This window comes from Acipenser ruthenus, chromosome 60, assembly GCF_902713425.1.
Source record: "Acipenser ruthenus chromosome 60, fAciRut3.2 maternal haplotype, whole genome shotgun sequence".
Lineage (NCBI taxonomy): Eukaryota > Metazoa > Chordata > Actinopteri > Acipenseriformes > Acipenseridae > Acipenser > Acipenser ruthenus.
The window spans coordinates 3,226,745-3,370,923 of NC_081248.1; the positions used below are offsets into that span (position 1 = coordinate 3,226,745).

The 144,179-nt window shown below is 40.3% G+C and overlaps 2 protein-coding genes and 2 long non-coding RNA genes across 10 annotated transcripts; 1 reads left to right on the top strand and 3 right to left on the bottom strand.

The window, feature by feature from the left end:
• Nucleotides 1-411: 411 nt before the first annotated feature.
• On the top strand, nt 412-20,757 carry LOC131725067 (uncharacterized). Its single transcript, XR_009320418.1, has 3 exons — nt 412-679; nt 7,720-7,783; nt 20,662-20,757. It is a non-coding gene; the product is annotated as an uncharacterized LOC131725067 (long non-coding RNA).
• Nucleotides 7,834-39,320, bottom strand: LOC131725065 (uncharacterized). The gene is made up of 4 exons (XR_009320416.1): nt 38,799-39,320; nt 35,067-35,589; nt 27,694-31,544; nt 7,834-8,446 (listed from the first exon to the last, which is right to left on the bottom strand). It is a non-coding gene; the product is annotated as an uncharacterized LOC131725065 (long non-coding RNA).
• A 3,405-nt stretch (nt 39,321-42,725) lies between these two features.
• LOC117971118 (zinc finger protein 664-like) lies at nt 42,726-63,810 on the bottom strand. The gene is made up of 2 exons (XM_059018541.1): nt 63,727-63,810; nt 42,726-44,268 (listed from the first exon to the last, which is right to left on the bottom strand). Exon 2 carries the CDS (start codon nt 44,251-44,253, stop codon nt 43,006-43,008), a length of 1,248 nt encoding a protein of 415 aa, XP_058874524.1. The 5' UTR covers nt 44,254-44,268; nt 63,727-63,810; the 3' UTR covers nt 42,726-43,005.
• A 20,056-nt stretch (nt 63,811-83,866) lies between these two features.
• Nucleotides 83,867-121,006, bottom strand: LOC117971119 (splicing factor U2AF 65 kDa subunit). Of its 7 annotated transcripts, none has more exons than XM_059018600.1 (12): nt 120,678-121,006; nt 118,749-118,902; nt 113,254-113,301; nt 112,920-113,023; nt 112,549-112,700; nt 112,034-112,150; nt 111,617-111,755; nt 111,182-111,261; nt 107,424-107,546; nt 105,077-105,184; nt 86,205-86,456; nt 83,867-85,128 (listed from the first exon to the last, which is right to left on the bottom strand). In XM_059018600.1, exons 1-12 carry the CDS (start codon nt 120,724-120,726, stop codon nt 84,994-84,996), a joined length of 1,461 nt encoding a protein of 486 aa, XP_058874583.1. In that variant the 5' UTR covers nt 120,727-121,006; the 3' UTR covers nt 83,867-84,993. The 7 variants fall into 7 exon arrangements, with proteins under 7 accessions (XP_058874583.1, XP_058874582.1, XP_058874584.1 ...); XM_059018599.1 differs by having other exon boundaries at nt 112,920-113,026; XM_059018601.1 differs by having other exon boundaries at nt 105,077-105,163; nt 112,920-113,026; nt 120,678-121,005.
• Between the last annotated feature and the right edge of the window lie 23,173 nt (nt 121,007-144,179).

Sequence of the window (144,179 nt, forward strand, 5' to 3'; positions counted from 1 at the left end):
TGCTTCTTTACTGTTTGAAATTCAGCTCGAGAGAGACTCCAGACAAGCTTCCCGCTTCACTCTGTGCGCGTGCGGCTGCTTCAGACAAAAGTTGTATTTCATCACCCTAAGAAGTTACATTTGTAATGTCTGGCACCTGTTTTTAATAAATAATCAATCTGTTATTGCAACCAATAAGGTAACTGATAAGCTTGTAAAGAAAATAAAAGGGCGGGACTAGCGCAGTGTGTGTGAGCCCGAGTGCACAGTTTAAAACAACCCGAATAAAAACATATGTATTCGTGTAAATGCTCCTGTCACGGACTAATTAAAAAAGTACAACATTTACTGTTAAATCGTTTCCAACAAGTTGTAAATAATAAATTGTGTGGCAATTTTGAAAAGTTCATTTAACGGTTAGCCTACTATCACGATAATTTGTTGTAATAAATCATTTTAAAAAATAAACTTACCTCGCTTCCAGTTTCTAGAATAATAATATAATAAATAACCAACAACTGAGGTAAATTCAGTGTAGTTAAAGAGAACAAAAAGCCAAATGAAATAAAAGCCGTTGCTTCTTTACTGTTTGAAATTCAGCTCGAGAGAGACTCCAGACAAGCTTCCCGCTTCACTCTGTGCGCGTGCGGCTGCTTCATTTGAAAAAAAAAAAAAATTTGTTTCATCAGACTGAAGAGGGGTAAGTTACTTTATTGTTTATTTAAATATCGTGATTTTAGTGTACGGCGTGACAGTGGGCGTGTAAGTGAGCTCTGCTACACGAGCGCGCTGAGCGACTTTTAAAATGGCGACTAATACTTATTTGATTTTTGGTATTTGTGATGTTATGGTTGATGAAATTACCCAAATGATGGTTTCATTGGTATTGAATTCCTAAATTATTGTTTTAGATTAATTTATTTAACATATAAAATCGGTTCTGTGAAGAGCGGTAAGTTACTTTATTGTTTATATAATAGTTTTAGTGAATTATGTGACAGTAGCTTCAATATTGTTTAGGGGGGGCGGGGGCCACTTTCGGACAATATTTAAATATATACAAAATCGTCATTTTGTGTGCATTTCACCATCAAAATATGCACACACCAAGTGAGTTTCATAAGGAATAAGGCACAGCGGCACACAGTCTAAAAATATTTATGCAAGATTCAAAGCAACAAGACTACGTATTACTTGCTGACACCCTGGGATCCTTCAAGAAGCTGCTTGATGAGATTCTGGGATCAATAAGCTACTAACAACCAAACGAGCAAGATGGGCTGAATGGCCTCCTCTCGTTTGTAAACTTTCTTATGTGCTTAACTACGTTGCAAATCTGATGTACTGTCTTTTTAAAATAAATACAAATAAAATACATTAATCTTTGGCACTAAAATGCTTTCATTCTATTCGACACGTTTAATAGGTCTGTTCACACATTATAAATTGTGCTGGTCTCTAACCTAACACAGATCAGACTTGAAAACATGTTACACACACCCCTGCTAATCGGGAATGTTCCGCTTTCGTACATTCGATGTGTAGACGCATTGGGAAACAAAGTTACAATTTTAAAGGCAGTGCACTACTGCTTGACATTTTGTAGCAACTGTTGCTTATTAATATAGTGTTGGTAGATTTTTACATTGATTTATGTTCTCTCTACTTGTCTTTGAAGCTGTGATTAGCATCGTTTAACCAGGGGCTGGATTAAATCGAGCTCAAATATTTTGTAGCTCTACATTTCTTAATGAAAACTGGTGTCTTTTCTCTCACTATGAGGAGGATGTTGTCACTGCACTACACACCGCTGATTTCGTAACATACAGACGTCCTGTCTGGCTACACACGGCTTGTTAAACTTAATAAATAGAAAAATATAGAGTTACAAAGAAACGACTTGAAGTATTAATTATCTTACGTGTTTGCATTAAAAGGGGCGCTATTTGAATTGCAATCGGGGGATACAGAGCAATACACCCTGGGATCCTTCAAGAAGCTGCTTGATGAGATTCTGGGATCAATAAGCTACTAACAACCAAACGAGCAAGATGGGCTGAATGGCCTCCTCTCGTTTGTGAACTTTCTTATGTTCTTACGTGGCTGTTTTTAAAAAAAAGTAGTACTAGAGGCAGTGGCGACGCATACGGGGGGCACGCCTGGTCACGTGCCCCCCCAGATTTCTGCCAGGAAGTGGCTTAACCACTGTGTTAGGATCGTTCACACTGAAACATGTGTAAGAAATTGCAATATTGTTATATTTTTCGCTTCCCATTATAGCGGGGCGGACGTGGCATGGGCGGCGCTGATTTTTCTTTTCGCTCACGGAAAGAAATTTTTATTTACCGCGTTGCTATCAACCAATGAGAATACATAAGCAAGCTGTACTTGCTCAACCCCAAACACAGATGCATGAAACATATAGGCTATGATTACTGTATATGCTATGTAGCCTAGCTACTACACACATAGATGTGGTAGAGGACATCTACTATGTAATGAGTAGCCTATGTATTTACATAGAATGCACTCGCCTCATGACATATCTTATTGCCAGCTGACCTCTCCAGCAGCCAGCCTACTAATAAGATTATCATTTTTCACGGATTGTGCAGCCAGCTTCATCAAGGGACGGTAACCAAGTCCATCCAGGTCTTGGAGATGGAGTGGTGGTAAATGTACAACCTGTTATTAATTGAATAACTAAAGAAATAAATCAGAATGAAAACAGTTCTGGACGCTGCTGAGAGAAAACCGGCAAAACTGTTTCAATTCCCGAGTTCGGTTACCTACTTGTTTTCATTCTGATTGTTTGTTTAGGCTACAGCGTGTCCGTCAGCTCAACTAGCGAATGTCAGTGCAGTGTGATACCAAAAAAAATGAGTGGTTGGATTTGCTGTCAATCAACCCAAGTTTTTTGTTGGATCAGCTGTTTGTACATTTTTTTTGTTTTTAAAGGCGCTGTAGTTATACAATGTAGTTAATGCAACTGTGTGCACAAGTCCCTCCTCCCCTGAACCTCCAGAAGATTAGGTACCATCGGCAGTCCTGCGTCAGTCAAAGAGTAATTACATTAGTCAGGATTTGTGAAATTAAATAAAATGGTTTGCTTTGCTTTGAACACCAAATGTGAAATGAACAACCATAAGTACGAATGAAATTATATATAGTTATTTATTATCATAATGTGAAATTGAAATCTGATGCGCATGTTAAAAGTTCAAGTCCTTTGCTTCGTATTTCCTTTTTTGTTTTTAAACGGAAGTGTTCTGAACTGAATCTCTCTTTTTAACTATTTTGCACAACAGTGTATTTTGTTATTGGATCTTCTGTTAAAAAAAAAAAAAAAGTTATTTATTTTTCGAAAATAAAACGTCAATGCCCTAATAAGAAATCAGGTTGCCAATTTCACCACTGTGACTATTCACCTTAAAAAAGTTACCATTGCCACCATCTCCCGAAAAAAAATCCTGGCTACGCCACTGTTGCCAGGGTTTATTATTTAAAAATGCGCAGTTTATTTCAAACTTTCAAAACATAATAACATAACAAAGAGTGTCTAAGACCCTTCACCGATATATTTGTTCTCGTGTGAGACTTTCACTTTTTCAGTCAGCGAAAATATGTGCTAAAACGGAGTGAATTTGAGCCCTGTTAAAATGGCAAAAAGACAGCTACGTTTGGAGTTTTTCTACAACAAAAAAGCTAAACCTCCAACGCCAGAGACATCAACAGAAACCGAACCTGACTCTTCTGTAGTTCAGAATGTTACGAACAGCACAAGAGTGTGACGATACTTCCATTTCAAACGCTCAGGTTAGTGCAGGTGTAGCTGTCTGTCGATAAGAGACTCTTGCCTGTAAAGTGTTGTTTGCAGCTCTCTTGATTGTGACAATCTGGCGTAGAACTGTTTGTGATGAAATATCTGGTAATGTTATAAAGCTAGCTTAATGTTTACATAAAAATGGTTAAAATCGGGCATCGGGTTTGAGCACGTTTTTTTTGGGGGGGGCTGTGCCCCACCAGTTTTTCTAGCCATGAGTCGCCAATGACTAGAGGCACAAAACAATTACATCCCAAAAGTAGACAAATCTAAATCTAAAACAAAATGGCCAAAATGGTTTAATAGATCAATTAAAAAAAATATTCAGCGAAAAAAGGCACTTTACAGAGCGTTTAAAAGGGACCAAAAACAAAGCACACAGAAAGAGTACTTGGAACTGCAAACACAAGTCAAAAAGGAAGTTAGAAAGGCCAAGAGAGAGATAGAAATCAATATTGCTAAGGGGGCTAAAACCAATTCCAAAATGTTTTTCCAATATTATAACAGCAAGAGAACATTCAAAGAGGAGGTTAAATGTCTAAGAGACACAAATGGCAAAATCATAGATCAAGAAAAAAAAATAGCAAATATATTAAATGATTACTTTTCACAGGTTTTTACAAAGGAGGACACGGACAACATGCCCCACATGTCGACCTGTTCCTATCCAGTTTTAAATAACTTTAGCATAACAGAGGCAGAAGTGTTAAAGGGACTAGGAGCTCTTAAAATAAACAAATCCCCTGGGCCGGGTGAGATCCTCCCAATAGTACTCAAAGAAATGAAAGAAGTTATTTACAAACCGCTAACCAAGATCATGCAACAGTCTCTTGACACAGGGGTTGTACCGACAGACTGGAAAATTGCAAACGTAATACCGATCCACAAAAAGGGAGACAAAACCGAACCAGGTAACTACAGACCAATAAGCCTGACTTCTATTACATGTAAACTTATGGAAACTATAATAAGATCCAAAATGGAAAATTACCTATATGGTAACAATATCCTGGGAGACAGCCAGCATGGTTTTAGGAAACGGAGATCGTGTCTAACTAACCTGCTTGATTTTTTGAGGATGCAACATTGAAAATGGATAACTGCAAAGCATACGACATGGTTTATTTAGATTTCCAGAAAGCTTTTGACAAAGTCCCGCATAAAAGATTAATTCTCAAACTGAACGCAGTAGGGATTCAAGGAAATGCATGCACATGGATTAGGGAGTGGTTAACAGGTAGAAAACAGAAAGTACTGATTAGAGGAGAAACCTCGAAATGGAGTGAGGTAACCAGTGGTGTACCACAAGGATCAGTATTAGGTCCTCTGCTATTCCTAATCTACATTAATGATTTAGATTCTGGTATAGTAAGCAAACTCGTTAAATTTGCAGACGACACAAAAATAGGAGGAGTGGCAAACACTGTTGAAGCAGCAAAGGTCATTCAAAATGATCTAGACCGCATTCAAAATTGGGCAGACACATGGCAAATGAAATTTAATAGAGAAAAGTGTAAAGTATTGCATGAGGGCAATAAAAACGTTCATTATAAATATCATATGGGAGATAGTGAAATTGAAGAAGGGAACTATGAAAAAGACCTAGGAGTTTATGTTGACTCAGAAATGTCTTCATCTAGACAATGTGGGGAAGCTATAAAAAAGGCTAACAAGATGCTTGGATATATTGTGAGAAGTGTTGAATTTAAATCAAGGGAAGTAATGTTAAAACTCTACAATGCATTAGTAAGACCTCACCTAGAATATTGTGTTCAGTTCTGGTCACCTCGTTACAAAAAGGATATTGCTGCTCTAGAAAGAGTGCAAAGAAGAGCAACCAGAATTATCCCGGGTTTAAAAGGCATGTCGTATGCAGACAGGCTAAAATAATTGAATCTATTCAGTCTTGAACAAAGAAGACTACGCGGCGATCTGATTCAAACATTCAAAATCCTAAAAGGTATAGACAATGTCAACCCGGGGGACTTCTTTGACTTGAAAAAAGAAAAAAGGACCAGGGGTCATAAATGGAGATTAGATAAAGGGGCATTCAGAACAGAAAATAGGAGGCACTTTTTTACACAGAGACTTGTGAGGGGGTGGAACCAACTCCCCAGTAATGTTGTTGAAGCTGACACCCTGGGATCCTTCAAGAAGCTGCTTGATGAGATTCTGGGATCAATAAGCTACTAACAACCAAACGAGCAAGATGGGCTGAATGGCCTCCTCTCGTTTGTAAACTTTCTTATGTTCTTATGTTCTTAACAGTCAAGTTAGTCGCGTTGCTTTCATCTGTGAGTAATTTATAGTGAAAGAAAGACTGAAGTCAGTATCGTTGTAAATTGATTTGTTTAGATTGTGTCTTTGAATTGTTTTATCTCTTGGTAGTTTCACCCACTCCCTCCTTTATAAACGTCTTGAACCCCCCCTGCCTTCCTTTTATATACAGTACGTCTTACATTTCTTTTTTACATTTTGGAACTTCCTCATTACATTGCGGCCAGTTTTACAAAATATTCAACTCAAAATGTAACAATCAACAATGATCACTGGAAAAACTATTTTCTACTGGAAGCTAAAAATGAAAATGGCAGTTTGTCATGCCGTAGCAAGAAACACAGTTATACACCCGTTAAACCCGACGTAAACCTACCTTGTTGATCTACTTTCCTTAGCGATTGAACGTCTCTTCTGAGTTCTTAGCGAAAACATAAAATGTCACTTTCTACTTGAATCCATACTGAAAAAAATCTCAAATTCCAAATCCAGTAATAGTATGAGCCTACTAATGGAAATGATCGTGCCTCACTGGCCTGGGCTGTTGCAGTACACTTATGAAAGGGCAGTGAATAATAAAAAAAGAACAGGACAGAGAAACAAACAATACAGCTTAGAGTACGATTTCTTTGGTTTAATTAAATGAAAATAAGTGGCATACAGAACGTGGACTGGTTCTTACTACTAGTAAAAAAAAACGCAGGAAGGTTGTGATTTGTTTATTGAGAAATATATTGACACGTTTAAATATTCTTTATTCTCGACTGTTGAAATGTAGTTCTGGAATTTACAGAGATTCATTTTAATGTTTTGCCATCCCACATTGTTAAACACACAGTTATCATAGCGAAACCAGCTGCTAGGTCAGGACACATTTGGAAGTAAACGCTGTCTCTCACATGACAGTGCTTGGTGGTGATACTATCAGTGATAGCTTGGAACCATGAACAGCCCCTTGCATAGCTATGATATAGTGCTAATTGGTTGAAACCCTAAATGACACATGTCGATACTAATTGTTTCATGACTTTCTTGCAGGCAGTGCAAATGCTCATTCATAAACTAAAGTTAACGAGAAAAGTTGCAGGTGCGGCCGCACCGCCACCGCACCCCTCCCCCGGCACCCCCACTTCCCGCGTCCCTGGGTATAGCTGCAGAACGAAGGCTCCCACAGCGTAGCTCTCGCAGGGTAGCTCACACAGGGTAGTGCTGAGTGCACAACTCGTAATAGATGTCATCATTATATGGTACAGTCCGATTACATGATAAGGGTGATAATTTAGGTACTAAAACAAAGTTTATTTCATAACACTAACCCAACCCTAAACCTAAGGTTCTTGGGGTATTGGCCGTGGATCAACAATGAATTCTCACACGGTAATCACTATGTTCAGGGTTCTCCACCTCCCATACCCTGTTTATAGTCACGTGGTAGCGGTGTTGAGTGAATATAGCACGACGTAAATTACAAGTTGCGCACACAGCACTATCCTGTGTGAGCTATGCTGTGAGAGCTATGCTGTGGGAGCCTTCGTTCTGCAACTATATACTCTTGCACTAAACTGGTCAAGAGACAACAAAGAAAATCCAAACAGCTTGACTTAATTTCAGTGTGTATCTCTCTCTCTCTCTCTGTGCAGGTACTTTTATATTCCATGCTGCTCACCCCGACCCCCAGAGGATAACCTAAGGACCACAAACCAGGTAAGAAACTCAGATTTCTTTATTACTTATTACTTTATTATTTACACACATATATCTTACAATTGGATAAATAGCTAAGGAGAAAATGACACACAGAAATCTTTAATGGTTAAATACTTATGAGGATAGTATACTATGTTAGCACAATTAATTCTTTCTATGAATCACATGTATCACATAATTCAAGCCATCAGTTAAAGGCAAGTATAGTGCTTGTAAACACATGACTAGTTAGTAGCACATTAATCTGTCATATAATACACCTAATATAGGCAAACAAATGGCTAGTTAGCAGCACAGTAATCAATCATATAGTATACTTAATATATGTAACCAGAACGACTATTTAGCAACACAATAAGCAATCATATAATATACTCAATAAATGTAAATAGAATGACGAGTTTGCAGCACAATAATCATTTGGGCTCCCACGGCCAAGACCGTGACAAATGTTCACTCACGCTCCTCCATGAACCCAGAGACAGTCTCTCAGATTATCCAGGGTCGAAATGGACCCCCTTTCCATCAGCCGCTGGTCCCCCAAAACTCACAGGCACCCGTTAGAACCGAGGGGCTGGTGTACCGCATATTAAAGTTGTCTCCTTGTACAATCGTCTCAAAGTCCTTTCGGATACCCCACAAAACCCTCGACCCGGGTACCTGCAGAAACAATCGCCCAAAAGGACAGAGAATCTGATTAATACTGTATGCAGCCCAGAACATGCAGTCCCAACACAAACACCATTCAAAGGTCCCCGAACAATAAAACTATTCTCTCGTTCCCAAAAGACTTTTTTCAAGTCAAAAATGTCCCCTGGGTCGACATTGTCTATACCTTTTAGGATTTTGAATGTTTGAATCAGATCACCGTGTAATCTTCTTTGTTCAAGACTGAATAATTCAATTCTTTTAGCATACGACATGCCTTTTAAACCCGGGATAATTCTGGTTGCTCTTCTTTGCACTCTTTCTGGAGCAGCAATATCCTTTTTGCAACGAGGTGACCAGAACTGAACACAATATTCTAGGTGAGGTCTTACTAATGCATTGTAGAGTTTTTACATTACTTCCCTTGATTTAAATTCAAATATAGTAGTTCAAGAATCAAGAAGCTGCAACCAAATGAGCAAGATGGGCTGAATGGCCTCCTCTCGTTTGTAAATGTTCTTATGTTCTTATTTATAATTAAAAAATCCAATGCTTCTATAAAAACAGATTGAGTACGTTAATATCTGATTGTTGTTGTTTTAACTTCTGAAAAGTTTATAATAAATGTTACCAGTCACGGTTGTGTGTATTTTCTGACGGATACACCCACAATGCTGTATTCTTACAGCGGCCACCAAACACACAAACAGCTAGCTGCAGCATTGGATCAGGGCATATTATCAACACATTTTGAGCATTTTTAATCAAGGGCTGATGATACTAGCTGACAGGGGCACAGGGGGAGATCAAGGCTGTCAGAGAAGGTAAGCTCATTAAGAAAAAAAGGGAATTGACCAAAACATAAAAAAACCCAATTATTTAATTTTAATCAATAAAATGATAACAGCAGTATCATTTTGTCAACACACAAAACGTGTGTAATATAATAATATTTAGTTATGAGGCTTTGTTACTCAGTCAGGTCTACTGTTAGGCCAGGGTATATTATAGACCTGACTGAGTGTTTTCTATAAAACTATATTTTCTTAATATAGTATTTATGGCTGCTTTTAAATGCACCGTTAATATAACATTAATGTTTTCTAAAACGTTAAAGTATCTCCGTTTTCATATAATAATCTGAGGGAAATATTTTTGTGAAATCCTGCAAATATATGAAGTTTATTAAGTTACCGTTATGTCGATCAATTATCTAAATACAGTGTGCTTATTTAAAGATTACTTTAGTAATTGTAAAAAGCGTTTCCTTTAGGTATTATGATGGTGTATGTCAAACTTCTCTGTTGTTTAATACATATTACAGTTTCATTCGTTTAATTTGCAACCATCAACAGTAAAGCAGGATTTGATTGGGATCAGAGCTGAGTTTTAAATGGAGAAATTACATGATTTTGTTTATTCCTTTGTTCAAAACTAAAAACATGTAATTTCTCCATTTATAAAACATTCAATGAAGCTCTGATCCCACTCTGATCTTGGTCTGATGCAAGATCGAAATAGGATCAGATTTTGAGCCAAACTGAGATCAAGATCAGCTCTGATCCTTTTAGTCCAACCCAGTACGTCATAGGACCAAGATTGGAGCCTGGATCCAGGATTGGATCCATTTAGTACAACCGGCCCCAGGTGTATCAAAGTAGCAGTTTATACAGATGTGCTCAAATTTGTTGGTACCCTTACAGCTCATTGAAATAATGCTTCATTCCTCCTGAAAAGTGATGAAATTAAAAGCTATTTTATCATGTATACTTGCATGCCTTTGGTATGTCATAGAATAAAGCAAAGAAGCTGTGAAAAGAGATGAATTATTGCTTATTCTACAAAGATATTCTAAAATGGCCTGGACACATTTGTTGGTACCCCTTATAAAAGATAATAAATAATTGGATTATAGTGATATTTCAAACTAATTAGTTTCTCTAATTAGTATCACACATGTCTCCAATCTTGTAATCAGTCATTCAGCCTATTTAAATGGAGAAAAGTAGTCACTGTGCTGTTTGGTATCATTGTGTGCACCATACTGAACATGGACCACAGAAAGCAAAGGAGAGAGTTGTCTGAGGAGATCAGAAAGAAAATAATAGACAAGCATGGTAAAGGTAAAGGCTACAAGACCATCTCCAAGCAGCTTGATGTTCCTGTGACAACAGTTGCAAATATTATTAAGAAGTTTAAGGTCCATGGAACTGTAGCCAACCTCCCTGGGCGCGGCCGCAAGAGGAAAATCGACCCCAGATTGAACAGAAGGATAGTGCGAATGGTAGAAAAAGAACCAAGGATAACTGCCAAAGAGATACAAGCTGAACTCCAAGGTGAAGGTACGTCAGTTTCTGATCGCACCATCCGTCGCTTTTTGAGCGAAAGTGGGCTCCATGGAAGAAGACCCAGGAGGACTCCACTTTTGAAAGAAAAACATAAAAAAGCCAGACTGGAATTTGCTAAAATGCATATTGACAAGCCACAATCCTTCTGGGAGAATGTCCTTTGGACAGATGAGTCAAAACTGGAGCTTTTTGGCAAGTCACATCAGCTCTATGTTCACAGACGAAAAAATGAAGCTTTCAAAGAAAAGAACACCATACCTACAGTGAAACATGGTTATGTTTTGGGGCTGCTTTGCTGCGCCTTGAATCTGTGCAGGGCACAATGAAATCTCAAGACTATCAAGGCATTCTGGAGCAAAACGTACTGCCCAGTGTCAGAAAGCTCTGTCTCAGTCGCAGGTCATGGGTCCTCCAACAGGATAATGACCCAAAACACAAAGCTAAAAGCACCCAAGAATGGATAGGAACAAAACATTGGACTATTCTGAAGTGGCCGCCTATGAGTCCTGATCTGAATCTTATCGAACATCTATGGAAAGAGCTGAAACTTGCAGTCTGGAGAAGGCACCCATCAAACCTGAGACAGCTGGAGCAGTTTGTTCAGGGAGAGTGGGCCAAACTACCTGTTAACAGGTGCAGAAGTCTCATTGAGAGCTACAGAAAACGTTTGATTGCAGTGATTGCCTCTAAAGGTTGTGCAACAAAATATTAGGTTAGCGGTCCCATAATTTTTGTCCATGCCATTTTCATTTGATTTATTATTTACAATATTATGTTGAATAAAAAATCAAAAGCAAAGTCTGATTTCTATTAAATATGGAATAAACAATGGTGGATGCCAATTACTTTTGTCAGTTTCAAGTTATTTCAGAGAAAATTGTGCATTCTTCGTTTTTTGTGGAGGGGTACCAACAAATTTGAGCACGTCTGTATAGGGTAGGTAAGGCCATTAATGGCTTGATGAATTTCAGCTCTGGATGGTCTGTCAGTTTGCGGCCAATTTATCTATTAATGCCTGCGCTACAATATAAACAAAACAAAACAACAAAACCGCCACTCCAAACAGTGGGCTGCTTCTCCCTCATAAATCAAAGGGCTAAAAATAATCACCACCACAAAATCAATCAAAACTTAAACAGTGAAACAGATAATAAGTGAAATCAGCCATTACTGACAATAATAATAATAAAAAAAGAAGTGTTTCCCTCATAAACCAAATTTGGCCACTTGTGACATTTATTTTTTTGTATCATTTTTAAAGAAAAGCTGGAAGTATGCTAAAAGAAATTTCAGGGAATCAAATAGGATAGTTCATTACAATAGACTTTATTCACGGCAGACTTAAAACGAGGCTGGGTGTACAGCTGCAGAGTCAAACTGCAGTGGAGTTGTACTCTGATAGAAATGTAAACATACTGTTTGTGGTATTGGTGGTTATATAAGGTAACTTTATACATAATAGTCAAATATTACATTCAACACACCATAAACCACTGATTAACATTCAGTAGTTATGAAAAATAACATTTAAAACTTTTTAAAAAGTTATTTGAAAAATAAAGGTGCTCAACATTCGTGGGACACACTGTATATGGTGCGTCTACTGGTGTAACAATAAAGGGCTTATCAACGAAAAATACTTGAACTTTATTTAACATCTGTCATATTACATATGCAGTACACCACATATTTTTACATTTAAGAAATTATTAAACACGTTACACAGCAAAGTGGTAATACTGCTGGGCTTGAACTTCTGTCACTGAGTTATAAAAGTTAAAATAATACAGAATGCGTTTGAATAAGTAAAGACAGTTTGTCACAAAATGCATGACAGAAACGGCATCCTTACATTTGCCTGCCTCTTAACTGTATTGTAATGACCTGTGCTCTTGATAATAAAGCAGAAGACAGAGAGCGTTGCCAGGCGCAATTGATAATCAATTTATTAATCTAAATAACTCAGTCCCTGTTCGGGCCAAAACAACGCCACAAAAACAATAAAACAAGACCCTAACTCCTTCCTTCACCCACCGACCCCCACTTTCACTTTCTTGCTCTCACTCAGACTCTCGCTCTACGTAACTACCAGGCTTCAGTCTCTCACTGGCTATCTCTCACTAGAATTATATTTGCTTGGTTCCTCCAGACGTTCAGCACTCAAACCTTTCACCTCCTCCCCCCCCCCCCCCCCCGCGCAGGTGGTTCTTATACCCCCCTGGCTGCTCCCACCCACTCCACCCAGACCGACCAACCGGATCCATCCCTCGCTCCTCTCCCATTCTAAGTGGTATGGTGGCGCCCTTACAATACATGCAACACATACACAGGACAAGGCGGACAAGGCAAACAATGGGACAACATACAAATCCAGCAGACACAGAATGGTGCCCTGGTCACTACAGTATTTGGAATTTATAAACAATGTACAAACACATGATTAATACCAATACACGTAGAAACAATACACAAACAGGTACTTCATATCAACACTGGACATATTTGTTAAATGTTCTCGAACTAAAACTGACAGAAACACTTTTTTAAAGAATATAAGTTAGCACAGTACAGTATTCACTTTCCGATCACCAGATGAGACGCTTGCTAATTCACCTTTAATTTCGTGAATGTAACCCTTGATCCATTTGCTGTGCTAACTTGGCTATGCCTCATACCTAACAACGCACCAAGCAGTGACAATATCCATGGTAACCCACGCCCCCTCGTACCTTAATGCTTTAATATACATATGCGTGAATAAACGTGCCTGGGGTGTGAAAAAATCTGCAAAATCTACGTCTGGAGAAAAAGGAGGAGGAGGAGAGGGACATTTTTACCTTCCTTTGGTGACTTATTTCTCTTACTGTATGACAGATATTTACTTTTTTTTTCTAAATTTCACGTAAGTGTTGGGAACTACAAATTAAATGTGGAATGGTGTTTTGGCTGATTTACTTTTGCTGCGACAATACCCTGAAAACACGTAAACCCTCCGTGCTGTATAGAGAATCACTGGCAGTTCTCGTGCTTTGCTTTAACTTGGCGCGAGGAACTACTGGTCCTCTCGAGTTTGTGTGTGTATTAAATATAAATATACTGTGTTTATTGTTTCAGGACTGAACCCCTGGGTTAAACTGTGTAGTACACAGCCTTGTGTACTACCATTCATTATTATTTACAGTTGTCAAGTGACTTTTGGATTATAAATAAAACACCATTGCACCTGGATTATCATTCATGGGGTTTCCATGCGGGTCAATTTACACGTGAAATGGCAATGTGTGTGCACATGTGGCACATGTAAATCAGGTTTGTGGCCGAAAAAAGCGGCCAAAGAGAGGGATTGGGTAAATCTCATTTACTCAGGTAAATGACGAGACACAGGAAATCCACGCCCAGTTTCACATGGAAACCTGCATTTCACGTGTAAATGTTAATGAGTGTGTTTATCCTTAACTATAAATATTGCAAGGGAGCGGGTCAGTTGTTACTGTGGATTCCAAGACAGCAGAAAGTAGTGGCTGATGGGTGATTTTACGGTTAGCAGTGATGTAGTCGACCTGAATGATAATGCAGGTGGCTTTTTTTTATTAATGTTTTTTGCTGTGTCTGGACTGCCATGTTGTATATCTCTTGTGGGATTAGGGTTCTGTATAAAACCACTTACCATGAACTGCGTTATGCCGTTGTTTTAGTATTAAAGCAGCTGTTTGAGAATACCCTTGCTGCAAAAACTACGCTAAAGTTAAACATGAAGAGCAAGCGAGCTGCTTAAATGTAACTGAATTAATTCCCATTTTTTGCCCTCCACGTTAATAAATATAGTTGGTGAACTGGATGTCAGGAGCCAGCTCCATCGCCCAAAACAGCGCAACAAACATGTGTCTGCCCAGTTCTGAATGCTGTCTAGATCATTTTGAATGACCTTTGCTGCTGCAACAGTGTTTGCCACTCCTCCTATTTTTGTGTCGTCTGCAAAATTAACAAGTTTGCTTACTATACCAAAATCTAAATCATTAATGTAGATTAGGAATAGCAGAGGACCTAATACTGATCCTTGTGGTACACCACTGGTTACCTCGCTCCATTTTGAGGTTTCTCCTCTAATCAGTACTTTCTGTTTTCTACATGTTAACCACTCCCTAATCCATGTGCATGTACTTCCTTGAATCCCTACTGCGTTCAGTTTGAGAATTAATCTTTTATGCAGGACTTTGTCAAAAGCTTTCTGGAAATCTAAATAAACCATGTTGTATGCTTTGCAATTATCCTTTGTCAATGTTGCATCCTCAAAAATGTCAAGCAGGTTAATTAGACACGATCTCCCTTTCCTAAAACCATGCTGACTGTCTCCCAGGATATTGTTACCATATCGGTAATTTTCCATTTTAGATCTTATTATAGTTTCCATAAGTTTACATATGATAGAAGTCAGGCTTATTGGTCTGTAGTTACCTGGTTCAGTTTTGTCTCCCTTTTTGTGGATCGGTATTACGTTTGCAATTTTCCAGTCTGTCGGTACAACCCCTGTGTCAAGAGATCTTGGTTAGCGGTTTGTAAATAACTTCTTTCATTTCTTTGAGTACTATTGGGAGGATCTCATCCGGCCCAGGGGATTTGTTTATTTTAAGAGCTCCTAGTCCCTTTAACACTCTGTTATGCTAAAGTTATTTAAAACTGGATAGGAACAGGTCGACATGTGGGGCATGTTGTCCGTGTCCTCCTTTGTAAAAACCTGTGAAAAGTAATCATTTAATATATTTGCTATTTTTTTCTTTGTCTATGATTTTGCCATTTGTGTCTCTTAGACATTTAACCTCCTCCTTTGAATGTTCTCTTGCTGTTATAATATTGGAAAAACATTTTGGAATTGGTTTTAGCCCCCTTAGCAATATTGATTTCTATCTCTCTTGGCCTTTCTAATTTCCTTTTTGACTTGTGTTTGCAGTTCCAAGTACTCTTTCTGTGTACTTTGTTTTTGGTCCCTTTTAAACGCTCTGTAAAGTGCCTTTTTTTGTTGAATATTTTTTTTAATTGATCTATTAAACCACATTGGCCATTTTGTTTTAGATTTAGATTTGTCTACCTTTGGGATGCAATTGTTTTGCGCCTCTAGTACTACATTTTTAAAAAACAGCCATCCTTTTCCTGTGGATGTTTTCTCTATTTTACTCCAATCTACTTCTGTTAGTCTCTGTTTCATACCTTTATAATTTGCTTTTCTAAAATTGTAAATCTTAGCTTTAGTCATTACTTTTTGGGGTTTAAAAATCACTTGAAATGAGACCATGTTGTGGTCTGAGTTTGCCAATGTCTCTCTGACCTCTGTTTTAGTTATTCTGTCTTCGTTATTTGAAAAGACTAAAAAGATTTAACACCTGGGCTTCAAGACTATTTCTTATGTATAGCGCTACCCCTCCACCTCTTCTGTCTTGCCCGTCTTTCCTATATAGTGTGTACCCACTAATATTATATTCGTCTCCATCACTCTCAGACAACCAAGTTTCTGTAACACCTATCACGTCGTAGTTACTTGTTAGTGCAGTAGCTTCAAGTTCTAACATTTTGTTTCTGAGACTTCTAGCATTAAGATAAATACATTAAATAGTTGTCTTACCTGAGTTGTTGCCCTTGTTTTGATGTGGTCTCCCTTCTGTTTTTTTGTTTTCTCACCCCTTCCTTTCTAGTTTAAATGCTTCTGGACCTCCTCAAAGATCTTTGTCCGAGTAGATTGGTTCCCTTTCTGTTTAAGTGCAGTCCATCCCGCCTATATAGATAGTTCTTGTTGTAGAATGTGCTCCAATGTTCAAGAAAGATAAAGCCTTCCTGTGTGCACCATGATTTCAGTCATGCATTTTGATTTTGTATTTCCAGCTGTCCATATGGTCCTTTGCAAGGTGCCGGCAGTATCCCAGAAAATACCACAGTTTTGGTCTTGTCTTTTAATTTCGTTCCTAGATCTCTGAATTTGTTTTGCAGGGATCTTGGCCTGTCTCTTCCAATGTCGTTTGTACCGATGTGGACAACTACTACCGGGTCATCTCCTGTTCGTTCTAAGATCCTGTCCACATTCTCAGTGATGTGCTTGACAGAGGCTCCTGGAAGGCAGCACAATGTTGTAGTAAGAGGGTCCAAACTGCAAACTGAACTTGCTGTGTTTCTCAATATGGAGTCCCCAACAATGTGGGTGTGCCAGCTCCTCAAGCTCCTGTTGCTGTCTCATTTCCTGCAGCTCCATTTCTAACACATTTACTCGTTTAAGCAAGTCCTGGATCGTGCGGCACTTTACAATCACTTGGTTGAGCTCTGGTGGGTTTTCTCGGATTTCCCACATCATGCAGTTGTCACAGATTACTGGCTTGAGGACCATGTTAATATTTTTTTTTTTGTGAGTTTAGTTTAGCTCCTGCAGCTGTCAACCTGCTTTGAAACTGCTTCTAACTGCTCTGTATTTTTCCACGACTGTACTTCTCCCACACGTCGCATCCACACGCTGTCACTGTGAACACTGGCTGGCTTTTGTTTGTTTTCTGTTTCCTGCTGGCTCCGACCCTCCCCCGTGTCTCAGAACGGCGGCGAATTTCAGTTCAGCGTGTTATCAGAAAAAGACACGCAGCTGTTAGACTTTTAAGCTGCAGTGTTTTCTGATTTAAAGCAATTAAAGATGTAATTTTAGAGATGTAATTTCTCCTTACTGCTTCTAACTGCTCTGTACTTTTCCACGACTGTACTTCTCCCACGCTGTCGCCGTGAACACTGGCTGGCATCATATTTAAATTGTCCCCATATTGTTTTTTATACAACAAATAAAGGTTGTGAGCATTCAGAGTAACATGTAAATGTTAAAACAAGACATACTAGTAACAGTAGAGTAAGACCTAACTAGGCACAGTCAATCAGTATGTTTATATGACAAAGCGTTTTCGGAAAACTGAATCAGAAAACTGATTTTCTTAAAACGTCACTTTTCTGTGTTTACATGAATTCAACTGTATACTTGGATTGAAGTTTTCAGAAAACACAGGATATTTTCGCTTGCAAAGTACCGTAATAGCCTAAGTACGATTTGAAGACCGGACATTTCTGCAGTAGAACGGCGGCCAATCCAGTATAGTGCTTTATCAAAGTGTCAGGTCTTAAATTCAAAGATTACTATCCTATACCTCTATTCATATTCCCCACAATGTGCAATCAGCCTTTCTAACAGCTCATCCTGTTCTATATTACCAGTTTCTTTTGCAGACATTATTTTAAACTATCACATCATTTTAAAGCTGGGAAACATTTGCTGCCTCAGTAGGGCTATTAACAAATACATACATACTTTAACAAATGTATTACTTTATCCCTAACTAAACAAATGGATGCATGCAGACTGACTACAGATTATTATTACTTCTCTGTTTTCTAAAACCACATGCAGGAATGAAGGTCAACGTTCGCACATGTGCAGTACGCTATCGGAATCTGAATAGAGGTATAGGATAGTAATCGTTGAATTTAAGACCTGACACTTCGAGAAAGCACTATATTGGATTGGTCTCTGTTCTGTCGCAGAAATGTCCGGTCTAAATCGTATTTAGGCTACTACAGTACTTTGCATGCATAAATATACCTGTGTGAAGCTAGCAACAGTTGCTGGCAACATTATTCAATTTCCGGTGTCAGTCAGAGAGGGTCGAAAGCGTATTTCAAAATAAGTCTCAAATAATCTGCTAAAAAAAATGCCTTATTGTATTTATCTTTATTTTTGTTTATATTGCGTATTCTATTTCTATTTGTTTATGTTGCTTATTTTATTTATATTTGTTTATATTTCTATTCTATTATATATTTTGTATGTAAAAATCTGTCGTGTATATTTCATACATTCCTGAAAAAAATTAAGGATTGTAACTCAGTAAAAGGGGGGTGAAATGTAATGAACAGATTCACAGTGAATAGAAAATGGGGTTGGTTGAGCCAGATTTACGTCACTGCTATTGTTGCTGGGGTTTCAGTAGTGCCCGGGCGCTGAAAACATGACATTTTGGCTGGTAGGTTGTGTATTTCAGCCATTCCTGTAACTCAGTAAAAGGGGGTTAAATGTAATTATTTCACTCAAAAAAAAAAAATTAACGATTGTAACTGAAAACAATAGGGATTTTTTATTCCTTTTATGTTATTGTAATCCTGTTTAAGCTCCTTGTTGGTAGGTGGTAGTATTAGATTTTCCGACCCGGCTTACCGTTGACCTTGGCCTTCAAGATCTGTTGCGTCAGGAATACCATCGCTGTGCAGCCCAAATGAAGGTCTGATACCTCTCAATATCCGATCACTTCCCCATCACATGCTCAGATCTGTGGTGTACTGATGGTGTACATCTTAGTGGCATGCCTCTCCTTGCACAGCTCATGTGGTGTGCAGCTTACCAGCAACTGTTTGCTGCACAAGAAGTTATTTACAAACCGCTAACCAAGATCATGCAACAGTCTCTTGACACAGGGGTTGTACCGACAGACTGGAAAATTGCAAACGTAATACCGATCCACAAAAAGGGAGACAAAACCGAACCAGGTAACTACAGACCAATAAGCCTGACTTCTATTACATGTAAACTTATGGAAACTATAATAAGATCCAAAATGGAAAATTACCTATATGGTAACAATATCCTGGGAGACAGTCAGCATGGTTTTAGGAAAGGGAGATTGTGTCTAACTAACCTACTTGACTTTTTTGAGGATGCAACATTGAAAATGGATAACTGCAAAGCATACAACATGGTTTATTTAGATTTCCAGAAAGCTTTTGACAAAGTCCCGCATAAAAGATTAATTCTCAAACTGAACGCAGTAGGGATTCAAGGAAATGCATGCACATGGATTACGGAGTGGTTAACATGTAGAAAACAGAAAGTACTGATTAGAAGAGAAACCTCGAAATGGAGTGAGGTAACCAGTGGTGTACCACAGGGATCAGTATTAGGTCCACTGCTATTCCTAATCTACATTAATAGTTAGCAAACTTGTTAAATTTGCAGACGACACAAAAATAGGAGGAGTGGCAAACACTGTTGCAGCAGCAAAGGTCATTCAAAGTGATCTAGACAGCATTCAGAACTGGGCAGACACATGGCAAATGACATTTAATAGAGAAAAGTGTAAAGTATTGCATGCAGGCAATAAAAATGTGCATTATAAATATCATATGGGAGATACTGAAATTGAAGAAGGGAACTATGAAAAAGACCTAGGAGTTTATGTTGACGCAGAAATGTCTTCAATGTGGGGAAGCTAAAAAAAAGGCCATCAAGACGCTCTGAAATATTGTGAGAAGTGTTGAATTTAAATCAAGGGAAGTAATGTTAAAACTTTACAATGCATTAGTAAGACCTCACCTAGAATATTGTGTTCAGTTCTGGTCACCTCGTTACAAAAAGGATATTGCTGATCTAGAAAGAGTGCAGAGAAGAGCAACCAGAATTATCCCGGGCTTAAAAGGCATGTCGTATGCAGACAGGCTAAAATAATTGAATCTATTCAGTCTTGAACAAAGAAGACTACGTGGCGATCTGATTCAATCATTCAAAATCCTAAAAGGTATAGACAATGTCGACCCAGGGGACTTCTTTGACCTGAAAAAAGAAACAAGGACCAGGGGTCACAAATGGAGATTTGATAAAGGGGCATTCAGAACAGAAAATAGGAGGCACTTTTTACACAGAGAATTGTGCGGGTCTGGAACCAACTCCCCAGTAATGTTGTTGAAGCTGACACCCTGGGATCCTTCAAGAAGCTGCTTGATGAGATTCTGGGATCAATAAGCTACTAACAACCAAACAAGCAAGATGGGCTGAATGGCCTCCTCTCGTTTGTAAACTTTCTTATGTTCTTACAGGTTTGCAGAGCAGTAAACCTGGCCTCAGTCCACGTGTGGTTGTGAGAGGGTCAGCAGCAGTAATCGGCAGTGCTGATCCTTACAGTGGGCAGAGGTGAAGCACGGTACCACCAAGAAGGAAGCTGAGGAGCTATGCTTGGAGATGACTCTGTAAGTATTAAAATTTAATTTGTGTTGTTTTATGATGTTCTTTGGCATTAGACAATAAAAATGCAAAACAATCTAAGTGATCATCAATTTGGTGCTATTATCTGAATTACATTTCCTCAGTGTGTAGCTGCATTATGGGCAGCAGTGTGGAGTAGTGGTTAGGGTTGTGGGTTCAATCCCAGGTGGGGGACACTGTTGCTGTACCCTTGAGCAAGGTACTTTACCTAGATTGCTCCAGTAAAAACCCAACTGTATAAATGGGTAATTTTATGTAAAAATAATGTGTAAAGAATAATGTAATTGTAAGTAAAAAATAATGTGATATCTTGTAACAATTGTAAGTCGCCATGGATAACGGCATCTGCTAAGAAATAAATAATAATAATTACATTAATGTGGATTGTATTATATTAAAAAAAAACAAAAAAAAAAAAAAACCTGTCATTTAATTTTAGGGCTTGAGTGGTGGTGGTGTGTACCACGTCCATGAGTCTTCGGTGCTGTGCTACCCAAAGGCGTATGTCCCGTATCCAGCACAAAAAATATAGTTTATATACACATAGAAAGTGGGGTGAAATGTAACGTAGACACAATAGAGAAGATAAAGTTAGTTACTTAAGATTTACGTCACTGTAATAGCAACACTACTTTTTATGTCAGGTGTCTAGTTAAACAGCCATTTTCCTGTCATGTTCGGGTACTGGGCACACTCAAGACCCACTCCTGACAAAACTAAAGATTGTGCATCTATGAAAGTGGGGTGAAATGTATTGTAGACACACTGGGGGTACAGAAAATAAAGATGACGCCACACTTTGACATTGAATTACCTGTGCTTTAATTTGTAAAGTGAATTTCAAGCGAACTAGACTACTGTTAACAGCACTGGGGGGAGAAAAAACCTCATTTCTAATTTGAGGAAATCTCCGGAAGTCCTCGGCTCTCAACAGCACCCTTCAGGGCATTCTAGAAATATATATAAAAAAATATTTGCACAGGATCAAGCATAACACTGAAGAAGATCAGATCCACGATGTCCTAAAAAACAAAACACTATGAGAACTAGAAAAAACTAAGCACTTGAAATATTAATTTTGAGATATGGAACACAACTTTTGATTAATTTTAAATGTATTTATACAGGAATAATTCCTTAGAGGGCTAACTCATATACTGAAAGTTCCCTCATTCTATTGCAACACAGTGCAGTGTGATTACCACCAAATAGCAATGTTTTTGCAAACAAACATACATAAACTCCACAACTACTACTGTCAGACTGCTTTTGAAAACAGAAACACCTATGACAAAATTCTAAAGAAAATGTTATGTTAGGAACAACACCATATAGTGCCAAGTATTGCATGGTGACGTATCTTTGTAATGAGGGAAGTATATTTTGAATTTCCCTTTCATACGTCTTTAATGAGTCCATTATATATATTTTTAATGCCGTACATTTCGCCTTGTTTGCATCATGCTTCATATCGATTGCAATAAGTATCCAGCGGGATGACTTTATATTAACAGGAACAAGAACAGTTTTGAAGCACCACCAATTCCTATCTTTTTTTTGGGGGGGGGGGGGGGAGGGGTTGGCAGTACTTCAATGTCATCACAATAGAGACTATTCAAATTTTGACTAACAAATGTGAAAGGAATAGTTAACACACTTTTGTCTGTGAAATTACTACTTAAAAGGCACAGGTATGCATCTATAATGTTGTCGTTTAACCAATTTCCATTACATATTATTTCTATATCCTCATTTGTCAAATTAAATGGGAAGTTTTTAATTTCAAGAGGAATAGGTTGGTTTGATTCAAATCATACCATTTTCTTGCATTGAATAGAACAAGAATGCATAACTTGTGTTGTGCAATTAGATGACATGAAATCATATGCAACTATTAAAAATGTGGATTTTGAAATCATTTTTTTTTCACTATTTTAAAAAAATAGTCAACATTATCAGTATTATTACACTACCATCCCATTGCAGTTCATGCATGTTTGTGGTGCATCCTCGTTCTCCATTTCCTGTTGGAATAATCTATATAGAGAAGTAGGTACGTCACCTAATGTGACCCTTACTAGGGAATTAAAAAAACGCTTTCCGTGCATAGTTTTGAATAACTACATGTTACACATTTATCAATGTATTTTACAGTAACATTGGTTTTTATTTGCAGTGTGTTTAACTATTACATTAATGGAAAAACTAAATCCAAGGGATCGTTTTTCTTTTTTAAATGCTAAAGATGAAATAGACGCGCTTACTCCTGTTAACACATTGTGTAGCACGCTGCTGGAGAAGGTACACCCTGGATCTAATGTTGCAAATTGTAATAAATATGCTAGATTACTTGTTAACTGTGTGGTACCAGTGACGTACGACTCAGCATATTTTTCCAGTTTTTTTGTGTATTTTCTCAATGTCTAAAACATTGTATAGCTAAATTAAACCAACAATTAAGAAATTGATTTTGAAATTTATAAACATCAGGTATGCGCTGGGAGTTTCATACGTTAATTGACCCCCATTCTGTTAATTTTGTTTCCTCTTTAGAGCAGGTTGTTTGCTTATGAAATGTATTAGAAAATTGCCGAACTCTTTTAATTTGCGTTGGTCCTCCTCGTGAGGACGCGTCCCGCTTACATTGCGCATCTAACGCATTGTTACTGTTTTGTGTAGCCCTTTCATTAAGGTTAAATATGTTCGGATTCTGAGAAGGTGGATTTTGAAAGGAGCGTTTAAGTTTTTTTTGGAATAGGTTTCTTTTTATTCCACTCCTCTCTGCTTCTTTTGATACACGTTTTCTTTTACCTAATTTTAATCGCACTTTATCACAAAAGTCCCTTTCTCTAGCCTTATATAGAACTGAAAGTTTATCAACACATTCGTCAATTCTCAACTTTTCGTTATTTAAATACAATACTTTTGTGTTTTTGAAAGTTACCTCAGAAATGGCCGTTGTTTTATTTTGATAAACTTGTGTTTTGTAACAAGAAAGCTTGTGGAAGCGACATCGTGGGAGAAGTACAGTCGTGGACAAGTACAACCCAGTTAGAAGCAGTTTGAAAGCAGGTTGACAGCTGCAGAAGCTACACTAAACTAAAAGGTCTTCAAGCCAGTAATCTGTGACAACTGCATGATGTGGGAAATCCGAGAAAACACAACAGAGCTCAACCAAGTTTGTGTAAAGTGCCGCACCATCCAGGACTTGCTTCAGCGATTAAGCCTGCTAGAAAAGGAGCTGGAGGAAATGAGACAGCAACAGGAGCTTGAGGAGCTGACACACCCACAATTCATGTAAGTCTGCACCCCTAGCAGACTGAAAGCAACCAGGGAGATGGAAGAGTCTCGAAACAGCTGAGTTCAGATAGGCAGAAGCAGGGAAAAAAAGAAACTTCGTCAAACACAACCACCAGAAATCCAGACATCTAACGCATTTGAGCCACTTCAACATTTAGATGACCAAAACCAACATCAAGAGAATGAAAGAAACACCACCCAGGACCCTATAAACAGTGCTGACCAGGCAGCAAACAGAAGGGAGGTCGTGATTGTTGGGGATTCCATACTGAGCAAGTTCAGGTCGCAGTTTGGACCCCCTTACTACAACAGTGTGCTGCCTTCCAGGAACCTCAGTCAAGCACATCACTGAGAATGTGGACAGGCTCCTAGAACGAACTGGATGACCCGGTAGTAGTCGTCCACATTGGTACAAACAACATTGGTAGAGACAGGCCAAGATCCCTGCAAAACAAATTCAGAGAGCTAGGAAGGAAATTAAAAGACAAGACCAAAACTGTGGTATTTTCTGGGATACTGCCGGCGCCATGCAAAGGACCATATGGACAGCTGGAAATACAAAATCAAAATGCATGGCTGAAATCGTGGTGCACACAGGAACGCTTCACCTTTCTTGAACATTGGAGCACTTTCTACAACAAGGACTATCTATACAGGTGGGACGGACTGCACTTAAACAGAAAGGGAACCAATCTACTTGGAGAAAGGATCCTTGAGGAGGTCCAGAAGCATTTAAACTAGAAAGGAAGGGGGGAGAAAACAAAAAAACAGAAGGGAGACCACATCAAAACAAGGGCAACAACTCAGGTAAGACAACTATTAAATGTATTTATCTTAATGCTAGAAGTCTCAGAAACAAAATGTTAGAACTTGAAGCTACTGCACTAACAAGTAACTACGATGTGATAGGTGTTACAGAAACTTGGTTGTCTGAGAGTGATGGAGACGAATATAATATTAGTGGGTACACACTGTATAGGAAAGACAGGCAGGACAGAAGAGGCGGAGGGGTAGCGCTATACATAAGAAATAGCCTTGAAGCCCAGGTGTTAAATCTGGACAAAGAAAACAATGCAGAATCAATTTGGGTCAGAATAATGGACACAAATTCAAAGGGCATAATAATAAGAGCATGCTGTAGACCGCCAAATTCAGACGCTGAGCAAAATAAATCTGTTGTACAATGACATTCGAAATGCGTGTAGAAAAGGAGAAGCCATACTAATGGGGGATTTCAACTTCCCCCGTATAAAATGGGAAAACCCAAAGGGGGGCATGACGGACGAAATTGAAATGGTGGAAATGACAAATGACTGCTTCCTAACGCAATTTGTCAAGGCACCGACTAGAGGGGAGGCATGCCTTGATTTAGTCTTTTCAAATAATGAAGACAGAATAACTAAAACAGAGGTCAGAGAGCCATTGGCAAACTCAGACCACAACATGGTCTCATTTGAAGTATTTTTTAAAACCCCAAAAGTAATGACTAAAGCTAAGGTTTACAATTTTAGAAAAGCAAACTACGAAGGTATGAAACAGAGACTAACAGAAGTAGATTGGAGTAAAATAGAGAAAACATCCACAGAAAAAGGGTGGCTGTTTTTTAAAAATGTAGTACTAGAGGTGCAAAACAATTACATCCCAAAAGTAGACAAATCTAAATCTAAAACAAAATGGCCGAAATGGTTTAATAGATCAATTAAAAAAAAATATTCAGCGAAAAAAGGCACTTTTACAGAGCGTTTAAAAGGGACCAAAAACAAAGTACACAGAAAGAGTACTTGGAACTGCAAACACAAGTCAAAAAGGAAGTTAGAAAGGCCAAGAGAGAGATAAAAATCAATATTGCTAAGGGGGCTAAAACCAATTCCAAAATGTTTTTCCAATATTATAACAGCAAGAGAACATTCAAAGAGGAGGTTAAATGTCTAAGAGACACAAATGGCAAAATCATAGACGAAGAAAAAAAAATAGCAAATATATTAAAAGATTACTTTTCACAGGTTTTTACAAAGGAGGACACGGACAACATGCCCGACATGTCGACCTGTTCCTATCCAATTTTAAATAACTTTAGCATAACAGAGGCAGAAGTGTTAAAGGGACTAGGAGCTCTTAAAATAAACAAATCCCCTGGGCCAGATGAGATCCTCCCAATAGTACTCAAAGAAATGAAATAAGTTATTTACAAACCGCTAACCAAGATCATGCAACAGTCTCTTGACACAGGGGTTGTACCGACAGACTGGAAAATAGCAAACGTAATACCGATCCACAAAAAGGGAGACAAAACCAAACCAGGTAACTACAGACCAATAAGCCTGACTTCTATTACATTTAAACTTATGGAAACTATAATAAGATCCAAAATGGAAAATTACCTATATGGTAACAATATCCTGGGAGACAGTCAGCATGGTTTTAGGAAAGGGAGATCATGTCTAACTAACCTACTTGACTTTTTTGAGGATGCAACATTGAAAATGGATAACTGCAAAGCATACGACATGGTCTATTTAGATTTCCAGAAAGCTTTTGACAAAGTCCTGCATAAAAGATTAATTCTCAAACTGAACGCAGTAGGGATTCAAGGAAATGCATGCACATGGATTAGGGAGTAGTTAACAGGTAGAAAACAGAAAGTACTGATTAGAGGAGAAACCTCGAAATGGAGTGAGGTAACCAGTGGTGTACCACAGGGATCAGTATTAGGTCCTCTGCTATTCCTAATCTACATTAATGATTTAGACTCTGGTATAGTAAGCAAACTCGTTAAATTTGCAGACGACACAAAAAATAGGAGGAGTGGCAGACACTGTTGAAGCAGCAAAGGTCATTGAAAATGATCTAGACAGCATTCAGAATTGGGCAGACACATGGCAAATGAAATTTAATAGAGAAAAGTGTAAAGTATTGCATGCGGGCAATAAAAATGTGCATTATAAATATCATATGGGAGATAGTGAAATTGAAGAAGGGAACTATGAAAAAGACCTAGGAGTTTATGTTGACTCTGAAATGTCTTCATCTAGACAATGTGGGGAAGCTATAAAAAAGGCTAACAAGATGCTTGGATATATTGTGAGAAGTGTTGAATTTAAATCAAGGGAAGTAATGTTAAAACTCTACAATGCATTAGTAAGACCTCACCTAGAATATTGTGTTCAGTTCTGGTCACCTCGTTACAAAAAGGATATTGCTGCTCTAGAAAGAGTGCAAAGAAGAGCAACCAGAATTATCCCGGGTTTAAAAGGCATGTCGTATGCAGACAGGCTAAAAGAATTGAATCTATTCAGTCTTGAACAAAGAAGACTACGCGCCGATCTGATTCAAACATTCAAAATCCTAAAAGGTATAGACAAAGGCAATAAGTCAGCAAAAGCCAAGATAGGTGCTGGGTCAGCACCCATTTTAGTCTTCAAAAGGCTGTTCCACAATCTATTGTCCATTCTCTCAATTTGTGGACTCATTCTCTGGGTTTCTTTCTTGGGGCAGCCCACTAATAAACCATGAAGTGGTGCGGCCACCTTTGAGAAGTCTTTAAGGAAGCGTCGATAATAGCCTACCAGCCAGAAAGGATCGCAGCTCCCTCACTGTCTTTGGAATTGGCCAGTCGACTACAGCTCAGTCAAGCCAGTCATTGGCCAGTCAAGCACGGGGGTAACTCCCTCTGCAGAAACCACATGTACTGTACAGTTTTCTGAAAGAGATGACATTTGTTAGGCTTGAGCTTAAGGCCATTTTGTGCTTGTCTATGAAAAACAAATTCAAGATGTTTAAGGTGAGTGGCAAAATCAGGGGCCGGTTGTCCTAGTTGTGTTGTACTAAATGGATCAGTGCTCAATCTGAGCTCAGATCTGAGCGCAAACCTGATCTTGCTTTTGAGCAGGATCAGAACCTGATCCCACTTTTGAAAAATTGAGTTACTAAACGTAATTCATTTTTTATTCGAAACTGTCAGACACGTATAAGTCGGGTTTTTAAAGATAGGCAAAACCCTCTTGAGGTTTTCGGCGAGGAAGAAGTAAGAATACGACCCAACTATCGGATCAAGCGTGTTTGTTAATTTAGACCAAGATCAGAATCTGATCAGAGCTTGATCGAACGTTTTTGAAATGGACCATGCATCATCAAAATACATAACTGAAACCTTTTTTAAAATTGCTAAAATAATATTTAAATAAGCACGATACCGAATTTGAATAATTGTAACGATAACTTAATAAACCTGTAAAATATCTGTGTGTCCGTCAGAAAATACACACGACCGTGATTACGGTAACATTTACTGAAACATTTTTAGAAGTTAAAAAAACAAAACAAAACCATATACTCGATCTGTTTTTATAGAATCGATGGAGTTTTAAATTATACATGTACAGTAGTTGCTTCTGATTTATGTTGTTTAAATTAAATACACTTGATTTTGTGACATTCATTATTTCTTATTTCTTAGCAAGAAATAAGAAATAATGAATGTCACAAAATCAAGTGTATTTAATTTAAACAACATAAATTCAGAATCTTCAGTCTCTGCGCCACGCATATTCGCTTCTCATTGGTCAGTTTCCCTAGTTACGGCTGCGCAGCTCCAGGATCGGATCAAGATTTCGGATCAGTGGAGCTTGATCCTGATCCGCTTATTACAACGCCTTTTCATGATCCGGCTGGTTTTTGATCTAGTTAGTACAACCAGCCCCTGGAGAAAACACACAATTACATCTTCCAGATATTAATAGAGACTCAAAATTCTGATCTCCCAAACAGGATTCTGCCTCCTGAGACCCAGCAAAAAAAAAAAAAAAGTTTCTCAATTTGAAAAATGCGACTAGCTTAACAACTGAATCCTTGCGACAAAATACCGTAAAACTCAAGTTTTATAAAGAAATGTATTTATGGATATATTCTGATGGCCAGGGAGTCTCTTTACCCATATATGCCATATTGTGGTTTTCTGACGCTATTGCAGGTTCCTACATAGCAACAAAATACATGTGTACTGGAATAACCGTATGTATATGTGCAAGAATGAAGATGGCGGATGGACACGTTAATTTTACTAATTGTTAATTGTCGCTGATGAAAAGAGAGTCAATATTGGTAAAAAAAAAAAAAAAAAACGAATTATGAATCAGTGGAAAGACAAACAACGAAAACATCTCAGGGATGCAGGGAAGTCATATGTTACAGAAAGGGAGAAAAGAAAACAGGCAAAAAATTTCCAAAACGTATGTGTTTTGTTTTATGGAAAAACCGTATATGTGTATGTCCTTATTTGCTGAAAAACCTGTGTTTGTTTTCTTAGAAAATACTTTCATTGAACATTGTAAAAAATATATTATTTGGTAGATTTCATGAGGCAAGGACGGATTATAGGCAGGTTTTTTTTTTGTCTTGTTATAATATAACGGACACAAGCATGAGGCGTGTTTATTTCAAGGACGGATTATAGACAGGTTTCTTTTTTTTTGCCTTGTTATAATGTAACTATTATACTCTGCACAGGCTTATTTTATTTTTTGACATTCATATTTTATTACGTGTATATATAAATTAATTGATGATGACATTGATTACGGTTGCCAATATTTTTATTTTTAAGGGAAAGTTATTCCATGATACCTGCAATAGCGATCGCGAAAAAATTACAGAAGCAATACAAGCTAATTACTAACACTGTTCATGGTGACCCATCTTACATTTGACAGTGGATTTGTTTTATTTTATTGTAAATTATTTTGCAAAACTATACGTAATGTTGTCCTAGTGAATTTAATTCAAATTGTATTTTGGAAAAATATTAAACGTTTTAATTAAATATTCCTTGTCATGTAATATATACTGTTCTTCCACAAAATCTCAAATAGCTGGAGATATACTGTTCTTCTGCACTACATGTTTTAAAAAGTCTGTAAAACCTAAATAAATCCCACTGAAAAAATAATTAGGAAAAATGAAGGCCTACAGAAGGATAAGGTTCATGATTCATGTAATGCATCTCAGGACATTGTCTTTAGCATTTTACATAAAAAAAAAAAGATTGAATAGCTCAAAACTACTTGGAGTGCACGTATATGGTTCTTCATCTGAACGATTAAATTAGTCACAATGAGAAATAACATCATATTTTGACTATTCTAATGTAAACTAGTATGTGTTTATCTTTATATTTATCTTTATATTTATTTTAACTTCTGGTTTGTTTTGGATGTGGTATTCCTTGAAACAATTCCCCTTTTTGGCAACACAGAGGAACATTTTGCATTTAGTGCACATCACGTAGGTTTTCCTGTCACTTTTCTTCGGCATCTTGATGCATGTTTGTCGGGCATCATCTCTGGCAAATGCAGAGCTCCGTATGGGTATTGAATGGGTCTGGTTGCAGCACCCATTTTTTGCACTGTAGCTCATAATCATCATCACTGGAATCTGTGATTACAACATCACCCTGAGGATGACTGTGCCTGTGCAATCAGCTCTTGAGCTAGCAGCAGCTTGAATTCCAAGTATTGTTTGGTGTTTTTGGCAGGATGATCCAATGCAATGCTGTCTGACTTGTACTGAATCCAGGAGTTGGTTATTGCCAAGTCGAAGAAGTTGAAGATGATAACCTGCACAGTCCATGTCCTGCTCCTACTTGCCACCCTGTAGCATGCGGTCGCACATATCCACTCCACCCATGCTGCTGTTGTATTCATTGATGACAGCGGGTCGTGCTACCTGGATGTGCCTCTTCTCTTCACTGGACCATCTTGTACAGTAATCCTGGGGCTCTATCCCGTATGCTGTGGAGGCCATGAGCACAGGCTTGTTGTCATACCACTTTGTGACAGCAATTCCAGGGGTTCTAATGGTCATCTCTGTTGCTCCTCTTCCGCGTTGGTTCAGAATTTTGTTGTCAATCATCCGACATTCTTTTGGGATTCTGGACCTCATTACTGTCCCACTTGCTGCTATGCCCTTCTCAGCAATGCATCCAAAAGGTTGACAGATGTAAAGTACCTGTCAAAAAAGAGCTGAGCACGTCTGGGAACATGTTCAGCCACACGCAGGACTGTTGATGCTCTAATTCCTAATCCTGTATCAGTGAAAGTATTCTTGATACACCTTAAAATCTAATACAAGACCAACTGGTGAGGAAAGGACAAATATTTCCAATCCTGTTTGGTTTGGCTTGTTTGGCACAACAGCTTGAAGGTACAGCAGCCTAACTGAACCATTTGTTCATCAATGGAGAGCTTTGCATCTGCTTGTTGGCGGAGGCAGCCTTGCCACACACTGTCTAGAAGTGGCCTGACTTTCCCAAACACTTTACTGTCAATATACTGTCCGAAATATTAAATTGGACTTCAGTCTGCTCTTGATAGGAGGTGTCATGGAAATCAAGTGGCAGTGGAAGGACAGGTTTGAATCTATTCTGACAGGGAAAATAATAAAAAAAATCAATTAGAAAATCTAATTATGTTTAAATATAGTAATTAAAACAAATATTAAGATGAAAATGAATGTGTCTTGCTTCAGATATTTCAGACTTACTTTAATATATTATGGGATGATTATTAATTCAATTTTAAACAACATAATTTCACATTTTTTAGTTTAAAATAATTATTACATTAAAAACATGAGAACAAATGACAAATAAAACACACAATAAATCAAAACTAAAACATGTGTGTCACTTTTGGCCCACAGTGGACGACGCTCTTCTCATTATCCGTGTCTGCCGTCTCATCCCCTGACCCTCCTGCTGCTTCAGCCTCAATTACTACCTCAGCATCATCCTCATCAGACAGATGTACATCTGAATTGCCATCTATTATTCTGTTTAAAATCTCTGCTGTGTCAGTGCCCTGCCTCCTACAAAACATTTTGATTCACTTCAACTTTGTCTAATGTCCCTACAGGAGGACATTTTTAAAATGACTTGTATTTTATGTGAAATATATGTAATAATAATAATAATAATAATAGTAATAATAATAATAAGCTTTATTTGTTGAGCGCCTTTCATACCAAGAGGTTCAAGGCGCTTCACACAGACTTACAAAACGCAGTAATTACAAAAAAATATTGTAAAAAGAATAAGAAAATAGACAATGTAATATAAAAAGATTAATCCTCCCTGCGTGAAAAACATGTGCGAATGCACATTTGTTTTAATTTATTTGTTTTGCTTTATTAATTTAATTTGTTAATTGTTTTATTGTTTAATTATGCCCTGCACCTGGGTGGTAATTGCAAATTAGGGCCAGGTGCAGGGTATAAGAGAAGCAGTCAGTCTGCTCAGGGCTGCTGAGGAGAAGGAGGCAGAAGGGGTGCTTTGCTTCCAAACAATCATGGAAAAAACGAAAATTAAGTTTACAGAAGAGAGTGTGTTTTTGTGTTTAGCAGGTAAACAGCTTAGCCGTCCTGCCATATAGTGAGGTTCCTGTGTGGTTAGTTAGTGCTAAGTAGAGCTAGGTGTTTATTTTGTGTTTTGTTTTGTTTTTGTGTTTATTAAAAATAGCGCGTCAGCGTGTTTAAAACTCCATTCCTGTGTTTGGGTGTGCTTTTAAAAGGGGGAAAGAACCATGAGTGGTGCGAGTTCTTTTACATTATATATATATATATATATATATATATATATATATATATATAGCTGGCTCTTTGAGCTAAAATTTTTTATATTATATATATATATATATATATATATATATATATATATATACAGTGCCTTGCGAAAGTATTCGGCCCCCTTGAACTTTGCGACCTTTTGCCACATTTCAGGCTTCAAACATAAAGATATGAAACTGTAATTTTTTGTGAAGAATCAACAACAAGTGGGACACAATCATTAAGTGGAACGAAATTTATTGGATATTTCAAACTTTTTTAACAAATAAAAAACTGAGAAATTGGGCGTGCAAAATTATTCAGCCCCCTTAAGTTAATACTTTGTAGCGCCACCTTTTGCTGCGATTACAGCTGTAAGTCGCTTGGGGTATGTCTCTATCAGTTTTGCACATCGAGAGACTGAAATTTTTGCCCATTCCTCCTTGCAAAACAGCTCGAGCTCAGTGAGGTTGGATGGAGAGCATTTGTGAACAGCAGTTTTCAGTTCTTTCCACAGATTCTCGATTGGATTCAGGTCTGGACTTTGACTTGGCCATTCTAACACCTGGATATGTTTATTTGTGAACCATTCCATTGTAGATTTTGCTTTATGTTTTGGATCATTGTCTTGTTGGAAGACAAATCTCCGTCCCAGTCTCAGGTCTTTTGCAGACTCCATCAGGTTTTCTTCCAGAATGGTCCTGTATTTGGCTCCATCCATCTTCCCATCAATTTTAACCATCTTCCCTGTCCCTGCTGAAGAAAAGCAGGCCCAAACCATGATGCTGCCACCACCATGTTTGACAGTGGGGATGGTGTGTTCAGGGTGATGAGCTGTGTTGCTTTTACGCCAAACATAACGTTTTGCATTGTTGCCAAAAAGTTCGATTTTGGTTTCATCTGACCAGAGCACCTTCTTCCACATGTTTGGTGTGTCTCCCAGGTGGCTTGTGGCAAACTGTAAACGACACTTTTTATGGATATCTTTAAGAAATGGCTTTCTTCTTGCCACTCTTCCATAAAGGCCAGATTTGTGCAGTATACGACTGATTGTTGTCCTATGGACAGAGTCTCCCACCTCAGCTGTAGATCTCTGCAGTTCATCCAGAGTGATCATAGGCCTCTTGGCTGCATCTCTGATCAGTCTTCTCCTTGTATGAGCTGAAAGTTTAGAGGGACGGCCAGGTCTTGGGAGATTTGCAGTGGTCTGATACTCCTTCCATTTCAATATTATCGCTTGCACAGTGCTCCTTGGGATGTTTAAAGCTTGGGAAATCTTTTTGTATCCAAATCCGGCTTTAAACTTCTCCACAACAGTATCTCGGACCTGCCTGGTGTGTTCCTTGTTCTTCATGATGCTCTCTGCGCTTTAAACGGACCTCTGAGACTATCACAGTGCAGGTGCATTTATACGGAGACTTGATTACACACAGGTGGATTCTATTTATCATCATTAGTCATTTAGGTCAACATTGGATCATTCAGAGATCCTCACTGAACTTCTGGAGAGAGTTTGCTGCACTGAAAGTAAAGGGGCTGAATAATTTTGCACGCCCAATTTTTCAGTTTTTTATTTGTTAAAAAAGTTTGAAATATCCAATAAATTTCGTTCCACTTCATGATTGTGTCCCACTTGTTGATTCTTCACAAAAAATTACAGTTTCATATCTTTATGTTTGAAGCCTGAAATGTGGCAAAAGGTCGCAAAGTTCAAGGGGGCCGAATACTTTCGCAAGGCACTGTATATATATATATATATATATATATATATAAATTACACAAGCCAAAGGAGGCTGTGTGGTCCAGTGGTTAAAGCAAAGGGCTTGTAACCAGGAGGTCCCCGGTTCAAATCCCACCTCAGCCACTGACTCATTGTGTGACCCTGAGCAAATCACTTAATCTCCTTGTGCTCCGTCTTTCGGGTGAGACGTAATTGTAAGTGACTCTGCAGCTGATGCATAGTTCACACACCCTAGTCTCTGTAAGTCGCCTTGGATAAAGGCGTCTGCTAAATAAAGAAATAATAATAATAACTTCCAACAGCTAGGGTGATATTCATGCTGAGCAGACCAGGTACATGGGACAAACATCTGTCTTTAACGATGATAATTCCACATGTTAAAAGTTCGATTTCTCCACTTTGGACGTCTATTTCCACACAGGCAACATAGGGGGTGGTCTGTCCGTTAGCGGCCATAAGAGTAAACCATGTTGAGAGATCCCTAATCAAAACACCACCAGAAGCTCTCCCGAACCCAAGATGGGCCGAATGGCCTCCTCTCATTTGTAAACGTTCTTATGGTCACTTGGGAACCCGTATCCAGAAGACATGGGACTAACTCACCTCCCATCTTCACAGAAACAACTGGGCTTTCTCCAATCAGGGCTTCATTAGACATGCCGTCATCTTGGGTTGCATCAACTGCTGGGTGACATCATTTTGTATTCCCCTCTGTCGGCAATGGCGTTGAATATGACCTGGTTGTTGACAATGTCTGCAGAAAGGCCTCCTTTGTGCATCATATTGATTAAAATGTCCCTCTAAAACCAGTCTGAGAGTCTTGTCTCTGTGAAGGGTGTGGCATTACTGGCCATTGTGCAGTAGCGTCATCATGCCAGGGAGGTGGACATGGCTGGATGTTCCATCCTGATTCTCCCTGGCTCCACTCTGCTTTCAGACCACTTACCACTTCGTTGGACAGGGTGGTCATTTGGCTCCTGATCTCCACCACCATCTCCCCCCTCAGATCTTTCTTTTGCTGCTGAATGTCAAGTTCAGCAGGGATGGACAGGTCTGGTTCTTTCACAAAGGACTGCTGGGTTTTCTTCTTCAGCCTCCACACGGAGCCTCGCCTCCTGCTTCACATCTGCAAAAGAAAGCTCAGGCTTTATGGATAATTGCAAAGCAATGACATGGTTTATTTAGATTTCCAGAAACGTTTTGACATAGTCCCACATCAAAGATGAATTCTCAAACTGAACGCAGTAGGGACTCAAAGAAATGCATGCACATGGATTAGGGAATGGTTAACATGTAGTAAACAGAAAGTACTGATTAGAGGTGAAACCTCAGAATGGAGCGAGGTAACCAATGGTGTACCACAGGGATAAGTATTAGGTCCTCTGCTATTCCTAATCTACATTAATGATTTAAATTTTGGTATAGTAAGCAAACTTGTTAAATTTGCAGACGACACAAAAATAGGAGGCGTGGCAAACACTGTTGCAGCAGCAAAGGTCATTCAAAATGATCTAGACAGCATTCAGAACTGGGCAGACACATGGCAAATGACATTTAATAAAGAAAAATGTAAGGTACTGCATGCAGGCAACAAAAATGTGCATTATAAATATCATATGGGAGATACTGAAATTGAAGAAGGAATCTCTGAAAAAGACCTAGGAGTTTTTGTTGACTCAGAAATGTCTTCATCTAGACAAATAAAAAAGGCCAACAAGATGCTTGGATATTGCTGCTCTAGAAAGAATGCAAAGAAGAGCAACCAGAATTATCCTGGGTTTAAAAGGCATGTTGTATGCAGACAGGCTAAAAGAATTGAATCTATTCAGTCTTGAACAAAGAAGACTACGTGGTGATCTGATTCAAACATTCAAAATCCTAAAAGGTATAGACAATGTCGACCCAGGGGACTTTTTCGACCTGAAAAAAGAAACAAAGACCAGGGGTCACAAATGAAGATTAGATAAAGGGGTAGAAAATAGGAGGCAGTTTTTTACACAGAGAATTGTGAGGGTCTGGAACAAACTCCCCAGTAATGTTGTTGAAGCTGACACCCTGGGATAGTTCAAGAAGCTGCTTGATGAGATTCTGGGATCAATAAGCTACTGACAACCAAAGAAGCAAGATGGGCCAAATGGCTTCCTCTCGTTTGTAAACTTTCTTATGTTCTTATGTTCTAATAAAACTTGTGTCCTCATCTCCCGCCGTAATATCAAGTCCCGAAGGCAGTCTACAAACAAGGAGGTCCACATCCCCCATCCCTTGTGGATCTTTCTTCTGCAGCTTCTTACAGTTCTTGAAGTCTCAGCACAAACTCAGAGACGGTTTCTTGGGGTTACTGTTTGAAACTAAAACGAGAGCAAAAAACTGAGGCAAGTGAGAACATAAGGTAATAAGAAAGTTTACAAACGAGAGGAGGCCATTCAGCCCATCTTGCTCGTTTGGTTGTTAGTAGCTTATTGATCCCAGAATCTCATCAAGCAAAGTCGTCCCCGGGGGTCGACATTGTCTATACCTTTTAGGCGTAGTCTTCTTTGTTCAAGACTGAATAGATTCAATTATTTTAGCTTGTCTGCATACGACATGCCTTTTAAACCTCTCCCATATGATATTTATAATGCACATTTTTATTGCCTGCATGCAATACTTTACACTTTTCTCTATTCAATTTCATTTGCCATGTGTCTGCCCAGTTTTGAATGCTGTCTAGATCATTTTGAATGACGTTTGCTGCTGCAACAGTGTTTGCCACTCCTCCTATTTTTGTGTCGTATGCAAATTTAACATGTTTGCTTACTATACCGGAATCTAAATCATTAATGTAGATTAGGAATAGCAGAGGACCTAATACCACTGGTTACCTCGTTCCATTTTGAGGTTTCACCTCTATTCAGTACTTTCTGTTTACTACATGTTAACCACTCCCTAATCCATATGCATGCATTTCCTTGAATCCCTACTGCGCTCAGTTTGAGCATTAATCTTTTATCCGGGACTTTGTCAAAAGCTTTCTGGAAATCTAAATAAACCATGACGTTTGCTTTGCAAATACCCATTTTCAATGTTGCATCCTCAAAGTCAAGCAGGTTAGTTAGACACGATCTCCCTTTCCTAAAACCATGCTGGCTGTCTCCCAGGATATTGTTACCATATAGGTAATTTTCCATTTTGGATCTTATTATAATTTCCATAAGTTTACATATAATGGAAGTCAGGCTTATTGGTCTGTAGTTACCTGGTTCAGTTTTGTCTCCCTTTTTGTGGATCGGTATTACGTTTGCTATTTTCCAGTCTGTCAGTACAACCCCTGTGTCAAGAGACTGTTGCATGATCTTGGTTAGCGGTTTGTAAATAACTTCTTTCATTTCTTTGAGTATTATTGGGAGGATCTCATCTGGCCCAGGGGATTTGTTTATTTTAAGAGCTCCTAGTCCCTTTAACACTTCTGCCTCTGTTATGCTAAAGTTATTTAAAATTGGATAGGAACAGGTCGACATGTGGGTCACGTTGTCCGTGTCGTCCTTTGTAAAAACCTGTGAAAAGTATTAATTTATTTGCTATTTTTTTTTCTTCATCTATGATTTTTGAATGTGTCTCTTAGACATTTAACCTCCTCTTTGAATGTTCTGTTGCTGTTACAATATTGGAAAAACATTTTGGAATTGGTTTTAGCCCCCTTAGCAATGTTGATTTCTATCTCTCTCTTGGCCTTTCTGTCTTCCTTTTTGACTTGTGTTTGCAGTTCCAAGTACTCTTTCTGTGTACTTTGTTTTTGGTCTCTTTTAAACGCTCTGTAAAGTGCCTTTTTTCGCTAAATATTTTTTTTAATTGATCTGTTAAACCATTTTGGCCATTTTGTTTCAGATTTAGATTTGTCTACTTTTGGGATGTAATTGTTTTGCGCTATGTGGTACAGTGGTTAAAGAAAAGGGCTTGTAACCAGGAACCCGGTTCAAATCCCACCTCAGCCACTGACTCATTGTGTGACCCTGAGCAAGTCACTTAACCTCCTTGTGCTCCGTCTTTCAGGTGAGACGTAATTGTAAGTGACTCTGCAGCTGATGCATAGTTCACACACCCTAGTCTCTCTAAGTCGCCTTGGATAAAGGCATCTGCTAAATAAACAAATAATAATAATATTTAAAAAAAAGCAGCCATCCTTTTTCTGTGGATGTTTTCTCTATTCTACTCCAATCTACTTCTGTTAGTCTCTGTTTCATACCTTCATATTTTATTTTTCTAAAATTGTGATTGAGCAAAGTGTTTTCTGTTTGAATATTTTATTTATTTTTGGTTCTCTTTAAATAAAACGGCGCCCGCGCCACTGCACCGTACCTTTTGTTTTTGTTGTCCCTTCTTCTGCCGTGACGTCACCACTCGTCCATTCCTGTCACACGTGGTGTCCTGCGTGGGATCGCAACGCCTCCTAGACGCAGGCAGAAGAGGGTACTGCAGCTTTTTCATTTTTTTTTTTCTAATTGTGTGGAGGGAGAAAAGGAGTGTGAAGAGGAGGATGGGAGGAAGAAAGATGAGAGAAGAGAGGAGGAAGAGCGGCAGAAGGCAGCAAAAGCAGCTGCAACAGCAGCCACCAGGGGTTGTTGTGGTGGAGGAGTGGTGCCCTGGTTGTGGGGAGTTTGGGCACACCGTGGCCATCTGCCCCACCCAATACCAGGGAGAGGAGTGGGCTGCCCAAGCGAGCCAGGACCAGATACCCCGGGGGAGACCCCAGAAGCGGGAGCTACCAGCCGCGGCCACCAAGCGGGAGAGCAGCTGGGATGCCATCCTCCGGGCGGTCATGCATGACTGCTGGTGCCCTATCTGCGGTGAGCGGGGGCATTCTCCACTCAACTGCCCTCTCCTGACAGAGGGGTGCCTGCTATGCCCATTCCCACCAGCAGAGGGAGAGTGCCTGCTGGTCCCATCACCACCTGAGAGGGGAGACCTGGAGGAGGAGACTGAGCGTCCACAGCCCAAGTGGGAGGACACTGAGCGTCCACAGCCCAAGAGGGAGGACACTGAGCGTCCACAGCCCAAGAGGGAGGAGCAGGTGCGTCCACAGCCCAAGAGGGGGGAGCCAGTGTGTCCACAGCCCAAGAGGGAGGAGTCAGTGTGTCCACAGCCCAAGAGGGAGGAGCCAGTGTGTCCACAGCCCAAAAGGGGGAAGGCCAAACATCCACAGCCCAGGTACCTGCCAGCAGAGGGAGAGTTCCTGCTGGTTACACCTCCACCTCCGTGGGAGGACTGTGAGTCACTCCCACCTCCGCCAGCAGAGGGAGAGTTCCTGCTGGTTACACCTCCACCGCCCTGGGAGGACTGTGAGTCGCTCCCGCCTCCGCCAGCAGAGGGAGAATACCTGCTGGTTCCGCTTCCACCACCGCCAGCAGAGGGAACATGCCTGCTGGTTTCCCTGTTGCAGCCAGAAGGGGAGGCGCCCCTGCCGCCTTCGCAGCCAGAAGGGGAGGAGCCGCCGTCGCTGCCAGAAGGGGAGGCGCCCCTGCCGCCTTCGCAGCCAGAAGGGGAGGCGCCCCTGCCACCTTCGCAGCCAGAAGGGGAGGCGCCCCTGCCGCCTTCGCAGCCAGAAGGGGAGGAGCCGCCGTCGCTGCCAGAAGGGGAGGCGCCCCTGCCGCCTTCGCAGCCAGAAGGGGAGGCGCCCCTGCCGCCGTCGCTGCCAGAAGGGGAGGCGCCCCTGCCGCCTTCGCAACCAGAAGGGGAGGCGCCCCTGCCGCCTTCGCAGCCAGAAGGGGAGGCTCCCCTGCCGCCTTCGCAGCCTGAAGGGGAGGAGTCGCCTTCGCCTTCGCAGCCTGAAGGGGAGGAGTCGCCTTCGCCTTCGCAGCCTGAAGGGAAGGAGCCGCCTTCGCTGCCAGAAGGGGAGGAGCCGCCTTCGCTGCCAGAAGGGGAGGAGCCGCCTTCGCAGCCTGAAGGGGAGGAGCCCCTGCCACCTTCGCAGCCTGAAGGGGAGGAGCCCCTGCCGCCTTGGCCGCTAGAAGAGGAGGAGCCCCTGCCGCCTTTACCGTCAAGAGGAGAGGAGCAGGAGCTACCTCTACCTCCACCACCACCATTGGGAGAAGTGGAGCTCCTGCTGCCGCCTTCATGGCCAGGGGCTCCCCTCCCGCCGTCGGCATCGCCTGGGGTCGCCTGTGTCTCCCTTGCGTCTCCTAGGGTTGCTGCCGGTCCTGCGTCGCCTCCCGAGCGTCCGCTGCCGCTGCCGCTGCCGTCGCCTGGGATCGCCAGGGATCCTGCTTCGCCTGGGGTCGCCAGAGATCCTGCTTCGCCTGGGGTCATCGAGGGTCCTGCTTCGCCTGGGGTCGCCAGGGATCCTGCTTCGCCTGGGGTCACTACACTATGGCCAGAGCCCCACGGAGGGGAACAGACGGCCATGAAGAAAGGGGGAGAGGTCCGGAGACCAGCTCCCCCAGCCGCACTTTCGCGGCAGGAGATCGTGTGGTCGGAGCCCCACGGAGGGGAACTGCTGGCCATGAAGAGGAGGGGGAAGGTCAGGAGACCAGCTCCCCCAGCCGCAATTTCGCAGCAGGATAGTGTGGCGGGAGCCCCGGAAGAGGGAGCTGCCGGCCATGAAGAAGTGGGGGGTGCCAGAGATTCCACCATGGCCACCCCCCAGAAGCAACTTGTTTCCCCCTCTTCCAGGACATTGAGACTGAGGGGGGAGGTGGCCGTTGGGGCCATGTGTGCGTTGCACAAGGGGGGGGATATGTAACAGGGCGAGCAGCCCTGTACATTGTTTTGTTTATTTTAGTTTTAGAACGGAGTCCCCTCCGCCCCTGTGCAGATTATTGTTTTTTGTGTATTATGAATATTGTATTTGTCGGCGAGCGCCGTATGTTTTATTGTTTGTCTTTTGACGGCGTAGCCGATTTGTTTTGTTTAGCGTGGATGGGTAGCCCCATCCACAACATAATTAAAACTCGTGCAGAAGGTGGCCATCTCCCGAATTAATTCGGTGATTTAATTTGTTGCTAATCGGGAGATGGTCACCTGTTATAAAAAGCCTGCAGCTCTCTAGCTCAGGGTGGGGTGTTGGAAGGAGAGAGCGAGAACGAGAGGAGAGAAACAAAATGAAACAAAACAAAAAGATTCCAGGAACAGTGACAGCAACTGCCCAGCCTGACCTGGGATCGTATTATTTATTGTTTATTTTGTGTTCGTGATTTGTTTTTGTTTAATCTTTTATTTTCGCTCTTTGAGCAAAGTGTTTTCTGTTCGAATATTTTATTTATTTTTGGTTCTCTTTAAATAAAACAGCGCCCGCGCCACTGCACCGTACCTTTTGTTTTTGTTGTCCCTTCTTCTGCCGTGACGTCACCACTCGTCCATTCCTGTCACAGGGTTTTAAAAAAATACCTCAAATGAGACCATGTTGTGTTCTAGAGTTTGCCAATGGCTCTCTGACCTCTGTTTTAGTTATTCTGTCTTCGTTATTTGAAAAGACTAAATCAAGGCATGCCTCCCCTCTAGTCAGTGCCTTGACAAATTGCGTTAGGAAGCAGTCATTTGTCATTTCCACCATTTCAGTTTTGTCTGTCATGCTCCCCACCGGGTTCTCCCATTTTATAAGGGGGAAGTTGAAATCCCCCATTAGTATGGCTTCTCCTTTTCTACACGCATTTCGAATGTCATTGTATAACAGATTATTTTGCTCAGAATCTGAATTTGGCTGTCTATAGCATGCTCCTATTATTAGCCCTTTGATTTTTTGTCCATTATTCTGACCCATATTGATTCGGAGTTGTTTTCTTCGTCCAGATTGAACACCTGGACTTCAAGACTATTTCTTATGTATAGCGCTACCCCTCTGCCTCTTCTGCCCTGTCTGTCTTTCCTATACCCACTAATATTATATTCATCTCCATCACTCTCAGACAACCAAGTTTCTGTAACACCTATCACATCGTAGTTACTTGTTAGTGCAGTAGCTTCAAGTTCTAACATTTTGTTTCTGAGACTTTGTTATTGCTGTGTTACCTGTTTGACTATGTGGGCAATAAACCTTACTATCAGTGCACTAGAGCGGAGATTTTGAAAAGAGCTTTGAAACAGACTTTAAAAAGTGTAAAAAGTTGTCATGATGTTAACAAAGAAAAGAAAAATTACAGGTACGTTATTTAAACAGTTGGAGCAACATGTAGGAACACTGCTATTTACTCTAAGGTACTATTAAAACAAAATACAAATATGTATGTGTTAACAGAACAAGTTAGATGTATTTTGTTTTATTAAAAATGGCTATTAAAAACACATTTTACATAGTTTACCATTTTTCACATTTTGTTTGGCATTTAAATGAACACAGTTTTATAAAATACATTTTAGGATTATAACATAAGCACACATTTTACAGGTGCTTTGGCACACACTCTTTCTCACATTTAACCTAACGCATGATTACATCCCCTAAGGATGACACATAAACAGGGACCATTGTAATACTGCCTGGAATACTGATTTCTATCAGTTTCATCTGCCCTTTCAAAATTGGCATTTATGCTTTTTCACTTGACTGGAGAAAGCAAATGTCTTGCCACATTCAGTGGCATGGCTTTTCTCCTGTGTGAGTTCTCTGGTGCACGTTAAGATTTTGTAACTGAATAAAACTCTTTCCACAGTCAACACAGTGATACGGCTTCTCTCCAGTGTGAATTCGCTGGTGTATTGTTAGGTTTGCTAACCGACTGAATCTCTTATTACATTGAGTACAGTGATGTGGTTTCTCTCCAGTGTGAATTCGCTGGTGTATTTTTAGGTTTCCTAACCGACTGAATCTCTTATTACATTGAGTACAGTGATGTGGTTTATCTCCAGTGTGAATTCGCTGGTGTGTTTTTAGGCTTCCTGACACACTGAAGCTCTCCCCACATTCAGTACAATGATACGGCTTCTCTCCAGTGTGAATTCGCTGGTGTGTTTTTAGATCACCTAACCCCCTGAAACTCTTTCCACATTCAGTACACTGATGTGGTTTCTCTCCAGTGTGAATTCGCTGGTGAATTTTTAATGTTCCTGACTCAATGAAACTCTTTCCACATTCAGAGCAGTGATACGGCTTCTCTCCAGTGTGAATTCGCTGATGTTTTTTTAAATCTCCTAACCATCTGAAACTCTTCCCACATTCAGTACAGCGATGTGGTTTTGCTCCAGTGTGAATTCGCTGGTGTCTTTTTAAGTTTTCTAACCGACTGAAGCTCTTTGCACATTCAGGACACTGATATGGTTTCTCTCCAGTATGAATTCGCTGGTGTTTTTTTAGATCTCCTAAACCTCTGAAGCGTATCCCACAGTCAGTACAGTGATGTGGTTTCTCTCCTTTGTGGATTCGCTGGTCTGTTTTTAGGTTACCTAACTGACTGACGCTCTTCCCACATGATATGTTTTCTGAATCCTTAAACAAGTCAATAGACTCCTCTTTAATGTGGACAGGCTCCAGTTCAGTCTTATCTTCTTTAATGTGGACAAGCTGCAGTTCAGTCTCCTCTTGAACATAGACAGGCTCCAGTTCAGTCTCTTCTTTAATGTGGACAGACGCCAGTTCAGTCTCTTCTTTAATGTGGACAGACGCCAGTTCAGTCTCTTCTTTAATGTGGTCAGGCTCCAGTTCAGTCTCTTCCTCTTTAATGTGGACAGACGCCAGTTCAGTCTCTTCTTTAATGTGGACAGGCTCCAGTTCAGTCTCTTCTTTAATGTGGACAGGCTCCAGTTCAGTCTCTTCTTCTTTAATGTGGACAGGCTCCAGTTCAGTCTCCTCTTTAATAATATGGAAAGGATCCAGTTCAGGCATCTCCTTGCTTTTATACTATAAACCAAATAACAAAGATCAATGATGAGGATAAATACTTTATAATTCACCTAACTAAAATCGGTAGAATTATTCTGTTAAAACACTACAACCAACATCTGGAGGTGCATCAGGAATGCCACGGATCTTATGTGCTTCTGTTACATATGGTGTCAATAATTACATTACAAAAAATCGTAATTTATTTGCTAGATGTAAATATCTGTACATTCAAAATGCAGTAGTTTAAATTAATTTTATAAAATGTGTCTATCCAAGAACATTTTAATTACCTACACGTCGGAGTCAATACCAGGCTCTGTAACGTCCATACAGCTGTTTGTGTTGAAAATGTCCATACTTTTCATAATTACCGTAATCCAGCGTTTTACGACAGTCACAAGTTTTGTTTTTTTTTTTCTTAATTTCATCGTCATTCTTTGCTTAAAGAGGGAATCTGTTTTATCTCTTTCTAATGTAGTTACGCTGGAAGAATTGAAGCACTGGGTTCACAAAAATAAAGATGGGGGAGAAAAAGAGAACAGGTATGTTTGAAATTTAATAACCAGTATTTTAGAAATGTATTGTCTTCGTTAAAAATTACATTAAACAAAAATTAGTGTTACAAATATTGTTTTTGATTTACCAATATGAAAGAAAAAAGATACCTTTGACCCAAGCCAGTACTGGGGCTTTTGGAGTCTTTTTTATAACGTCATTACAATCAGGGTTCTCGATTTATCAAATGTGGTTTTTCTTTGACTCTTATTTTATTGCTGTTAACACTACAATTTACATGTATTGTATTACTGTTAACACTAAAATATAGATTTATTTTGTTCAGAAGCAGTTTTAGCTACTTCCTTTAAAATAAATAGGCGTAGCACATAAGGGAAGAGTAATAGTAATAAAAACAGTTTACTTTTCACATTGCTTCTTGCTGTTCATCTTCAACTAATAAACCTTAATTCACTGTGTGTTGTATGTAGTCTATTTATTATCTTAGGGCACTTTTACACCTAGTTCACTTGCAAGTGATTCAAATCGTGGTTCACTTGCAAACAAACTAATTTTTTTCAAGTTTGCTTTGGTTCATTTGAGTTTCTTTTAAAGTGCATTCAAATGTGTTTGTCTGGTTCACTTGCAGCTTCATCCGATTCCACACTACTCTATTGGTTTCATATTTACTTTTCCAAATGCACTTCGCTCCGTTGCTGATTGTAGAAGTTCTCTGGTAAAATATTTTCCATCACGCCCAACAGAGAATAATTAACCCTTTGAGGTCCTACAATCACAATTACAATTTTCCCTTACCCTGTCCGACATCATCAAAAAGATGCCAAGCACAGGTATTGTCGTTTTTTGTCCGGAAAAAGTTGAGAAAACCTTTCAATGGCAGAGTGAGACCGATAGGAGCCGAAAAAAAGGGGGGCGGATCTGAGCAATACACATAGCCCCTGCACCACAGACCTAACACGAACATAAACAAACAAGATAGCTGCTTCCGCATCCAGCGATCAAAGAATAGTCAGACATTTGCAGAGCTTTTTGAGATGTCATACTAGCAAAATAATGACTTGGACCGCATTATTGAGGAGTTTGGTGATAAAACGAGTGATCAGGAGATGATTTATCAGTATGCACTACTATGAAGAGGTATGTGATAAATACAGAGAACAAGGGGTGGGGCGGGGCTGTAGATGCAGTACTGAGTGTCCTGTTGATATGCAGGGCCTTTTAAAACTGTTTTACTTTGAATAAAATTACTTTTAAAAAGCAAGTGTAAAATAAACAACGCGTGTGAAAATAAATTGGACCCGATGCACCTAACAAGTGCTGAATAAATGGACCGCAAAGGGGTTAATGTGCTGTTGTCTGGGTTATTTTGGTTTATGTGGTGCTTACAATGTCAAATCATTGCCAAAGAAACGTAACATCCCAAAAGTAATTGTCGGAAAACACTGTTCTTTATGATGATTATGAAAAAGATGTACATTCAACCAACTGCAATTTAGCTGTTTTGATAATAATAACAATAATAATAATAACTAGAATGGAAGTTTCTGGAGAAACTTTGTCTGCGTTGTAAAACACGACAGGTCATGGTCATTTGTGGATATGGCATACTTGGTTTTCTATACAGGTTCTATAGTAAACATGACTATCTGCAGTGTTTAAGGAGCACTATACTGTCAAATCTGCAGTTACAAGATTTGGCCACCAGAGGGCAGAGAAAGTTGGAATATGGCATTTTTCTGGGCGCTGCGCCTACATTTCAAATCCGATCACTACAAAATTTAATACCAACCAAATTCAAACATATTGGAAGAGCTGAGCGAAATAATCGAGTTGATTGGTTGAAAACTGTAGGAGTAGGAGCTGTCCAGTTTTTAGCTGTCCATATCTGGCTCTGGGAAGGTCGTAGGTCAATGAACCTCGCGTAGAGTGATAGAGAACCAATGGATTTCTATACATGTTCAATTGTAACTATGACCCTATCTTGCTCCCTAAAAGGAGTTATAAGCTGTGTAATTTTTTGGGGTCATGACCTGTTACCCCCAAATCCACCAGTCCGATCGCCACCAAAAGTAATAGCAACTCAAGTGAGATAGAGTGTAGTATTTGTGCAAAGTTTTGAATTGATCAGTTCAAAGCTCTAGAAGGAGATGCGTGCAGAATTTTGTTGGAAACTGGAATAATAATAATAAAGAAACCAAGAGAAAACAAGGTCTGCGTTTTACAACGCAGACAATAATAATAATAATAATTGGGACTAACATCTGTACAGACAGTACCGCTTTGTTTTCCCTGCGAGTGTCTATGGCACAATTATAATAAAGCCAGATGTAATACATGTGCTAAATCATTATTCAACTGTCATTTCATACTTTTATTTGTTTGTGACCCCTAGCAGACTGAAAGCCACCAGGGAGATGTCAAACACAACCACCAGAAATCCAGACATCCAACAAATTTGAGCCACTTCAACATTTAGATGACCAAAGCCAACATCAAGAGAATGAAAGGAACAACATCCAGGACCCTATAAACAGTGCTGGCCAGGTAGCAAAAAGAAGGGAGGTCATGATTGTTGGGGACTCCATATTGAGAAACACAGCAAGTTCAGTTCGCAGTTTGGACCCTCTTACTACAACAGTGTGCTGCCTTCCAGGAGCCTCTGTCAAGCACATCACTGAGAACGTGGACAGGCTCCTAGAACGAACAGGAGACGACCCGGTAGTAGTCGAACACATCGGTACAAACAACATTGGAAGAGACGGACCAAGATCCCTGCAAAAAAAGAGAGAGCTAGGAAGGAAACTAAAAGACAAGACCAAAACTGTGGTGTTTTCTGGGATACTGGCAGCACCTTGCAAAGAACCATATGGACCTTTGCAAGAAAATACAAAATCAAAATGCATGGCTGAAATCGTGGTGCACACAGGAAGGCTTCATCTTTCTTGAACATTGGAGCACATTCTACAACAAGGACTATCTATACAGGTGGGACGGACTGCACTTAAACAGAAAGGGAACCAAATCTACTCGGAGAAAAGATCCTTGAGGAGGTCCAGAAGCATTTAAACTAGAAAGGAAGGGGGGAGAAATCAAAAACACAGAAGGGCGACCACATCAAAACAAGGGCAACAACTCAGGTAAGACAACTATTAAATGTATTTATCTAAATGCTAGAAGTCTCAGAAACAAAATGTTAGAACTTGAAGCTACTGCACTAACAAGTAACTACGATGTGATAGGTGTTACAGAAACTTGGTTGTCTGAGAGTGATGGAGACGAATATAATATTAGTGGGTACACACTGTATAGGAAAGACAGGCAGGACAGAAGAGGCGGAGGGGTAGCGCTATACATAAGAAATAGCCTTGAAGCCCAGGTGTTAAATCAGGACAAAGAAAACAACGCCAAATCAATATGGGTCAAAATAATGGACAAAAATTCAAAGGGCATAATAATAGGAGCATGCTATAGACGCCTAATTCAGACGCAGAGCAAAATAATCTGTTGTACAATGACATTCGAAATGCGTGTAGAAAAAGAGAAGCTATACTAATGGGGGATTTCAACTTCCCCCATATAAAATGGGAAATCCCGGTTGGGAGCACAAGAGACGAAATTGAAATGGTGGAAATGACAAATGACTGCTTCCTAACGCAATTTGTCAAGGCACCGACTAGAGGGGAGGCATGCCTTGATTTAGTCTTTTCAAATAATGAAGACAGAATAACTAAAACAGAGGTCAGAGAGCCATTGGCAAACTCAGACCACAACATGGTCTCATTTGAAGTATTTTTTTAAACCCCAAAAGTAATGACTAAAGCTAAGGTTTACAATTTTAGAAAAGCAAACTATGAAGGTATGAAACAGAGACTAACAAAGGTAGATTGGAGTAAAATAGAGAAAACATCCACAGAAAAAGGATGGCTGTTTTTAAAAAATGTAGTACTAGAGGCGCAAAACAATTACATCCCAAAAGCAGACAAATCTAAATCTAAAACAAAATGGCCAAAATGGTTTAATAAATCAATTAAAAAAAATACAGCGAAAAAAGGCACTTTACAGAGCGTTTAAAAGAGACCAAAAACAAAGTACACAGAAAGAGTACTTGGAACTGCAAACACAAGTCAAAAAGGAAGTTAGAAAGGCCAAGAGAGAGATAGAAATGAACATTGCTAAGGGGGCTAAAACCAATTCCAAAATGTTTTTCCAATATTATAACAGCAAGAGAACATTCAAAGAGGAGGTTAAATGTCTAAGAGACACAAATGGCAAAATCATAGATGAAGAAAAAAAATAGCAAATATATTAAATGATTACTTTTCACAGGTTTTTACAAAGGAGGACATGGAGAACATGCCTCACATGTCGACCTGTTCCTATCCAATTTAAAATAACTTTAGCATAACAGAGGTAGAAGTGTTAAAGGGACTAGGAGCTCTTAAAATAAACAAATCCCCTGGGCCAGATGAGATCCTCCCAATATTACTCAAAAAAATGAAAGAAGTTATTTACAAACCGCTAACCAAGATTATGCAACAGTCTCTTGACACAGGGGTTGTACCGAGAGACCTGAAAATTGCAAACCGATCCACAAAAAGGGAGAAAAACCGAACCAGGTAACTACAGACCAATAAGCTTGACTTCTGTTATATGTAAACTAATGGAAACTAATATAAGATCTAAAATGGAAAATTACCTACATGGTAACAATAGCCTTGGAGACAGTCAGCGTGGTTTTAGGAAAGGGAGATCGTGTCTAACTAACCTGCTTGACTTTTTTGAGGATGCAACATTGACAACGGATAATTGCAAAGCATACAACATGGTTTATTTAGATTTCCAGAAAGCTTTTGACAAAGTCCCACATAAAACTTTATGTTGACTCAGAAATGTCTTCATCTAGACAATGTGGGGAAGCTATAAAAAGGCCAACAAGATGCTCGGATATATTGTGAAAAGTGTTGAATTTAAATCAAGGGAAGTAATGTTAAAACTTTACAATGCATTAGTAAGACCTCACCTAGAATATTGTGTTCAGTTCTGGTCACCTCGTTACAAAAAGGATATTGCTGCTCTAGAAAGAGTGCAAAGAAGAGTAACCAAAGTTTACGTGATGATTTCTGTTATTTCTTTCCTCTTAAATTATTTTAAGGCCGGCTGTTTCCCTCAGCCAGGTTTGCTTCGTTTTATTTTTGTCAGTGTCACTGTGTGTTCCCAAACACGGCCACCCGAGTGCTCAACCAAGCCAGTTCTTATGGGCCGAGCAGTCTCCCAAGGCCCGCCCCTCAGCCACTCAGAGAGAGGGAAAGCACACACACACTTCCCCACCTCTCCGTGTCATCGCCATGACCGACAGGCGGATCCCACGAGACTGCTGCCCTCTACCTGCAGTAATACGGATGTGCCAGACAGTCAGTCCAGATCTCCCGTTACAGCGGGACTTTGCAAAGGCTTTCTAGAAATCTAAATAAACCATGTCGTATGATTTGCAATTATCCATTGTCGATGTTGCATCCTCAAAGAAATCAAGCAGGTTAGTTAAACACGTGGGAGATACTGAAACTGAAGAAGGAATCCATTTAAAACACCTAGGAGTTTATGTTGACTCAGAAATGTCTTCATCTAGACAATGTGGGGAAGCTATAAAAAAGGCCAACAAGATGCTCAGATATATTGTGAGAAGTGTTGAATTTAAATCAAGGGAAGTAATGTTAAAACTTTGGTTGCTCTTCTTTGTACTCTTTCTAGAGCAGCAATATCCTTTTTGTAACGAGGTGACCAGAACTGAACACAATATTGCTTGGATATATTGTGGAAAGTGTTGAATTTAAATCAAGGGAAGTAGGCTAATGTTAAAACTTTACAATGCATTAGTAAGACCTTGTGTTCAGTTCTGGTCACCTCGTTACAAAAAGGATATTGCTGCTCTAGAAAGAGTGCAAAGAAGAGCGACCAAAATTATCCCGGGTTTAAAAGGCATGGTGTATGCAGACAGGCTAAAAGAATTGAATCTATTCAGTCTTGAACAAAGAAGACTACGTGGCGATCCGATTCAAACATTCAAAATCCTAAAAGGTAAAGACAATGTCGACCCAGGGGACTTTTTCAACCTGAAAAAAGAAACAAGCACCAGGGGTCACAAATGGAGATTAGAAAAGGGGCATTCAGAACAGAAAATAGGAGGCACTTTTTCACACAGAGAATTGTGAGGGTCTGGAACCAACTCCCCAGTAATGCTGTTGAAGCTGACACCCTGGGATCCTTCAAGAAGCTGCTTGATGAGATTCTGGGATCAATAATTTACTAACAACCAAACGAACAAGATGGGCCGAATGGCCTCCTCTCGTTTGTAAACGTTCTTATGTTCTAAATATTTATGTATCGATACTTTAACTTTGTATGTTGTGCAATAGTTTAAAATAAACATTTAGTTTTCTACTCTTTTTCAAAAAAAGGTTTTGTGCTGTACAGCATGAGTTGAAATGAATGCACCCTACATCATTAATGCAGTCAGTATGACACATGGGCAGTACAGCAGTACAGTGGGGCTGGAGGGGGGGGGGGGGGGGCTTGTGAAAAACGACCATCACATCTCCTCGTTTTTTTTTTGTTTTTTTTTACAAAATGATACCGATATAAAAAAAACGCTGTGAATTCACGTCATGCTCTGAAGTCTGAAAGATGCTCCCGGTTGCTTTTGCACACAAAAGGTTAAGCGCAAAACAATGTTAAATGTATTCTGTAGCTGATTTATCTGTGCTACTGAGTTAGTGTATGCTTTTTATACATTAGTTAGCATGGTATTTAAGTTATACGTGTTTTTATTTATTAAAAAAACAAGGTTAACTGTTTATAATGTTACTACCATTATTGATTTTAGGACACCTCTGTGTATATAACAGTAATTTGCATATTATTGCTAATTTAAGAAATAAAATGCAAATGTGTCTTGGCAACGAGATCTACTAAAAAAAGTACTTCATGCAAGTGAACAATCCTTTCAATCTGTGAAAACAACAAAGATTAATTGTATTGTAACGTGCATTCTTATACTAAACTCTTAGCCTTACGTTTCTTTCTGTAATATTAAGCAGAAATCAAGAGGAGTTTGTCACGCGTGACCCTAAAAATCCTTTTTTGAGTGAAAGGTGTATGTGGCAGAGATGCATGGCTCTTTGATAGAACCAGCTTAATTTCTTTGAAGTTTTCCCACTGCTGATGGGAATGAGAATGCAAAGATGGGAGCCCGGCTAACAAGTTTTTTACAGCTATCAAGCTTTTAAGACTGTCACCCACACCTGTGGTGCGCAGAAACTGATAAATTATTCTATGGTGGCCTTCACAGACTCACTGAGAGCAGAAGCTGACACCCGAGACTGTCACTCCTGCTGGAAGTGGGACGATCTTTGGGATACAAATTGCACGATTATTTTATAATCAAATAAATGTTTGTATAAAAACCCATAAGAGTGGAGGATTTTTGCATCGATTTCTTTCTTTTATTATTCTTGTGTGTCAGGGGTGAGTGCAGTTTTGACAATGTCTATTCTGAGCTTACTGTCAGTGACATGAGATAAGCAGAGACAGAATTCCACAGAATCTCACAAACCCAGAACACCGGTGAAAACTCATCGTGCAAGGACAAAAACAACTGGAGTCATGCCGCCTTGTCTTCCATTCTCACTGTATATTATCTGCTTCTTATCTGCATATTACCTGCTTAATAGTAACATTATTTCTGAGAGCTACACGTGTAGAAATTAATTAAAATACTTATTATCAACCATATATAGACATTGTTTGTACTTCAAATGCTGCGCATGTCTTGTGCTTGAGGGATGAAACGCTCTTATGTATAAAGGATGACGCAGCCCAGCGTCCGGAGCTCAGGTGTATTGTAATAACTGTACAGTGTTTTAAAAGGATACACAGTCAGCAGAAAAACTATTGCAGTAAAGGTAAAGCAAGCAATTATTTAATGTTAAAAAAAGCTTGCCTGTGTTAATCTTGGAAACTACTATATAATCTGTGTAAGTCTGTGTAAAGAGAGTGCACTGAGCTGAGGTCACGCTGACTCGGTAACACCTGTGAAATGTGCTAGCTTCCCTTATCTATAAAATTAATGAGTGCTTTCGGTCCAAAGAAATGTAACCTTGGGAGAAGCGAGCTGCCAAAATAGACCAAATGTTTAGATTTAATGAAGTCTTCTGACTCACAAAGCGGAGAAAAAGTTATATAAAAGTCGAGGCAGAACTCCAGTCAAGTATCATTCAGCTTGGTAACACAAGCTGTTTGGTCCATTCTCGAAAATCTCTGAAAAAGTTGGTTGCTTTTTGGTCGTATTCAGAAGCTGCTGCCTTCAGACAGCTCTTGTCTATACTTACATTCTACACAAAACTTCCTTATATTGGGAGGTAAGCATAATCTTGAATTTATATTTCACTTATATTGAAGCATGACTGTATGGATAGGAATTATATTTTAGCTTTAGAGAGTGATATATTGGATGCTTTAGGATTTAGTGGTGGGCGCTTTAGCGTTTTCCATGTCTGGCCTAAAGGCGAAACATGTGATAACCATAATTGTATTGAAGTGTTAACGCTGTTGAATCTTTGAAGGCATTGGAACACCCAGACTGCTGATTAGCTGGGATCCGATGTGGTCTGTAATCACTTCATCCATTTTTAAGCATTTAAGAAACAGAAGGAGCACTAATACTGCCCTGATTTGTTAAAACTTAAAAATTGAACGGGTCGGTGTGATTTTTCTTGATTACTCAACAGTCGTCTGGATATATTGCGAGTCAGTGCACAAACAATCCACTTATAGGAGTCCAAAACACCTCTGTGTCCTCCTTAAACGTGTCCCCTGATTTTAAGAGTGTGCTCAGAGCATAAAAGAGGTACGTGGAACCTGACAAGTTCCTTTATGTATTTTGAACTGCAGCAGATAGATGTGGGTTTAAAAAGAGGAAGAGAAAACAATGAGTGCTGAAGTGTCACTCCACGAGAGGTGCTGCACAAGGCTGTCGGTGCCTCTCAATGTAGCTTCACACTGCCTTCACGGACCATTCCTGCTATCTCCACACAGCACTCACTCTACATTAACACATGAATCCAGTTACCTTCAGGCTGCATGTGCTGTACAAGCTAAGTTCTTACAACAAGAGTGTCATACAGTGCCTTGCGAAAGTATTCGGCCCCCTTGAACTTTGCGACCTTTTGCCACATTTCAGGCTTCAAACATAAAGATATGAAACTGTAATTTTTTGTGAAGAATCAACAACAAGTGGGACACAATCATGAAGTGGAACGAAATTTATTGGATATTTCAAACTTTTTTAACAAATAAAAAACTGAAAAATTGGGCGTGCAAAATTATTCAGCCCCCTTAAGTTAATACTTTGTAGCGCCACCTTTTGCTGCGATTACAGCTGTAAGTCGCTTGGGGTATGTCTCTATCAGTTTTGCACATCGAGAGACTGAAATTTTTGCCCATTCCTCCTTGCAAAACAGCTCGAGCTCAGTGAGGTTGGATGGAGAGCATTTGTGAACAGCAGTTTTCAGTTCTTTCCACAGATTCTCGATTGGATTCAGGTCTGGACTTTGACTTGGCCATTCTAACACCTGCATATGTTTATTTGTGAACCATTCCATTGTAGATTTTGCTTTATGTTTTGGATCATTGTCTTGTTGGAAGACAAATCTCCGTCCCAGTCTCAGGTCTTTTGCAGACTCCATCAGGTTTTCTTCCAGAATGGTCCTGTATTTGGCTCCATCCATCTTCCCATCAATTTTAACCATCTTCCCTGTCCCTGCTGAAGAAAAGCAGGCCCAAACCATGATGCTGCCACCACCATGTTTGACAGTGGGGATGGTGTGTTCAGGGTGATGAGCTGTGTTGCTTTTACGCCAAACATAACGTTTTGCATTGTTGCCAAAAAGTTCGATTTTGGTTTCATCTGACCAGAGCACCTTCTTCCACATGTTTGGTGTGTCTCCCAGGTGGCTTGTGGCAAACTGTAAACGACACTTTTTATGGATATCTTTAAGAAATGGCTTTCTTCTTGCCACTCTTCCATAAAGGCCAGATTTGTGCAGTATACGACCGATTGTTGTCCTATGGACAGAGTCTCCCACCTCAGCTGTAGATCTCTGCAGTTCATCCAGAGTGATCATGGGCCTCTTGGCTGCATCTCTGATCAGTCTTCTCCTTGTATGAGCTGAAAGTTTAGAGGGACGGCCAGGTCTTGGTAGATTTGCAGTGGTCTGATACTCCTTCCATTTCAATATTATCGCTTGCACAGTGCTCCTTGGGATGTTGAAATCTTTTTGTATCCAAATCCGGCTTTAAACTTCTCCACAACAGTATCTCGGACCTGCCTGGTGTGTTCCTTGTTCTTCATGATGCTCTCTGCGCTTTAAACTGACCTCTGAGACTATCACAGTGCAGGTGCATTTATACGGAGACTTGATTACACACAGGTGGATTCTATTTATCATCATTAGTCATTTAGGTCAACATTGGATCATTCAGAGATCCTCACTGAACTTCTGGAGAGAGTTTGCTGCACTGAAAGTAAAGGGGCTGAATAATTTTGCACGCCCAATTTTTCAGTTTCTTATTTGTTAAAAAAGTTTGAAATATCCAATAAATTTCGTTCCACTTCATGATTGTGTCCCACTTGTTGTTGATTCTTCACAAAAAATTACAGTTTCATATCTTTATGTTTGAAGCCTGAAATGTGGCAAAAGGTCGCAAAGTTCAAGGGGGCCGAATACTTTCGCAAGGCACTGTATATTTACTGTTACTAATAAATAAAGCATTCCACACAAGTACAATCCTGCCAAGTAACACATTAACTATTCTGACACAATCAGTTACAATTGGACAATATAAGGAGTATCAAGTGGATTTAAAAGGTTAATAAAAAGAGAAACTTACTTCAGGTATTGTCAGTGGGATCTGCAGTGCTCTAGTCTCTCGCTCTGACCATCTCGATTCTTCTCTCCAGGTTAAACAGACAGCTCAGACTAACAGCGACAGGTGTGGACCAGACCAGTCTGCACTGCATATTTAAACCCCTCTCTCGAAGTTCCAGGCACAAGAAAATTCCCCCAACACGTTAGACTCTCTCCTCTTTCAGATGGAGTCGTTGTCACTTTTCTCTGCTGGGAGAGGTGTCCTTTCTTCTCTTCAGGTGAGAGCCGTTAGCAGCCACTCCAAATCTGAAAATGTGTTAAAATGTGTTAGTTTAGTTCAAGGAGAACAGTGATGTATTTTTTATAATTCATATATTTGCTTCGTTTTACTTTAACAGACGTACACAGTACTGAGATTACAAGAATGCAGTTTAAATTACTATGAAAGAGGTTAGAGACCATTTCATCCCCCAGGTGACCAAGGAACCATATATGAACCGATATTTATTTTAACCTAGGCTACGTTACACCCACACTGCAGTTGGCTCGACAATCGTATTTACAAACGGCACTCACTGCGGTTGTTTGTTGTACACACACACACACACACACACACACACACACACACACACACACACACACACACACACACACACACACACACACACACACACACACACCTTTCATTACTGAAGTGAGTGCACTCCCTGTTTAAACAAACCACTGAACTCGGCCCATCATTAATGCCAATCTTGAGGTTTTGTGTGAGAACATGGATGCTGTTGATGCTTTTGGAAGCTTACTGTACGTAATCGATCAAGAGCTCGTCAAGCACAGCTCTGCTAATCTACATTGATCCTAATCTACATGAATGATTTAGATTCTGATATAGTAAGCAAACTCGTTAAATTTGCAGACGACACAAAAATAGGAGGAGTGGCAAACACTGTTGCAGCAGCAAAGGTCATTCAAAATGATCTCGACAGCATTCAGAACTGGGCAGACACATGGCAAATGACATTTAATAGAGAAAAATGTAAAGTATTGCATGCAGGCAATAAAAAATGTGCATTATAAATATCATATGGGAGATACTGAAATTGAAGAAGGGAACTATGAAAAAGACCTAGGAGTTTATGTTGACTCAGAAATGTCTTCATCTAGACAATGTGGGGAAGCTATAAAAAAGGCCAACAAGATGCTCGGATATATTGTGAGGAGAAAACCCAACAGAGCTCAACCAAGTGTGTTCTTTTAGCCCGCAGAAGGCGCTGTTGTCCGTGGCCTGAGTACCGGCAACGGTAAACAGGACCACAGGAATACCAATATTGGTAAACAGATAAAAGCTGGTGCACACACAGGTGCTTAAAATAATAATGAAAACAAAAGGTGAAATGAAAAGGGAAAATAAAACACAGTAATAAAACTACAAAATAAAGGTGCTGCTTACGCAGTGCCCCCACTGCCGCTAAGCCGGTCAGCTCGGGATCTCCGTCCTACGCTGTTATGCACTATACACTGGGGTGGCCAAGGTTCCCCTATATTGGGACTCCATATTGAGAAACACAGCAAGTTCAGTTCGCAGTTTGGGACCCCTTACTACAACAGGTGTGCTGCCTTCCAGGAGCCTCTGTCAAGCACATCACTGAGAACGTGGACAGGCTCCTAGAACATCGGTACAAACAACATTGGAAGAGACAGGCCAATATCCCTGCAAAACAAATTCAGACAGCTAGGAAGGAAATTAACCCTTTGCGGTCCTATGTCGGACCCTATCCGACATCATCAAAAAGACATAAAAAACAGGTCTCTAGTCGTTTTTTCTCCGGAAAAAGCAGAGAAAACCATTCAATGGCCGAGTGAGACCAATAGGAGCCGAGAGAAGCCGAAAAAAAAGGGCGTATCTAATGAATACTGATAGACCCGACACCACATAGATAACACGGACATAAAACAAACAAGATAGCTGCTTCTGCATCCAGCGCTCAGAGAATATCACAGACATTTGCAGAGCTTTTTGAGATGTTAGAGTAATAAAATAACGACTTGGATCGCATTATTGAGGAGTTTGGTGATAAAACGAGTGATCAAGAGATGATTTATCGGTATGTACTATTATTACGAGGTATGTAAAAAATGTAGCGAACAAGGGGTGGGGCGGGGCTGGAGATGCAGTACTGAGTGTCCTGTTGATATGCAGTGCCTTTTAAACCTGTTTTACTGTGAAAAAAATACTTTTAAACAGCGCGTCTAAAATACACTGCGCGTGTGAAAATAAATTGGACCTGACGCGGCTGAGACGCGCTGAATAAATGACATCTAAGGGTTAAAAGACAAGACCAAAATGGTGGTATTTTCTGGGATACTGCCGGCACCTTGCAAAGGACCATATGGACAGCTGGAAATACCAAATCAAAATGCATGGCTAAAATCGTGGTGCACACAGGAAGGCTTCACCTTTCTTGAACATTGGAGCACATTCTACAACAAGGACTATCTATATAGGTGGGACGGACTGCACTTAAACAGAAGGGGAACCAATCTACTCGGAGAATGGATCCTTGAGGAGGTCCAGAAGCATTTCAACTAGAAAGGGGGTGAGAAAAAAAAAAACAGAAGGGAGACCACATCAAAACAAGGGCAACAACTCAGGTAAGACCACTATTAAATGTATTTATCTTAATGCTAGAAGTCTCAGAAACAAAATGTTAGAACTTGAAGCTACTGCACTAACAAGTAACTACGATGTGATAGGTGTTACAGAAACTTGGTTGTCTGAGAGTGATGGAGACGAATATAATATTAGTGGGTACACACTATATAGGAAAGACAGGCAGGACAGAAGAGGCGGAGGGGTAGCGCTATACATAAGAAACAGTCTTGAAGCCCAGGTGTTAAATCTGGACAAAAAAAACATTGCCGAATCAATATGGGTCAGAACAATGGACAAAAATTCAAAGGGCATAATAATAGGAGCATGCTATAGACCGCCTAATTCAGACGCTGAGCAAAATAATCTGTTATACAATGACATTCAAAATGCGTGTAGAAAAGGAGAAGCCATACTAATGGGGGATTTCAACTTCCCCCGTATAAAATGGGAAAACCCGGTTGGGAGCACAAGAGACGAAATTGAAATGGTGGAAATGACAAATGACTGCTTCCTAACGCAATTTGTCAAGGCACCGACTAGAGGGGAGGCATGCCTTGATTTAGTCTTTTCAAATAATGAAGACAGAATAACTAAAACAAAGGTCAGAGAGCCATTGGCAAACTCAGACCACAACATGGTCTCATTTGAAGTATTTTTTTAAACCCCAAAAGTAATGACTAAAGCTAAGGTTTACAATTTTAGAAAAGCAAACTATGAAGGTATGAAACAGAGACTAACAAAGGTAGATTGGAGTAAAATAGAGAAAACATCCACAGAAAAAGGATGGCTGTTTTTAAAAAATGTAGTACTAGAGGCGCAAAACAATTACATCCCAAAAGCAGACAAATCTAAATCTAAAACAAAATGGCCAAAATGGTTTAATAAATCAATTAAAAAAAATACAGCGAAAAAAGGCACTTTTCAGAGCGTTTAGGGACCAAAAACCAAGTACACAGAAAGAGTACATGGAACTGCAAACACAAGTCAAAAAGGAAGTTAGAAAGGCCAAGAGAGAGATAGAAATCAATATTGCTAAGGGGGCTAAAACCAATTCCAAAATGTTTTTCCAATATTATAACAGCAAGAGAACATTCAAAGAGGAGGTTAAATGTCTAAGAGACACAAATGGCAAAATCATAGATGAAGAAAAAAAATAGCAAATATATTAAATGATTACTTTTCACAGGTTTTTACAAAGGAGGACACGGACAACATGCCCCACATGTCGACCTGTTCCTATCCAGTTTAAAATAACTTTAGCATAACAGAGGTAGAAGTGTTAAAGGGACTAGGAGCTCTTAAAATAAACAAATCCCCTGGGCCAGATGAGATCCTCCCAACAGTACTCAAAGAAATGAAAGAAGTTATTTACAAATCGCTAACCAAGATCATGCAACAGTCTCTTGACACGGGTTGTACCGAGAGACCTGAAAATTGCAAACCGATCCACAAAAAGGGAAAAAAACCGAACCAGGTAACTACAGACCAATGTAAATAAACCATGTCGTATGATTTGCAATTATCCATTGTCGATGTTGCATCCTCAAAGAAATCAAGCAGGTTAGTTATACACGTGGGAGATACTGAAACTGAAGAAGGAATCCATTTAAAACACCTAGGAGTTTATGTTGACTCAGAAATGTCTTCATCTAGACAATGTGGGGAAGCTATAAAAAAGGCCAACAAGATGCTCGGATATATTGTGAGAAGTGTTGAATTTAAATCAAGGGAAGTAGGCTAATGTTAAAACTTTACAATGCATTAGTAAGACCTTGTGTTCAGTTCTGGTCACCTCGTTACAAAAAGGATATTGCTGCTCTAGAAAGAGTGCAAAGAAGAGCGACCAAAATTATCCCGGGTTTAAAAGGCATGGTGTATGCAGACAGGCTAAAAGAATTGAATCTATTCAGTCTTGAACAAAGAAGACTACGCGGCAATCTGATTCAAACATTCAAAATCCTAAAAGGTATAGACAAGGTCGACCCAGGGGACTTTTTCAACCTGAAAAAAGAAACAAGCACCAGGGGTCACAAATGGAGATTAGATAAAGGGGCATTCAGAACAGAAAATAGGAGGCACTTTTTTACACAGAGAATTGTGAGGGTCTGGAACCAACTCCCCAGTAATGTTGTTGAAGCTGACACCCTGGGATCCTTCAAGAAGCTGCTTGATGAGATTCTGGGATCAATAAGCTACTAACAACCAAACCAGCAAGATGGGCTGAATGGCCTCCTCTCGTTTGGAAACGTTCTTATGTTCTAAATATTTATGTATCGATACTTTAACTTTGTATGTTGTGCAATAGTTTAAAATAAACATTTACTTTTCTACTCTGCTTCAAAAAAAGGTTTTGTGCTGTACAGCATGAGTTGAAATGAATGCACCCTACATCATTAATGCAGTCAGTATGACACATGGGCAGTACAGCAGTACAGTGGGGCTGGAGGGGGGGGGGGGGGGCTTGTGAAAAACGACCATCACATCTCCTCGTTTTTTTTTTTTTACAAAATATGATACTGATATAAAGAATTGTTCAAACTTGTATCACAACTAATGGTATTATATCCCATAATTGATTGTACTGTTAACCCAGACTTTCTTACACATCAAGGTGTAATTCACTGAAAGAATATGGCAGCCTCGTTTTTTTCAGTTTGATTTAATATAAAAAAAACGCTGTGAATTCACGTCATGCTGTGAAGTCTGAAAGATGCTCCCGGTTGCTTTTGCACACAAAAGGTTAAGCACAAAACAATGTTAAATGTATTCTGTAGCTGATTTATCTGTGCTACTGAGTTAGTGTATGCTTTTTATACATTAGTTAGCATGGTATTTAAGTTATACGTGTTTTTATTTATTAAAAAAACAAGGTTAACTGTTTATAATGTTACTACCATTATTGATTTTAGGACACCTCTGTGTATATAACAGTAATTTGCATATTATTGCTAATTTAAGAAATAAAATGCAAATGTGTCTTGGCAACGAGATCTACTATAAAAAGTACTTCATGCAAGTGAACAATCCTTTCAATCTGTGAAAACAACAAAGATTAATTGTATTGTAACGTGCATTCTTATACTAAACTCTTAGCCTTACGTTTCTTTCTGTAATATTACGCAGAAATCAAGAGGAGTTTGTCACGCGTGACCCTAAAAATCCTTTTTTGAGTGAAAGGTGTATGTGGCAGAGATGCATGGCTCTTTGATAGAACCAGCTTAATTTCTTTGAAGTTTTCCCACTGCTGATGGGAATGAGAATGCAAAGATGGGAGCCCGGCTAACAAGTTTTTTTACAGCTATCAAGCTTTTAAGACTGTCACCCACACCTGTGGTGCGCAGAAACTGATAAATTATTCTATGGTGGCCTTCACAGACTCACTGAGAGCAGAAGCTGACACCCGAGACTGTCACTCCTGCTGGAAGTGGGACGATCTTTGGGATACAAATTGCACGATTATTTTATAATCAAATAAATGTTTGTATAAAAACCCATAAGAGTGGAGGATTTTTGCATCGATTTCTTTCTTTTATTGTGTGTCAGGGGTGAGTGCAGTTTTGACAATGTCTATTCTGAGCTTACTGTCAGTGACATGAGATAAGCAGAGACAGAATTCCACAGAACCTCACAAACCCAGAACACCGGTGAAAACTCATCGTGCAAGGACAAAAACAACTGGAGTCATGCCGCCTTGTCTTCCATTCTCACTGTATATTATCTGCTTCTTATCTGCATATTACCTGCTTAATAGTAACATATTTCTGAGAGCTACACGTGTAGAAATTAATTAAAATACTTATTATCAACCATATATAGACATTGTTTGTACTTCAAATGCTGCGCATGTCTTGTGCTTGAGGGATGAAACGCTCTTATGTATAAAGGATGACGCAGCCCAGCGTCCGGAGCTCAGGTGTATTGTAATAACTGTACAGTGTTTTAAAAGGACACACAGTCAGCAGAAAAACTATTGCAGTAAAGGTAAAGCAAGCAATTATTTAATGTTAAAAAAAAAGCTTGCCTGTGTTAATCTTGGAAACTACTATATAATCTGTGTAAGTCTGTGTAAAGAGAGTGCACTGAGCTGAGGTCACGCTGACTCGGTAACACCTGTGAAATGTGCTAGCTTCCCTTATCTATAAAATTAATGAGTGCTTTCGGTCCAAAGAAATGTAACCTTGGAAGAAGCGAGCTGCCAAAATAGACCAAATGTTTAGATTTAATGAAGTCTTCTGACTCACAAGCGGAGAAAAAGTTATATAAAAGTCGAGGCAGAACTCCAGTCAAGTATCATTCAGCTTGGTAACACAAGCTGTTTGGTCCATTCTCGAAAATCTCTGAAAAAGTTGGTTGCTTTTTGGTCGTATTCAGAAGCTGCTGCCTTCAGACAGCTCTTGTCTATACTTACATTCTACACAAAACTTCCATATATTGGGAGGTAAGCATAATCTTGAATTTATATTTCACTTATATTGAAGCATGACTGTATGGATAGGAATTATATTTTAGCTTTAGAGAGTGATATATTGGATGCTTTAGAATTTAGTGGTGGGCGCTTTAGCGTTTTCCATGTCTGGCCTAAAGGCGAAACATGTGATAACCATAATTGTATTGAAGTGTTAACGCTGTTGAATCTGTGAAGGCATTGGAACACCCAGACTGCTGATTAGCTGGGATCCGATGTGGTCTGTAATCACTTCATCCATTTTTAAGCATTTAAGAAACAGAAGGAGCACTAATACTGCCCTGATTCGTTAAAACTGAAAAATTGAACGGGTCGGTGTGATTTTTCTTGATTACTCAACAGTCGTCTGGATATATTGCGAGTCAGTGCACAAACAATCCACTTATAGGAGTCCAAAACACCTCTGTGTCCTCCTTAAACGTGTCCCCTGATTTTAAGAGTGTGCTCAGAGCATAAAAGAAGGTACGTGGAACCTGACAAGTTCCTTTATGTATTTTGAACTGCAGCAGATAGATGTGGGTTTAAAAAGAGGAAGAGAAAACAATGAGTGCTGAAGTGTCACTCCACGAGAGGTGCTGCACAAGGATTTGGCTGTCCGTGCCAGTGCTGCACAGCACCCCTCTCAATGTAGCTTCACACTGCCTTCACGGACCATTCCTGCTATCTCCACACAGCACTCACTCTACATTAACACATGAATCCTGCATGAATCCAGTTACCTTCAGGCTGCATGTGCTGTACAAGCTAAGATCTTACAACAAGAGTGTCATATATTTACTGTTACTAATAAATAAAGCATTCCACACAAGTACAATCCTGCCAAGTAACACATTAACTATTCTGACACAATCAGTTACATTTGGACAATATAAGGAGTATCAAGTGGATTTAAAAGGTTAATAAAAAGAGAAACTTACTTCAGGTATTGTCAGTGGGATCTGCAGTGCTCTAGTTTCTCGCTCTGACCATCTCGATTCTTCTCTCCAGGTTAAACAGACAGCTCAGACTAACAGCGACAGGTAACCTGTGTGGATCAGACCAGTCTGCACTGCATATTTAAACCCCTCTCTCGCAGTTCCAGGCACAAGAAAATTCCCAACATGTTAGACTCTCTCCTCTTTCAGATGGAGTCTTTGTTTTGCTTTTCTCTGCTGGGAGAGGTGTCCTTTCTTCTCTTCAGGTGAGAGCCGTTAGCAGCCACTCCAAATCTGAAAATGTGTTAAAATGTGTTAGTTTAGTTCAAGGAGAACAGTGATGTATTTTTTATAATTCATATATTTGCTTCGTTTTACTTTAACAGACGTACACAGTACTGAGATTACAAGAATGCAGTTTAAATTACTATGAAAGAGGTTAGAGACCATTTCATCCCCCAGGTGACCAAGGAACCATATATGAACCGATATTTATTTTAACCTAGGCTACGTTACACCCGCACTGCAGTTGGCTCGACAATCGTATTTACAAACGGCACTCACTGCGGTTGTTTGTTGTACACACACACACACACACACAGACCTTTCATTACTGAAGTGAGTGCACTCCCTGTTTAAACAAACCACTGAACTCGGCCCATCATTAATGCCAATCTTGAGGTTTTGTGTGAGAACATGGATGCTGTTTTTGTTGATGCTTTTGGAAGCTTACTGTACGTAATCGATCAAGAGCTCGTCAAGCACAGCTCTGCTAATCTACATTGATCCTAATCTACATTAATGATTTAGATTCTGGCATAGTAAGCAAACTTGTTAAATTTGCAGACGACACAAAAATAGGAGGAGTGGCAAACACTGTTGCAGCAGCAAAGGTCATTCAAAATGATCTCGACAGCATTCAGAACTGGGCAGACACATGGCAAATGACATTTAATAGAGAAAAATGTAAAGTATTGCATGCAGGCAATAAAAAATGTGAATTATAAATATCATATGGGAGATACTGAAATGGAAGAAGGGAACTATGAAAAAGACCTAGGAGTTTATGTTGACTCAGAAATGTCTTCATCTAGACAATGTGGAGAAGCTAAAAAAAAGGCCAACAAGATGCTCGGATATATTGTGAGGAGAAAACCCAACAGAGCTCAACCAAGTGTGTTCTTTTAGCCCGCAGAAGGCGCTGTTGTCCGTGGCCTGAGTACCGGCAACGGTAAACAGGACCACAGGAATACCAATATTGGTAAACAGATAAAAGCTGGTGCACACACAGGTGCTTAAAATAATAATGAAAACAAAAGGTGAAATGAAAAGGGAAAATAAAACACAGTAATAAAACTACAAAATAAAGGTGCTGCTTACGCAGTGCCCCCACTGCCGCTAAGCCGGTCAGCTCGGGATCTCCGTCCTACGCTGTTATGCACTATATACTGGGGTGGCCAAGGTTCCCCTATCACTACACACATCCCCTCGGGTACGTAACAATATATTTTAATAAATGGTTTATTTATTGCTGGCTGTCTTCCTCAGCCGTGCTTGCCTGTTTTGGTCGCTCGCTCCAACCACTGGCGTTCTTGCCTGGTCTGTGTTTACACTGGCCTTCTCAATCCCAATCACACCCACCCGAATGCATAACCAAGCGTTAGTACTTATGGGCCGAGCAACCCCCCAAGGCCCGCCTCTCAGCCACTCAGAGAGAGGGAAAGCCAACACACCTCCTTCCCCACCTCTCTGTGTCACTGCCATGGCTGACAGGCAGATCTACGAGGACTTGCTTAAACTAGTAAGTATGCTAGAAATGGAGATGCAGGAAATGAGACAGCAACAGGAGCTTGAGGAACTGGCACACCCACAATTCATGGAAGTCTGCACCCTTAGCAGACTGAAAGGGTTGAAACAGCTGGGTTCAGATAGGCAGAAGCAGGGAGAAAAAGAAACTTCGTCAAACACAACCACCAGAAATCCAAACATCCAACAAATTTGAGCCACTTCAACATTTAGATGATCAAAACCAACATCAAGAGAACGAAAGGAACAACATCAAGGACCCTATAAACAGTGCTGGCCAGGCAGCAAAAAGAAGGGAGGTCATGATTGTTGGGGACTCCATATTGAGAAACACAGCAAGTTCAGTTCGCAGTTTGGACCCCCTTACTACAACAGTGTGCTGCCTTCCAGGAGCCTCTGTCAAGCACATCACTGAGAACGTGGACAAGCTCCTAGAACATCGGTACAAACATTGGAAGAGACAGGCCAATATCCCTGCAAAACAAATTCAGACAGCTAGGAAGGAAATTAACCCTTTGCGGTCCTATGTCGGACCCTATCCGACATCATCAAAAAGACATAAAAACAGGTCTCTAGTCGTTTTTTCTCTGGAAAAAGCAGAGAAAACCATTCAATGGCCGAGTGAGACCAATAGGAGCCGAGAGAAACCGAAAAAAAGGGCGTATCTAATGAATACAGATAGCCCCGACACCACATAGATAACACGGACATAAACAAACAAGATAGCTGCTTCTGCATCCAGTGCTCAGAGAATATCACAGACATTTGCAGAGCTTTTTTTGATGTTATAGTAATAAAATAAGGACTTGGATCGCATTATTGAGGAGTTTGGTGATAAAACGAGTGATCAAGAGATGATTTATCGGTATGTACTATTATTACGAGGTATGTAAAAAATGTAGCGAACAAGGGGTGGGGCGGGGCTGGAGATGCAGTACTGAGTGTCCTGTTGATATGCAGTGCCTTTTAAACCTGTTTTACTGTGAAAAAAATACTTTTAAACAGCACGTCTAAAATAAACTGTGCGTGTGAAAATAAATTGGACCTGACACGCGGCTGAGACGCGCTGAATAAATGACCGCTAAGGGTTAAAAGACAAGACCAAAACGGTGGTATTTTCTGGAATACTGCCGGCACCTTGCAAAGGACCACATGGACAGCTAGAAATACAAAATCAAAATGCATGGCTAAAATCGTGGTGCACACAGGAAGGCTTCACCTTTCTTGAACATTGGAGCACATTCTACAACAAGGACTATCTATATAGGTGGGACGGATTGCACTTAAACAAAAGGGGAACCAATCTACTCGGAGAAAGGATCCTTCAGGAGGTTCAGAAGCATTTAAACTAGAAAGGAAGGGGTGAGAAAACAAAAAAAAAACAGAAGGGAGACCACATCAAAACAAGGGCATCAACTCAGGTAAGACAACTATTAAATGTATTTATCTTAATGCTAGAAGTCTCAGAAACAAAATGTTAGAACTTGAAGCTACTGCACTAACAAGTAACTACGATGTGATAGGTGTTACAGAAACTTGGTTGTCTGAGAGTGATGGAGACAAATATAATATTAGTGGGTACACACTGTATAGGAAAGACAGGCAGGAGAGAAGAGGCGGAGGGGTAGCGCTATACATAAGAAACAGTCTTGAAGCCCAGGTGTTAAATCAGGACAAAGAAAACAGTGCTGAATCAATATGGGTCAGAATAATGGACACAAATTCAAAGGGCATAATAATAGGAGCATGCTATAGACCGCCAAATTCAGACGCTGAGCAAAATAATCTGTTATACAATGACATTCGAAATGCGTGTAGAAAAGGAGAAGCCATACTAATGGGGGATTTCAACTTCCCCTGTATAAAATGGGAGAACCTGGTGGGGAGCACGACGGACGAAATTCAAATGGTGGAAATGACAAATGACTGCTTCCTAACGCAATTTGTCAAGGCACCGACTAGAGGGGAGGCATGCCTTGATTTAGTCTTTTCACATAACAAAGACAGAATAACTAAAACAGAGGTCAGAGAGCCATTGGCAAACTCAGACCACAACATGGTCTCATTTGAAATATTTTTTAAAACCCCAAAAGTAATGACTAAAGCTAAGGTTTCCAATTTTAGAAAAGCAAACTATGAAGGTATGAAACAGAGACTAACAGAAGTAGATTGGAGTAAAATAGAGAAAACATCCACAGAAAAAGGATGGCTGTTTTTTAAATGTAGTACTAGAGGCGCAAAACAATTACATCCCAAAAGTAGACAAATCTAAATCTAAAACAAAATGGCCAAAATGGTTTAATAGAGCAATTAAAAAAAAATATTCAGCAAAAAAAGGCACTTTACAGAGCGTTTAAAAGGGACCAAAAACAAAGTACACAGAAAGAGTACTTGGAACTGCAAACACAAGTCAAAAAGGAAGTTAGAAAGGCCAAGAGAGAGATAGAAATCAACATTGCTAAGGGGGCTAAAACCAATTCCAAAATGTTTTTCAATATTATAACAGCAAGAGAACATTCAAAGAGGAGGTTAAATGTCTAAGAGACACAAATGGCAAAATCATAGATGAAGAAAAAAAAAAATAGCAAATATATTAAATGATTATTTTTCACAGGTTTTTACAAAGGAGGACACGGACAACATGCCCCACATGTCGACCTGTTCCTATCCAGTTTTAAATAACTTCAGCATAACAGAGGCAGAAGTGTTAAAGGGACTAGGAGCTCTTAAAATAAACAAATCCCCTGGGCCGGATGAGATCCTCCCAATAGTACTCAAAGAAATGAAAGAAGTTATTTACAAACCGCTAACCAAGATCATGCAACAGTCTCTTGACACAGGGGTTGTACCGACAGACTGGAAAATAGCAAACGTAATACCGATCCACAAAAAGGGAGACAAAACCAAACCAGGTAACTACAGACCAATAAGCCTGACTTCTATTACATTTAAACTTATGGAAACTATAATAAGATCCAAAATGGAAAATTACCTATATGGTAACAATATCCTGGGAGACAGTCAGCATGGTTTTAGGAAAGGGAGATCGTGTCTAACTAACCTGCTTGATTTTTTTGAGGATGGATAATTGCAAAGCATACGACATGGTTTATTTAAATTTACAGAAAGCAATAAAAATGTGCATATAAATATCATATGGGAAATACTGAAATTGAAGAAGCAAGATGCTCAGATATATTGTGAGGTGTTGAATTTAAATCAAGGGAAGTAATGTTAAAACTTTACAATGCATTAGTGAAACCTCATCTAGAATAGTGTGTTCAGTTCTATTCACCTCATTACAAAAGGATGTTGCTGCTCTAGAAAGATTGCAAAGAAGAGCAACCAGAATTATCCCGGCTTTAAAAGGCATGGTGTATGCAGACAGGCTAAAAGAATTGAATCATTCAGTCTTGAACAAAGAAGACTACGAGGCGATCTGATTCAAACATTCAAAATCCTAAAAGGTATTGACAATGTCGGCCCAGGGGACTTTTTCATCCTGACAAAAGAAACAAGGACCAGGGGTCACAAATGGAGATTAGATAAAGGGGCATTCAGAACAGAAAATAGGAGGCACTTTTTTACACAGATAATTGTGAGGGTCTGGAACCAACTCCCCAGTAATGTTGAAGCTGACACCCTGGGATCCTTCAAGAAGCTGCTTGATGAGATTCTGGGATCAATAAGCTACTAACAACCAAACGAGCAAGATGGGCTGAAACGTTTGTAAACTTTATGTTCTTAAAACAATGGGCTATGCAACATTGTGAACAGTGCCGCCTTCACACTATTAACGTTTTGGAAAGCACTCCTATTACAAGCATTACAGTACAATTTAACGCAGTCTGACTGTGCTCACATCTTGAAGGGGAGAAAAAGAAAACAAACTGGTAAACAACTCTTATTTCATGTATATTTCCACAAAATAACCAAACCGCCAAAGGTCAACATTTATCCGCTACATGCTTTCAAAGAAGCTAAATGTGGCTAGAAAACCGACAATTTGGCAGCACTGGCCGCCGCCCGTGGCATGCATAAGGAGCAGATCATGAGAATAAAAACAAACGCGCTAGCACAGCCACGCCGCGCTTCAGAAATAAAACAACAACACGGCCCTTTCAAAGTAATACAACATGACAGCTTTCTGTAGTTTTTAAACAATATTTCACAACACAGAAAAGGATCGCTTACCTCCTATCGCTCTCCCTCAATGTCTGAAGAGGCCTGCCTTGCACAGAACGACCACGAATATACCAACCGCAAAATACAAACTGTTCCGTTTGATCATTAATTTAATATGGACAGCAAAATGAATTGTGATACTAACATCATTTCATTAAAAATGAACAAGCCTTTCAATTTTACCACGGTAGACGAGTTGTTTGTAGCTCATATAGCTTTTCCAGTGAATACAATCTGAATTCAGTTAACACCCCCGCCGGAGTTGGTATAGCTCTGGGACGCTCACAGAAAGCAGAGCAGCTCCAGGCAGCGAGTTTTTCGCAGATCTATAATATGTGTTTTGTGCACCGATATTTGTCGTCCTCTCTTCAAACCGAGATGTTCAAACACTAACGGTATACCAATGATAATGTTTTTCAGAAGTATATTTGGTTAATTCAAGTTGAGCGCTGTTGTCACAAACCGATCCACCGAGGGAGAGGGCAGGATCAATATCAAAAGCATACTGTAACTTCAGCTGACAAGAATTAAACTATCATGGCTATTTAACTTAAACAAATAATTATACATGTACAATCAACAACATTTAGAACTTAGGTCTAATGTTTATTTTACATCGAATCTGATAAGATAATCGATTAGGTGTGCAAAATATAACTAAATGAAAAACTTCAGTTTACTTAATAGATTTGACAGTTTTAACACATCATTCATTGCGTTTACATGAGGATAAGAATTGCGATATTTTTCGGAAAACTAATTCCGATATCAAGTGTCATGTAAACACACAGTAAATACAAATATGTGTGTTTACATGCGTTTTCCAATAACACGTGCTTTATCAAAGTGTCAGGTCTTAAATTCAAAGATTACTATCCTATACCTCTATTCAGATTCCCCACAATGTGCAATCAGCCTTTCTAACAGCTCATCCTGTTCTATATTACCAGTTTCTTTTGCAGACATTATTTTAAATTATCACGTAATTTTAATGCTGGAAAACATGTGCTGCTTCAGTATGGGCTATTAAAAAAATACACACGGACAAATATTACTTGATCCCTAACTTATTATTATTATTATTTCTTTAAATTTCTCGGTGCTGTTTATTATGCTGTGCATATTCCGAAAGAGTGCGTTTACATGACAAGCAATGTGAAGCTAGCAACAATAAGCAACAGCAGCAACTTCCGGTAAAACTTACCTCCGCATCTCACTCCGGACGCGACGCCCCCCCCGCCAGTCTCTCGTTGCTTTCATACAGGCGGTTGTCTCTAACTCCTGGCAAACGGAAGAGCACAAAAATAGCAATATTTCAAATCTACGATAAATATCCGTAGGTAATTACATATTTTAAAACGACCTTTTATATTTTATATTTATATGATAATATATTATTTTCATTGTTTATTGTAATCTACATTAAATATATACTTTAAATTGAATTAATTGTACGTGATTATGTATATGCAATAAAAAATGCAGTACAATAAATATGATTTAATTAAATACATAAATTAAACTTTGTGTACATCACATTTATTTTATTATTTATTTCATTTTTATCCACCCATTTTTGCATTGTAATGCTACTAATAAAGAACTAACTTTTTCTGTACTTTATTAGCTATGGATGTTCATCAGCTGTATGGTAAACGGCACAAGACCAACGTGTGGCCGAGATCAGCAGTGACCAGCCTCTACCATAAGACAGCTTTCCCTGAGAATGCAGGAAGGAACTCAAAGGTTTGTAAAGAACGAGCATAATCTATCAATTCATTTATTTAGAAATTGTTTTTAAATAAAATGATCTGGCCATTTTGTGTTCTTTTTTTTTTTTGTTTTGATTTTTGGCGACTCGCATGTGAGCAGCCTGGTAGATGGTGACGTTCAGATGCCCGAAGGTGACCTGCTCTTTGGATACAGCAGCACTCTGTAAAGAGGTGCTGAACGAAACCCTGCCTGAAGAGCCTGACCTGGTGTGTCTTATTGCACCAGGGAACAACCTCTCGAACAACACCATCCAACAAGCAGGGAAGGAGTTTGCCAGCCTTATCCCTTCAGCCCAGGGCACATGGAATAAGGTCATAAATTGAACACTTTATTTTATTCATACTTTTTTTTTTTTTAAATAAATAAATACATTCATGCAATGTTATTATTCTGTTTTTAAAAGGTAGTGGTAATTGATTTTCCAAACCGGCTGACAGTGGAGTTCCCGTATCAAGACATGTTGCAACAAGAGTACCATCGAGTTGCAGCCAGCATGAATGTAAGGTATGTAGGAGCAATGTGAATATTTTGGACGTTTTAAATAACCCACACCAATTAGCAATTATGGTTATTATTGATAATTTTTTTTTTTTCTTCATGGCTTTGTTGTTTGGACCCAGCTACCCACTTTCTCTTGGTGGTTTATCGGTTCAATCACTAGATCATGCTTTTTTGTGACAGCTCTGATATTAGCATGATATTAGTACTGTCCATTAAAACCTGTTTAACTCTTCCTACAGGTACCTCTCCGCTGTAGATCACTTCCCTGCAAGGAGCTCTGACCTGTGGTGCCGTGACGGGGTGCATCTAAGTGATGACCATGGAATGCTCATCTTTGCCCAACTGATCTGGTGTGCAGCTTACTTTCAGCTGAACGTTCCACAGGGGATCAAGACCACCCTGCTGCACCCAGACGTGCATTCCGCAGAGTGACCCCACGGCTGGTGGTGAGAGGGACCAGCTGCACCACCACAGAGACGAGATCCTTACTCATGGGCTGAGGTGGCAAGAGGACACAGTAAGAAGATGTCGAATAGTAATTGCAGACGGTTCCACTCTGTAAGTATAACATACATTTTTTTTAATATTGTATTAACAAAGATTTATATCAGTTGAAATGTCGTTAATTATAATTAATCATTTTTACATACCACATGCTAAAATAAATTAATTGATTGGATTACTATATATATTTTATAATAAAAACATTAATGTTAACTTGTGTTTTTGTGATACAAAAGTTAAACTGCACACATTCATTTCATCGAAAAAAAATCCAATAAACAATAACAGGAAATATATTTTCTCATCCTTAAATTCTACAGCTTTTACATTTGTTGTGCTATTTGTTTTTCTTAGGTTTTTCATGGTAAATGCCATCAATAAAAATGCTTATCAGTAATATATTTTTATTGTCTTTTTTAATTAATTAAAAGTGTGTCTGATATAAATCTCACTTTAATTAAAGTGTGTTATAGCTATTTTTTGTTTTTACAAAAATGTGAATGACGGCAATGTTTGCCGCATCCTTGACGTAGATGTCGTGTGCTACCCTAAGGCTCTTGTTACACGAGTCAATGCGCCGGCAACATAAATTGCAGCAACTTGTTGCCTGTGACGTCACCGTGGGGGATTTGACCTGTTACACAATACAACTAACAGTTAACTCGCATTCGATAAAAATTGCCTTTAATCCAAGCAATATCCAATCATATTTAAGAACTACGTCACGTAGTTCTGGTTTTCAGGTCATATACTTACAAATACCAAGCATCAGTACAACTATTTAGTATTACTGTCATCTTGAAATAATTGAACTACTAATAATTATAACAATAAAGTAGTAACGTTTACAGAATAAAAGCAAATAAACCAAATATGTAAAACCCAATTTAACGTACAGTTCAATTAGAATAATTAAATCCACCTTCATTACAAAAAGCAGCATATATATATGCACATTATATATATATATATATATATATATATTATATATATATATATATATATATATATATATATACATACATACATATATATACATACATACATACATATATATATATATATATATATATATATATATATATATATATATATATGTATCAGTCATAATAAAAAAACGTCCTTTTATGGTTATATTATCACAGTGCTGCGGAGTAACGGTTTAAAAAAAGGTAACAAAATAACATAATATGGACATCGGTTTAGCAGAGTTACAGTAGCTACGTTTTTATTCCCCTATTATTATTATTATTATTATTATTGCTGTCTTTTTATACAAAGGTATTTTAAATATTAAGAAGGAAAGACCTGAACAAAGGTGCAGTTCGGGCGTAGTTAACGATAGTTGGACAAAGATTTTAAGTAGTTTTACAAACTTGTTAAAAGTAACTCTCCCGGCATTGGTTGTTATCAAAATAGTCCACTACCGAAATGACGATGCGTTGACCAACCTTCATAAAACTCTATGAGAAGTATTTCTTTCTCCTGAGTCCAGGTAATTGCGGCTTTCGTTTCCATTTCAAGTGTTGTTTTCGCTGTAGCAGACAGAATCACGTGACACACACCAGTGCTCTGATTGGATATTGCCTGGAACCTGTTGCTTGGAGTAGGATTGCTGTCCACTCAAGCAATCGCGTTGCCACGCAGTTGCCAGAACGTTGACAATACGTTGTCAGGGCTGGTACACGGGGCAATCCTCACGGGATTTGGTCGCAGGCGATAAAAGTTGCTAGTAAATTGACTCGTGTAACAAGGGCTTTAGGCATACAGGCCAGGTCAGAGAGAGGTGCCAGAGCAGGAGAGAGGGGAGAGAAAGGGAAAGCGGCAAAAGGGAAAGAGAAAGGAGAAAAAGATAAGTGTGACAGTTCAGAGAAAGACAGGTAGATGTGAAGGGACAGTAGCAGGTAACATGGCAAGGAGAGGCGAGTCAGGACGGACAGGAGGTGAGGCAGGAGGCAGAGAAGGTGAGGCAGGATGGGAGAGGAAGTGAGGTAGGAAGGAGTGAGGCAGGAAGGAGAGGTGTGGCAGCGCAGAGAGGAGGTGAGGCAGGAGGCAGAGAAGGTGAGGCAGGATGGAGAGGAAGTGAGGTAGGAAGGAGTGAGGCAGGAAGGAGAGGTGAGGCAGGACAAAGAGGAGGTGATGCAGGAGAGAGAGAAGGTGAGGCAGGAGAGAGAGGTGAGGCAAGGTGTCATGGTAAAACAAACTATAATTCTATTAATACTCCAGATTTTTGTTCTAGACTTTGTCTGAAACTAAAAGGAGGCAGTTGTATTAAACATAAGAAATGTAAAGGGAAGAAAAATAATTTGGATTACAAACAAATAGCAAATGCAATACATTACATAAAGGAAACTACTGATAGAGGCATAAATAACAAGGGATTTTAGCAATCATTAGCAAAATCTATGAATTGGTCACACACACGACCTGCAGCTTGCAGAAGGAGTCAGGTACTGCTGTCTAGAATATGGGAAGAAAACAGAAACAACATACACACACTTGTAGAGGAGGTGTGAATATTTTAAAATCAGAAAATAATGTAGACAATGTTAGTACACTAGTACATGTAGAAACTGATACAAATGTTTTATTTTATGAAGAAACTGAAGAGAAATGTCAAAGAAACCAAAAAGGTAAAAGAGAAATTTATAAAAAAGACTTTGATAGTGATGAACCAGTGTTAATATATATATATATATATATATATATATATATATATATATATATATATATATATATATATATATATATATAGTGTTTGTAAATCACCCAATAAAAGTAAAAGCCCAATGCTAGCTTGTGACATTTGTAACCAGTGGTACCATTTTGATTGCTTAGGTATTCCCTTAAACACAGATAGCAGCTCGGACTCATTTGGTTTTGTCTGTGGTTTAGAGACATGTCAGTTACAAGTAAATGCAGCACATACAGTACCCTTTAAAACTGACAGCACATAAGAAAAGGAATATTCATGATTGCAATCAAATTAAACAGAGTCACAATCTAGTTAAAGAATTAAGCTCTTCAAAAATAAGTAGAGGTGTACAAACAGAGGTAGAAGATAAAATAGAAAAATCTCTTTCCGGGGCATTTGATGTTGTTGAGTTAAACTCTTTTATGGCTGTACCAAGTTTTAAAAACAGTACAGCAACACAGGAATCAACCGATATGATCGCACTGACACTGATCTGGACAGCGAGCATAATGTTGTTGACTCTGAATTCGATTTTTCAGATGCAGATGAAAATGACCCAGATAACGCATTAATCAGTAAGGATACTTTCAATTGCATTTTATCAAATAAAGCAACATTTTCTGATTTTAAATGTTCGATTCCAGAAACTGCACATTTTACATTGCCAGCAGAAGTGTGGTTGAATTTAAAAAATAATAATAAAAAGGGAAGGTATTTCAAAAAATATACATGGGAAGGTTTATTTGAGAATAAAATCAGAGTCAAACCCCTATTGTGTCTTAATATTAAAAAACCACAGTTTCAGTACTGCACATAATAGAAGGACAAATAAACCTTATCTTCACATAAATGGATATTGCAAGCATAGATCGTGTAAAATGAACTTCACCATAACACTATCGCATCCTAAAACACTGCGTTTTAACATGCGGTGCAGGGGCACAGTATTGCACACTTCAGATGCCTTGAAAGCGAGACCATTCAGGGGTCCCGAGAGAAACAACCTGGCTGTATTAAATAGAACAGGGATTGGTTCAGATACCGCTGTCTTAAGAAAAATTAAATCAGAGTATCGTAGCAACACATTAACTGATAACGATAAAATAATAGCACTTACAATGCTAAAAAAAAAAAAAGGAGGATAGTGATGTAAGTAGCATGTGTTTTAAAGGCTTTGTACAAATTATACAAGCGGTCCCACTTAAAGTTATATGTTTTACTGAAGGGGGTATACAGTTATGGCATGAATTAACATGCAGTAGTACTGCTTTCTGGGATAAGAACATAAGAAAGTTTACAAACGAGAGGAGGCCATTCAGCCCATCTTGCTCGTTCGGTTGTTAGTAGCTTATTGATCCCAGAATCTCATCAAGCAGCTTCTTGAAGGATCCCAGGGTGTCAGCTTCAACAGCATTACTGGGGAGTTGGTTCCAGACCCTCACAATTCTCTGTGTAAAAAAGTGCCTCCTATTTTCTCTTCTGAATTTCCCTTTATCTAATCTCCATTTGTGACCCCTGGTCCTTGTTTCTTTTTTCAGGTCGAAAAAGTCCCCCGGGTTGACATTGTCTATACCTTTTAGAATTTTGAATGCATGAATCAGATCACCGGGTAGTCTTCTTTGTTCAAGACTGAATAGATTCAATTCTTTTAGCCTGTCTGCATACAACATGCTTTTTAAACCTGGGATAATTCTGGTTGCTCTTCTTTGCACTCTTTCTAGAGCAGCAATATCCTTTTTGTAAGGAGGTGACCAGAACTGAACACAGTATTCTAGGTGAGGTCTTACTAATGCATTGTAAAGTTTTAACATTACTTCCCTTGATTTAAATTCAACACTTCTCACAATATATCCGAGCATCTTGTTGGCTTTTATATAGCTTCCCCACATTGTCTAGATGAAGAAATTTCTGAGTCAACATAAACTCCTAGGTCATTTTCATAGTTCCCTTCTTCAATTTCAGTATCTCCCATATGATATTTATAATGCACATTTTTATTGCCTGCATGCAATACTTTACATTCTTCTCTATTAAATATCATTTGCCATGTGTCTGCCCAGTTCTGAATGCTGTCGAGATCATTTTGAATGACCTTTGCTGCTGCAACAGTGTTTGCCACTCCCCCTATTTTTGTGTTGTCTGCAAATTTAACGAGTTTGCTTACTATACCAGAATCTAAATCATTAATGTAGATTAGGAATAGCAGAGGACCTAATACTGATCCCTGTGGTACACCACTGGTTACCTCGCTCCATTTTGAGGTTTCTCCTCTATCAGTACTTTCTGTTTTCTACCTGTTAACCACTCCGTAATCCATGTGCATGCATTTCCTTGAATCCCTACTGCGTTCAGTTTGAGAATTAATCTTTTATGCGGGACTTTGTCAAAAGCTTTCTGGAAATCTAAATAGACCATGTCGTATGCTTTGTAGTTATCCATTTTCAATGTTGCATCCTCAAAAAAGTCAAGTAGGTTAGTTAGACCTGATCTCCCTTTCCTAAAACCATGCTGGCTGTCTCCCAGGATATTGTTACCATATAGGTAATTTTCCATTTTGGATTTTATTATAGTTTCCATAAGTTTACATATGATAGAAGTCAGGATTACTGGTCTGTAGTTACCTGGTTTGGTTTTGTCTCCCTTTTTGTGGATCCGTATTACATTTGCTATTCTCCAGTCTGTCGGTACAACCCCTGTGTCAAGAGACTGTTGCATGATCTTGGTTAGCGGTTTGTAAATAACTACTTTCATTTCTTTAAGTACTATTGGGAGGATCTCATCTGGCCCAGGGGATTTGTTTATTTTAAGAGCTCCTAGTCCCTTTAATACTTCTGCCTCTGTTATGCTAAAGTTATTTAAAATTGGATAGGAACAGGTCGACATGTGGGGCATGTTGTCCGTGTCCTCCTTTGTAAAAATCTGTGAAAAGTAATCATTTAATATATTTGCTATTTTTTTTTCTTCATCTATGATTTTGCCATTTGTGTCTCTTAAACATTTAACCTCCTCTTTGAATGTTCTCTTGCTGTTATAATATTGGAAAAACATTTTGGAATTGGTTTTAGCCCCCTTAGCAATATTGATTTCTATCTCTCTTGGCCTTTCTAACTTCCTTTTTGACTTGTGTTTGCAGTTCCAAGTACTCTTTCTGTGTGCTTTGTTTTTGGTCCCTTTTAAACGCTCTGTAAAGTGCCTTTTTTCGCTGAATATTTTTTTTAATTGATCTATTAAACCATTTTGGCCATTTTGTTTTAGATTTAGATTTGTCTACTTTTGGGATGTAATTGTTTTGCTCCTCTAGTACTACATTTTTAAAAAACAGCCATCCTTTTTCTGTGGACGTTTTCTCTATTTTACTCCAATCTACTATTAGTCTCTGTTTCATACCTTCGTAGTTTGCTTTTCTAAAATTGTAAACCTTAGCTTTAGTCATTACTTTTGGGGTTTTAAAAAATATTTTAAATGAGACCATGTTGTGGTCTGAGTTTGCCAATGGCTCTCTGACCTCTGTTTTAGTTATTCTGTCTTTGTTATTTGAAAAGACTAAGTCAAGGCATGCCTCCCCTCTAGTCGGTGCCTTGACAAATTGCGTTAGGAAGCAGTCATTTGTCATTTCCACCATTTCAATTTCGTCCGTCGTGCCCCCCATTGGGTTTTCCCATTTTATATGGGGGAAGTTGAAATCCCCCATTAGTATGGCTTCTCCTTTTCTACACGCATTTCTAATGTCATTGTACAACAGATTATTTTGCTCAGCGTCTGAATTTGGCGGTCTATAGCATGCTCCTATTATTATGCCCTTTGAATTTGTGTCCATTATTCTGACCCATATTGATTCTGCATTGTTTTCTTTGTCCTGATTTAACACCTGGGCTTCAAGACTATTTCTTATGTATAGCGCTACCCCTCCGCCTCTTCTGTCCTGCCTGTCTTTCCTATATAGTGTGTACCCACTAATATATTCGTCTCCATCACTCTCAGACAACCAAGTTTCTGTAACACCTATCACATCGTAGTTACTTGTTAGTGCAGTAGCTTCAGGTTCCAACATTTTGTTTCTGAGACTTCTAGCATTAAGATAAATACATTTAATAGTTGTCTTACCTGAGTTGATGGCCTTGTTTTGATGTGGACTCCCTTCTGTTTTTTTGTTTTCTCCCCCCTTCCTTTCTAGTTTAAATGCTTCTGGACCTCCTGAAGGATCCTTTCTCCGAGCAGATTGGTTCCCTTTCTGTTTAAGTGCAGTCCGTCCCACCTGTATAGATAGTCCTTGTTGTAGAAAGTGCTCCAATGTTCAAGAAAGGTGAAGCATTCCTGTGTCCACCACGATTTCAGCCATGCATTTTGATTTTGTATTTCCAGCTGTCCATATGGTCCTTTGCAAGGTGCCGGCAGTATCCCAGAGTTTTGGTCTTGTCTTTTAATTTCCTTCCTAGCTCTCTGAATTTGTTTTGCAGGGATCTTGGTCTGTCTCTTCCAATGTCGTTTGTACCGATGTGGACGACTACTACCGGGTCATCTGTTTGTTCTAGGAGCCTGTCCACGTTCTCAGTGATGTGCTTGACAGAGGCTCCTGGAAGGCAGCACACTGTTGTAGTAAGGGGGTCCAAACTGCAAACTGAACTTGCTGTGTTTCTCAATATGGAGTCCCCAACAATCATGACCTCCCTTCTTGTTGCTGCCTGGTCAGCACTGTTTATAGGGTCCTGGATGTTGTTCCTTTCGTTCTCTTGATGTTTGTTTTGGTCATCTAAATGTTGAAGTGGCTCAAATTTGTTGGATGTCTGGATTTCTGGTGGTTGTGTTTGACAAAGTTTCTTTTTTTCCCTGCTTCTGCCTATCTGATCCCAGCTGTTTCGACTCTCTTCCATCTCCCTGTTGGCTTTCAGTCTGCTAAGGGTGCAGAATTCCATGAATTCTGGGTGTGTCAGCTCCTCAAGGTCCTGTTGCTGTCTCATTTCCTCCAGCTCCTTTTCTAGCAGGCTTACTGGTTGAAGCAAGTCCTGGACCGTGCGGCACTTTACACAAACTTGATTGAGCTCTGCTGGGTTTTCTCGGATTTCCCACATCATGCAGTTGTCACAGATTATTGGCTTGAAGACAATTTTTTTTTTTTTTTTTAGTTTAGCTTCTGCAGCTTTCAACCTGCTTCTAACTGCGTTGTACTTGTCCACTCGTACTTCTCCCACAATGTCGCTTCCACACGCTGTCGCTGGAAAGACTGCCTGCCTTTTGTTTGTTTGTGCTGCGGGCTCCGCCCCGCGTCTCAGAATGCCGCGGGATTTGAATCGGCTGCTCCGAGTTTCAGCTTGTTATCAGAAAAATATACGCAGCTGTAAGGCTTTAAGCTGCAATGTTTTCTGATTAAAGCAACTCCAGATTTAATTTAAAGATGCAATTCCTCCTTTTTTTCTTTTTTCAGGTAAAAAAAGTCCCCTGGGTCGACATTGTCTATACCTTTTAGGATTTTGAATGTTTGAATCAGATCGCCGCGTAGTCTGCTTTGTTCAAGTCTGAATAGATTCAATACTTTTAGCCTGTCTGTATACGACATGCCTTTTAAACCCGGGATAATTCTGGTTGCTCTTCTTTGCACTCTTTCTAGAGCAGCAATATTCTTTTTGTAGCAAGGTGACCAGAACTGAACACAATATTCTAGGTGAGGTCTTACTAATACATTGTAAAGTTTTAACATTACTTCCCTTGATTTAAATTCTACACTTCTCACAATATCTCCGAGCATCTTGTTGGCCTTTTTTTATAGCTTCCCCACATTGTCTAGATGAAGACATTACTGAGTCAACATAAACTCCTAGCTCTTTTTCATAGTTTCCTTCAATTTCAGTATCTCCCATATGGTATTTATAATGCACATTTTTTTTGAGTGCATGCAATACTTTACACTTTTCTCTATTAAATGCGTCTGCCCAGTTCTGAATGCTGTCTAGATCATTTTGAATGACCTTTGCTGCTGCAAGTGTTTGCCACCCCTCCTATTTTTGTGTCGTCTGCAAATTTATCAAGTTTGCTTATTATACCAGAATCTAAATCATTAATGTAGATTAGGAATAGCAGAGGACCTACTACTGATCCCTGTGGTACACCACTGGTTACCTCGCTCCATTTCGAGGTTTCTCCTCTAATCAGTACTTTCTGTTTTCTACATGTTAACCATTCCCTAATCCATGTGCATGCATTTCCTTGAATCCCTACTGCGTTCAGTTTGAGAATTAATCTTTTACGCGGGACTTTGTCAAAAGCTTTCTGGAAATTAAATAAACCATGTCGTATGTTTTGCAATGTTGCATCCTCAAAAAAATCAAGCAATTTATCTTGTGTAACTCAGTATGGGTAATTTTGTACCACAGAACATAAAACATTTCAGACCAATAAATAAAATCTACAATTGGCATCTTTTTTCGATCATTTATCTATCTGAAACACTTCTCATTCAATAACTTTTTTATTTCATTAATTGTTTTGGTAATTTTAATTTTATTATTCTTTTTGTACATGAAATAAAAATACAAAAAAAGACACTACACACCCCATCTGCACCTGCTCTAAACTCATCCAAAAAGAGTCTGGAAAGAAACAAGAAAAGTAGTTTTTGAATTAACTTTCTTTTAGCCTCCTCTCCTCTTTCAAAAACTCCAATTCTCCATTCACTTCCTCCCTCATCATTGTAGTTTTACAAGACAAAGAGAATCTGCCATTTTACGTCACATTGTTTCTAAGTGTTGGGTGGCTGCCTCTAATCATGAAACAGCCCAACCCCATCGCCAATAATTTAAGCCCAGTAACCAGGACCGGAAGACATACAGTGTGGAAATGAACCCAAGAGACAGGGAAGGAGACACTTCTTCCCACAGTGGTGAGGGGATGGAATGGGTTACCAACTCGCGTGGTTGATGTGGACTCACCGGGATCCTTTAAGACTAGATTTGACAAAGTTGAGATCAATCAGCTACGAAGAACCAGACGAGCACCGATGGGCTGAATGGCCTCCTCTCGTTTGTGATTTTTTCTGAAGTTGAGATTTCATTCTCTGCACTTTGCTGTGTCAGGGGTCTGTTATACAAATAGTGCAAGACAACGAAACACACTCAACAGGATTAGAAGCATCCACCCAACACTTGAACATACAAGAGACATCCCACACACCACGAATTAGCTTTTATAAAACTGAGTTACAGGGAGAGGGGAGTAAGTAATACAAATAGTGCAAGAGAGAAAACACTCGCTCAACATTAGAGATTAGAGGAAGACACTCACACTTAAAAACAAGTAGGATTGTTAGCTTACGTTTAACTTCCCAAACGTTTAGAAAGTCCCGAGGTTTTCAAATCTATTCCCTTTTAAGAGCTTCAAACCCCTTTTCACTGCTTTCCCCATCAATGTATAGTTCTGGGAGGCTCAGTTCATTTTAACAGGTCCTGTTACTGCTACACAATTACCAGAGATACTAAAAATCCCAATGAAGAGACAAAGACTTCTAATAGACACATTTGCTATTTAAGTGTCTTAGTATTTCTTGTATCTCATTGTAAGGTGAGGTGAATTTCATATTCCTCTGGATTCACCGAACGGGGGGGGGGGGGGGGGGTACTACTTTACTACACACCGATGAGGGAAGCAGTGAAAGGGGAACAGACTATGAAAAACCTTAAACACATCTCTTAATCTTTTCCCCCTTTTTTCTCTGGCTGTTTGTTTCACTTTTAAGGCTATGGAACTGTAAGCAACAATTTTTTCATTTAATTTATATTTTTGTATCGCTACGAAGTAGTTTAACGCACACAATTTTAAACTGTTCACAGAAAGTGGTTAGGTAAATTGCAAACAAACAAAAAAAAAAAGATCAATTTATTAATATCTAGGGAATGTCTGAAAGGTTTACAAGAATAGGAGAGATTTGTTTATTTTTTTTATTGCTTTCTAGACTGGTTTAAAGAGGGGTCCAGATGACTCTGCTTGCTCTTTTATTCACCAGGAGACCCTAATAAATCACTCTCATGTTTCAAAGTAATATTTCTTTTAGAGCCAGGTTCTTTATCGACTCGTCCTGAATCCTGTTACTGTGCATCGGGTTGCAGGGGCTTTCTGCTCAATGTCGTTGTTCTCAGTTTATTGTGCTTCGGACCAGCAGCCGGGGCTGAGGTATCCAAGCTGAGGAAAATCGAATGCAACGGGCGTCAATCAAACCTGACGCTTTCCTGTTGGTGACTCTGGATAGCTCCGCCCCACCCAATCACAGATCAGCTGGTAAGAAACACCTCCTGAACTGAAAGCGGTGAAACCTGTTGTGCATGGAACAAGATTTTCCACTGAAGAAACCATCAAATAACTAAAAATAAATGAATATTTCAAAAAAACATTTGGAGTGCTTCGCTTCAGTTATCAGTTGATATGCCCGACCGACCCCGTTTCTTCCATCAGGGTCCACAGGACATTAACCGATTTAAGAGACAGGGTAGACTAGACATGTTACCCGATATAAACCCTGTTTTCATTTAAACACAGCTACTGCTCTTTTCCTTGTCTTTAGAGCTGTCAGTCTGTATCCTGCCATACAGGAGATGACACTCGAATGGTCTGAAATCTGGCGTTTCAATAAGAGTGGCTCAGTGATTTATAATAAAGCAATAAAACACAAATGCTGCCTGAAAACTATAAAAGTTAGGGTTGGTACATGTTTATTTAAGCAAATTAAAAAAATCCTGTCTTTTTTTACATTTCAATATAACTTCACACAAATTAATCGTACAGGCTTTTTAAAACATAAAAATTGACCCACACCCCCAGACCTCCAAAAACTTTAAGTTGCACAGTTATAACTGCAAAGGAAAATGGCAAAATAAGAAAACAAATTGAAAAAGTTGTGTTCAATAAATTGGCCAAAACAAAAAAAAGTTGCCTAAAAAAGTTCCCTCACCTTTGTTCCTCTCCCCCCTGAATATATTTTAGGGGTGTCCTGTTAAATAATAATCAAGCTTGATACCCCACAATGTCAGCCTAATTTACATTTCACATATTACTGTCAATACTAATTTTGTAATTATTTAACAATGGTGGAGAAACGAACACACAAACATTTCACGTGTTCAGAAAATTGTATTGGAGTTAATGTGAGAGGCAAAGATGTCAAGGGACTGGAGCAAGTTCTCAAATTGGGTGTTTAATGGGTCATGGAGGATCCAATTTCTTTAGAAATACTAAAAGAAACTTCAACTCAATTAAACAAATTTAAAAGACACAGAGAAAGGCTTCTATCAAAATGTTAGTCACTGAATTTATTAAGGTTATTTTAGTATTTCTAAAATTCAGCACTATTCAAACGTTTAAGTCTGAGGATCCAATTTGTTTGCCTTTTGCTTTCTTTGAAGTAGTTTGACTAATGGACAGGTTTTACGTTCCGCTCGCCAGCTTTGCTTTAATATAACCAACCATAATATTCCATGACCATTAACCTGTGCTTTCAGTGACTCCAACTTAATGACAATGAAAGAGCATTTAATAAATCTGATCAGCTTGAACTGCAGTCTAACTTCCAAGACCCATAAAACAGTAGCTTCCAATAAACTTGGTCCAGTGCTACTCTAAATCTTAGACCCTGAAAATACACCTTCAAGAAAATGCAATTGTCAAGGGCACTCAAGTCGTTTCCCTCCCCTCAGGACACCCCATCCTCATTTTATTTTGTGTGCTCCTTTCTCTTTCTGACAGCGGTCTCAGCGGTGGTACAATTCAGGATCGCAGCATCTCTTCCCCTCCACCCTATTCCTCCCCACTCGTTCTCTCCATTTCTACCAGAAGTCTCTGCGATGGTAGGCGTCTGGGTCGCAGTATTTGGTCACGACGACTCTGTTTGCAAATTTGCGCCCAGTCAGCCCCTGCATGGCCTTCTGACAGTCGAAGACTGAGACAAACTCTACAAAGATCTGAAACACAGGGAGGAAAGAGGAAAGTGGAGTCAGAGCGAGTGAAGTTATCTTAAGTCAAGTCTCAGAAAAAAGTCTTGAACTACCATTCAAGCAAAGATCAGACTGAAATTACGATCTCACTAGACTTGGTACAGACATTCCTCAGCACAAGTTCAAACAGAGAGGAGGGAGAAAAACGGCATTAGGAGCAAGTAAAATGTGACATCATTTCCATCAATATCAGGGTCTACTGTATATTAGAAAGACATTAAAGATGGCTGTATCGCATCAGGGGCAGCAGTGTGGAGTAGTAGTTAGGGCTCTGGATTCTTGACCGGAGGGTCGTGGGTTCAATCCCAGGTGGGGGGCACTGCTGCTGTACCCTTGAGCAAGGTACTTTACCTAGATTGCTCCAGTAAAAACCCAACTGTATAAATGGGTAATTGTATGTAAAAATAATGTGATATCTTGTAACAATTGTAAGTCGCCCTGGATAAGGGCGTCAGCTAAGAAATAAATAATAATAATAATAATAATAATAATAATAATAATAATAATCAATATCAGGGTAACAGTGTATTCCATAGAGAACAGTATCTGATGTGTATTATAAAAGGTTTAGAAAATGGCATCTCATTGGCTAGTACCCTTTGCAGGCGGGTACATTAACTTTCAATAGACGACCAGTGCCTTTTCACCTGGACAGATATACTGTTCAAGTTTTAAACCACAAAACTTATTTATTTGTCTTTTTCACAACAGTGTCCCATTTTCTTAGACCTTCCAGGGTGGGCGGCACTGGGAAATACCAGAACTTTCAGGAACTCATTACACCTTTGGGCGGTCCGGTACTGCCTAATACCGCCCACCCTGTTGAGTCTTATTGCTTACATTTCAGACAGGTGTATTAATACCAGCCCTGCTGTTTATTATAAAGGTATTTCAGACGCTGTATTAAATGCTGTGCATTAAAAGGTATTTCAGACGCTGTATTAAATGCTGTGCATTAAAAGGTATTTCAGACGCTGTATTAATGCTGTGTATTAAAGGCATTTCAGATGTATTAATCAGCCCTGTGTGACTCGGAGTCTCACCTTGCCGCAGCCCGGCACCTCCAGCCCGTCGACGGGGCGCGGGATCTCGATGGATTTGACAGCCCCATACTTGCTGCACTCGTCCCGCACATCCTCAACGATCTCCTCGTACTCGTCATCGTCCAGCAGCTCCTCCGGAGCCACCATGTTCATGAGGCACAGCACATCTGTGGGGAGCCCCCCCATCTGAACCACCTGCGTGTTCATGAGCCCCGGGACCTGCAGAGTGACTGGGGTCTGGTTTATACTGGTCTGAGAGGGGAGAGAGCAGAGAGGGCAAAAATCAACATACAGCAATACACGGGTTAGACAGGACAGATAGAGATCAATATACAAGGGTAATACTGGCCTGAGGGGGAAGAGAGAGATCAATAGACAAGGGTTATACTGGTCAGAGATACAAAGGGGGGGTATGAGTGACCCGGGTCTGGTTTCTACTGGTTTGAGTGAGTGAGTCAGAGGAGAGAGCAGATGAATAAATAACCGCACACACACACACACACACACACACACACACACACACACACACAATACAGATATATAAAAGCTGCGCAGCTGACTAACCCCGTTTTATACAAGCTGCCCATAGAGAATTAGATATAGATACTAGCTCTCACACAGTACAGTAGATAAACAGAATCAGATATTTAAGTGTGTGTTTACAGGGGTGTGCAATTTAAAAAAGAAACCAAAAAAATCTTCTTGTCCAAGGGACAAAATGCTAGAAAAATCTACTAGCCCCCTCACCGTCCCACAGAACACACAAACAGAATATCACTTTTAGGATTTTGCTTTTATTAACCACTTCCATGCTGCCAGACTATCTGTTACGTCCTAAAAACACTCGCTCAGTGCTGCCGAACGTACCAGATACGTACTTATTAAAAAGATGTTTAAAAAATAAAACAAAAAAACACTGGATTAACAAACTCTGTTCTTCTTGAAACCGGAGAATGTGGATGCCATCATTTTTTTCAACAAAAACTAAATCGTTCTGGACCACAGACTTCATAAAATAAGTTGGACTTGCGAGAAGTTAAATTAGTTCGTTAAATTGGTTGGTGTTCCCACTTCGTTGGATTTTGTTGCAAAGGATTTTTTTCTAACAAGTTGCTGTCAGTAAAGACATCTTAGGTAAGAAACATTTTAATCATTAACCATTTGTGAGAATGAGAAACTCGCTGGGTATCGTTTGATTGATATTCGACCATAGGAAATGTCAAGGTTTATTTTACTCTAAAATTAGAAAGATAAGCTGCAGAAACGTTTAGTTTTCTTGCTTACATCAGATATCTGAAAATGTGCGATTTGTTTATTCTTTAATATCATATGTTGGTAGAAAAACCGCCATCATCCCAGCCCTACAATGCATTTTAATCACAATGCATCGATGGTAGAAAAACCGCCATCGTCCCAGCCCTACAATGCATTTTAATCACCTTGCATCGATGGTAGAAAAACCGCCATCGTCCCAGCCCTACAATGCATTTTAATCACAATGCATCGATGGTAGAAAAACCGCCATCGTCCCAGCCCTACAATGCATTTTAATCACAATGCATCGATGGTAGAAAAACCGCCATCGTCCCAGCCCTACAATGCATTTTAATCACAATGCATCGATGGTAGAAAAACCGCCATCGTCCCAGCCCTACAATGCATTTTAATCACAATGCATCGATGGTAGAAAAACCGCCATCGTCCCAGCCCTACAATGCATTTTAATCACAATGCATCGATGGTAGAAAAACCGCCATCGTCCCAGCCCTACAATGCATTTTAATCACAATGCATCGATGGTAGAAAAACCGCCATCGTCCCAGCCCTACAATGCATTTTAATCACCTTGCATCGATGGTAGAAAAACCGCCATCGTCCCAGCCCTACAATGCATTTTAATCACCTTGCATCGATGGTAGAAAAACCGCCATCGTCCCAGCCCTACAATGCATTTTAATCACAATGCATCGATGGTAGAAAAACCGCCATCGTCCCAGCCCTACAATGCATTTTAATCACAATGCATCGATGGTAGAAGAACCGCCATCATCCCAGCCCTACAATGCATTTTAATCACAATGCATCGATGGTAGAAAAACCGCCATCGTCCCAGCCCTACAATGCATTTTAATCACCTTGCATCGATGGTAGAAAAACCGCCATCGTCCCAGCCCTACAATGCATTTTAATCACCTTGCATCGATGGTAGAAAAACCGCCATCGTCCCAGCCCTACAATGCATTTTAATCACAATGCATCGATGGTAGAAAAACCGCCATCGTCCCAGCCCTACAATGCATTTTAATCACAATGCATCGATGGTAGAAAAACCGCCATCGTCCCAGCCCTACAATGCATTTTAATCACAATGCATCGATGGTAGAAAAACCGCCATCGTCCCAGCCCTACAATGCATTTTAATCACAATGCATCGATGGTAGAAAAACCGCCATCGTCCCAGCCCTACAATGCATTTTAATCACCTTGCATCGATGGTAGAAAAACCGCCATCGTCCCAGCCCTACAATGCATTTTAATCACCTTGCATCGATGGTAGAAAAACCGCCATCGTCCCAGCCCTACAATGCATTTTAATCACAATGCATCGATGGTAGAAAAACCGCCATCGTCCCAGCCCTACAATGCATTTTAATCACAATGCATCGATGGTAGAAGAACCGCCATCATCCCAGCCCTACAATGCATTTTAATCACAATGCATCGATGGTAGAAAAACCGCCATCGTCCCAGCCCTACAATGCATTTTAATCACCTTGCATCGATGGTAGAAAAACCGCCATCGTCCCAGCCCTACAATGCATTTTAATCACCTTGCATCGATGGTAGAAAAACCGCCATCGTCCCAGCCCTACAATGCATTTTAATCACCTTGCATCGATGGTAGAAAAACCGCCATCGTCCCAGCCCTACAATGCATTTTAATCACAATGCATCGATGGTAGAAGAACCGCCATCGTCCCAGCCCTACAATGCATTTTAATCACAATGCATCGATGGTAGAAAAACCGCCATCGTCCCAGCCCTACAATGCATTTTAATCACCTTGCAGGTTATTTTTTTGTGCAATATAGTTGGGTCATTCTGAACTTCATTATCATTCGTTAAAGTTATTGTACATAAATTCTGAATCTATGAATTTTAGCAGTGTTTTGATTTTTATTTATTGAGGAGGGGAAATTAGTGGGCATATGTATAATTAAAATGTAAAATGAAAAATATTTATTTTGTTTACCATTTAGACTCTTCCAGCCTTATTCGAGTACCAGAGACTGATAGATCAGAAACTGTGGCAAGGCTTAGTGAACGGCATTTTATTCGAACGCTCCCATAGTGGAGTACTGGAAGGACTTAATAAACCTTCAAAACAAACCATTGACTGGAAATGTCACGTTACCCATTTCTAAAATCCTTATTTTGTGCAGATTCAGAAAAAAAAACACTTTTGCCAGGGAATCTCATTCTTTGGTGGCGTACTGGGCACATACAATTGGGGTGGGTAATATATACCATGGGCTACATAATTCGAAGTGGAAAAGTCAAAGTGGCCTGGTGTTAGCCTAGAGCACGCAATACCCCCAAAACGAATAAAACAGTTTACACAAGACATAGGCAAAGCAAGCTGCTTAAGTCTCTAAAATCGTACATCGAAACACAAGGATTTTAGGGATGATGGATAATGCATTTTCTGAAAAAGTTGCATTTTGCATACAATAGCTGTCACATGACAAAATCCAGAAAAACTTGTCACCAATGAGAAGTTCAGACTGACAAATATATATAGACCTCACTTAAAATAGTGTGTTCAGTTCTGGTCACCTCATTACAAAAAGGATATTGCTGCTCTAGAAAGAGTGCAAAGAAGAGCAACCAGAATTATCCTGGCTTTAAAAGACATGTCATATGCAGACAGGCTAAAAGAATTGAATCTATTCAGTCTTGAACAAAGAAGACTACGCGGTGATCTGATTCAAGCATTCAAAATCCTAAAAGGTATAGACAATGTCGAACCAGGGGACCTTTTTGACCTGAAAAAAGAAACAAGGACCAGGGGTCACAAATGGAGATTAGATAAAGGGGCATTCAGAACAGAAGACAGGAGGCACTTTTTTACACACAGAATTGTGAGGGTCTGGAACCAACTCCCCAGTAATGTTGTTGAAGCTGACATCCTGGGATCCTTCAAGAAGCTGCTTGATGAGATTCTGGGATCAATAAGCTGCTTGATGAGATTCTGGGATCAATAAGCTACTAACAACCAAACGAGCAAGATGGGCCGAATGGCCTCCTCTCGTTTGTAAACGTTCTCATGTTCTTCTTATGTTCTTATAGTTTGCCTGGGGCATCTTAAATGGAACTCCCAAAATCAAATAATTATTGTAGCACAGAGCATCAAAAGGGCCTCAGCAGACAGGTTAAAATAATAACCACAATCATTAGAGATTGCTAATAATTTGCTTCAGGAAATCAAATAAAGAAAATGTAATTCAGTCCAACAAAACTGAGCCCATCTAATTTTATGCATGACACAAACAAAAATAATTAAAACTAAAAAGACTCAAACTACATCAGACTTTTAGGTAGGAGATCACTAAATTACACCTATGAAAACATTTCTGAAGAAAAAAGTACATCGAAGTACAATAATCTGTCATACAATAACATTAGAAATGCGTGTAGCAAAGGAGAAGCCATCCTAATGGGGGATTTCAACTTCCCCCATATAAAATGGGAAAACCCGGTGGGGAGCACGACGGACGAAATTGAAATGGTGGAAATGACAAATGACTGCTTCCTGACGCAATTTGTCAAGGCACCGACTAGAGGGGAGGCATGCCTTGATTTAGTCTTTTCAAATAACGAAGACAGAATAACTAAAACAGACGTCAGAGAACCATTGGCAAACACAGACCACAACATGGTCTCATTTGAAGCAATTTTTAAAACCCAAAAAGAAATGGCTAAAGCGAAGGTTTACAATTTTAGAAAAGCTAACTATGAAGGTATGAAAACAGAGACCAACATAAGTAGATTGGAGTAAAAGAGAAAACATCCACAGAAAAAGGATGGCTGTTAAAATGCAACATTACCTTGAAGTCATGAGTAATCTCGATAAATACTGTACAATCTTTAATAGTAATGAGGTAGGCATTAAAGAGCCTTCCATTTTAACTGCAATGTTACTCTTAACTACTGTACAACCAGTGTGTTCTGCAGGGTTCTTTATCAGCTTAGCGCATTTGAGGCATCACGCTGACTCTGCAAACTCATTACGTTACTTATAGGGATGTGCTTTTGGTACATTTTTATGAACGTTTAAAGCATTTAAACCATATCTACATACACACTGTTTACATTATCAGAATGTAATGACAGCCCTGCTTAGTATTTTCTGAGCAAATAAACCCTAAATAAGCAACTAATGTTTTAACATCGCAAAGACTTTACAAAGTTTAAAAAAAAAAAAAAACACACACAAAGTATATATTGAAATGTTTATATTTATGGTTGTAATTAAAGTTGTCAGTGAAGATACAACTATATACATATTGAACACGTTTTCAGATAGTATGACTTTTTAGAACAGTGTGTTTCTTAAAGGTTCATTTAATAACAAAAAACAGGAACCTATTAATGTTTTTGTAGGGTTTTTTTGTTTTGTTCTAAGTAATTTTGCCCCAGATTATATGGTTTAAAAAATGGTATTAAAATTATATGGTTTAATTGAAAAAAAATTAGAAATACTTTCACTTCTGGAAAAGGAAACTACCAGGGATAAAATAGCACAATATTTTGGAATTTTAAAGAGCACATGACTGATATTTAAAATTCTGCCACGGAGATTTAAGTTTGCCGTCTTTGATAGTAGCCGTGGGATTTTTGTTGCTCGAGATGATTACTTTAGCATTACAATTTCCGAGTACTCGAATCAAACGCCACTCTCCTCTACATGCTGTACTAGTGTACATAAACCTCCCAAACATTGCCACAGGTCCTATTTTAAATGCCAATTTTTTTGCCTTCTTGTGCATTTAATTGTATATGGTCAAGTATTACTAACGTAAAGTATTAAAATTCACATATCCAGACAACTTTACATTGAATTGTAAAAAGAGATGCCTGGTCTACCTGTTTGAACTGTGTCTCAGGGGTCCTTTACTTTAGTGCAGTAGTTCCCACATACAAATAAAAACTGTACTAAACAAATGGCCATTCGCTTCAAAAGCTTACAGAACAATTTCAAGTGAAAAAAGCCTTCCACCTGTGTGAAGATTGAGGAATGGGGTCCACGAGTCTCTGGTAAATGCAACTTTTTCCCCCTTGAAAGTTTTGTATGAACAGCTGCAGCACGATTTTCTTTAAGTTTTTCCAGCCTCGCTGTTATTGTTTTATGGGTCGGCACAGTAATGGGATAATCTTGCACTGATTTCAAAACTGCTGCATTCACGATTCACATGCACTGTCCTCACAGGGGATAACGTGATCACGCCCAATGTTCGTCCAAATCTATAGCAAATGTTTTTATGGATGTTTGCTTTGTATTGCCATCACTAGCTCCATCCACAATAATTCTGAATGTTTTCATTTCAAACTATGAAGCACTGAACTTGTGTTTTTATGGGACGGCAACTTTGTTTGGCATAATTATTTACATACCACGGTTTTCTTGTCCGGTTCCTCAAAATACTTCCAAACGTGGCTTCCTTTGTTGAGAGATGCCATTTTAAATATAGAACAAACTCAGAAAAAAAACGCTTGTCATTAACGTTATTACCCCACCGTGGAATTGATACAATACCACGCCTACTACAGGCATAAACAGACACAGTGCACCAATGAAGCGCCAGATCGACAGAGAATAAAACCCGCCCCAGTGTCAATCTTTCTGTTGCACCAATTAGAAAAACTACTTGGAGGCAATTGCCAAACCCCTTCCTTTTTTAATATCCAGCCTTACTGTAGCACTAGAGCAGTCTCATACACGACAGACTACTGATGATAAACTACTAAAATTAATACATAAAAAAACTATGCGTTTGGTGACATTTGTCACATGACCATTTATAAGTCTAGCATATTAGACAATGTTCTACGGCTTCTTTGGTTTATACGTTTAAAATTCCCATCCCTAGTTACTTCTATTTTAACATTAACCCTTTGCGGTCCATTTATTCAGCGTGCGTCAGGTCCAATTCATTTTCACACACGCAGTTTATTTTAGACGTTCGGATTAAAAGTATTTTTTTTTCACAGTAAAACAGGTTTAAAAGGCACTGCATATCAACAGGACACTCAGTACTGCATCTCCAGCCCCGCCCCACCCCTCGTTCGCTATATTTTTCACATACGTCTTAATAGTACATACCGATAAATCATCTCCTGATCACTCGTTTTATCACCAAACTCCTCAATAATGCGATCCAAGTCATTATTTTATTACTATAACATCTAAAAAAAGCTCTGCAAATGTCTGTGATATTCTTTGAGCGCTGGATGCAGAAGCAGCTATCTTGTTTGTTTATGTCCGTGTTATCTATGTGGTGTCGGGTCTATCAGTATTCATGAGATACGCCCCTTTTTTTTCCGGCTTCTCTCGGCCTTTGAATGGTTTTCTCTGCTTTTTCCGGAGAAAAAACTACTAGAGACCTGGTTTTTTGCATCTTTTTGATGTTGGACAGGGTCCGACATTGGACCGGAAAGGGAAAATTGCGCTGTTGGACCATGTCTAACATAGGACCGCAAAGGGTTAAATTCTTACTCAGTAAAACTTCAATATAAAGCCATACGTTATCAATAAGTTATCAATATATTATAGCAAACCTCAAAGTTAAAAGTATATTTGGTAGCATTTTGCTACCCAAAGCTCTTAATTTGCTACTATTTATTTATTTTTTTTAAGCAGTAGCATTTTTCTGATACCTTACGCTGCAGTTTATATGACCGACCCTGAGTGAACACATACAAAATTACTGGTATTACTTTTGTTTGTTTTTAACACGTACATTTAGTATATTTCATAAAGCAGGAAACCATTGCTAATACAGCTTCCCGATTTGTAGATGACTGAGGTTTGTACCGCCCCATGTAGATACGCACGAGGCCCACAATGCAGATCGTATTGGACAGTGGAGCACAAATACTGTACCTACAGTACCAGAACATGGATACAATTTCCAGGTATGAAGTTTATTTGATAGACCAAAAGTAAAAATTAAATAACTGTTAAACATTACGATTTTATAAGATAAGACGGTGAACTAACAGGATATTATGTTTATTCAGTGTTATAAAATGCTAATTTAATCGGTCATGGAGAATGGTGGCTCCGGTTTTGTTATAATGTTAACCCTGGTTTCACCCACGCAAAAATGAACACATAATAGGTGGACAATTATTACTATCAAAATTCTAACTACAAAAAAATAAAAAAAATTTAAAAAAAACAGGAGCTAAACAGCTAGCTAGAACGTCAACATGATCCAAGTCTTCCTTGTTTTCAGTATGAATAGACGAAATACAATATTGAAGTGCATTCATTGATCTATCTGTTTTCTTTTTATGACAGATTAACACTACCTGGTGTACTTCTCCTGTTTAACTAGTGAAATGTGTGCTTTAACACAAAATGTTATATATATATTGCACTGCCAAACTATAACTCACACACATGGCTAACTAATGTCACTGTTTAATAAAACAAACTAAGCGTGTTTTTGTTTAAATCTTGGTCGATATCCCTTATTCGGTTATTACTTAGTTAATTTCTTCAAAATTACACAGCATTAAAAATGCAGTAAAAAGGCAAGTGTGCGAGTACGCATATTTATGAACAAACCGGTTAGCATAACACGTTGCATGAATCTTTTAAAATGCAGCAGTAACGTGCTGGAATTAGCTTTCATTTTCAAACAGCTTGGTTGTGTTTGTAACCTTAGAATTTATAAGGTAACATGTTACTTTTTATATATATATATAAAAAGTGTATATATATTATAGCTGTCTTTATAAGTGTGTATGATTTGAAAGACATGAGGATCATTTTGTACCACTTAATTTGCACCAATGAAACAAAACCTGATTAACTGTACTGATGGCATATCAAATGCTTAGATGACAGATACGGTTGCATTCTTTTAAAACAACCTCCCAGCTGCTTATCCCACAATTTCCATGTGGAGCGCATGTACGTCCCAATTTGTTACTCCAGTGAGAATAGTCTGCAGGTGCTTATATGTGCATCTGGAAAGTTTAACACGTCTTTTTAACATGCTTCAATGAAAAATAAGAAAACTATTGTAAAAGTGTATGCAGTTTTTTTTTTTTTGTTTTTTTACTGGCAAATCACAGCAGTCCCTAAGAAATGTTCTTGACAGACCGGGTCATCTGTATATACACACAGCTGAGAGTGAAAAATGGATGCCTGGGTATCTACAGAGAATAAAACGAGGAGATTTCTTTATTTGTTAGTGTTACAGGTTGTAAGGAAGGAAGACTTGTCAGGTTTAGTACTGGTCAAAATGGCCGATATTTATTGTACCTATACTTCACAGAATTCATAAAACAGCGCTATACACCCATGCCTGAAACTGGGGAAGATACTGTATACGACGTGATTGAAAATTTGCGACAAGTTTTCTGATGAATATGTGCTAGATAAAGACATAGCATTGATGAGGGTTTGAAGTGCGTCTGCTTTGAAATCTATCACACAAAATTTCTAAAAAGTGATATGTCTGCACAAGTATTGTTATTATTATAATGCTGCCATTGTAAAAAAAAAAAGTGTTATTTATACTTGTATAATGCTGCCATTGTACAAAAAAAAATGTTGGGATCTATATTATAATGCTACAATTGTAAACAAATTGTTATTTTGTTATTTAAGTTCTATTGAAATTCTGTATTTCCGTTTACCAGAATCAAAATAAAAAAGTATATTTAAAAAAATACCCAAAATTGTTCAAATTATTTGAGGGCTAAGAATGGTAAAAATCTGCACAAAAAGAGCATTTTTAACATGGAAATTGCCCAAATAAATGGACAGCTGGGTGGTTAAGGATAAAACAAAATACATTTTGACAAGAAATTGCATTAGTTCCATTACTTAGTTTAGCACAAGGTGGTTTCAATAAACACTTCGATTTAAATATAGGCCTACTATGTGATAGTTTGGGATATTGAATCTATTTAAAACAGTAGGTAGGTGTTTATTTTTGTTATTTTGATATATAAAATTATTAGTCGAATAAACCGCTACCGTGTAAGACCATTTTGCTACCTACTTTCCAGGCAGGTAGCAAATCCTCACTACTGCCTTAAAGTTAACTTCTAGCCCTGATTATAACAACCTTTTTTTTGCAGTTGGCTTTGACAATGGCTCCAGTTGGATTTGTAGCTGGACTGAGGTGTTCACCGAAGCTGCTCTGCTCCGGATTGTTAAGGATCTTCTGCTTAATGCTGCTGCTCCCTTTGTCCTTGTCCTCCTTGACCTAACCGCTGCTGCTTTTGATACCATAGACCATAACATTCTTCTTAACTGCCTTCAGAAGCATACTAGGATCTCTCGAACCTGTCTCTCCTAGCTGTCCTCTTACCTAGCTGGATGTATGCAGTCTGTTTTCTATGATGGAAGCAGTGTTGACGCAAACCCGGTCTCTTGCAGTGTCCTTCAAGGGTCTGTTGACTCTTCTCTTTAACATCTACATGCTTCCCTTGGGTCACCTCATCGACCAACATAGCCTCATGTTTCACTCCTATGCAGATGACACCCAGCTCTACCTAAAACCAGACCCTGGATGTCCGTCTGCCATGGTCCTGCTCTCAGCTTGCATCCAAGACAGAGGCCTGGATGTCTGCCAATTTTCTTCAGCTCGACACTAACAAATCTTAACTTCTAGTAGGATCGAAAACTCAACTCAATATTGCTTCCGACTCTCTGGAACCCTCTCAGGTTTAGTGTGTGTAGCTCCCACAGTCGCTCGCTTCAAATCAACTCTCAAGACCCACTTGACCCATCTCTCTTGCTTTCAATGCTCTGATATGTTATTAATCTTTGTCTAAATTACTATTTCAGATTTTTCACTCCATCTTGATTCTGTATGACACACGCATCCATAATGTTTAGAATTCACATCCTAGCTTTGTATTTAATGTAATATGCCTGTATTTAATGTATTTGCATTTTTTTTTTTTTACTGTTTGTATTTAATGTACTATGCCCTGTATTTCACTGTATTTAATATATTATGCATTGTTCCTCACTATCTTGTAAAAAGCTTTGTGATGGTGGTCCACTATTAAAGGCGCTATATAAAAAGATTGACTGATTAATTTACACTTCAACCAGTGTAGCTTCGAATTTCTTATTTTACTGTGATTGGCTGCTATGACAACAGGGCTAGCCAGAGATTGGATAATGTTTGTTGGGTTGTTTTTTCTTGTGTGGTTTCCTAGTAACTGAAGACACTGTATTTTGGTAGATGTAGTTGTTAGTGAAAGTTTTAGGGGAGGTAGATAAGCTGTGCAGCAAAATTTCTATGTGTATATCGGATGTAATGCGTAAAAAAGGCAGGCACGCAGCTTATCTGAACTGCAGGTGTATTCTGTATATATATTTTGCTTTGATATTTAGTTTTTTTTTTCATTTGTATGAAGTACTGTAAAGTATAACGGTAAATCTTGTTGGGCCGGGCGATACGAATTGCACACCCCTGGTTGATCTTTATTATTAGTTTATTTAGCAGACGCCTTTATCCAAGGCGACTTACAGAGACTAGGGTGTGTGAACTATGCATCAGCTGCAGAGTCACTTACAACTACGTCTCACCCCAAAGACGGAGCACAAGGAGGTTAAGTGACTTGCTCAGGGTCATACAATGAGTCAGTGGCTGAGGTGGTATTTGAACCGGGGACCTCCTGGCTACAAGCCCTTTTTATTTAACCACTGGACCACACAGCCACATCTTGCCCCCTGCCATTAGCTCTCTCGCACAGAGAAGGCTATTCGCACCGCACTGCAGGTCCAGTGTGCCTAACAGAACCAGGGCTGTCAAGCGATCATTCTTTTTTTTTATTGCGATTGATCTCGGTTACATTTCTCAGTTAATCTTGTTTTAACCCTTTCAGGACCAAGCATGTTTCAGTGGGATGCTCCCCCAGGACAACGTTTTTTGCCTGTATTTGACTCTCTTCCTATAAAGAAATCACTAAAAATCTATTTTACTGTAGCACCCTGGAAATTGTGTCCTTTTTTTTCAGAACACTCTGGGGAATAATAAAGTACTTCAAAACCATACAAACTTAGCATCCCAGCCCCCACCCCCCAAACACACTTTTTTTGTACTGCAAAGTGGGTTTTTTTATCGTGTTTACATGACCGCAGTCCTAGAAGCTCACTTCAGTATGATCATGTTAACATGATCACTGTCCTTAAAGGGTTATTATCATCCAAAAAACAGCCCATCATAAAAACCCTGTTTTATTTCTGGATTCATATTGATGGCCCTTCTACGGTTTTATATTTATTTACACAGAAGTATAAAACAACAACTCCAGCATTTGCTGTTAAATTGTTTAAACCAACTGCTCAATCACAACGGAGTCAGTTTATTACTCACCTTACTGCTTTTCAAATTAAGCTATATACACTACCGGTCAAAAGTTTTAGAACACCCACATTTTTCCAGTTTTTATTGAAATTTAAGCAGTTCAAGTCCAGTGAATAACCTGAAATGGTACAAAAGGTAAGCGGTAAACTGCCAGAGGTTAAAAAAAAAAAGTTTAGGTTACCAAAAACTGAAAAATAATGTACATTTCAGTTATACAAAAAGGCCTTTTTCAGGGAACAAGTAATGGGTTAACAACTTACAGCTGTTCTGCAGCAATGGAAGTAAATTAAGCCTTGAAAGTTGATGCTAACAATTCCTACAGGTGTCCCAACTTTTGTTGATTACTTACAAACCCTCTGTCTGTATAAAAGCAGTGTTGGAACAGACTGTGTTACTACACCCTCTTAAGCATTATTTGGACAGTATTGTACTGCAGGAAGTAGTATATTGCTCACATAATGGCGAGAAAAAGGCAATTAACAAAGGAAGACAGACAGACCATTATAACCCTTAAAAGTGTAGGTCTTTCCTTTCGAAAAATTGCAAAGAAAGCCAAGGTGTCAGTGAGTACAGTTTCCTACACCATCAAAAGGCACTTGGAAACTGGAGGAAACTCTGACAGGAAGAGGTCTGGCAGACCCAAAGCCACAACAGAATCAGAAGACAAGTTTCTGAGAGTCAACGCTTGCGTGATAGGCGGCTCACAGGACAACAGCTTCAAGCACAGCTTAACACTGGTCGAAGTAAGCAAGTCTCAGTTTCAACTGTGAAGAGAAGTCTTCGAGCTGCAGGTTTGACAGGTCGAGTGGCAGTAAGAAAGCCATTGCTAAGATGGCAAAATAAGAAAAAGAGGCTTGCCTGGTCCATGAAGCACTGCCAGTGGACTACTGAAGACTGGAAGAAGGTCTTATGGACAGATGAATCAAAATTTGAAATCTTCAGTTCATCACACAGGGTTTTTGTACGCCATCGAGTAGGCGAAAGGATGGTTCCTCGGTGTGTGACACCAACTGTCAAACATGGAGGAGGAAGCGTGATGGTCTGGGGCTCTTTTGCTGGATCCAGAGTCGGCGACTTGCACAGCGTGAGTGGCACCCTGAACCAAAACTGCTACCACAGCATTTTGCAGTGCCATGCAATACCCTCTGGTATACGCCTAGTTGGTCAGGGGTTCATCCTACAGCAAGATAATGACCCAAAACATACCTCCAGGCTATGTCAGAACTACCTTAGAAGAAAAGAACAAGACGGTAGGCTTCAAATCATGGAATGGCCAGCACAGTCTCCAGACTTAAACCCCATCGAGCTGGTTTGGGATGAACTGGACAGAAGGGTGAAAGCAAAGCAAGCTACAAGTGCAACACATTTGTGGGAACTTCTACAACAGTGTTGGGAAGAACTTTCCGAACAATATTTGATTTCCATAGTAGAAAGAATGCCACGAGTGTGTTCGGCTGTTATATCTGCAAAAGGTGGCTACTGAGTCAAAAATTTAGATTAAATTTTGTTAAACAAAACGATTCCATGATTTATTTTTTATCTCCAATTGTTTATTTGTTCTATGCTTTAATTTCAGAGTACATTGAGACATTAAACTGCGTAAATTTCAATAAAAACTGGAAAAATGGAGGTGTTCTAAAACTTTTGACCGGTAGTGTATATTGTCTTACCTTTAAAGGGTACCTTACTCAACTGTTTCTAATTGCCATTTAAAAAAAAAAAAATCTTAAAATGTGGTCTTCAAATAAATGTTTAAGTTGGTAGCGATCCACTTTGCAACAGCATTGGTAATACAGAGTGTCCTACAAAGTAGCCTAGTAAGTATTACAACGTACAAATACATAATAATCCCATGATGGAGCACACTGACATGTAAAGGAATTACTACAAACTCAGTTTATACAGGAATGTCACTCCTAATGTAGACATGGACTGAATGCCAACATCTAACTGAAATACTTACGGGGCTACTTTCAAGTGGGACACCCTGAATCGTACGGACATGATGTAGCTTCATTCATAGGCTTGCAGGGATCCTGAATTTGGAAAAGGTACTGTCGAAACTGGCAGGTTTCATTTGTTGTTCTGTTGTTGCTGCTGCCTGTAGTAGAATAACTGCTAGAAAGTGTATTTTGCGATATGAAGGCGTGTTTACATTACAGGTTGTACAGCAGACTATATGCCTTCTGTGACACTGGAACTAACAGATACATGTACTGTAATAGTCCTTCTATCCAATGAACTGTCAAAGTAAAATAAAAAATAATAAAACTTCCCATTCATGTCCTTCACTTTTAGTGCGTTGCTCCATAATGCAGTTCTGTAACTTCCTATTCAAACAACGACTGCACTTATTGCGTTGCATGCACTCGAGTATATTAATAGTGCAGCAGGGAATTACAGTAATTACGGGTCAAGACAGAGGGCAAGTAACGGGGAATAAAAAAAAAAAAAATGTATCTCCCAAAAAAAAAAATACAGCCCTAAACAGAACAAACAACCAACCAATCACAGAACACACAGTCCAGTTGCCATGCACCCTGCAGTTCTGACAGAGCTCTCGGCTGTCAGTGTCGCGTGCAGCAACACAACACAGATGCTCACTGTTAACCCTCAGAGTACTACAGGGCCGATTATCGGACATAGATCTGCCCTCCCATTTGCTCTTGGTTATTTTTTCATTGGGCAATTTTACCTAGCAACAAACTGTGCCGAGCAATAGCAGAGGGCTTTGGTGTTAATATTAGCCAATTAAAATGGTTGTAAAGCGAACACCTTTTTTTATTGGTTAAAAAGAAAACCCTGTCTCCTAGGCTAGCTGAGAGTTGAGAAATGGCGGATTTAGAGATTGAGTTTTTAAGCGATTCGGACGGAGAATGTTTTGAAGGTTTTACGGCTTCTGAGGCTGATAAAACGTATAATTGGTTGGGACTGTATAGCTATGTGGATAGTGATGACAGCGATTTAAAAGAGGAGGAGTATGGAGAACAGGAGGATGAAGAGGGGGATGAAGAAGAGGAGGAGGATGTGGTGGGAGGTGACAACAGTACAGACGAAGACGTGCCTTTAATTCGGTTGCTGAACAAAAACTTCAGAGTCCCGATTTGGACCCAAGTAACAGAATTGCCAGAACAGAAAACAACATCGAACATAAAGAGGTACACAGAGGTTAGTGGTCCGAGATTTATTCCACGCAGCGCAACCCGGCCTGCTGAATTCTTTGAGCTGTTGTTTTCAACAGAGCTCCAAGAACACATCTGCAACCAGTCCAACATAAACCCATTAGAAATTAACAACAAATACAGGGAAAGAAATGCTAAATCTAAAACGTACGAGAGGCTATTTTCATGGTGGTCGGTGTCTGGCGGTATGACACAAAATAGATTACGTGCTGTTTTAGGATTGTGGCTGAATATGGGGTTAGTGTGGAAGCCTGACATGAAAGAATACTGGAATAATGGAATAATACACGAATAATGTCCCGCGACAAGTTTCTTTTTTGTCTTGCAAACCTGCACTTGAACAACAAAAACCAAAAGTAAAAAGACGAACCTGGTTATGACAGTTTATTCAAAGTGCGACCAGTAGGTGTAGATTTGGCAAACCAGAAGATTTATTCTTATGAGAATGAAAGGCGATCGTACAAGTGGTACATGAAAATATTTTTCAATGTGATCAACAGGTTGGTGCTGAATAGTTCCATCTTTTATCAAGGCACAGTTCAACAGAAACAAATGGAAAGTGTTGTACACTTGCCCCCACTCAGCAGAAGGAATTTTTTAGCCTCACTTGTTGATGACTTCTGCAAATGTGTGTGTGACAATGGGAAAGTTGCTTCGATCCCACAACCAGTGTGTTCTGGATGTAAGATAGAAAAGTTGGGAATAACCACAACGTCTTCTGGCAAGAAACGTCAGTTGGAGAAAGATTGCAGTTTGCAGTGATCACAAAGGAAAGTGAAGAAGAACAACATACAAATGTGCTACCTGTGACAGGGTGTGTGTCGCGAATGCTTTCACACACACAAAAGTGAACTTCCACCCTCAGATTTTTTTTTTTTTTTTTTTTTTTTTTTTTTAAACCAAGTAGAACAATAAATATTACTACACAAAAACAACTGACTTCACCAAACTGGATTTACAAACCACTGAAAAAAAGACTGATTGCAAAAGGACTTTACAGAGAATAAGCTTCCCTGTGCCAATTCAGATGTCTCCACAACTCAAAGTAAGTTACGTGTATTAATAATAATAATAATAATAATAATAATACTAATAATAATAATAATTAGTAGTAGTAGTTTTGCATATGCTTTTATATTTAATTAATACTTATTTGTGTTGGTATAAAAGTTGAACAATCTTTATATAAAAGAAAAGGCTTTCGAGGGCAAGTACGTTTACTGTGCTGTGCGGTTCTGATCTGTTTGTACAGATAAGATGCGTTGCTTGCAAAATTGAATATATCTTTTGATTCGTTGTTTGTAAACATCTGTGGTTTTTTACATTTTAAAAAGAACATTCCTGGGGATTTATATGTCGTATTTTGAAAGTGTTTATGTGCATGGTTGGTTTTGAAAAGAACTGATGTTTTGATGATAAAAATACAGTTTGTATAACAAAGGTGTCTTTGCCAATGCATATTTCTATATTCAGTCTAAAAATATATCAATAACAGAAAGAACAAAAAACTTCAATGTCTTGCGTTTCTTGTGATATATAGGTTTCATATAATACATACATTTTTGGGTGTAAAATTAAGTAATTTGCTGTGCTATCCCAAGCGCTGTTATTTGTGTGTGACAGTCCTGTGGCGTAGAGCACTCGTCGTGACATAGTACTCTGAGGGTTAAAATAACCCAGGATTTTCATATCACAGTACAGAAGATATGACAGATACAGACAGATATTTTAACCCTTTGCGTCCATTTATTCAGCGCGTCTCAGGCGCGTCAGGTCCAATTTATTTTCACACGCGCAGTTTATTTTAGACGCGCTGTTTAAAAGTATTTTTTTTCCACAGTAAAACAGGTTTAACCCTCTGCGGTCCATTGTCGGACCTGGTCCAACATTGCAATTATTCCTATCATCAAAAAAACGCAAAAAAAACGGGTTTCTAGTCGTTTTTTCTCCGGAAAAAGCCGAGAAAGCCATTCAATGGCCGAGTGGGAGCGACAGGAGCCGAGACAAGCCGATTAAAAAAAAAAAAAGGCGCATCTCATGATTACTCATACATGCCCCTGGCATTACATAGGGGCGGTCATAAGGAAACAAGCTGACAGAGAATATCACGGACATTTGCAGAGCTTTTTTGAGATGTTATAGTAATAAAATAATGACTTGGATCGCATTATTGAGGAGTTTGGTGATAAAACGAGTGATCAGGAGATGATTGATCGGTATGTACAACTATTATTTTTTATTTATTAGCATATGTGAAAGCGATAGCGAACGAAAGGGTGGGGCGGGGCTGGAGATGCTTAGCGAGTGCTTTGTTGATATGTAGGGCCTTTTAAACCCGTTTGACTGTGAAAAAAAAATACTTTTAAACAGCGCGTCTAAAATTAACTGCGCGTGTGAAAATAAATTGGACCTGACGCGCACTTAATAAATGGACTGCAAAGGGTTAAAAGGCACTGCATATCAACAGGACACTCAGTACTGCATCTCCAGCACCGCCCCACCCCTCGTTCACTATATTTTTCAAATAACTCTTAATAGTACATACCGATAAATCATCTCTTGATCACTCGTTTTATCACCAAACTCCTCAATCATGCGATCCAAGTTGTTATTTTATTACTATAACATCTAAAAAACCTCTGCAAATGTCTGTGATATTCTTTGAGCGCTGGACGCGGAAGAAGCTATCTTTTTTTATGTCTGTGTTATCTATGTGGTGTCGGGTCTATCAGTATTCATGAGATACGCCCTTTTTTTCCGGCTTATCTCGGCTCCTTTCGGTCTCACTCGGCCACTGAATGGTTCTCGGCTTTTTCCGGAGAAAAAACGACTAGAGACCTGCTTTTTGCATCTTTTTGATGATGTCGGACAGGGTCCGACATTGGACCGGAAAGGGAAAATTGCGATGTCGGACCAGGTCCGACATAGGACCGCAAAAGGTTAAGGTGTGTCCTTACTAGGGTTGCGTTCTTGGCACCCCATATATACCTCACACGGCACAGTAGATAGATAGATACAGACAGATAGATAAATAGATATATATAATAAAAAGGCGTGTTCTTACCAGGGTTGCATTCTTGGCCCCTACACTGGCTCTCTGCACCAGCAGCTTCTTGTCTCCCAGCTGCATCCCGTTCAACCCGGCTATGGCCTGCGAGAGAGAGCAATGAGCCTGGAGAAGAGACAGACACCATCAACACAATACCAACATCACAATCTACACTGATCAATACCGACATTCAACCCAGCTACTGCCTCAGAGAGGGAGCGGTGAGCCTGCAGGAGAAGCAGAGGCATGGGCACTACAATATCAATTGTTTAGGTATATTGTTGAAATGATCAGGAGCCAGGAGTTTTGAGCAGGGTTAGAGACTCGCACTAGCCCTGCTGCACCAAGTCCTGGGTTTCAGAACTTGCCTCAGTTAAGTCTAGTGTGAGTTTCTAGCCCTGCTCAAACTCCTGGCTCTTGTTCATTTCAATAACATAGCCAAACAATTGATATTGTAGTGCTCAAGCCTCCATTTCTCCTCCAATCCTCAGACAATAGCCAGTTTGAATATTGATTAGTATAGATTATGATATTTAGTGTCTGTTTCTCCTCCGTTACCAATTCTACAATTGAAGACCATGTAATAGAAATAGAAAGAAAGCACACACCTAAAATGTGCTAATGAGTTTAGAAGTAATTGCTGAAGGAATATTAGAGACGCAAAAGTTAAACTGTTACCTCCCTCATTTAGAGAGACTGTGTGTAAAGATACTGAACCTCTAGTCCCAAGTTAAATGGTTTGTTGCGCAGTCTTGTGCAGACGAGTTTGTTTTTAAAACGGGGGCGGAGTCTAGCAATAAACCCGAACGTCAAGTTACCGGCGCATACCGTCAGACCTGGGGTCAGCTATGATTACAATTGCAGCGGCATTGCTGGCTGAAATTACAACTACTATTGCAAGGATATTTTGTTCAAATACAATTAGTTTTGTTGCAGTAATTATACTGACAAATACTAAAAAGTAACAAACTACACACATCAACATGTTTCCTGTATTTATTCTAAATAACCAAGCAATAATCACAGGTACAAATACAGAAACAGACTATAAAACTTTTATGCCACTATGCAGTGGATTGTACGTTTATCAACGTATGAAATTCTGAAAAAATCAGTCTGACAAACAGATGTGTAATTAATAAATTATATGGTATAAGTATGCAATAAGGCCTGACCGGTTGTCCGTATACGCTGTATATGCGGACGCCTCCGGCGTTGTGCGGCACGAAGTCGAGTGCCTCCAACCCCTGAGAAGTCCATATATTCAACTTAAAAAACTTTGAACTACACACTAAGTTAAGTTGAGTAAATTGATTTAATTGAAACAAGCAAAAGTAAATATTTGTGTGTTGAACTTTACATTGAAAAGATCCGCCAGGAGGAGGAGTTGAGACGGCACTGAATTCATTTTTTCTGTGAAATGCAAGACGCTGTTTCAGCAGAACGGGGGTAAAAAAAATTAAAAAAAAGTCTCTCGAATTTCAGTAATTTGTTCATGTCTGTGTCGGAGAGGTGTGGATAAACCGCCAAAAAGACCATTTAAGTGACAAAGTAATGGGTGAGTATAACATTTTTTGGGGGGTATTTTTTTCTGTTTTACTATCTTACAGTTCATTTAATTGTTCATCCTAATTGGCATGTCTATACTACTTTTGGGATTTTTTTTGTTGGTAATTGGTCAGTTTTAGTTACTATACACTAACTGTAAACAAGATGGCTACCAGTGCTTTTAATTCTGTGAGGCAGCACAGTGATTTTGAATAGGTGACAAGGCTCCAACTGTCTGTATCCATCCAATAGGCAGACGGTTGGAACCTTGCTCGACCAATCACACTGCTTGTTTCACATTCCACTGCGGGCCCTGGATTAGAATTACAATTATGACATTGTAATTGCAATTATAAATTTCACAGAGCTCCAATTGTAAACGACCACAGGTCTGCTTACTGTATTTTGTTGATAGAGAATTCTGACGGTTGTATCAAACTACAAACACAAGTGCAATTCACAGGAAAACCGTGTGACTATTAATGGTGTAAGTGGACACTGACAGCACAGCTCATTCAAGAGGTAACACCACTGCAGAAAGCGCAGGGGTCCAACTTGTGTGGAACGTGACTGAATTCTGGGCGAACTGTTTAAGTTGGGCCGGTAATAGCTTCTGTGCTGTGACTATCACATCATGTACTCGCAGGAGGCATATTTGACACGCATACTGACAACGGTTAAATGTTGCCCAGACAGACAGAGAGAGACACTCTCCTCCCCCCTCTTTCACCCGGCACGTACACCGAGGGGTTCTCTCATGCCCAGACAGAGAGACACTCTCCCAAGTTTAGAGTGTCTGTGTGTGGATGGTTACCTGGTCCATGACGTTGACATCCACGTACTCACAGAAGGCGTACCCCTTCGATAGCCCCGTTGCGCTGTCCTTCACCAGGTTAAACGCTTTCAGAGGCCCAAAGGAGGTCAACAGCTCCTTCACCTGAGAAATAAATGTATTTACAAATCTAAAAATCACTGTAATGTGCTGCATTTACAGATTACATGCCCATAAGAAAAGATTAAATTAGAGGGGTTGGGGGGAGACAGAGTCCTTTCAATACTAGTACGTTGGTTATTTTGTTGTGTACATATTTATAAATGTTCAATATTCCTGTATATTTACGGCATTATCAATGTTTGTGTGACCTGTCTTGCCAATAAAGAAAATTCGAATTTGAAATAAAATATGGTTCATAATGAAAATGATTTATATTTACATTTCATATAGATTTGCATGTATAACAAAGGCAAACAACCTTGAATAAAAACTGAGTACTCCCATTAGAAGGGGTGTAACGAATCACTGCGTAGTGATTCATCGTGACACTTTCACATGTATTGTACCCTAACAGAGGCATGCATCTCATGAAACACAACATAGCCCATTGCAGTTCACCAAATGGTTCTTGAACAAAGAATAAGTGAGTTTTATAGTTGGTATGAACACACACTCTCCGTCTTTATTTGTCTCTTAACAACATGGTCCATCATTAAAACACCACTGGACCTTATGAACCCTGACCACCTTCTGGCACCTCCTCAAGACACCCCTGTTCAGACAGCATCTGTAAACCTCACCACTCTTGACTATACAGCACCCAATTGTAATAGTACTTGCATAAGCTTGTACTTGCACTGAACTGCTCCATACCTTGCCGTATTCTACTACTGCTCTTAATTATAAACTACTTCCACTATCGTGTATTTGACTTTACTCTTATAATCAAATCAATCTTTATTTGCTACAGCGTCCTTCACAATGAATCGTCGCAAGGCGCGTCACAGGTACTACATAACATTAATCATTGATACTATACCAGCAATAGCAAACATGAAAACATTTAATACAAAATCAATTAGAATGGAATACAAGGTAAAAACATTACTTAATATTTGTTTCATCTAGAATCGATTATTGAAGGCACTTTTTCTGGTGTCCCAAAACGTGTGGTATCCCGCTTGCAGCTTGTTCAGAATACCGCTGCTAGAATTCTGACTAAAACCAGGAAAAGTGAACATATTACCCGTTTTGGCCTCTTTACACTGGCTCCCTGTGCAGTATAGAATTGATTTTAAGAGTTTGCTGTTAACTTACAAGGTCAAGAATGAATTAGCACCTAGTTATTTGCAGGAGTTACTGACCCTGTATCTTTCAAACCACACTCTGAGATCACAGGATGCGGGGCTGCTGGTTATTCCGAGGGTCAACAAAAGCAACACGGGAGGTAGGGCCTTTTCTTGTAGAACTCCTAAATTATGGAATTCTCTGCCTTTGTTTGTCAGGGAAGCTGGGACCATTACTTGAAGGCTCTCCAGGGCTTGGAATTCAGCGCAGGAATTGCGCATTTTCCAAGTTGCTCCCGCATATATCTGCAACTTTCAGTGCGGGAAAATCCCAGAGATATTTTAAGACACCAAGTTACTGTATTTTTCACCCAATTCAGAATGCCTAAAACAATCTATAAGGAAGTTGGTGTCAGTGACAAAAGCACTATGAGCCGCATTCTGAGTAGTTCTGGTTAAATAAAATAAATAAATAAATAAATAAATAAATAAATAAATATAGATAAATTAGAAAAAGTAGTGCTGGATATTTTAAGTACCACAAGACTTTATTCTCTCGTACGTGATTCTCGGCCACTATCTTTAAGATTATAGAAACTCAGTACACTGCAGTAAGTAAACAGTTTTGAAAAAAAAAAAAAAAGACAATATTAAGTCTAGGTGTTTTGCAAGCGGTGACTTTGCTTTAACTCTTAAAACTCAGCCACATTCATTTTGGGGCGCAAGGGCACCGAAGGTTACGCACATATTACCCAGGCACCATAAAAGCCAGCTACCTGGTTCATGGCTTGTTTAAAAGTACAGACTCTGTATTCAGTGTGTGTGTATGCGGTACTCCTAGCCTGAACTACGATCGCCTGAAGTTAAGCCTCTCGTTAAAATAACGTTAACGGCCAGCAGTTTTTTCTGAGTTTGTTCTATATTTAAAATGGCATCTCTAAACAAAGGAAGCCACGTTTGGAAGTATTTTGAGGAACCGGACGAGAAAACCGTGGTACGTAAATAATTATGCCAAACAAATTTGCCGTACCACAAAAACACAAGTTCAATGCTTCATAGTTTGAAATGAATACATTCAGAATTATTGTGGATGGAGTTACTGATGGCAATAAAAAGCAAACCATAACATTTGCTATTGATTTGGCTGAACATTGGGCGTGATCACGTTATCCCCTGAGGACAGTGCGTGTGAATTGTGAATGCAGCAGTTTTAAAATTGTGTTAGATTATCCCATTACTGTGCCGACCCATAAAACAATAACAGCGAGGCTGGAAAAAAAATCTTAAAGAAAATCGTGCTGCAGCTGTTCATACAAAACTTTCAAAGGGAGAAAAAGCTGCAATTACCAGAGACTCGTGGACCCCATTCCCCAATCTTCACATAGGTGGAAGGCTTTTTTCACTTGAAATTGTTCTGTAAGCTTTTGGACCGAATGGCCGTTTATATTTAGTACAGTTTTTATTTGTATGTTGGAACTACTGCACTAAAGTAAAAGGTCCACTGGAGACAAGTTCAAACAGGTTGGCCAGGCATCTCTTTTTACAATTTAATGTTAAATTGTGTGGATACATGAATTTGAATACATCACGTTATTTAGTAATACTTGACCATATACAATTAACTGCACAAGAAGGCAAACACTGTATTAATTACTTAACCCTTTGCGGTCCTATGTCGGACCTGGTCCGACATTGCAATTATTCCTATCCGGTCCATTGTCAGACCCTGTCCGACATCATCAAAAAAACGCAAAAAACGGGTTTCTAGTCATTTTTTCTCCGGAAAAAGCTGAGAAAGCCATTCAATGGCCGAGTGGGAGCGACAGGAGCAGAGACAAGTCGAAAAATTAAGAAAAAAAAAAAAAAAGGCGCATCTCATGAATAGTCATACTTGCCCCTGGCATCGGATAGGGGCGGCCATAAGGAAACAAGCTGGCTGTTACTGAATCAGCGCACAGAGAATATCATGGACATTTGCAGAGCTTTTTTGAGATGTTATAGTAATAAAATAATGACTTGGATCGCATTATTCAGGAGTTTGGTGATAAATGGACCGCTAAGGGTTAAACATGAAGGAGCCAAGCCGTTTAATGCTTTGTAGGTAATAAGCATGACCTTAAAAATCAACCCTAAACCATAATCTGATCAAGTCTTCTACTTCTTGTTAAAACCCAGGCAGTAGTGTTTTGTACAAGCTGCAATTGGGATAACACATCTAGGAATACCAGAAAACAGAGCATTGCAATAATCCAGTCTGGATGTTATGAAAGCATGCATCAGTCTCTCTGCATCTTCCATGGAAAGAAAGCATCTTAGTTTAGTGATTTCTTAAATGAAAAAAAAATCACATGTACCGCGACCTGCATATCGAGATACCGATTGTATTGTTTGATAAGTGTATTGTGACAACCCTTCCCATGAGTTGTGCAAAATGTTTGGCAGGTACGGACACAGACGCGTAGCGGGTGTTAGGCGTGTCTGTTGGGTGAGAGACGGCTCTGTCACACTGACCTGGTCATCGTTGAGATAGTTCGGCAGGCCTCCGATGAACAGCTTGTGAGCAGAGTCAGGGACTACAGTGGACACCACGCCTGGAGAGGGAGATTAGAGGGGTTAGTTTATTCATACTGCATTTTCATACTTAAAAATAAAACAAAACACACATGTATACACTGGGGTTCAGGCTCAGATAGACGCACACTCTCCCTCTCATGATCACACACTTTCAGACAGGCTCTCATTTCATGCCAGGGACATACAGACCTGCCTCCCTCCCCCCTCTCACCTGGCATGTATACATAGGGGTTATCCCTCATGCCCCAGAAAGAGAGACAGACACTCACCCACCCTCACACCGTCCTGGCATGTACACAGAGGGTCTCTCTCATGCCCAGACAGACCGAGAGAGACACTCTCCTACACCCCCCCACCCCTCCCCTTTCTCACCTGGCACATACACCGAGGGGTTCTCGCTCATGCCCGGGAGGGGCTGGTAGTCGTGGGGGCGTCTGATTTTGAGGCTCTGTCCCTGGAAGATGATGCCATCAAACGCCATGGCTTGAGTCGTCTCGTCAACTGAGCGGAACTGAAGGGGTTAAAACAAAATAGAAAACGAGGGGGGAAAAAAACATCAGATACAGAAATACCAAAATAAAAAGCGATTATTGGATTATTGGGATGGAGTGCTCTACAGAAGTCAGGTGCTGACAATCAGATGAGGGTCACTGGTGTTGATCGGGTTCATTTTCCATTCAGAGTGAAACGAGGGAAGAAACAGCTGCTTTGGTTTTAACCTTTAGGAAAGCAAAATTCTTGCCCTGCCTGATTTGGGTTCTAAATTATATTCTATTTTTTTTTTTTTACCTCTAGGAAAGCAAAGTTCTTGTCCTGGTTGATTTGCACAGCCAGGACTGGGTTCCCTGGTGCCTGAGTCAAGCCTCCCAGTCTCATCTGAGCATTGAAGAAATCCATCATCGCTTCCTACAGGGAACAGAAATACATCATTAAACATAGAACAACAACATATTCAGACCATATTATACTTAACATGCTGTTACCATATTCTGAACATTATATATTGTTCATTAGAATAAATGAATTGTCATGCTCGTGAAGCACTATATAAAAAAAAAGAAAAAAAATTATGTTCAATGACAAACTACAAATCTTTGGTGTGTTCCAGTGGAAACGTTTGTCATTGAAAAATACAATTAATAAAACCCGAAAAACAGAAGCCCCAATTATAATAATTCTTAGTTACTATGATTCTTGTTCTCATCTCAGTGATGCTGAAGGGAATGTTCGTACAGTGTGGTTTTGAATACAGTTATTGATGAGGATTATAATGATTATTGATTTACGCTCGCTCTTTCTCTCACCTCAGTGATGCCGAAAGGGATGTTCCCCACGTAGAGGCGGCGCGCCTGCCTGGTCATCTGGCTCCCCACCACAGGGACAGGAGTCGGGGTGACTGCCAGCCCGTCGGGGGTCATCGTGGGGAGCAGGGCTGTGGCAGGGATCTGACCAGCGGCTAGAGAGAGAGAGAGAGAGAGAGAGAGAGAGAGAGAGAGAGAGAGTTTGCACTTCACTCAGAACTATCAAAAACACTCACCATAGTGCACAGTACATTAGAGACAGGGTATTTATTCTGCACTGCATTGGAGTGATGATGAGACTGATCGTGTATTTTCCCTTGCACTGCACTGGAGCTGTGTGTTCAAAGGAGACACACAGACACACGTGTATTTACCCTGCATTGCCTTGTACTGCAAGGGGGTGATGTGTTCGAAACCCGGCGGAGGCACATCCCAGTACTTTCTCACTTTCTTCTTTTTCTCACGTGGAGGAGAGCGACTGCTGAGAGAAAGAGGGAGGGAAAGGAAAAGAGCAAAAAGGTTATTTTTGTAAAGCAGGGCTCCAGACCTCCAGAGCAATAGCTCTAAGGCCAAAAAATATGGTTACCAAATCGAATTGTTGGGTGTCACTTCAGGAGCAAGTTGGGTGCTATCATATTCAACTGCTTAATACAACAAAAACGTATTACACTAAAGCGATACTAAAACAGTAACTTAGTTTGTACTCACTTGTTTATTTCCTCATTCTGCTCAGTGGTTAACTTATGCAGCTGTTGACTGCAATGAAAACAACATGTTTATACTTCAGATATTTTGCAAGCACATTGTCATATATTTTAGATATTTCCAAACCATTCTTTTTCATAAGCAGTGAATGGCAGGTTTTCTACTGCAATCAAGTCAGCTGCATTAATTCCGAGTTATTTTTTCTCAGCAGTTACTTCAGTAGCACATTGCTCTGGCTACCGCTGTCAGGGAAGGAGCACACTTCCTAGTTACAGTCCTAAGTATTTATTCACTTTCTGCTTTCACTGTTCAGCTGACCCTGCTTTAGTACAAAACGCACAATACATTGAAAGTTTTTCATTAGGGTAGCGTCTTGAATTGTTGTGCCTGCTTCTTTGGCTGAAGAGATATCAGCTCATCATCTAACACAGCAAGCTGCCGCACAACAATCGTCAATTCCTGATGGAACTGAATCTATTATATCTTGGATAGTTGTGGCAGCTAAAGAAGATGCAACAGAAAAAAAAACATTGTTCATGTTGCCTCAAAACTCTATTTAGGCATCATATGATCTTACTGGCTAAAGACAATATTGGTTTATTGGAATTCACAAAGACAACGTTTTTCTGTTTGGTAACATTTTAGTTTTTTGAGCCTTTGTTGCGTTTCAGCCCTTCATTAAATTATTTTCTTTAAGTTTTTGGGGCAATTTGTTAATGGCATGTGTGCAACATACAACCCTTTGTGCATTTTTTATTTCTGTTTTTCTTGAATACAACTACTCATTTCAAGGTACATTTCTACACGACAGTACTGACACAGGTTTGGTCACCATCACTCCTTTTGCACTTTAGTTTAACGTGATATGCCAGCCCCCGCCTCTTTTTACAGACCAACATCACAGTACATATTGCCATGTTTTTAAAGGGAGAGGCAGCATTTTTGGGGTCCAGGCACCAGTGGCAGTTGTGACCACTATAGTCTCAGTCTGGTCCTGTAAAGCCAACCAGATGGATTTCAAGGATGGCAATAAGACATGCATATTCACGGTGATCATTACACTGCAGCAAAATGACCGTAAAATACTTGCACTGATTAAGGTACACTCCAGTCCTGTAGGCTGTAGCAGTAAGCCTCATATTTGGCTTACGCAGCAATATTAAGGATGTTTACTTTTAGGCCCTATCCACACTACATAACCGATCTCGAGAACCGTTTTCATTAATGCAGATCAAAGTGTCCACACTGAAGTACGGTGTCATGTTTTAGTAGGGTGTAATGTGTACACACACTATTACAATTAAAATAGTTCAGTTACAGTTCCTAGCAGCGCAATGAACAGTGGAAATGAATTAGTGCTGGGACAAATATCCGAACGAGTATTTTTTGATATGTATTCAAATACAAAATTCAGATGCTTATATTCGCTAGAAATTACAAAAAAAACCTTGCACTTATTTACCGTCTCGCCAAAAGTTGTGTTACAGTTTCAAACATGGCAAATGAAAAAGAGCTCTGTGTGATATGCAAGATTAATTATATATATATATATATAAAACAGACCAACACAGCAGCTCTTGAGCCTCTATTTAAAGGTTTTAAGAGAGCAAAAAGTAAACAAACCAGATCATGTGTGCAAGCATAGTTCTCTCTATGGAAAGCTATTGGGTCAAAAAAGCATTGTGTGCTTTTGCATGAATGAGAATCTCATGACACAAAAAAAAGACAAGCACGACATTCTGAAATGCCTCGCTTACAGTGCCCAACTTGCTGTAAATGTGTAGTGACTTATATAGATTGTACATATTATATATTTTTTGTTGCAACTTTGTTACGTGGAACGTAATAAAGGAGAACCAAAACGGTGAGTCTTTTTCCCCTTCATTTTACAACACCATTTCCATGTTTGTTTTATTTGAAGTGTTTACAGTTAAATTTCAGTTTGTTTGGTTTCGTTCAGCTACAATAAGGCACAAGTAAACCTCATGTTATTACTTCTATGAAAACATGTCTATGGCTACCGTTTACTGTGAAGAAATGGCAAGGAATTAAATAAATAAATAAAAAAATTAAGCAGAAGTCGCACTAGCCTTTAAAAGTGTATTTGTAAAAAGCATACCATCTCAAAATCTGCCTTTTCAAACATAACATCTTCATATTGCATCAGTTATATTTTTTCCCAATGTAGCTATTTCACATTAACAAAGTTAACATGCAAAACAGTACACAGTATAAATAATATAGTATAAATAGACAAAGACAAGCTTACCATGAAACATTTTATTTTGAAAATCCTCCGTTTATGACGTAAAAATCAGTGTTATAGAACATGTACCAATGTCTCTGGGGGTAGCTGTCAACATCATAACTATTTACAGTTTAGCGGTTTAAAAGTTTAAAAATTCTAAAAAATGACTTGTGCTCTTTCCAAATCAGTCTTAATTCTCAGGAGCTTTCATTGAAATGATCATGTTTTAGATGATCCAGAGTTTGCTGGTCTGCACTCTGTTCTGCTGGTACACAAGATACAAATATCGCAATTGCAATTGTTGAAAGTTTTGTGAAAGCAGGAAAGATGGCCGAATAGTTCTCAATAAAAACCCTGCCGGCCTCATCCATGGCCTTAAAACCATGATTTTTGCGCATGTGTTTTACTTGTCCAAATTCTTGGCTGAGTGTCAACAGGTAAGATGCTCCGATACAGATTACTGAGTCGCTCTAATATCAGGGACGTGCGCAGTGCTACATGGGATACCGAGACCTCTGCAGCTTTTTTTTTTTTTTTTTTTTTTTTTTTTTAAAGAGGATGGGGAGCAGTGGAACCATTTTTACACGTAGCATTGCATAAAACCACTTCGTAATATAAACAAAATTACTGGATATGGATAAAAATGGGATCTGTACTAATGTACTATTTATTTCGGGAATAAACAAAACAACGTTTAACTTACTGCTATTCGGCATCCATTGTTTTGTAGTTAATTCACTGGGGTAAAGTAAGGCCTATAAAACATATTCTTTACTATTATTATTTGTTTATTTAGCAGACGCTTTTTTCCAAGGCGACTTACAGAGACTAGGGTGTGTGAGCTATGCATCAGCTGCAGAGTCACTTACAACTACGTCTCACCCAAAAGACAGAGCACAAGGAGATTAAGTGACTTGCTCAGGGTCACACAATGAGTCAGTGGCTGAGGTGGGATTTGAACCGGGGACCTCTTGGTTCCAAGTCCATTTCTTTAACCACTGGACCACACAGCCTGTCTACAGCCTGTCTACTCCTGTGATATTTTTCTACTTTGACTTGTTACTGTAACGTCTTGCTGTAAAACACAGGCACAAACACCCCCTGCTGCCTGCAGTCTCAGCCTGTGCTCCGAGCAATATAATGGCTTTTGTTACTTTTTGAAAACTAATGAATATCCGAACGAATATTTAAATTACGAGCGAATATCCGAACATGAAAATCCCATGTTCGTCCCAGCACTAAAATTAATGATAGTATCCCACCATGCACTGTATTATATTTTAAAATAATGTGTTACACCCCATATTACAGAGGTCCATTTTGCTATGAAATAAGTATTGCAGAAAAAGTAAATGTGCACAAACAAGTAGGGCATGAAGTTTTTGCGTTTTATTTTTAATCTGGTGATGTCCCTTTAAACAAATTTTGCTGATTCTGTTTCATAATTACTCAGAAAAAGCTGTCAATTACAAAACAAACTCTGCTTTTACCTCCCTTTAATTTTATTTCAAACAGGGCTGACAAATTACATTAATTGTTCATCCTCGATCCTACTTTTAATTCACATTTCATTTTTGCAGTCGCCTAATTTAACGTTGTGCTTTTGTTATTTTCCCCACTAGTTTAACAGGGATGTCCTAACAGTTTTTTTTTTTTTTTTTTTTTTAAATTTAGTTGTTGCCAATTGGTTTATTATTTTCTCCCCAATTTGAAATGCCCAATTATTCTTAGGATCAGCTCACCGCTACCACCCCTGCGCTGACTCGGGAGGGGTGAAGATGAACACACGCTGTCCTCCGAAGCGTGTGCCGTCAGCTGCCCGCTTCTTTACACTCTGCAGACTCACTGTGCAGCCGCCTCAGAGCTACAGCGTCGGAGGACAACGCAGCTCTGGGAAGCTTACAGGCAAGCCCGCAGGCGCCCGGCCAGACTACAGGGGTCGCTGGTGCGCGGTGAGCCGAGGACACCCTGGCCGACATAACCCACCCTCCCTCCCACCAGACGACGCTTGGCCAATTGAGCACCGCCCCCTGGGAGCTCCCGTCCACGGTCGGCTGTGGAATATCCTGGACTCGAACCGGCGACGTCCAGGCTATAGAGCGCATTCTGCACTCTAGCGAGTGCTTTTAGTGGATGCGCCACTCGGGAGCACCCCTAACAGATTTTTTTAAGCATAAAAATTAATACCCAGTGTGGAGTTTACACAGATCAGCATCTTCAGGGGATTCTCATGAAGATCACCCATCTGCACCTCAGCCATATACTCCTGACTGTACGAGTACTAGTGACTGAAGCAGTAGTAATGCCAAAAAACGCAAACGAAAAATACGTTCTTATAATTTTGGATGGAAGATGAAGTCCGTGGCTTGTTTGAGACAAAAGATGTACTGTGGTGTGTATGAAAGAGCTGCCTAAAAAATTTATGAAAAATATTCATCAATATGGCAAAATTGTTTATTACTGTGTTCAAAATTAAACCATATTTTTCCCCTTAATATTCAGACTGTGAATGGTTGTTTCTGAGTAAGCTACAGGGCTGCCCCTTAGAGAGAGTTGAAATGTCACAGCACACAATGCCCAAGAAAGAGTTCAGAAAGATAGAAGGAAAAACACTTAACTACAATTTTTAAAAAGATGTTAACCAGTCTGAATTATTTAGCTTGAGCAATGATGGTTCGTTTTGGAGAAAATGTGCATTTATTTTCAACAGATTAGGATGGGACCAGGGGAATAAACATTAGAAAGCTACACTGGACACCCTGCATTGTGCAAAACAAAGTTGCAAAGTAATAAGGTGTAAGTATTGATTCATCATTATTATAAGACTGCAATCCTACTTTTTGGTTTAAAAAATAAATTAGCAAGTGCTGTCTGTTTATGAAGATCACAAGCGGGGGTTATAGGAACACACAATCTGTGTTTGGAATGTGATCAGCCGATTAGCAGCAGGTAACAATTAAGATTGTCTTTGCTGTGTGTGTCATGCACTTAACTTTCAACAGTGAAGAAGTACTTTAAGAAAGACTGCTGAGGGGGCGGCGCACAATTGGCTGAGCGCTGCCCGGGTAGGGAGGGCTTAGGTCGGCAGGGGAATCCACGGCTCACCGCGCATCAGCGACCCCTGTGGCCGATAGGGCGCCTGTGGCTCTGCAGCGGAGCCGCCAGATCTGTGTTGTCCTCCGGCACTATAGGTCTGGTAGCATTGCTGTGGATCTGCAGTGCGAAAAATGTCGAAAAGCCGTCTCGTTACCTCCTCCGGCGGCGATCCTTGCTGCCGCTGCGTCTCTCTCGGCTCCGCCTCTCCCGGCTCTTCGTCACCGTTGGCGTTGGCGTCGGCGTCTTCTTCTCGTCGCTGCGGCTTCGCAGGGGGCTGGGACGCCGGTGACGGTTCTCCTTGTCACGCTCTTCAAGCACGGAGAGAGAACAACACGGTCAGCAGGAAAACATTCTGACAGCAGAGTACGTATTCATGAAACACACGCTTACTCCGCACCCAACAATCACCTGGTGGACTACAATAACCTATGGATAGGAACGACAAATAGATACATACAGTGCCCCAGACAAGCTGCATACTAGGTCTTTCACACATTGAAAAAATATCAATACTTTATGATATTTAAATGTAATGTTTAAAGAACACACAGCAATTTTGCTGTGTACTTCATTGGTCAATTACTTATAACTGCACGCAGTATCTGGGGAACTGCTAGAAACACGTGACCAGTAAGTTTGCGTTTAATCCATTCATTTGCACTGCATGTTTGTGGCTGGTGAATAAGCGGCGCCGTCTAGGGTCTCCCTCAACCTAACAATCTACCTGTCAACCGAATGTTTGGAAGGTAAATCTATATAATACAATATAGTGTGTTTGGAGAGAGTCAGGATGCTTTATTGTTATAGTAGGGCAATTAATAAGGATACAATATCGGGTTTATTTTTATTTGCATAAGGATTACGGTTACTTTTGTGTAAATTATCTGCAGCGCTAGAACTAAAAACATAAAATCTGTTTATTTGCTTCACGGCCATATTGTGGTCAATAAAGCAAATTGTTTTTATTTTAGACCTCGTTTTTGTACAGTAGTTCAAAGTAACATTACAGTTAATGTAAGACTACAGTTATTATTTCTTTCTTAGCAGACGCCCTTATCCAGGGCGACTTACAATTGTTACAAGATATCACATTATACATTATTTCACATTATACAGATATCACATTATTTTACATACAATTACCCATTTATACAGTTGGGTTTTTACTGGAGCAATCTAGGTAAAGTACCTTGCTCAAGGGTACAATGCATACAGTTAATGCATACCCCACTAGCTATCTTAAATATGTATTTAAACTACTCATGACTAATGTAATGTTGTACTATACTCACATATTGTTTAAACTGGAGAGTAAATTACTCAATGACCCCAAAGCTTATCTGATGAGCTGGATATATATGTCAAGCCTATTCATTCTGCTCTTTGATCTCTGTGTGCTGCTTAAGTTTGAACCACACATGTTTTTATTGTGTTATTCGTCCTTTGTGGTTGTTTTTTGTTTTCTAGAACTCCTTGTAACCTTGGTCTCAATTGGGAAATCTGCTGGTTAATTTTTTTCTGCTTTTGGTCTTGTATAAGTACACAAATTGTACGAAACATTTCCCAATGAATCGCTACACCCCTGAAAGCGCACACACGAGTTATGCTCAATAACTGATGAATGGCCGACTTCTATACAAATGGGAGTAAAAAAATAACACTAATACAGCACTAAAATTGGTATGCTGTTCATTGCACATGTAAAAACTCCTCTAACTGCAATAAAACTACCATTTCTGATTTTAAAATGCTATTGCGCTCACGAATAATTATAATAGTGTATTTGTCTTTACACCCAATCTGCACCGTACTGTTGTTTTTTTAGTTGGCTTTTAAACGATTATTTCAGCGTTTGCCGACAAATTTCACGCTGACATTGTGGCTGGCGCCTCCTCTGATGCAGGCCGGCCCTGTAGTGCTGCTGGTACACAAACCAGCGTGGTGCTGGGAACTCAAAACAATGAAACGAGGCTTAACTACGCCGTGTTCGCCACAAATAAACACGCCGCAGTCTTAAACACACTCCGTTTTATTTTTAACCTGTTTTTTTAGAAGACAGGTGTCGTTGTTTCTGAAAACATACCTTGTTTGTTCTCGTTCAGCTGTCTCTCAAATTCGTCGAATTCCGACATTTTAATTTTGTTTTCTCCTCCGATCGTTCGAATAAATCCCCCGTAAGAAAGACGACTGAGCCGTCGAAATGTCTCTTTTATTGTGTCCTGGTGCTTTATTGTGTCGTTTATAAGCGTTTGTTTCGCGTATTTTCTTTTAAAAATATATATAAATGCTTTGTATTTTCTTTAATTTGTTTCTCGTTCGACTCAAGGAGGCCCAGCTCTCTGTCTCGCGCCGCCGCCACAGGAAACAAGCCCCCTCACCCTCTGCGCGCAGCCAAGGAGAGGAGAGTGCGAGAGAGAGCGCGTCCCCTCCCGCCGCCCAAGAGGAGTGAGAAGCGCAGCGGCCACTATCAGCCTGGCGGGGAATTGCAACAGTATTAGGGCTAACATGATTCCATGTATACTCCAGGGGCCGGTTGTACTAAAGCCCCGCTGCACACAGCCCGACTCAAGCCATCCCAACTCATCTCAGTTGTGCTCAGTTTTGGTTTGACGTCACAATTGAGTTTTTCCCGACTGGGTGTCGCACACTGCTAAGACTTAATTACTGACCACAACGATACACTGGTGATTTACTATGCATGTACAGTTAATTAATACTGCCCTGTACACATTTTTTGTATAAACTTAGCCCAACAGCGACCCTCACATTGTGCCTGGCATCGTATGCTGATTAGACGTCAGAGACAGCGCCGCGAGGCAATCAAAAGAAGCGCTTAGTCTATTAATTAAGCTATTGATCATTTACACCGTGCAAACGTTTCAGGCAGCGTTTGGCTTTTTGTATAGTTTGTCTACTACACTTTAGCCTGTTGCAGATAAAATGCAACCTGTGTTTTTATTTGACTTTGGCGTTTTTTTCTCAGCGTGTGGATCTAGGGGCTTGTGATTTGTGACCTATTGGAGATCGACGCACTGGTTACTTCTGTTTTAGCGCAGTAAGAAAATATAGGCTGCCAGTAGATTGATAATGAACAGGTAAACTGATAATTTACCTTTTGATTAGTTTTTTAGGCGTTTACTATTCAAATGTGCACATATCTGGTATTTATGAATTCGGGACACTCAGAGCATTTCAAGACTAATGTATTTTTACCTGTGGAACTAAAGCTGTCAATATTCCGTCATCTTGTATGACAAGTTACATGATAAGCTACGTCACTTAAACTTGCTTCACCATTGGTTGACACCCTCATGACTAATCGGTCTCAGTCAGTCTTCAAATCTGAAGACATCTCGACTGAAATCTGTGTAATCTTGGTTTTAAGGGCACGCACACTGCTACGATTCATCCAGATGTCACGGGTGACAAAAGTGTATGTGATTTATTGAATGATATTGTTGTGATTTTTAGAATGTTTTATTTATTTTTCCTTTTTTCACATTGTGTTGTTGGAATGATTTAATTTAAGCACGTTATTGATGTATTGATTTATTTTGGTTTTTTACGTTTTCGTACACACGCTGTGTTACCTGTTCCTATGGCAACGTCACCGGTGTCTACAGCTTGAAATCACTGTTTGGATCGCAGGTGTGGACAATAATTTAATCAGCTGTTCACTATAAAGAGGGAGTAAAAAAGAGGATAGGGAGAGACGCACTTCAGAAAATGAGTTTAGAAAACAAAGTGAGTAAACTAAGTTAGAACAAGGCGGAACGAAAAGAAAAGAAAGAGGAAGAAGACAGGGAGAAAGCAGAACGCGGGGATAGAGAAAAGAACAAAACGAATATAAGACTAAAGAAAACAAGGAGATCGGAGTGTTGCAGGTAGCAGCACGGGACACTTGGTGTACTGGGAACGAGACTAAAGAGAAATCGGGACGTGAGGAGTTGAAGACGACCCGCTGAGCGGCGTTGGTTGGAGAGAAGTGAAAAGCACGAGCACTTTGAGAGCGAGAGCTGCCCGAGACGCTGGATTGGGAGTTGTGGGTCGTCATCCACCAGTTAGTGTTTTGTTGTGGTGCATTATGCTCGAACTGCAGTAGTCACACACCTTCTCATTGAGCTATTGTTACTTTTTATTATAACTTATCAGCGGAGTCTTTTCCCTGTTCCCTGCCTTATATTACAGCCAGAACTAAACTGATGCCGGGCTGTATTTTACTGCTACGAATGCTGTTAGATTATATTTGGCTGCTACACTAGACAATGCTGCTAAATTGTATCTGCTGCTAAAAATATATAACGTTTCAGGACTGTATCTGTTGCTAAATTACATAAAGCTGCTAGGTTGTATATGCTATTAGGTTATATCTGTTACTAGATTATACTGTGCATTTATATATAGATCTAGATATCTGTGTATTGGCATATGGTTATAGATATGTGTTTGTTATTAATTTTAATTAGTAATTTGCTTAATAGTAATCTCCTCTGGTTTTATACTATTTTAATTTGTTGGATAAAGCAGTAGATGAATTGGAATGTCTTGAAGTGCACTGATCTTTTGCTTTATTTTTATTAGGAAACCTGTGTCGTGGGCAATATCTTTTAGATCGAGACTGGAGGCCTTGCTCGGTTGCAGATTGAAACATTCTTTCTCCACTCAATTGATTTTGGGGAAGGCTTGGTGTTATTAGTCTGTTGGCTTGGACTCAGTGGTGGAGTGGCGCCCCCTGTTGGGGAAAGGGATAATTGAGCAGTTTTGAAATTTGGGGTGGCAGGAGATTGGAACCACGTCCCCTACCGACAATCCAGCCAGGGCAAGTGCAATATTGAATAAGGGCTGGTCATGCACTTTTTACTGTATTACTTTGACTTCTCTTGTTAGTGACGAGGTGTGCTATATTAATGCCAAGTTTTGACTATTTCCTGTTTTTAATAAAGAATTGCATATTGCTACTTCTCTGTGTTCTTTGATGTGGGCTAGTTGCGGTCCCCCTTTGTTGATAATTCGAACCTGTGTCAATGAAAGTAGAAGGTAATTATAATAGAACAGAATTCCTTATTTTCTTTAAACATAAGGTGGCGTAGTCTGGCTATTTATTCCGGGGGCGCGACACAGACTCTGTACGGCCGATGAGATGAGTTGGGACGGCTTTAGTCAGGCTGTGTGCGGCGGGCTTTACGAGATCAAAAAACAGTATCGGATCCAGGCTCACTGGAGCCGGATCATGAAAAGGCGTTGTACTAAGAGGGTCAAGCTCCACTGATCCGATCCTGGAGCTGCGCAGCCGTAACTGGGGAAACTGACCAATGAGAAACGAATTTGCGTGGCGCAGAGGTTGAAGATTCTGAACGTCAGAAAATGAAGTGCATTTAATTTATACAACATAAATCAGAAGCAACTACTGTACATGTATCATTTAAAACTGCAGCGATTCTATAAAAACAGATCGAGTATATTAATACAGGTGTCTGTATCACCATACACACAAACATGTAGCTGCAGCGTCGGTTCAGGGCAAGTGCTGACAGACAGCTGCAAATGTTGCGAACAGGGGGAGATTGAGGCTGTGAAAAGGTAAGCTTAAGTTATTGAGAAAAAAAGGAATTTGGGGGGAAAAAATTATATGCATTAAAAAAAAAACTACAACGTTAAATCTCATTAAATCAATGATTTAATTGTAATCGATAACATGAGAACGCCAGTACGACTTTGTCAGCACAGAACGTAGAAATATTATTTCTGAAACCTCATTACGCAGTCAGGTCTATTTTCTTTCTGTAGCTATTCGGCGAAAACAGAAATGTCAGATAGAGCTAAACACAAACTAATATTGTACAAAGTTCTTATATATATATTTTCTAATTGATATTATCTTATTACATTACTGTTACAGATACTTTTAAATGCATTGTTGCTTAATGGTTTCTAAAACGTTAAATGATCTCCGTTTCACTCTGAAGGAAATATTTTTGGATGTCCCTGCAAGCAGGTTTTAAAGTTATTGAGTTATCATTACAATGATCCAAATTCAGTATCGTGCTTATTGTCTGACGGTTTTGATTCAAACAAATTGCGTTTAGTTCCTCAATTTTTCAAAAGTGGGATCAAGTTCTGATCCTGCTCAAAAGCAAGATCAGGTCTGAGCTCAGATTTGATCCGTTTAGTACAACACAACCAGGCAGGCGCGGACTGGCCACCGGGAAGTGCGGGAGAATCTGTTTGGACCTGCGTGGGCCGCTAGTCTACGTTTGATTTATAATTATTATTAACATTTTTTTTTCCCCCATTACATGCTGAGAATTACACTGTTATTAACTTGGCAGTCTCGCTCTCTCGCACGCACACACATCACCACACCAGTCATCTCTTGGGTAGATCCAATATCGTAATATCTAAGGGGGGGGGGGGGGGGGGGGCGAGGAGTGGCCACTCCCTGATTGGACTTGCCCGGATTTTCTTAGAACGGGATTGGTCAACCAGATTTCGTCTTTCGTTTGAACCTCTTGTATTGATAGTGGATGAGTGTCAGTGTAAAAAATGGAGAGAAAAAGAAAAGGTGGGACAGAAAAGATTAGAGACAAACGGCAACCGCAAAGTGCACAAAAATAACGGACATGTTCCGTCGGCCGGCTGGCAGTAGGGAGAGCGAGGGACGCCAGGATGCCCGTGTTAATCAGCCGACTCAGCCTAGGGAGCCCACTGAAGAAGATGACGCTGTGGCAGGGTCGAGCACAGCAGGTACAAGCAGTACAGTTTATGGTTGCATTAAAATAGATTAAAGACTCGGCGGCGCCTCATACCTAATAACGCCTTGGCTGTGACTATATACACGATATATCACAGCCTCTCCTACCGTATTGCTTTTATAAAACGGCTACAGCAATATCTGTAACGTTAGTCACTTTTTGAGATCTAGTCAGCAATATATAGTTATGCTAAACTCCGCTAGCAAATTGACTAGCCGTCCTATGCTAGCTAGCTAGCTAGCTGGGTTACTAAAAAAAAAAACATTAGCTCAAACATTTCCCAGGTTGCGTCTCTCTCTCGCTCCACCATTTAGCTGGCTACCCCTGATATAACCTGAAACAAAATCATGGCAAGCCGAGCTGATGGTGGTATTAGCCAATTTTTATTTGTAAAACTATAGCATGTATTGTATCACACTAACAAAATCCCAAATTTTAAGCAATCGTTCACATGAATTTGATTGGGTTTGATACTTCGGTCGATGTTGATTAGGTTGTTGTGCAAAGATATAATTTATGGAACAGTGAGAAGGCCTAACAGCGGCCTATGGTTGAATATAGCATGGCTGGATCGCTGACCAATCAGAGAGGAGGACCGGAACTATCCGTTTTATAAATTAAACAAGCTATGTTCTTATGAGTATTCTTCCAAATTATAATAAATTTTGCTAAAGGTATTAATTAAATGGATTGCTGTTGTTCTTTTGTGCATATTAAAGCAGATGCAGCTGAGCTTGAGAAGCGAGAAAAGGACAGAATGGATGCTGTTGCAGAGTCCAGTGCAGAGAGAACAACAGCTGAGGAAAGAGAAGGAGAGAGAGACAAGATGCAGGCATGTGAAGTGAATGCAGGGGGGTCAGCTGGTAGCTTTGATTACTTCACACGCCCTCAGTCCAAAGAGCTGGACACATTTTTGTTATCACCCTAACACAGTGGGACAGACTGAAGATGTCAGCTTTGGATAGATACAGGGTCAACACAACAAGTGAGGTGCCTCAGGAGGATGGAAACAGTGGAGCATGTGAAGAAGAGCTGGAGCTAGAGAACAAAACCTGCACTTCATGCAAAAACTGTACCATGTGTTGCTATTTGATTCTATCCCCATACAATTTATTGACTGATGCCTATCATGTAATTGGTTTGGGCTACAAATTCCTCCTGACTTTGTCAGTAACCACTTGGAAGGGTTCATGCCAATGTATACAGAGAAAGAGATACTGATGGCCCTAGACAGTGATGGAGTTATTGACAGGATTGCAGAGAAGTGTGCACTGCTGCGACGTCTGCTGGCGACGTAAGGTAGGACAGCCTCGTTTACTTGTATTTGGGTGAAGTAGTTGACTGTATTTTGAGATATAATTAGGGGTTCTGAAACCCTATTGTAATTTTGGGTTGCTATTGGCGCTGAGTGCTGCTAATGGTTTCTAGAATTGCTAAATATGAGCCGATGTGTTCAGAATTTTTTTTTTTTTAATTAGGCCTATTGAGAGACCGCAATCTTTTATGATATGTGTTTATACTTTACAGTTTATTATTAGGCCTACTGAGGTTGGTTTTGGTGTGCAGAGAATGGTTTCTTTCTACGTGTTGCATTCACTGACCACAAAGCGGTGGCAGACAGAGACATGCAGAGACAAACAATAATGAATAGAAACATATTTCGTAGACGAAAAAATCTCTGATATTTTCAATAGGATAGCCTATTATTTGTGACTTCTATATCATGAAGCCATGGTATGGCAACTGCCATAGCCTATACTTTGCCATACCTAAATCGCCCCTAATATGTTTGAAAACCTGGTAGTAGCTATAGCCTACAATGTACAAAGAAGTTTTACCATAACAATTTAAAACTCTATTTTTTTTACCGGTACTTCATCATGACGGCGCGCTGCGTGCGCTGACTTCATTATTATTTCGGTATGTTGATTTTGACATAAATGTGGGCCGGTGGACCCGAACTTCCCGGGCCGATTTTTGGTCCCAGTCCGCCCCTGCAACTAGGATCAAATTGGGACAGTTCAGGCTTTTCAACTCACACCCCATGCATTCTGGTAAGTGTAGTCCTGCTGTGACAGGTACCTGAGACAGGTAAAACGAACCAGAATGCACTGCGATGTGAGTTGAAAAGCCTGAACTATCCCAAACTGTCCTGGTGTACATGGAGTGTAGTAACTCTAACATAATGCTAGTCGACTGTGCCACAATATCATTCCTTCTTGGTTTCTGTTAGTTTACTGCATTGGATTTTGTCATATGAACCAATGCTGGCAACTTAAAGTTCTACGAATAGCATTAAATGTCTATTTTCATAATTTCACTCTGAATCTTTAAATTCAAATGAAAACAAAACACATATATGAAAATAAACATGAAACAGGTATACAAGAATCTACATAGAACCCCCTAATCCCTCCCGCTCACAGGCACACACAGTCTACAGACAGCCACCTCGATTCAAGCAGCCTCCACAGCCATCTAGATTCAAGCAGCCTCCACAGCCACCTCGATTCAAGCAGCCTCCACAGCCATCTAGATTCAAGCAGCCTCCACAGCCATCTAGATTCAAGCAGCCTCCACGCCACCTTCAGGAGATTCAAGCAGCCTCCACAGCCATCTAGATTCAAGCAGCCTCCACAGCCACCTAGATTCAAGCAGCCTCCACAGCCATCTAGATTCAAGCAGCCTCCACAGCCACCTCCAGGAGATTCAAGCAGCCTCCACAGCCATCTAGAGTCAAGCAGCCTCCACAGCCATCTAGAGTCAAGCAGCCTCCACAGCCATCTAGAGTAAAGCAGCCTCCACAGCCACCTCCAGGAGATTCAAGCAGCCTCCACAGCCATCTAGATTCAAGCAGCCTCCACAGCCACCTAGATTCAAGCAGCCTCCACAGCCATCTAGATTCAAGCAGCCTCCACAGCCATCTAGAGTAAAGCAGCCTCCACAGCCACCTAGATTCAAGCAGCCTCCACAGCCACCTCGATTCAAGCAGCCTCCACAGCCATCTAGATTCAAGCATCCTCCACAGCCACCTCGATTCAAGCAGCCTCCACAGCCATCTAGATTCAAGCAGCCTCCACAGCCATCTAGATTCAAGCAGCCTCCACGCCACCTCCAGGAGATTCAAGCAGCCTCCACAGCCATCCAGATTCAAGCAGCCTCCACAGCCATCTAGATTCAAGCAGCCTCCACAGCCACCTAGATTCAAGCAGCCTCCACAGCCATCTAGATTCAAGCAGCCTCCACAGCCACCTCCAGGAGATTCAAGCAGCCTCCACAGCCATCTAGAGTCAAGCAGCCTCCACAGCCATCTAGAGTCAAGCAGCCTCCACAGCCATCTAGAGTAAAGTAGCCTCCACAGCCACCTCCAGGAGATTCAAGCAGCCTCCACAGCCATCTAGATTCAAGCAGCCTCCACAGCCATCTAGAGTAAAGCAGCCTCCACAGCCACCTAGATTCAAGCAGCCTCCACAGCCATCTAGATTCAAGCAGCCTCCACAGCCATCTAGAGTAAAGCAGCCTCCACAGCCACCTAGATTCAAGCAGCCTCCACAGCCACCTCGATTCAAGCAGCCTCCACAGCCATCTAGATTCAAGCAGCCTCCACAGCCACCTCGATTCAAGCAGCCTCCACAGCCATCTAGATTCAAGCAGCCTCCACAGCCATCTAGATTCAAGCAGCCTCCACGCCACCTCCAGGAGATTCAAGCAGCCTCCACAGCCATCTAGATTCAAGCAGCCTCCACAGCCATCTAGATTCAAGCAGCCTCCACAGCCACCTAGATTCAAGCAGCCTCCACAGCCATCTAGATTCAAGCAGCCTCCACAGCCACCTCCAGGAGATTCAAGCAGCCTCCACAGCCATCTAGAGTCAAGCAGCCTCCACAGCCATCTAGAGTAAAGCAGCCTCCACAGCCACCTCCAGGAGATTCAAGCAGCCTCCACAGCCATCTAGATTCAAGCAGACTCCACAGCCACCTAGATTCAAGCAGCCTCCACAGCCATCTAGAGTAAAGCAGCCTCCACAGCCACCTAGATTCAAGCAGACTCCACAGCCACCTAGATTCACAGCCTCCACAGCCATCTAGATTCAAGCAGCCTCCACAGCCATCTAGATTCAAGCAGCCTCCACAGCCATCTAGATTCAAGCAGCCTCCACGCCACCTCCAGGAGATTCAAGCAGCCTCCACAGCCATCTAGATTCAAGCAGCCTCCACAGCCACCTAGATTCAAGCAGCCTCCACAGCCATCTAGATTCAAGCAGCCTCCACAGCCACCTCCAGGAGATTCAAGCAGCCTCCACAGCCATCTAGAGTCAAGCAGCCTCCACAGCCATCTAGAGTCAAGCAGCCTCCACAGCCATCTAGAGTAAAGCAGCCTCCACAGCCACCTCCAGGAGATTCAAGCAGCCTCCACAGCCATCTAGATTCAAGCAGACTCCACAGCCACCTAGATTCAAGCAGCCTCCACAGCCATCTAGAGTAAAGCAGCCTCCACAGCCACCTAGATTCAAGCAGACTCCACAGCCACCTAGATTCACAGCCTCCACAGCCATCTAGATTCAAGCAGCCTCCACAGCCATCTAGATTCAAGCAGCCTCCACAGCCACCTAGATTCACAGCCTCCACAGCCACCTCCAGGAGATTCCGCGCCAGCTATACTCTTTATAATGGATTGAAACGCTTTCTTATTTCCAGTGCAAATTCTACTGTCAGTAAGAAGCTATATAAAGACTGTAGCCAGTCGTTTAACATCAAGGCTGAAGAAAGAGAAATACTCATATTGTACTGACTTGAAGTATTGAGAAAGTGAAATGGGTGGTTATATTCACAATTTGTTTTGTGCAGCAACTGGCACCAGTGGAATCAGCTGCCTTAGCCAGTAAAAATCCTGCTAGTAGCAACAGCTGCTTTATTAAACAGGTACAGGACAAGCTTCCATTGTAAATATTTCAAATGAATAATTCTTCATTGTATTGAAGAAGACTGGCAGCCCTTTTAAATGCAGTTATCTGTTCAGAAGAACAGAACCATGGCAACAAACATCATGCTGTTCATGTTCAGCCCTGACATCAAGATGACATCATAAAGGAAAGTGATGTCATAATGTCTGGCAGAAATTTCAGCAGAATCTTCATTGCAGCGTTTTGCTCCTGTGAGGTAAGTTCACAGAGTTTCTGTTCCCTATTTATTTATTTATTTATTTATTTATTTATTGAGATCCAAGCAAGGTTAATATACTGTACATACATTGTAATTATGATGTACATTAAAAAAATTAAAAAAGGGTGGCTTGCATAAAGGTGGATTAATTACTGCTAGAGTAATGCTACTCCATAAGTAGTTATTCAGAGAGTAAAATTGGGTTCCATGCGAGAGGATTAACAGAGTAAAAGAGTAAAAGAGTAAAAATTAACCCCTTCTGTGCTAGGGGACGTACAGCGTACACCCTAAACAATCTCACTGTAGTGCCTTCTGTGCGCATCCGATCATTTCAATTTTTTTTTTTTTTTTTTTTTTTTTAAAGTGTGTAGAAGGGTTTAAGCTCTCAGAATATGTGAATGGTGTATCGGTCACGTCATTTAAAAAGTGCACTATTGACGTGTAAACTGCCCTGTATACGATGTCTCCGTGTTTCAAGGTCTGTATTATATTTTTCTCTCTTGGCCTTTCTAACTTCCTTTTTGACTTGTGTTTGCAGTTCCAAGTACTCTTTCTGTGTACTTTGTTTTTGGTCCCTTTTAAACGCTCTGTAAAGTGCCTTTTTTCGCTGAATATTTTTTTTAATTGGTCTATAAAAACCATTTCGGCCAATTTGTTTTAGATTTAGATTTGTCTACTTTTGGGATGCAATTGTTTTGCGTCTCTAGTACTACATTTTTAAAAAACAGCCATCCTTTTTCTGTGGATGTTTTCCCCAATTTACTCCAATCTACTTCTGTTAGTCTCTGTTTCATACCTTCGTAGTTTGCTTTTCTAAAATTGTAAACCTTAGCTTTAGTCATTACTTTTGGGGTTTTAAAAATCACTTGAAATGAGACCATGTTGCGGTCTGAGTTTGCCAATGGCTCTCTGACCTCTGTTTTAGTTATTCTGTCTTCATTATTTGAAAAGACTAAATCAAGGCATGCCTCCCCTCTAGTCGGTGCCTTGACAAATTGCGTTAGGAAGCAGTCATTTGTCATTTCCACCATTTCAATTTCGTCCGTCGTGCTCCCCACCGGGTTTTCCCATTTTATACAGGGGAAGTTGAAATCCCCCATTAGTATGGCTTCTCCTTTTCTACACGCATTTCGAATGTCATTGTACAACAGATTATTTTGCTCAGCGTCTGAATTTGGCGGTCTATAGCATGCTCCTATTATGCCCTTTTAATTTGTGTCCATTATTCTGACCCATATTGATTCTGCATTGTTTTCTTTGTCCTGATTTAACACCTGGGCTTCAAGACTATTTCTTATGTATAGCGCTACCCCTCCGCCTCTTCTGTCCTGCCTGTCTTTCCTATACAGTGTATACCCACTAATATTATATTCGTCTCCATCACTCTCAGACAACCAAGTTTCTGTAACACCTATCACATCGTAGTTACTTGTTAGTGCAGTAGCTTCCAGTTCTAACATTTTGTTTCTGAGACTTCTAGCATTAAGATAAATACATTTAATAGTTGTCTTACCTGAGTTGTTGCCCTTGTTTTGATGTAGTCTCCCTTCTGTTTTTTTGTTTTCTCCCCCCTTTCTTTCTAGTTTAAATGCTTCTGGACCTCCTGAAGGATCCTTTCTCCGAGTAGATTGGTTCCCTTTCTGTTTAAGTGCAGTCCGACCCACCTGTATAGATAGTCCTTCTTGTAGAATGTGCTCCAGTGTTCAAGAAAGATGAAGCCTTCCTGTGTGCACCATGATTTCAGCCATGCATTTTGATTTTGTATTTCCAGCTGTCCATATGGTCCTTTCAAGGTGCCGGCAGTATCCCAGAAAATACCACAGTTTTGGTCTTGTCTTTTAATTTCCTTCCTAGCTCTCTGAATTTGTTTTGCAGGGATCTTGGTCTGTATCTTCCAATGTTGTTTGTACCGATGTGGACGACTACTACTGGGTCGTCTCCTGTTCGTTCTAGGAGCCTGTCCACGTTCTCAGTGATGTGCTTGACAGAGGCTCCTGGAAGGCAGCACACTGTTGTAGTAGGAGGGACCAAACTGCAAACTGAACTTGCTGTGTTTCTCAATATGGAGTCCCCAACAATCATGACCTCCCTTCTTTTTGCTGCCTGGCCAGCACTGTTTATAGGGTTAATATATGACAGGCGTCAATTACGTTTTACCTTTTCTTTTAATTATATTAAGTTGTATTTATAGGGCTGTGTTTACAAATAAATCGTCTCTCATTCAGTAGTATCTACATACGGAATTCAAGTGAATGGGTATACTGTACTGATACAGCGTCTATGTTATTATTTTTTTTATTTCATAACTACATTCATAGTTATAATTAAGACTAAACTGATGAAACCACAATCGCAAATCCTCAATAGGTGGCAACGAAGCAGCCAGTGTATTTAAAAGATTGTGTAATATGCATGATTAAGATGTGCAATATAACTGGGCTACTATTGATGTGCAATAATTACTATTTATGTGCAAACTATAATGAGTTTATCAAGTGTGCAATATGATGTTTTTGATTCAGCCGGATATAATGTTTGTTGGGCGAGATGGTTAACTATTGAGTGCCATAATATAACTTTGGATGTGATTTATTATGAAATAATTTGTTCTGTATTTGAACCTACTCTCCAAAAGGTCTATTACCTGCAGAGCACAATAACTGCTCAATTTGTACCGGAAGCCTACTATTTAAGGAATCATCAAAGAAAGAAAACCTGTTTGTTTTGTTTGCTGATTTATTTTCGTAACATAATCTCCTGTGCTTCATTTTGGGACTACTATCCCGGTTTGGTTCCCTTGTTTTTGCCCACACAATACCATTGGTGGAAGAGAGTGAGGTCAGTTTGAATTTTTGTTGTTTTTTTTGTAAATATTTTTGTTAAAAGGAAAATAAAATATATTCTTTGGAACACTACCCTGCCTCTAGCAACCAATTACTGCACACCATCAACCTGTGACATCTGGTGTTAGTAGTGGGATATTGGGACATTGAAATTTAATGTAAATAATAAAAGGAAATGGATCTGTGGCTCTAAAGGCAGTGTTGGAAGCACAAGACCGTCGACGGGAAGCAGAAGAACAGCGTTGAGAAGAAAGGAACTCTGAGCGTGAGGCTGAACACATCGCCCAACTAACAGCGGTGATGGACAAGCTAGCCACGATGTGCCAAGCCGTGCAGGGAATTATGGCTACCCAGGCTGCCCCAACACTGCCAGCAGACCAGCCTCCAAAGATTAAATTACAAAAGATGACAGCGGAGGATGATCCTGAGGCCTTCCTTACTATGTTTGAAAGAGTGGCAACCGTGTCAGGGTGGCCCGCTAAGTGGTGGTCTGCCCATCTAGCCCCGTTTGTTTGGTGAAGTTCAAGCTGCATATCAACAGCTTTCTCCAGCAGACCCTCAAGACTACGTAAAACAGGCAATCCTCCACCATCTAAATATTACCCCAGAATTCCATCGACGGAGTTTTAAGGAATACAAGCGTCCAGAAGGGGTACGTCCACGTCTGGTTGCTCAGAAACTGTGGGACCACCTCACTCGCTGGACTCGTCCTACGGAAAAGACCGTTCAGCAAGTCCTGGAGCTGGTAGCCATAGACCAACTGGCAGCAGTGCTGGGAGAGGAAACCAAAGACTGGGTAGTGTGACACAGTCCCGAGACCCTAGATGAGGCAGTCATTTGTCATTTCCACCATTTCAATTTCGTCCGTCGTGCCCCCCATCGGGTTCTCCCATTTTATACAGGGGAAGTTGAAATCCCCCATTAGTATGGCTTCTCCTTTTCTACACGCATTTCTGATGTCATTGTACAACAGATTATTTTGCTCAGCGTCTGAATTTGGCGGTCTATAGCATGCTCCTATTATTATGCCCTTTGAATTTGTGTCCATTATTCTGACCCATATTGATTCTGCATTGTTTTCTTTGTCCTGATTTAACACCTGGGCTTCAAGGCTATTTCTTATGTATAGCGCTACCCCTCCGCCTCTTCTGTCCTGCCTGTCTTTCCTATACAGTGTGTACCCACTAATATTATATTCGTCTCCATCACTCTCAGACAACCAAGTTTTTGTAACACCTATCACATCGTAGTTACTTGTTAGTGCAGTAGCTTCCAGTTCTAACATTTTGTTTCTGAGACTTCTAGCATTAAGATAAATACATTTAATAGTGGTCTTACCTGAGTTGTTGCCCTTGTTTTGATGTGGTCTCCCTTCTGTTTTTCTCCCCCCTTTCTTTCTAGTTTAAAAGCTTCTGAACCTCCTCAAGGATCCTTTCTCCGAGTAGATTGGTTCCCTTTCTGTTTAAGTGCAGTCCGACCCACCTGTATAGATAGTCCTTGTTGTAGAATGTGCTCCAATGTTCAAGAAAGATGAAGCCTTCCTGTGTGCACCACGATTTCAGCCATGCATTTTGATTTTGTATTTCCAGCTGTCCATATGGTCCTTTGCAAGGCGCCGGCAGTATCCCAGAAAATACCACAGTTTTGGTCTTGTCTTTTAATTTCTTTCCTAGCTCTCTGAATTTGTTTTGCAGGGATCTTGGTCTGTCTCTTCCAATGTTGTTTGTACAGATGTGGATGACTACTACCGGGTCATCTCCTGTTCGTTCTAGGAGCCTGTCCATGTTCTCAGGGATGTGCTTGACAGAGGCTCCTGGAAGGCAGCACACTGTTGTAGTAAGAGGGACCAAACTGCAAACTGAACTTGCTGTGTTTCTCAATATGGAGTCCCCAAGAATCATGACCTCCCTTCTTTTTGCTGCCTGGCCAGCACTGTTTATAGGGTTAATATATGACATGCGTCAATTACGTTCTACCTTTTCTTTTAATTATATTAAGTTGTATTTATAGGGCTGTGTTTACAAATAAATCGTCTCTGATTCAGTAGTATCTACATACGGAATTCAAGTGAATGGGTATACTGTACTGATACGGCGTCTATGTTATTTTTTTTTTATTTCATAACTAACTAAACTGATAAAACCACAATCGCAAATCCTCAATAGGTGGCAACGAAGCAGCCAGTGTATTTAAAAGATTGTGTAATATACATGATTAAGATGTGCAATATAACTGGGCTACTATTGATGTGCAATAATTACTATTTATGTGCAAACTATAATGAGTTTATCAAGTGTGCAATATGATGTTTTTCATTCAGCCAGATATAATGTTTGTTGGGCCAGATGGTTAACTATTGAGTGCTATCATATAACTTTGGATGTGATTTATTATGAAATAATTTGTCTTGGATTTGAGCCAACTCTCCAAAAGGTCTATTACCTGCAGAGCACAATAACTGCTCAATTTGTACCAAAATATATTCTTTGGAACACTACCCTGCCTCTAGCGACCAATTAATGTCAATAGAGTGCACACCATGGGACTGATTAACCAGCCACAGCACTGTCAATGGAGTGTATACCATGTGACTGATTCACCTGCCTTAGCACTGTCAATAGAGTGCACACCATGGGACTGATTCACCTGCCACAACACTGTCAATAGAGTGCACACCATGGGATTGATTTACCTGCCATAGCACTGTCAAGAGAGTGTATACCATGTGACTGATTCACCTGCCATAGCACTGTCAATGGGGTGCACACCGTGGAACTGAATCACCTGCCACAACACTGTCAATAGAGTGCACACCATGGGATTGATTTACCTGCCAGACCACTGTCAATAGAGTGTACACCAGGGACTGATTCACCTGCCATAGCACTGTCAATAGAGTTCACACCATGGGACTGATTCACCGGCCATACCACTGTCAATAGAGAGTACACAATGGGACTGATTCACCTGCCATAACACTGTCATTAGGGTGCACACCATGGGAATGATTCACCTGCCACAGCACTGTCAATAGAGTGTACACCATGGGACTGATTCACCTGCCACAGCACTGTCAATAGAGTATATACCATGTGACTGATTCACCTGCCATACCACTGTCAATAGAGTGCATAGTAATGGGACTGATTCACCTGCCACAGCACTGTCAATAGAGTGCACGCCATGGGACTGATTCACCTACCATAGCACTGTCAATAGAGTGTACACCATAGGACTGATTCACCTGCCACTGCACTGTCAATAGAGTATATACCATGTGACTGATTCACCTGCCATACCACTGTCAATAGAGTGCATAGTAATGGGACTGATTCACCTGCCATAACGCTGTCAATAGAGTATATACCATGTGACTGATTCACCTGCCATACCACTGTCAATAGAGTGCATAGTAATGGGAATGATTCATCTGCCACAGCACTGCGTACTGTCAATAGAGTTCACACCAGAGGACTGATTCACCTGCCACAGCACTGTCAATAGAGTGTACACCATGGGACTGATTCACCTGCCATAGTACTGTCAATAGAGTGCACACCATGGGACTGATTCACCTGCCATAGCACTGTCAATAGAGTCTACACGAAGATTTGATTCTCTTGCCACCACACTGTCAATAGAGTGTACACCATAGGACTGATTCACCTGCCACAGCACTGTCAATAGAGTGTACACCAGGGACTGATTCATCTGCCACAGCACTGTGAATTGAGTGTACACCAGGGACTGATTCACCTGCCATACCACTGTTAATAGAGTGTACAGCAGGGACTGATTCACCTGCCATAGCACTGTCAATAAAGTGCACACGATGGGATTGATTCACCTGCCAGAACAGTCAATCGAGTGCACACCATGGGACTGATTCACCTGCCATAGCACTGTCAATGGAGTGAATACCATGTGACTGATTCACCTGCCATAGCACTGTCAATAGTATGTACACCAGTGACTGATTCACCTGCCACAGCACTGTGAATTGAGTGTACACCAGGGACTGATTCACCAGCCACAGCACTGTCAATAGTGTGTACGCCATGGACTGATTTACCTGCCATAACACTGTTAATAGAGTGTACACCGGGGACTGATTCACCTGCCATAGCACTGTCAATAGATTGCACACCATGGCATTGATTCACCTGCCAGAATAGTCAATCGAGTGCACACCATGGGACTGATTCACCTGCCATAGCACTGTCAATAGAGTGAATACCATGTGACTGATTCACCTGCCATAGCACTGTCAATGGAGTGCACACCGTGGAACTGAATCACCTGCCACAACACTGTCAATAGAGGGCACACCATGGGATTGTTTTACCTGCCATACCACTGTCAATAGAGTGCACACCATGGGAGTTATTCACCTGCCACAGCACTGTCAATAGAGTGCATAGCATGGGACTGATTCACCTGCCACAGCACTGTCAATAGAGTATATACCATGTGACTGAATCACCTGCCATACCAGTGTCAATAGAGTGCACAGCATGGGACTGATTCACCTGCCATAGCGCTGTCAATAGAGTATACACCATGGGACTGATTCACCTGCCATACCACTATCAATAGAGTGTACACCAGGGAATGATTCACCTGCCACAGCACTGTGTGCTGTCAATAGAGTGCACACCATAGGATTGATTTACCTGCCATACCACTGTCAATAGAGTGCACACCATGGGAGTTATTCACCTGCCATAGCACTGTCAATAGAGTGCATAGCATGGGATTGATTCACCTGCCATACCACTGTCAATAGAGTGTACACCATCGGACTGATTCACCTGCCATACCACTGTCAATAGAGTATATACCATGTGACTGATTCACCTGCCATAGCGCTGTCAATAGAGTATACACCATGGGACTGATTCACCTGCCATACCACTATCAATAGAGTGTACACCAGGGAATGATTCATCTGCCACAGCACTGCGTACTGTCAATAGAGTGCACACCATAGGATTGATTTACCTGCCATACCACTGTCAATAGAGTGCACACCATGGGAGTTATTCACCTGCCATAGCACTCTCAATAGAGTGTACACCATGGGACTGATTCACCTCCCATAGCACTGTCGATAGAGTATATACCATGGGTCTGATTCACCTGCCATAGCACTGTCAACAGAGTGCACACCATGGGACTGATTCACCTGCCACAGCACTGTCAATAGAGTGCACACCATGGGACTGATTCACCTGCCATAGCACTGTCAATAGTGTGTACACCAGTGACTGATTCACCTGCCACAGCACTGTGAATTGAGTGTACACCAGGGACTGATTCACCTGCCACAGCACTGTCAGTAGTGTGTACACCATGGACTGATTTAACTGCCATACCACTGTTAATAGAGTGTACACCAGGGACTGATTCACCTGCCATAGCACTGTCAATAGAGTGTACACCAGGGACTGATTCACCTGCCACAGCACTGTCAATAGAGTGCACACCATGGGACTAATTCACCTGCCATAGCACTGTCAATAGTGTGTACACCAGTGACTGATTCACCTGCCACAGCACTGTGAATTGAGTGTACACCAGGGACTGATTCACCTGCCACAGCACTGTCAATAGTGTGTACACCATGGACTGATTTACCTGCCATACCATTGTTAATAGAGTGTACACCAGGGACTGATTCACCTGCCATAGCACTGTCAATAGAGTGCACACCATGGCATTGATTCACCTGCCAGAACAGTCAATCGAGTGCACGCCATGGGACTGATTCACCTGCCATAGCACTGTCAATAGAGTGAATACCATGTGACTGATTCACCTGCCATAGCACTGTCAATGGAGTGCACACCGTGGAACTGAATCACCTACCACAACACTGTCAATAGAGGGCACACCATGGGATTGATTTACCTGCCATACCACTGTCAATAGAGTGCACACCATGGGAGTTATTCACCTACCATAGCACTGTCAATAGAGTGCATAGCAGGGGACTGATTCACCTGCCACTGCACTGTCAATAGGGTGTACACCATAGGACTGATTCACCTGCCACAGCACTGTCAATAGAGTATATACCATGTGACTGAATCACCTGCCATACCAGTGTCACTAGAGTGCACAGCATGGGACTGATTCACCTGCCATAGCGCTGTCAATAGACTATACACCATGGGACTGATTCACCTGCCATACCACTATCAATAGAGTGTACACCAGTGAATGATTCACCTGCCACAGCACTGCGTGCTGTCAATAGAGTGCACACCATAGGATTGATTTACCTGCCATAGCACTGTCAATAGAGTGCACACCATGGGAGTTATTCACCTGCCATAGCACTGTCAATAGAGTGCATAGCATGGGACTGATTCACCTGCCACTGCACTGTCAATAGAGTGTACACCATAGGACTGATTCACCTGCCATACCACTGTCAATAGAGTATATACCATGTGACTGATTCACCTGCCATACCACTGTCAATAGAGTGCACACTGTGGGACTGATTCACCTGCCAAAGCAGTGTCAATAGAGTGAACACCATGGTACTGATTGACCTGCCACAGCACTGTCAATAGAGTGTACACCATGGGACTGATTCACCTGCCACAGCACTGTCAATAGAGTATATAAAATGGGACTGATTCACCTGCCATAACACTGTCAATAGAGTTCACACCATGGGACTGATTCACCTGCCACAGCACTGTCAATAGAGTGTACACCAGGGACTGATTCACCTGCCACAGCACTGCGCACTGTCAATAGAGTGCACACCATGGGATTGATTCACCTGCCATACCACTGTCAATAGAGTGCACACCAGGGAATTATTCAACTGCCACAGCAATGTCAATAGAGTGTACACCATGGGATTTATTCACCTGCCATACCACTGTCAATAGAGTGTACAGCATTGGACTGATTCACCTGCCACAGCACTGTCAATAGACTGTACACCATGGGACTGATTCACCTCCCATAGCACTGTCAATAGAGTATATACCATGGGTCTGATTCACCTGCCACAGCACTGTCAACAGAGTGCAGACCATAGGACTGATTCACCTGCCACAGCACTGTCAATAGAGTGTACACCATGGGACTGATTCACCTGCCATAGCACTGTCAATAGTGTGTACACCAGTGACTGATTCACCTGCCACAGCACTGGGAATTGTGTGTACACCATAGGACTGATTCACCTGCCATAGCACTGTCAATAGAGTGTACACCAGTGACTGATTCACCTGCCACAGCACTGTGAATTGAGTGCACATCAGTGACTGATTCACCTGCCACAGCACTGTCAAAAGTGTGTACACCATGGACTGATTTACCTGCCATACCACTGTGAATTGAGTGTACACCAGGGACTGATTCACCTGCCACAGCACTGTCAATAGTGTGTACACCATGGACTGATTCACCTGCCATAGCACTGTCAATAGAGTGTACACCATGGGACTGATTCACCTGCCACAGCACTGTCAATAGAGTGTACACCATGGGACTGATTCACCTGCCATAGTACTGTCAATAGTGTACACCATGGGACTGATTCACCTGCAACAGCACTGTCAATAGAGTGCACACCATGGGACTGATTCACCTGCCACAGCACTGTCAATAGAGTGCACACCATGGGACCGATTCACCTGCCACAGCACTGTCAATAGAGTGCACACCATGGGACTGATTCACCTGCCACAGCACTGTCAATAGAGTGCACACCATGGGACTGATTCACCTGCCACAGCACTGTCAATAGAGTGCACACCATGGAACTGATTCACCTGCCACAGCACTGTCAAAAGTGTACACCATTGGGACTGATTCACCTGCCATAGCACTGTCAATAGAGTGCACACAATGGGACTGATTCACCTGCCATAGCACTCTCAATAGTGTACACCATAGGACTGATTCACCTGCCACAGCACTGTCAATAGACTGCACACCATGGGACTGATTCACCTGCCACAGCACTGTGAATAGAGTGCACACCATGGGACTGATTCACCTGCCACAGCACTGTCAATAGAGTGCACACCATGGGACTGATTCACCTGCCACAGCACTGTCAATAGAGTGCACACCGTGGAACTGAATCACCTGCCACAACACTGTCAATAGAGTGCACACCATGGGATTGATTCACCTGCCAGAACAGTCAATCGAGTGCACACCATGGGACTGATTCACCTGCCATAGCACTGTCAATAGAGTGAATACCATGTGACTGATTCACCTGCCATAGCACTGTCAATGGAGTGCACACCGTGGAACTGAATCACCTGCCACAACACTGTCAATAGAGTGCACACCATGGGATTGATTCACCTGCCATACTACTGTCAATAGAGTGCACAACATGGGAGTTATTCACCTGCCACAGCACTGTCAATAGAGTGCATAGCATGGGACTGATTCACCTGCCACAGCACTGTCAATAGAGTATATACCATGTGACTGAATCACCTGCCATACCAGTGTCAATAGAGTGCACAGCATGGGACTGATTCACCTGCCATAGCGCTGTCAATAGAGTGTACACCATGGGACTGATTCACCTGCCATACCACTATCAATAGAGTGTACACCAGGGAATGATTCACCTGCCATACCACTGTCAATAGAGTGCACACCAGGGAATTATTCAACTGCCACAGCAATGTCAATAGAGTGTACACCATGGGATTTATTAACCTGCCATACCACTGTCAATAGAGTGTACAGAATTGGACTGATTCACCTGCCACAGCACTGTCAATAGACTGTACACCATGGGTCTGATTCACCTGCCATAGCACTGTCAACAGAGTGCACACCATGGGACTGATTCACCTGCCACAGCACTGTCAACAGAGTGCACACCATGGGACTGATTCACCTGCCACAGCACTGTCAAAAGAGTGTACACCATGGGACTGATTCACCTGCCATAGCATTGTCAATAGTGTGTACACCAGTGACTGATTCACCTGCCACAGCACTGGGAATTGTGTGTACACCATAGGACTGATTCACCTGCCATAGCACTGTCAATAGAGTGTACACCAGTGACTGATTCACCTGCCACAGCACTGTGAATTGAGTGCACATCAGTGACTGATTCGCCTGCCACAGCACTGTCAAAAGTGTGTACACCATGGACTGATTTACCTGCCATACCACTGTGAATTGAGTGTACACCAGGGACTGATTCACCTGCCACAGCACTGTCAATAGTGTGTACACCATGGACTGATTCACCTGCCATAGCACTGTCAATAGAGTGTACACCATGGGACTGATTCACCTGCCACAGCACTGTCAATAGAGTGTACACCATGGGACTGATTCACCTGCCATAGTACTGTCAATAGTGTACACCATGGGACTGATTCACCTGCAACAGCACTGTCAATAGAGTGCACACCATGGGACTGATTCACCTGCCACAGCACTGTCAATAGAGTGCACACCATGGGACCGATTCACCTGCCACAGCACTGTCAATAGAGTGCACACCATGGGACTGATTCACCTGCCACAGCACTGTCAATAGAGTGCACACCATGGGACTGATTCACCTGCCACAGCACTGTCAAAAGTGTACACCATTGGGACTGATTCACCTGCCATAGCACTCTCAATAGAGTGCACACAATGGGACTGATTCACCTGCCATAGCACTGTCAATAGTGTACACCATAGGACTGATTCACCTGCCACAGCACTGTCAATAGAGTGCACACCATGGGACTGATTCACCTGCCACAGCACTGTCAATAGTGTGCACACCATGGGAATGTTTCACCTGCCCCAGTACTGTCAATAGAGTGCACACCATGGGACTGATTCACCTGCCACAGCACTGTCAATAGAGTGCACACCATGGGACTGATTCACCTGCTATACCACTGTCAATAGAGTGCACAACATGGGAGTTATTCACCTGCCACAGCACTGTCAATAGTGTACACCATAGGACTGATTCACCTGCCACAGCACTGTCAATAGAGTGCACACCATGGGACTGATTCACCTACCACAGCACTGTCAATAGTGTGCACACCATGGGAATGTTTCACCTGCCCCAGTACTGTCAATAGAGTGAACACCATGGGACTGATTCACCTGCCACAGCACTGTGAATAGAGTGCACACCATGGGACTGATTCACCTGCCACAGCACTGTCAATAGTGTGCACACCATGGGAATGTTTCACCTGCCCCAGTACTGTCAATAGAGTGCACACCATGGGACTGATTCACCTGCCACAGCACTGTGAATAGAGTGCACACCATGGGACTGATTCACCTGCCACAGCACTGTCAATAGAGTGCACACCATGGGACTGATTCACCTGCCACAGCACTGTCAATAGAGTGTACACCATGGGACTGATTCACCTGCCATAGCACTGTCAATAGTGTGTACACCAGTGACTGATTCACCTGCCACAGTACTGTGAATTGAGTGCACACCATGGGATTGATTCACCTGCCACAGCACTGTGAATTGAGTGTACACCAGGGACTGATTCACCTGCCATAGCACTGTCAATAGAGTGCACACCATGGCATTGATTCACCTGCCAGAACAGTCAATCGAGTGCACACCATGGGACTGATTCACCTGCCATAGCACTGTCAATAGAGTGAATACCATGTGACTGATTCACCTGCCATAGCACTGTCAATGGAGTGCACACCGTGGAACTGAATCACCTGCCACAACACTGTCAATAGAGTGCACACCATGGGATTGATTCACCTGCCATTCCACTGTCAATAGAGTGCACACCATGGGATTGATTTACCTGCCATACCACTGTCA

Excerpts from the sequence above, each read along its gene's own strand:
- LOC117971118 (XM_059018541.1), bottom strand. The coding sequence starts at position 44,253 with ATGCCTGAACTGGATCCTTTCCATATTATTAAAGAGGAGACTGAACTG.
- LOC117971119 (XM_059018599.1), bottom strand. The coding sequence starts at position 120,726 with ATGTCGGAATTCGACGAATTTGAGAGACAGCTGAACGAGAACAAACAA. Across the intron at positions 112,701-112,919 it reads GCAGTACAAGGCAATGCAGG|CCGCTGGTCAGATCCCTGCC; the intron begins GTAAATACACGT and ends CTCTCTCTCTAG. Across the intron at positions 105,185-107,423 it reads ATGTCAACGTCATGGACCAG|GCTCATTGCTCTCTCTCGCA; the intron begins GTAACCATCCAC and ends TCTCTTCTCCAG.